This window comes from Lissotriton helveticus, chromosome 4_1, assembly GCF_964261635.1.
Source record: "Lissotriton helveticus chromosome 4_1, aLisHel1.1, whole genome shotgun sequence".
NCBI lineage: Eukaryota > Metazoa > Chordata > Amphibia > Caudata > Salamandridae > Lissotriton > Lissotriton helveticus.
In genome coordinates, this window is record NC_136063.1 from 55,374,926 (window position 1) to 55,519,104 (window position 144,179).

Here is a 144,179-nt window from a genome sequence, read left to right on the forward strand (position 1 = left end):
CAGGCTTGCTTCAACTCTTCTCCAAAGGGGGAGTTCCTCAGACCTTGCTGGTCTGCACCGAAGCCCACATCAACATCCTGCGTGGATTGTGTTTGCCAAGGCTTGTTGGGTCCAATCCGAATACCGACACTGCAGTCAACTAGAACCTTTGAGACAGCTCGAATCCAGCTCCTGTTTGTCGTCGATGCCTCCTGGTCCTTGTGGCTGAAGAGACAAGCTTCACCTTCTCACCTGAAATAACCCGACATTGGCTGGCATCTTCCTATCGCCATCTGCTCACTGGCTAGTGACCCAGACTCTATCTCCTCTGCTTTCAGGTTCTTCACATCTCCGATCCACCCTTGGATCCACCGGACACTTTTCCTCTGGTCACCTGCAGCACTTCTTTGCAGCTCTCCATTGGAATCGACGACGAAACCCAACACCAAAAGGCACCTATGCACCCGGCTTCCCTGGGTGAGGTAATACGAGTACTCCGGTGCTCCCGTGGGTCTTGACTTTCGAAGTGTCCTAGTCTAAAAGGGTTTCATTGTAGTTCACCTAGAAGTACCTTTAGACTGTAACTTTGTAACTTGTTCATTCTCCATAGAAAGTCAATGGTTTAGACACTGCAAGCGTCTCCTGTGGGCCTCCTATATCCTAACCTTTGGTGGTTCTAGGTAGCCCCAGCTATTCCACAGGACCTAGGCCTGCTTTTTAACTTTCACGTGGTTCTTATACCACTATTATAGTATATGGTTTGTGAGGCCCCTGGGGCATAGCGTATACTGTGCAACTTATCGTATGCTAATTAAGTTCCTTGTATTGTACTTTTACCTCTGACCTCATAAAGAGTGCAGAGGGCTTGTGGTTAGAATAAATACATATATATTTGTTATATACCTTTTGTGGAGTGCTTTCATTTGATCATTCAAGTGATTATATTTGTTAAAACTTGCTTAACTCATCTCCAAGTCTTAGCCTGAAGGCTGCTCTCCACATATACAGGATAGCTTTCTATAACGTTGACTTTATAACTCACCATCAATAAGGGTAGTTTGGACAGGTGCAAGGTGCCCACTAGAATAGTTGACATCATATACCAGGTCAACTTCTCATAATACCCCCCCCCCCATTGGCCCTGGGCGATCACTTTGGATAATGATATAGTCAGGTGGAACTAAAATGTCCAGAACCGGAGAGGAGGTATTGTTGAGCCATGTTTTGGTGAGAATCAATAGGTCCAGATCTTGTGCTAGGATGAGTGCAGAAAAGTCACCAGCATGTGACAGGTAGGTCTCACAGTAGTAAAAAAAAATCATTCAGGAGCTGTTCACTACCAGGACATGTTAAACTTAAAAGTGTATGTCCACATTTTTTATTACACAATGCACCCTGCCCTGTAGGCTCTTTCGGAGCTGCTTTACAGGTGAATTACATATATTAAAATAGGGGGTTTAAGGCCTGGCAAGCGAATTTGGAGTTTAAAACTGCACACAGATTGAAAAGGCAGACCTTGCACATGTTTTAAGGGGCTACTTATGTGGGTGGTACAATAAGTGCTGCAGGCCCACTGGTAGTGTTTATTTTACAGGCATATGGTGTACCACTTTACTACAGACTTATAAGGAAATGTGATGTGGCAATTGGATGTAAGCCAATTTTACCATGTTCTAGGAAGTGAGCACAAGCACTTTAGCACTGGTTAGCTAAAAATCATCAAAAATGAATTCAGAAAAAAACAGGAGGGTTCAGAATGGAGTGGGTCAAGTCCTACAGTGCTCACGTGTCGGGTATTCTGATGCTGCCCTCCTAGTATCTAGGTCATCCTGCCACATCCTATTTCTACTAGTTCTCCTGGTCTCCTGGTTTGCCTGTCTACCTTGTTCTTTTGCATCTGACCATAGTCCCCTCTATCATGCTCCTTCTAGGAATGGTCTTTCTGGTCTTCCTCATTACTGTGTCACTGGTCCTTCTAGTTCTGAGGTTTGGTGTTACCATGGTTCATGTATTCCTTCTCACCCTGGTTTACAATCCCTATCAGTCTATCCCTCATAGATGTTCTGATTCTCAATCCATTGGGCCTGCACTTCCTGGTTCCTTCTATCTATCCTATTCATTCTGTTCGAGTGTCTTCTGGTCCTGCTAGCTATGTCCTTTCTGGTTGAGGTCTTAGTATTGTCTGTGCACTCAGAGCCTCCTGGCCCTCCTTGTTTTTATGGTCCAGGCCCTTCTGTTCCTCCTACCCCTCATCCTTCTTTTCTTCAGGTCCTTATCCACAGGGCCCAGATCCCAATGTTCCACATCCTCCTTGCCCTCCTGATCATACTCACCCTGTTTCCGAGCTTGACTACCCAGGCGTCACAGTATGTGGCAGCTAAGAACGAGCACAGGCAAACAATCTTGCTGAATACCTCATCCGGCACTTGATCCACCCTAAACCCAGAGTCAGCAGGGTGTAACTGGTGTCCAATGAACATTCAGTAAGATATGTGGCTGTGAGATGCCAGAGCTTTATGCAGAGTCCCCCCACTGTTTGCTCCACTGCTAGATGCTATTTTTCTGACTCCGATTATAGCCTGGGCTTTGTTAATCAGACCCAAGGTCAGTGCTTTGTGTAAAAGGTACATGGTAATTAGGTATCATTACAATTGCTACTCTCAACCTACCTGTAAGTTCCTAGTATGTGGTAGGGCATGTAGGTTGAGAGGCCCAGTAGATTTAATGCACTTAACTGTGCACTGCTGTGGTGCCTGTTGTCATTTTAAAAGCCAGCCCTGCCTTGCAGGCAGCTTTTAAAATTAAATTATATGCACATTCGATTTGAAATTAAAGGTATTTCTAAACTCTCAAACTAACTAACTTTTACATATGTCACCCCTAAGATATCCACTAGGTGTTCTAGAGGTAGGGTAGCATGTACCTATAAACAGGGACAATATAAAATATGTTTTATATGTCCTGGTAATGGAAACACTGCCAATTTTATTTTCCTCATTGTAGCACACTAGCTCCATAGGCTACGATGGGAATACTTTAATAAAGTATACCTATTGGTAGAAGGGAGCTAAAAAGATGTTCAAAGTATCATAAATGATCATTAGAATAAATCCAACAACCCACCACTGTAGATGTATTATAACTATCATAGACATTAACTTATAGAACTTACTTTTCTGATGAGCCAAAATCCAGCCTTCCAGCAGTCCTTATCTGATTGGCCAGCTCTGCCAGGCTTAGCCAAGCTGCCTTTTTGAGGTGTGAAGTGGCCTAAGCTGAGACAAAGGAAACATCTGGTGGAAGGCAACTGCAGCTGCAGAGCAAAAGGCAGAATGGGGGTGGAGTAGCAACTGGTATTCAGAGTAAGTGGGAATGACAGGCAGGACGCAGGCTCACCCCAGCATTCTACCACCCCAGCCAGACAGGAGTCCCAGTAATTAGATGGGGCTCGGAGGGCAGTGTTTGAGAAACATAGTCACACCAGTGAGATGGCTTAGTAAGATCCTAACCTCCATGAGAGAGCTTCTCCACTTTGGATTTTGAAACAATAGTGCTTTCTGGGTCACGAATATGAAACAGTTTGGAGGAAAAGGACATACCTGAGGGTGCACTCCATTGGGCATGGGTGAATAAATATGGAGAGCTGCCCAGATAATCAGATCCCAACCTGAAACTGCAAGAAAAAGAAGGACTGCCCTACTGGAACCCTGGCTTACACCCCAAAGGATTGAATGACTGCACATTCTGCACATGCTGCACACTTCCAGCAACAGCCCTAAGGACTTAGCCTTGCTTCAAGAAGAGGAAGTTTGGACTCCCTTAAAATCAATAGGTTTCAAGAGCTCCACCTGCACCATCTCCACCAAGAAGAAAAAAGCTGGACAGGGGACTAATAAGGATTTGGGCAGGTGCATTCTAGAGAAAATTGTCTCAACATCCCAAGGACCCTCTCAGACCTTCTAGACCCTTGAATTGGTGGTGTGGACACTTTGGAATCCTAAAACAACCTACTGGAAGAAGATCCAGAAGTTTGGAAAATTATTTGTAAAAAGCTCCATAAGTTGACTGACCCGTTGTTATGAGTCAAGCCACAGATGTCAAGTCGCCGACATCAAACAGCGACCTGCCTGGATTTTAGGTTTTTCCAGATGAAAGGTCTGGATTTCAAGACTTCCAAGATTTTACTGAGGCATCAGGTTGAGCCAAGCCATCAACGAGAAAAAGCTACAAAGAAGTCAGAAGTTAGAAATCTGACCGGGGTCTTCCACTCATTGTATCCAACCCACGCTCCATAACGTTCAGCCTGAAACTTGGACTTTGTCTTGGTCTAGTGTGACCAGATGTGCCAAGTTGGCACCGGAAAGTGTTTAATCTTTAAAAATTCATAACTCTGGTTCACCACATTGCATTTTTGTTGTTTTATTGTCATTTTAATCATTCTATTATTTTCTATTTTTATAAATTGCTGTGGAATTTTTACTGTGTGGTTTCTTATCTAATGCATTGGTGGTTTTAAATGCTTTACACATCTGTCTCCTATGTTAAGCCTGCCTGCTCACAGCCAGCTTCCAAGGGTTGAGCAAGAGATTAATTTATGGTACCTTGACTGTACCTTGTATTGTGATTGTGGCTTTACTACTAGTGGTAGGTCCCTACCTACATGTTTTAATAAACCATCTTCCAACAGTGGGCCACCCACAATACAGCCATTGGTGTCACTCTCTTTCCAATTTATATCATGAGAGAACCTGCAGTTCATGAGCTGGCCATCATCTGTGGCCAGTCTCCATACACCCAGAGTACTAAGGGGCCTGGGGAAGGAATCTTTGATTGGACTAAGTCAGATGTAGAAGCAGAATGCACACAAATATAATGGTCACTCTTGAAAACATCCTAATACATTTTTGTTTGAAATACTTCTAGGTTATGTTTAAAAATAATTAATTGCTGTAGTGTAAATGAACATGTTTATTACCAAAATGAATATAAAGAAAGCATGAAAATGTGTTCAACCTGCCCCAATTATTTTCAGAAGTGGAATGGAGTTAATGTGGACCAGTGCAATCAGGCCTCTGGGTTATGTTTATAGTTGCCTGTATAAAGGTACAGATTCTTGGGGTTTGCAATTAAAATAAAAACACAGAAGACTGGGGTTCTCAAAAAGAAAGTCATGTCCATGTGGTAGGATGAAATTATTGTTTATTGATTGGATTCATGCATCTACTACTCATTAGCTGTTCAAATCACAAATTGTTACTCAACATTGTATGTTCAGCTTAATGGAACAATTTTATATTTTGCCAACATTTCACTATAAATAAAGAGAAAGCACTAGAGACATCGAGTCAAAAAGGGAAAAAAGCATTTGATGCTCGACTGATCTTCAAAGAAGGAATGACAATTAGGACAGACACAGGCTCACCCCTACAAACTGCCAACTCAGCCAGACAGGAGTCCCAGTGATTAGATTACTAACGCTGTGCAAAATTATGGTTTTCTCTTTATCTACTGCCTGTCTTTTTGTTTGCGTGCTTTTATAAAGGCAAAATATTTATAATCTGTTACATCATACAAACTTTCAAATTCCCGACGATAAATGTGATCTTCCTCGATCTCATAACCAGCCCCAGTGACAGCATCCTTCAGAAAATCCGCATCTATGCAGAGAAGAGGGAACTTGAAGTCACCGCACATGTAGAACGTGGTTTCGAGGGCAACAATCATTATTAGATGCCCTCCGGGCTTTAAGAGAGAGGAGACATTTTTGAGAGCGTCGCAGTAGGACTTCTTGTCTGTGACAAGCCCTTCCAAGGCGCACGCCAGGAGCAGACAGTCAGCCCGTGGATGGATGACGGGGGAGAAGGGCTCACAGCTCGACGCATCGTATTTCAGAACTCTTTTGACTTTTATTTTTAATATTTCTTGCTTCTCAATCCATGTCTCACTAAAAGAAAAAGAAAACAGGATTAACATGCTTTTGATGAATGAACGACAGATATTTTGTAATGTGAAGATAATTATCTTCATGGTTCTTATATAAAATTCAATACATGTCTTCAATATGGTCCCCCATGACCTGTTCTGTGCACTTTGTACAACTGTATTCCAGCTGTATTTTCTGCTAAGGTGGAGGAGCATCTCCCCACTTCTCTAAGAGCAGTGCAAAGGAAAAATAAAATGATAATAACAGAAGATTATGGTTAGGGCGGGTCAGAGCTGGGCTCGCATGACGTCAGAGTTAGGAGAAGGGGTTGCTGTAGCATCACTGTGCATAGCGGTTTGGCTGACTGTCTTGGGCCAGCTAAACCGTCATGCGCACTTATGTTCTCCACCGGCTGAAGTGCACAGCCTGGGTGGGGAGAATACATAGCCTCTCACTCCCTGTCTGAATGCCAAGCCATGGCACTCAGACCAATGACGGTGCTGCTGTCATGCTTCTGACAGCAGCGTCGCAATTGGCTAGGGGAGTCTCTGGAGCCTGCGTGCAGCTTGAAGGCAAGAAAATAGCGAGGACGGAGGAGAGGTGGCGGCTGGCAACCAGCGACCAGCAGTAAAGTCTTTTTTACTCTTATTTTTCTACCCCCACTGCTCCCCCTCACCACTGATCCCTACCAGCTTCCATTGCTTTATTCTCTGGCGCAATCTCTGGTCTATGAACTCGTCATATATATGTTCTTGCAATTCTGCCACCCTGCCTTTTCATTAAATATGCAGTTTTGCCTTTTTTGGAGTTAGTTGTTTTCTTGGCATATAGGGGCATTGTGCACATTTAGACGCACTAATTCCTGCAATGTGATCAAGATCCATAGTTTGTGAAATGTGGTCATTACCAGATACATTTGCAGTCAACTCTTCATTTCTCTGCATTAGATGATATTAAATCCATTTTGTGGTTGTGGGCATCTCACTTGCTGGCAGTCAACTCTCCATATAACTTAACATCTCAGTTTCACAAGCTTTGTCTGGTGGCTTAGTGGACTAATGAGCTGACTGTAGGGGCCTGTGTTTGACCTCAAGGTCAAAGTTTCAAATCCGAGTGGGTCCACTCGGCATTTCATCTTTCTGTAGACAACAACATGAGGAGTTGGGTAACCAGAAACATCTGTTATTCAGCACCAAGATACCCTTGGGTGAAAGTGGGCTTTACAAATGCACTTTATGTTATCCATGCACGAAACAGCAAGTGCTACTAACCCAAGAAAACCTCCATCAATTGGAGTGGCACTTTTTCACAGAACAGAAACTCTTGTAAGAGTTTCAGATATAAACAATTTTCAACCTTTCAATGTTTTTCAGCACAAGTGAAGTCTACAAATCTGAGGCATATCAAATTTAAAAGCAGTTGTCACCCGCTTAGTGATAACTATCTCTTTGCAGAACAACAACATTTTTTTTAATTGTTTAGCAGTTAGAGTTAAATATATAGTGTATTCACTGAAAAAAACATAGGTTTTACACACGTTATAGTTAGGAATTAGCATTTAAAAAACCTTGCAAATTCACTGAAAAAACCATAGGTTTCACACAGGTTATAGTCACTGACCATGTCATGAGTGATGTAATATGTGACATCATCAGCAGTGCATTGCAGGCGCGCAAGTTATAGTTAGCTGCACTAACTATAACGGGGGAATTTCAATGGTTTTGTATGAGTGAAATATCCAGCTAACTATAACATGTGTGAAACCTATGGTTTTTTCAGTGAATTTGCAAGGTTTTTTAAATGCTAATTCCTAACTATAACGTGTGTAAAACCTCTGTTTTTTTCAGTGAATTTCAAAGGTTTTGTAAATCATAATATTTAAATGTATTAATTATTATATTTCTTTCTTTTTATACTATTTTCCTACCTTTTTATTATAAATACTTATATTTATTTTATTTTTTAAGTTATATATCATATTCTTAATGTAAAATAATAACAAAACTAAATTCAAAAATATTTTTTTATTAATTACATTTTTTTTTCAACATATTCAAATAAAATTCTATATAATTCCTTTTTCATTGTTTTTTTGGGGGATAATCGTACCTTACGCATACGGTGATTGCACAGTACTTTGTACAGGTAATTGTACTCTGCGCGTACCGGCGCACACGTCACGAATACGCTTTGACGTTACACGTTGCATCAACGCTTCCACGTGACATCATGTACGGCGCCCCGTACGCGTACAGCGCGAAAGTTTCTAATTGTTCAAAAACATATATTTATGTATTTAATGTACAAATTAAGGGAAGACATTATCTGGGATAATCATGAAAATAGTTTTTTAAAATTTTAAATAAGCGTATATTACTTTGAAAAGCAATTACGGAAATCGCGGCCGTATGTCGTCCGTATTCGCAGCGTAAGAGCATCATAAGCGCACTGTAAGCGTACGCAAAGCCATGTGACTTTAAAAGAAGAGATTTGACTAGTTCATAACACTTCCTATTCCAACTGTTGAAAGACCCCTCCCATTTTAATTATTCTACTTTGACTTTCTAAGAAAAAGCATCTCTTCTGTAGATCTCAAGTCATTTGGAAGAACAAATCACCGTGGCTGCACGGGATGATGCTTCTTCAGAATATTCCTCTGAGGAACATTTTGTACCTGCGGAACCTCAGAAGAAGCGCAAGGAAGCAGTTATCTGCACATTTTTTACATTTCCTCAAGGACAAAAAAAGGTCAATGCTCCCAAAGTGACCTGCAAAATTTGTCAGGTTACTCTTTCCAGGGGTGACCCCACCAAAAAGTTCTCTTTCGGCACTGCTAGCATGGTGCGCCATGTCTAGAATCTTCATCCAAACAACTATGCCAGAGTTCAAAATCGAAGGTTGCAGGCGGACCATGGATCTGCTCTTCCCAGTACATCAAGTGCACCACCACCACCACCACAGAGTGGTATGCTTGCAAATATACAACCTGAATTTGCAGACCTGATTGTTCGTTGCAAATTTTGCAGCAAACTACTGTCCTATGGGGAACAATCCATTGAACTCATTCTCCTCAAGAAACGGGACCACCGTTGTTCTCGTCAATAATTTTTTTGTTTAACTGTTTTGTTGATGTTCCACACTTTTTTTGGTTCTAGTTTCATTTTTTTGTTAAAAAAAACTTGTTAAAAAATACAAAGAAAATGGAAAACTAAAAAGACAAAAAAAACGTTCTTCTCAGAACTACCTCCACTGGTCAAAGAAAGAGCTATATTTCTATGATAGTGTGTAAAACTTTGTCTGAATGAATGTGTAGTGCAAATATGAATGAATGAATACGTTACTAGTGTATGGTGAATGTGAAAGTGCAGCACTATAAGGAAGTGCTACAGCATAACTCTATAAGGTGTTTACCTATAGTATACTGTAGGACCTCCGAAGCACTTGAATGTAACATATGCACATAAATTTGTTACAAGGCAGTGCTTCAATTTGCACTGCTGGTGAAACTGCTTGGGTGAATTTGTATGTGTTAGGGGCGGATTTACAACCCCCTTCTGCCTCTTTTACACAGCTGTTGCGTCACTTTTGTGACACAGCGGTGGTGCAAAAGATGTGCCATGGTGTGTGGTATTTACAATGTGACGCATATGGAAGGTGCATCACATTGTAAAGCACTGCACCAGAAGGAGGCTTTCCTGCGCAGTGGGGGAGTGTTCTGATGCAGAAACGCCTCCTAAAAGTGACTGAGTGAAATCTATAAGATTTCATTCAGTCACTTTTGGGCCTATGCTGCGTCAAACCACTGCACCTGCTTGAAACAGGTGTAAGGATTGACACACCATTGTGAGCATAGGGCCCCAAGGGAATTGCTGGAGCTGCGTTGCGCTTGCAACTTACAACACAAATACATCACATATCTGTGCCATATTTGCCCCATAATACACCACATTGTAAATACGGTGATTCCATGGTGGTGATATCACAGTGCAAAATAACTGGCATATCTCTGAGGATGTACCACTTATTGTACATCTGCTGATTAGTGTTTGAATGTAGTGAATGGATTACTACACACTGATCAATGAATCACTACAAAATTATAACAGGAGTGACAGAGTGTTTGGTGGAAGTGTAAGGATAGAGATTGGGGAATTGAACATATAAAAGGCAAATTTGCAGGTGCATAGAACAGTGCATGCATAGTCTATAGGAGTTTGAAGCAGTTCATGCCCTGAGGCCCACTTTGCACCATGAGTACTTGGGTACTGGCTGAATGATTACAATTCTGCAAGGAGAGTGTGTGGCTGAATGTATAGCGGCTTTACTTTTACAACACTGTATAGATAAGCACATACTGCTGTATGGTTCACTACAATACTGAAACAGTAGTGTGAGAGTGTTTGGTGAAAGTGTAACGATACAGACTGGGGAATTGAAGGTATAAAAGGCAAGTTTGACGGTGTATAGAACAGTGAATGCATAGTCTATAGGGATTTGAAGCAGTCCATGCCCTAAGGCCTACTTTGGTGCATGACTACTTGGGAACCAACTGAATGCTTACACTTCTACAAGGAGATTGTCTGGCTGAATATATAGCACCTTCACTTTTAGAACAGTGCATACATAAGAACATACTGATGTATAACTCACTACAATACTAAAATAGCAGTAGCAAAATGTTGGGAGGAAGTGTCAGGATACAGACTGGGCAATTCAAAGTTTAAAAACCAAGTTTGCAGATGTTAGGAATGTGCATTTATTATCTATAGGTGTTTGAAGCAGTCCATGCCCTTAGGCCTACTTTGCTGCATGACTACTTTGGTAGTGGCAGAATGATTACACTTCTCCAAGGAGAGTGTAGAGCTGAATGTATAACTGCTACACTTTTTGTACAGTGTATAGATAAGCATATATTGCTATATGGCTCACTACAATATTGAAACAGTAGTGGCAAAGTGTTTGGAGGGAGTAAAAGGATAGAGACTGGGCAATTAATAGTTTAAAAGACAAGTTTTCAGGTGCATAGAAGAGTACATGCATAGTAAATAGGACTTTGAAGCAGTCCATATACTAAGGCCTACTTTACTACATGTATATTTGGGTACTGACTGGAGCAAGCAGTGTCAAGCTCAATGTGTAACTGCTTCACTTTTAGTACAGCGTATAGATAAGCACATACTGCTGTATGGTTCACTACAATACTGAAACAGTAGTGTGAGAGTGTTTGGTGAAAGTGTAACGATATAGACAGGGAAATTGAAGGTATAAAAGGCAAGTTTGCAGGTACATAGAAGACTACAAGCATAGTCTATAGGGGTTTAAAGAAGTCCATGGCCTAAGGCCCACTTTGCTCCATGAGTACTTGGGTACTGGCTAAATGATTACAATTCTCCAAGAAGAGTGTCTGGCTGAATGTATAGCAGCTTCTCTTTTAGAACAGTGTATAGATAAACACATACTGCTGTATGGCTCACTACAATACTAAAATAGCAGTAGCAGAATGTTTGGAGGAAGTGTAAAGATACAGATTGGGCAATTGAAAGTTTAAAAGTGAAGTTTACAGATGCATAGAAAAGTGAATTTATTATCTATAGGTGTTTGAAGCAGTCCATGCCCTTAGGCATGGACTGCTAGGAAGAGGTGTGGCGCCGCGGCTAGGGCAACTGACTCCGGAATCTGGGGATCACGGTTCGATCCCCGGCACCGGCGGCAGATTAGCCCAGCACCATGTGACTCTGGGCAATAGCTTGTTTAATCTTCCCTACGGCCCCCAGCGCCTAGAGACCCTTATGGGTGATTGTGCGCTTTACAAATGTGGATTATTATTACTTTGCTGCATGACTACTTGGGTAGTGGCTGCATGATTACAGTTGTCCAAGGAGAGTGTGGAGCTGAATGTATAACTGCTTCACTTTTAATTAAAACAGTGTATAGATAAACACATACTGCTTTATGGCTCACTACAATACTAAAATAGCAGTAGTAGAATGTTTGGAGGAAGTGTAAAGATACAGACTGGGCAATTAAAAGTTTAAAAGCCAAGTTTGCAGGTGCATAGAAAAGGGCATTTATTATTTATTACTCTTCCCAACGCCCCAAGCGCCAGCACACCTTTCCGAGGTTAGGTTTATGATTTACAAATACTAGCAATTTTTAAATTAAGAAGCATAATAATAATAAATATTAATCCTTTTTTTTCTTCCAATGATAAAGATATTTTTTTCTGTCTTCTATTTAGATGTTTTAATCATGAAAATGCAAAGAACACAGTTTACCGAGTAACACTTTTTAAACTATTCAACATATGTAGAGAATAATACCTTATATGTGTTATGATCGAAATCGAAACCTTTACAGCTTCACAGTTTGTAACTTTTCCGAACACGTGCAGAAGAAAAACAGTTAAAACGTGAGCACGTGTAAACTGCAAAACGTGCCATCTAAATAGGTAGACCCACAGCTTCCTTCCGTAGACTGCTAAACAACCAATAACTATATAAACCACACCTACTGTGCAATTAGTTTCGTTTTTGCGAGTTATTTCTGAGTCGCCAATCTATGTTGCAGGTTCAGTTTTCTAGCATCGGATTCTCTTTTTGCGTCAACAAATATATTCCGGAGTTGCAAGTTGTTTCAATATGGCATAGGCATAGTCCTTAGTTATAATTTGTGGCTATTTGTGGATATTTAAACATTTATATCTAGAAAAAAACGTTATTGCATGTTTTTCGCTTTTTCTCTGTAACGTCAGAAGCTTGTTTGAAGAAACTGATAGATTATAACTTGCTCTTTTTCTGTCTCCTTTCATCTTATGTATAGTGACTTTTTATACTATAATATTGACACTGTACTTAGCTTGAGAGGTGTTGGTGACCCAACGACGCAAACCCTAAACATTTACAATCAACGTCACCATCTTCCACTTATTATTGTGTTTTCCCCTAGAGATCACATACTGGTAATATGTATATTATAACATTAACAGTCTTGGTGATCTTAGTGGAGTTCAAGATCCATCGTCACAAAGAGTACGGATAAGTAAGCAACGATACCGGCTTGCGGTTTTCATTCTATTTTCCCTTTGTGATCGTGTGCTGTGAAAATATATACATATTATTATTTTCACCGTCATGATCTCAGAGGAGTTTATGACCCGTCACCACGAAGATCAAACTCTTTCACCCCCCGGAGAAAAGAAGTTCAGTAAATAATTACCGCTCGAAAGTATTTCATAATGGATGTTCTGTTAAATACATAACTTTGTTTTCCTTTTCTTTTTACTATAACAATGGTATCAATCATTATATTATAATAGATTGTCCTACTGCTACAGAAGGGGAATGGGAGATTTTTCAGCGCCATCTATAATATAACTTTCAAATATTAAAAAGTACTTGATCAGATATTTTTTTTCAAGAAACATATTTTACGAAACAGCGGAACAAAAAATATAGCTATCATGCATACTTTGTTACTTATTAAATATTTAATAAACCCTACATTTCTGAATGTTATTTTCTAATTTCTATTCTTATTTTTTCGGTTCCTATTCACCTTCTCCCTAAAAAATGTATAGGACCTGTACTTTATATTATAAGAGTACCATCCTACATATTCTTTAGAGAGTATGTGATTTATTAGCGGAACAGTCTGCAACCTCTAAGCACTATGACAGCACGTTCCTGAATTGTACAGAATACAAATTTGGAAAATAATAATGCATGCATTTCTATGTAATATGAAACCATTTGTATTTAACTGTTTTTTACTTGTTCTCTTGATCTGTGATAATGTAGTGTGGGAGTGTTTCTTGTAGCACTTCTATTCTACTTTATCTAAAAGTTACTGATGCCCTCTTACATCATCAAGAATGGGCAACACTTTTACAAACTGTAGCACAAAAAAGAAGTATATAGCCACGCTTAACTGATATTTTATGAAATTCCATTTTTAATTTTCACCCCTTTCATACATACAGCGATAGTTTCTGAAGAAAGTTAATTTGTATTTGCTTAATAAAAACTGTTTCAAACATAGACCGAATTTTTTGCTGTGCAACCACACCTCCCCATCAGGAAAGTAAACACCACATTATAAGTACAGAGTACTCCTAAGAAGTATGTCACCCACAAACTTGATTAAAAAAAACAGCGCAATACGCTGTCATTTTTCCGCCGTGATTTATACACCACACGGAAATTATATAAATGGCCCTTGAAACATATAAAAAAAATGGTTCCCTCATAATCCCTCTCCACCACCTTATGAGCACTGTACAGAGTTAATAGTGTTCCTAACCTGCCCTCTAATACTTTCTTTCCCCATACTCCTTTGGAAAATGCATCACAATATCACTGACAACAGTGAACCATTCCCACCCAATAAGGAGCAGACTTGTGCTCGGAACACTTTAGCCAATAAAATGTCCATGTTGTTCCACAGACGAGCAAGGAATGACTGCCAAACCTTCTACTTTTCATACTTCACAGCCAATGAACATTAAGTATCGTAAAATCCCGCTTGTAGCACGTTACCCTAATACTCCCCGAACAGGAAGGAATCCCTAACAAAACTTTTCCACTGACTTCTTGTACAACTAATGGTTCCTATGAAAAAAATATAAATCTCCAGCACAATAACTATTTCAATTAGCAACATATTGTGGTGAACTTCTAAACTCTGTGCTCATGCAAGTGTTCCATGAACTTTTACTATGGTAGCAGGCAGAAAGATACTGCTGTACAAAAAACTTTATATTTACCCTGGATCCTCTACAAGACAGAAAGGAAAGGAAAGCAAAGTAAAACAAAACCCTGTACCAGATTTACAACCCCCTTGCGCTACTTGCACGACCACGCCCCCCCTAAAAAATTAAAAGTGTGTGCACCTTAAACCCCTGGAATAACCACCTCCCAGAGATTTCGGTACTGTGTGACACGGGCTCGGTGGCCCTCCGCCTGGTGCCCTCAGGAGCCCTGGAGACCGCCACGCCCAGAACCGGTTCCTGCAGTGTCCCGGGGTACCTACCCCTGGGATACTGCTGTTTGCTATGAGAAGGCGGAAGTCTTGCAGCTCCCGCCCTCCCATAGCAAACTTAGTTTGAACTTTGAAAGACACAACAGTGAAATCTATTCTCACTTTCAAAATCCAAACAAGATTGCATTTCCACATACAACTTAGCATCTCCCCATGTATAAAAGCAATGACTTTGTTCTATAGAGGAGTGGACCCCATCGAGCTGTGTACCCCTTTCACACAGCGCATGTGTATTAATGGTGCGCATGCGCACAATACGCCCCAACACACCCACCATCAGTCCGTTTACCCCTAATGTTTCTCATTTCATTTGCGAATGCTCTATTCAAACATGACGGTCACGAGGAGTCGGCAGGACCAAGGGGACATTGTACGCTCTGTCTTTTTTGTAGCAAGGGTCACGTGTGCAGTGATGTATGTACTGGATGGGTATGGTGTGGGTGTATACCAGCCAAGAGGGATTTCTTAGTTCCAGGTCTAGTTGTCAGATCGGCACACACACTCCCTCATGGCTCGTATACACCCACACCACACCCATCCAGCGCATTCGTCACTACACACGTGACCCTATGTATAAAAAAGACGAAAAGCACGTGTTGTACGTCATTTTAGAGTTGTTCCCAAACTACCGAACAAGGGGCCCACTCCTACATGCGTGACCTCTTTGGTCACTGAGTTAGTGGTGCCTGAAGCACTGAGTGGATGAAGAACCAGCGATGATGATGGGAGCACGAGTATGTCGTTAGCCATTAAGATATCAAGACTCGGCACAATATATGAGACTTCTTTGTTGGAGATCGGGACTACATCACGTAGAAGGTGTCTTTTCCACGAAAAGGTGAGCAGTGAGGCTTGACAACGCATCGGAGGGAGTCAGGGTTGTAGCAGACTAGATACAAAAATGCTACTTAGCGTTTTAGACAAACGCACTCCTATATAGTGTATTAATTTACATGTATACATTTTTTTCCCAATAGCAGGAACATTTTTATAATCGCTGAAATGTCCAGAATATTACCAATACACAGTTCGTAGAAATGTGAGAAGGAACGTGTATAAAAACGCGATGTTATCTAACTCCAAATTAATATAGTAACAATTACCAATCATAACATCTTTCTTTCATTATCTTTTAGATGTAGAGGTTCAGGATGGATTATGTCCGGCACGTGATGAAAAACACTGGTGATAAAAAGGTGAGCTGCGAGTATTGTTTTCAATCACTCTCTTATTTCCTCTCTTGTTTCATAAAAAAATTACAGACAATGTTAACTTCCTTTTTATCTTTCAGGTTATGTTTTACAAATTGATGACACCCCCGCAAAAGAAACTTACAAAGCTCTACGTTTGTGTATTATGCATACCCATTGTAACAAGGACTGAGAAGCCTGCTTTGACACGTAGTGCTCCCTGTTTGAATGACGGCAATGGCACAAGGTGAGCAAAGAAGCTTGTTTCCAAAAGAACGACAAGTTATCAGTGAAAGAAGAGAATGTGTACTATGCAGCAGGCAACACCCATTGGGCTAACGGGGCTTCAGCTAGGATGAGTTAACTTCCTGGGCCCACACACAGTCACACCCGAGTACTTCACAGGTCTTTTAAAGACCTTTTGTTTGTTAATGAGGCTTTGATGCCCGCCCCCGCTTATAGACCCTGCAGCTCCACTCTTCTTTTTCCTTGAAGTTAAGCCCCCCCCCGAAAAAAAATTCTAGCCCCTCTGATATTGTTTAATTTGGTTGCGCCTCTAGCTTCAGGCACACCCCCCCCCCGTCGTGTGTGTCTCTCCCACGTTTTAATGTCCCTTTTTCTCTCTTTCTCTTTCTTACTCTCTCACATCGTTTATCTTTTTTTTTAAAGTTCTGGATGCTGCTGTCTCCAGTCTGCTGTATAGAACCTTATCTGAGTTGAAGTGGTGAACTCTCTTGCTTACAGTGAAGGCTGCTTCGACACGTAGAGCACCCTCTTTGAATTACACCAATGGCACTAGGTGAGCAAAAAATGTTGTTTCTAAAACAACAACAAATTATTTGTGGAAGGAGAGAGTGGGTTGTGTGCAGCAGCTAGACTGTGTAGAAATGCATAATTACCTCCGAGCAGTGACAACAGATAGGTTACTACAGTCTGAGAAACAGAACTACGAGCTTATTGCGCCACTTTTGTGTCACTTTTAACATGGGAAAAGTGGCGCAAGGAGCTTGTAAATCTGCGTGACTTTTCAAGAAAAACTCTCAACTGCAGACTTTGCAAGTTAATGGGGAGCAATAGTCCAGGTACGCAATTTTAAGAACTTATATTAAAATATTGTCAGGAGTTTTGCAACTCAGTTTACGGTGATTAATCAAATGTCCTTTTCTTTGCTTCACCAAACATCCTTCAGAACCAATCACGGCATATATACCATTATTAATAATTTATGTAATATTCCATTTAAAAATATTGTTTTGCAGCACTTCATAGAGACAAATGTTCTTAAGTTGATGACTTCTATTTGGTTAATATGTATCGAACATATTTGTTTTCACAATATCTGTACTTTCTGGCTCTTTTTCAGGAAAATATTCAGTTTTTTGTGCAGATTTAAGTACTCGATTTCATGTTGCAGCAAGACCTAGACTCACCCAAATGATTCTTCTAGATTTGGAGTATAGACTTGCAGATGATAAGCGATCCGAGCATTCATACGCTCCAATTTCTCGATGAGATAACCTCTTCAAACTGTTAGTATATAATTTCTTAGTCAGACTCTTCTTGTGGAAATTCTCTTCCCACATTTCTTTCAATTCCGTCTTTTCTGAATTTTTTATGAAGGATGTTACATATCGAGCAAGTTGAGGGTGTACTCTGAATCAGCACATCCGTGGACACACAATGGAGGCAAAAGGTGAGCGATGAGTATTTTCTCCTGTATTAACTGCTACATCTATAACTGTCTCTCACAGTGTTAATGTTGTTTTCTCTCTCTCACTCTCTGTGACATCATTTCTCTTTCTCTTTTAAAGTTATAGACACTGCTGTCTACTTTGACATGTAGAAGCAGAGTTGAATTCAAGTTGTGAATTTTGGTGGCCGCAGTATTTATACAAGGTAAGCACAGCGGCCTAGATATACAATGCCTCCATTGCAATGCATTAGAAATAAATCGGCGTATTTACAATCCCGTTGTGCCACTTTTGTGTCAGTACTGCAGTAGGCACTTCCATATGGACACCACTTGAACGCGGGACTATAACAGAAGCAAAATGTACTAGGCACACTGCACACATAAAATCGTAGTGTTACCTTCACTTGCAATGCTTCACCTTAGTAAGTCACATCTACGTAACTTTAAACTCTAATTTTCTTTTTTGTTTTTCAGATTACCTATCCTACATCTTTTGGCGTCCACATCACAATTTGTTTATAATACTGTTTTATTAAAGTTATTTTTCTAGTTGTTTATTATATCATCTTTAAGTTACGCTTAGAGTTATTGTTGTTTTAATAAAAGTTAATAAAAAAACTATAGACTTGTTTTTTTTGCGGGGGGTGACGGTACACAACAAAAATAATATTTATCATTTGAAGTACTATAGTAAAATGTTTGACAGTATGGTTGAAAGGTACTGGCTGTACAATAAGTTATATTTTCTCTGGATAGACTACAACATAGAAAGGAAAACAAAGTAAAGCAAAACAATGAGTACCACATTTACAAACCTTTTGTGACATTTTCGGGTGCAAACCTACCCCACTACAAAATTAACTGTGTGGGCCTCAATGACGCCCCTCAAACCACAAAAACGACCACCCCCCAGAGATTTCTATATTGTGTGATGGAGGCTGCATGGCCCACTGCCTGATGCCCTGGTTCCTGCAGTATCCTGGGGGAAACAGCCATTACAACGCGGTCATAACCACGCATGACCGTCACCACAAATTCATTAGCACGCATATGGCTTTACAACGCATGCCTTTACCACGCATGCTTTTACAGCTAGTATACATTTACCACACATGACAAAGGCATAAGCATGGTAATTGCTTTGTGGTGACGGTCATGCATTGTAATGGCTGTGCCTTACATGCTGCAAATTAGTTTTTAGGTATGCGTGTGACCAAGTCTGATAAGATCGGGGGCCAAGGACAAACACCGTGGTGTCTGTGGCAGGAAATCTCATGGATCACAGAGAAGATAGGCGAAGGTAAAATGAAAGTAGCAGGTATAATAAAAATAACGGAGGAAAACTACTAAAATAGTGGAGGACGGAGTATGTAATTAATGTTTGGCACCTCGGCAATACGTTTCAAATAAATAAAGATAGAATATGATTATAGTTATATTACAAAAGTATAGCAGTGGATGAGGCACGCGACCCAGCAGAAGAAAGCAGCAAATTTAATACCTGAAATGAGGAGAAGTTTGCTTGCCGAACTTGAAGAAAAACAAAGAAGCATGGGCTTGGAAACGAGGCTGCGCATGCATAGAGAGTACAACTGGTGCACAGAAAAACCCTGAAAGTTTTACATACTATCATAGAAATGTAGCTTTTTTTACCAGTAAAGTTAGTTCTGAAAATAACTGTTTTTATGAGCCCCAAAGCTCCCACGGTCCCAGCCAGCTCCCCGTGTCCTTCGGGAGCCGGCATTGCTCTTCGTCACCCTGGGCACTGCAGAAGGCGGCACTGTAGGCACCCCAGGACACTGCAAAAGCCGGCCCTGAAAGGTGGTGGTCCCCAGGGCCATCAAAGGCTCCAGGAAGGGGGCCGCGTGGCCCCCCTCCAAATGTTCAAAAGCCCGAGGGCTGGTAGTTTCCTTGGAGCTGGGTGGTCCCCCCCCCTATTTTCTATATTATAGCCTTGGGGAGGTGGCGGTCCCCGGGGCGTGTGTGGGGGGCTCGTAACCCCCACACAATTTTTTTAAATAAAAAGAGGTCCCAAGGACTGGCGGTCGCCGGGGCTCCGGGGGGGCCATGAGCCCCCCCCCGCATACATATAGTTTAAACACCAGGGAATGGCAATCCCCGGGCAGAGGGACCCCTCTGGCCCCCCATTATGAAAAGAAATTGCCCCCGATATTTGAACCCCCGGGGATAATTAACAATAAAGCTGTCTTTTTTTTCTCCCCAAAATGCATACCATACGCGTACCACGCAATTTAAAAAAAAAAATTGGGGGGCCTAAGGATCCATGTGGGACCCCCTCAGCAGGCCTAGAGGGTCAGGATGTTTCTACCCAGCCCCCTTTCCTTATTTTTCAACTTTGTTTTACTGTTTTCTTGTGGCTCGGTTCTACCGAGGCACAAGATGGCTCCCAACACTTCCTGGTTTGGAGTGTTGAGAGACAGTTGACATCCAATCAACATGCAGCTCGTGCTCGTAATTGTACGGATTTCCGTACGCGTACAGTACTTCGTCTCTAGATATCACTATGATTTTACTTTTGATTTTCTCAGGAACTACTGAACGGATTTACACCATTTAACAAAAAGCACAATCTGTGAACCGAACTCTACCTCTCTTCCAAATTTGGTATAATTCCGTTCAGCTGTTCGGGCTGTAGCCCTGGCTAAAAGTCCCTATGGAAAATTACATGGGGAAAACATGTTTTGGGACCCCCTTTTTTTCTCGGCCCCCACTTGACGAATCACCCCCAAACTTTCAGGGGGACCTTGAGCGGAGCAGGCCATTTTCTTGGAGAAATTTGTCCACCGGCGCCAAAGTTATTCAGAACATGGTTACAAACTTTACTGGAGCTTAGTTGAAGGAATTACATGAGTACAAAAGCATAGCATAAACATGAGGAAAAAATAGGCAAGGGGAGAATAGAATAGGGGAGAGAGGGAATGAATAGGGGAGGTAGAGGAGAATAATGGGGGAAGAGGAGGGAGAGGGTATAAGAGGCACAATGAGGGGACGAGGAGAAACAGTGTCCGACGTCCACCTGGGTAGGTGATGGCCGAGGTGTGAAACTGAGCCAAACTCCTCTATAGCTCCACCGGTCATCGGCCAAAGGTTGCTCGGACACCGCAGTACATAGAGAAGGGTTATAGTTTCCATATGGGCACGCCGGTCAGGGTGTACGGTGCTGTGCTCTGAGTAGTAATGGGTAAGAACCCTAGCCTCTGCTGTGTGAGACTCCCTTGAAGCTCAGTGTGGTCTCTGAGACTACAGGGCATACATGTAGGATTCCTCCCCAACAAGGGGAGGAGTGCTTTGGAAAGGGGCCCACTCATGGTGGCCATTATAAGAAAATGTGTGTGTCATATGTCCCCAGAGGCGGACATTTTGACCTAATATTGCTTCAATAGACCGTATAAGCTGGTTCGGCCAGGCTGGGTACTTGTATACTTGTATAGGTTTGTATACCCCAGGGCAGCAGAGGATTTCACAAGCCTCCTTGCTTAGAGGTTGCTAGCTGACAGTACCTGCCCCAGATGACAAACATTAAGTCAGGACACCTGCCAGTCAACTGCTCAATGAGGTGCGAGCCGCCATCTTGAGGTCAGGCAGAGTCAGGAGTCCCCTGTGGCCTAGCTACATCACACTCCCTCCAGGCTGGCCAGTTGTTTCATTGCTGCATTGGAAGTCACCACAAGTGTGCCTCACGGAGCAGCTCGTGGTCCCTGCTGCATTCCTGTGAGGCCTAGGGATACCCAGAGAGGCTCACCCCGTCACAGGCATTGGCTCCGAAAGTCGTACAGGGGAGCAGTCGTGCCAGTGGGTCACTTGATCTTCCTGCAGGGGTGAGCCAGAATTCAGCAGTCATTTTAGACTACGGACCTGGCGGCTGCCATCTTGCACAGGATCTAGCACAGTCGAGACCCACAAAGGTTCACATCCGCATATTTTCGGGGCCAGAAGTTCTCTGTGTACTTGCCAGCAGGACCGGCGATGTCCAGGAGTCAATTTTCTCAGCGGAGTCTCGTCCCTCAGCATGATGCCGAATCGGGGCATCGCAACTACCGGGCCTGTGAGCCTCCTCACCGCTGGGGTTACATACAGCCTCCAGTGCGCATCTCCGCCTGCCTCTGTTCTCGATCAGCGGGTGCCTAAACCTGTATTTGCTAATTAATAAATATACTATAGCATCCAAGGGGTCCATTTATTTAGGCTTCATGGACCTATCCACAGCTTTCGATTTAGTAAATAGATCGAAGCTGTGGACGCGTTTATTGGATTTGGGCTTTGACCCCTGCCTGGTCTATTTTCTGGCAGAGCTACACAGGGATCTGCGAGCATCAGTCAGGATGTCTCACGAGGGTTCTTGCACACTGGATGTTCCGCGTATAGGTGGCAGATCCATCCAGGTCCTCCTATACGCAGATGATGCGGTCCTATTAGCCCGCAGCCCGATAGGCCTACAGAGGCTATTGAATGACTTTGGGGAGTTTATGGGCTCTTTGGATTTGGCCGTAAACAGTGCAAAATCCAATACAATGTCCATGGGGTTAAGCAAGAATAAATTAAGGAATTTTTATTGTAAGGGGGCAGAAGTAAAAAGGGTGAAGGTTTTTACCTACCTGGGGGTGCAATTTGATGAGCGATGCTCCTGGGCCCCCCAGTTTGTAGCAAAAAAAGCTGCCCTAGGAAGATCAACACAAGCAGTCCAAAGCTTTGCACAGCGGTTAGGGGGAAGACCCTGTGAAGCTATTCTTGCTATACATAAAGCAAAATGTCTGGCAGGACACAGTGTCGAACGCCGCACTGACGTCCAGCAAGATCAGAACTACTGTCTGCCCTTCATCCGCTTGCTTTCTTAGTGTTTCCGTACCAAGGAGAAGGGCTGTCTCCATAGAATGAGCAGCTCAAAAACCTGATTGTGAGGGGTGCATTATATTATTTCTATCGAAATGATTGGTCAGCTGTATGTTCACAGCTTTGTCTGCTATTTTTGCAAAAACAGGTAGCAGTGAGATAGGGTGCAGGTTCTCTAGTATACAGCTTTTCCTTAACCCCTCCCATGCTAGTGACGGAACCGCTCCAACACCAGCCACGGACGAGCTGTGCTGATGACGGAGCTGTTCCGTCACGACCCGCTCGGCGCGCCTGAACAGCGCGGATTCCGTGCCTGCGCTGGACGTTCTGTTGAGCGGGAGGGGCCGTGACGGAACCGCTCCGTCATCAGCACAGCGCACCCGAGGCGTGTGACGGAGCGGTTCTGTCAAGAGCATGGGAGCGCCGTGTGGCCCCCCCAACTCCCTAGCGCTGCTGCGGGATTGCCGCCGCAGCGAAGGTGTTAAAGGGCGGACCATTGCTTGTTTCCATAATGAACCACATTCCATTAAATAGTTATTCCCGTAAATTGCAGGTATGCATTAACTACAATCTTAACTAAACATAAGCTCCACAATAGTGGTGGAGAGGTTACCTTTGTGTAGAGGCACGTGAAGCATACAAATGTTATTTTATTCCTAGGTTGATTTCTTACAGTAGATGCCAATACACAAATAATTCACTCTTATGATGAAGCTGCAGTTCCACCTGCATATAGACCTGATGAATACTTAGAAATTCCTTTAACATACCAGGAACTTTAGCTTTAGAAGGCTATGCACCTTTTCCGATTCCACATATATGACAGCAGCGTGACACGCTTGCTCTGTTAAACTCTTTAGTTAGACTATATTGATATCTATGGTAGTATGTTCTGCATTCAATAACTACTGCCCCAGCAAGGGCTTCTCAAGTTGTACAGGCACAATTGGCTTTGCCTGCAATAAGGCCTATAACTATTAATGCCATTATGTGTAAAGTCCTAACCAGGCGGAAAGAAAAAACATTTTGGATGGCAAAAAAACAAATTAGCTTGAAGCAGCGTTTCCCGATATGGAACCCCTTGATAAATCCTGAATTTTAACTAAGTGTCTTCCACTTGGTATGGTTCCCCCTCTAGGGGTGGCAACATGTGGGTTATTGTTTTTACATCTATATATACCACCACTCATGCTACTCTATCCATTGTTGTTTCACCTGAAGTCCTTTCAACATTCAGGCTGAACATGGAGGTGACACTGACCTCGATTTGTGGTTGTAACTCATTGGCAACTTTGCCACAGTGACCTTAATTATTTTAGGCAATATTATGTGGGAAGCAGCTGCCTTGATGAAATGCCAATGGCTTGCTACAGTTTCAGTGGCAAACCCGGAACACAAGCTTCCAAAATTATTTCTGAAACCTATACCAGTATAGGGCATGACACTCTGGGAACCAGAGCTAATAAGCCACAAAATACAAAGCAAATTGGATGCCAAAGATACTGAGAATACACCAGAGTCATCTAGTAAATGCTGGGATGAAAATAACGTAAAAACTAAAATAGTGGATCTTCGCAACCCGAGTCTACAGAAACATGTTGTGAGTTACTTAACCGTGATACACTTAAACAATCCAATAGATATCTGTATTCTGATACATGTCCTTCTCATTCAATACAGAACTCTTCAGAAGGACAGTCAGAGAGAGAGCGCCGAGGTGACTGCAGACAGGAGGACTATGTGAAACTGAACATAGACTAATTCCTCTCTTCTTATATCGTTATAAAAAAGGAAAATAAACTTCCACAACAGAAACACAACACAAAGTGGCTTGAATTTCGACTAAATATGCCACAAATACTCAAAAGTCTTCTTTGGAATAAGATGTGGGTGAGAACATGCTCAACAGCACCGCAGGGGTCACCATAGTTCAACAGACTCTTCAAGAGTTTTTTGGTGGCGAGGCCAACTGATGTGATAACTATGTTCAAGTAGAAACTCAAGATCAGAGATTAGTCCTCTTGACATACAATTTGAGGGTGATATACCACGTAATATTAAAGTTATATTTTGAATTTTTTTTTACAATTAACTATGAAATTCTCCTGGCTGAGACAGATTGGCCACATAAGTTTGTTTGTTATAAAAGTCGCAGATGGAGACAATGCAATAATGCCTTCCTTTTCTGTTTTCGTTCCCTAAGATGTTAACAGCATATGCTACAGAATGGGCTCTTGCTCAAGCCCCGCTATAATATCGCAACAAGGCAAGCTGGGATAAGGATTACCCTTATCTTTTTATACCTATATGGTATATCCCTCAAGTAAAAGCACATTACCCTATTAAACATAAGACTAAACACCATGTTAGGGAGATTCTACAACTGTTAAATGACCAAGGTGTGATTGGGCCTTGTGTCTCCCCCATGAATTATCCACTATTTCATGTGCTTTAACCAGATCATTCCTACTGTATAGTCTTAGATTACAAACAATTAAACAGTCACACACACACTCTTGAGGTTCTGTAATTATTGGAATTCGCTGAACATGGCTATAAATTCAATGTTCCCAGGTCTAAACTTGCTTTCCTCAGTTTTCTATTAGTGGGATATGAGTTCTCAAATGAAGACAAAAGCATACCATCACATTTCTATAGGAAATGTGCTCTCTTACAAACACCACATACATTGAAGGAGCTTCCATCTGTTTTGGGCTTTATAAACTTTGAAAGAACATACATATTAAATTATGCACAATGGTTCAATTGTTGTACAATTTAATATGTTGAGATTTTTCTAATAAATATTGGACTACTGAACATACTACTATTCCTAGAAACTTACAGACTGACAGGCTTGAGGCTAAACATTTGCACACTTTTGTTTACAGTAACAACTTGGTAATCTGCAAAATTACGGGTTTCGCTATAAACCCACAAGTATTAATCAATGAAGGTGAAACATTGCTGATTGTTTGTAATTAACATGTATATTCCAGTGTGAAAATGCATTTTCAATTGACAGAATATATTTTGACTGTATTTCAAACAGCTGTACTAAAGGAATATCCATTGGCTCTGGGGAAACAAATAATTGTGACACCTCCAGTTCCAGCTTTAGAGACTGTCACCAAGGCCAATGTTCCTAATGTTAAAGCATAACATCCAAGATGGATCCTGTGGGTCCTTTCCTTGACAGCTGCAGATGTAGATTGTCGTTTAGATTCTATCTTACAAACACAGGAATTCCCCCGGTATGAACAAAAATACTGTGTGTGTAGTTAAATTTTGCCTTTATATGAATATGATTTTATAATCTATACTGTTAGTTCAATCCAGCCCTCGGTTGGTGCTAAGTGCAAATATTCAGCAGCATGCGCTGTGCTGAAGGGTGTCATGAAAGATGGCTTATTTCAGGCACAAAAAAGATATACAGAAACTTTAGGACACTGTACTGCTCAGCTGGCTGAATTGAAGGCTTTGGTTCTAGTACTACAACATACAGGTCCTGAATTCCTCTAACTGATAGTGTTTGATTTCTATTACTGTGTTTATGCCTTTATTGACAATATACTTAACTTCTGCTTGAATGGATTCACAAATTCTAAAGGAAAGGCTATCTAGCATAACGTGCTTTGGGGTAACGTTGCAGCATTAAAGGATGCTTTGCCACAGGCTCATATTATTCATACCTGGAGTCATCAATGTGGTGGTTCACAACATTACAGGGAATTCTTTGGCTGCTGAAGCTGCCAGGGCAGCTGCTCAGACAGTTTTAGTACCTGTGATTACTCATTCATGAACGAGAATTGATGTTGACATCATGGCTGCGATCAGTGCTTCAGCTTGTGGTGAGTCCTTGCCTAAAGGCTATTCAGCAAAACAGTCCTATTTATTTAGTCCTCAAAATATCCCTAGAGCCCACATTTCTGGGGTGGGTTGATCGAGATATACTTAACAGGGACCGCAAGTTAGAGTTAATAATAGCGCATTAATAGTGGCATTAGTGTCTGTCCATGCTGGTGTTGTGGCTATAGTTTCTTTACAACAGAAAAGATACTAGTGGCAGGGTCTTTCCAAACAGAATACAAATGATGTCCATAGTTGTGACACTTGTCAGCAAACTAAAACTTCCACTGATGCTAGCCCACCACAGACACATCTTTTAATTTCCAACATGCCTTACAATGTGTCTAAGTAGATCATTACAGACCACTTCATTTGGATAGTGCATTTAAATCTATTTTATTGGCTGTTGATTCTTGTTCTCACTTTCTATGGGCTTGGCCACAGTAATCAGCTGACGCTCTAACTCTTAATACAGATTTGCGATTCTTTGTAGGTACATATGCAGAAGCAATACTCCATTCAGACCAGGCTCTGACTTTGACCGCTAAGGCTAATGGGGATACTATGGCCTTCCTGTGTATTGTTGTGCATTCATCTGTCCCCTATCATCCTGAGGGAAATTTGATAATGGAGCTGAAGAACCGTGACTTAAAGCACAACTAGAGTATTAAGTTTAGGTCGTAGTTGGATCCATCACCTGTATGGAGTCCAGAGAGAATTAAATTATCTGCCTAGTAGACCTTTGAGTGACCTGATACCCTACAAACTTCTCTTTAGGGTTCAGATGCATTTTCCAGATCTTAATCATAATATTGGCTGGAGATGTGCCCTTTGACATCAATGAACGTTTCACTGTTTTACAAGACTTCAGAGATGAGCACTCCAATTTGAATTCTAAACGTTCTGCCATGGTAGAAGTGAAGGAGCAACCAGAAATTTCTGGCTGGATTCCTAATGTTGGGGATCTAGTTCAGGAGATCATTGCTGATAGAAACGAGTTTGGCCAGTCCTATCATGCACTTGCCTGTCCTTGCAGTTCAAGTTACTCGAACTGTGATTTTGCCACCGCTCGCTGGTTGTAAACACAGACTTGTTTCAATTGATTTGATCAAGCTACACTATATGTCTATTATACGGTTCCCAGTGGAAAAAGTAGTACTGCGTATTAGGATGATAGGACTTCATAATGCATGGACTGAGTACATCTACACTATCAGGGACTGTTCTCTGCTGGGGTGGTGGGTGATTTTGGCAACCTCAAACATGACACTCTGACCCCCAAGGGAATTTTGGGGAAACAAATCTCACCCCTTTTGTTGTTTACTCATCCATGCCTTTGGTAACAAAAGAAAGGTACAAATAACATTTTCAAAAAATGCATTGAAACAATCATAATCTTGTATAGAGTGAATGAACTGTGATTATTAGGCAGGTAAAACAAAGCAATTTAACCAGCATAATGAACATGGTGAAAAGAATGAATAGTCCAATCATGGCATTTGATTCATATATATTCATACCTTGCAATTCCTCTATTCTGAGAGCCTAGTATGTGGAACCTATGCCTGCAGTTTTAAGTTAGCCTGAAACCCCTACCTGGATGAAGTAGTCTTGAGTAGGATTGGCAATCCCCCTCTGCAGGATCAGGATAGCAGATCAGCATTGACAGAATTGCTAGTGGAACACAGCATTAGAACCAGGACCATTGTGTCTGGTGCGCTCCTCGGACTCTTAAAGGGACAGTGCACTGTTTATATAATATATCTACTGTGTGAAAGGTACAGCTCTGATGCAATGATGTGCCTAGATGTTAGAAGCTGTCTCTGAGGGAGCAACGTAATCACTAGGAAATCTTGTACAGTTCTTAGTTTTGAACTAAGCGTACATATGTCACAGGAAAGGCTTTCTAAAAACAAGCAACATGTGTAGCAGCATCTTCTATAAAAAAAAATGTGTAAGTAAAATATGTAAAAACAATCTAGCTAAAACAAAGTCTGCTAAAATGTGTAAAATATCAAATTAAAAAGAAGAACCGAAGTGGGTCCAAGAGGGACTTACTAGACTCTCCCCTTACTTTTACTTCTGTCAGAATCCAGGCTGTGCATTGGGCTGCATAGCTTCTTAATCTCGGAAAACCGCCGCACTGGGTCTCCTCCTGCCGCCGCAGCTCCGTTGAACTCGAGCGCGGCCGCAGTGGGGGGGAGACCTTGCAGAAACCACATTCCCCAGCATTCCGAGCAGCAGGGAAGCCACCCACGCCCTACGACAGCGCCAGGAGGCGCATAAAATCACTGGAGATCCCCGGTGGAGCGGGGGACTTTCTTTTACTTCTGTCAGAATCCAGGCTGTGCATTGAGCTGCATAGCTTCTTAATCTCAGAAAACCGCCGTACTGGGTCTCCTCCTGCCGCCACATCTCCGTTGAACTCGAGCGCGGCCGCAGTGGGGGGGGGGGGACCTTGCAGAAACCACATTCCCCTTTTGATCTTTTTTCCCATTAGCTCCAGCCTGTGGATTGCATATTCGCAAATACTGCTTTTTTAATTAATATACATTCGTTTATTGCACTATCTATAATCTTATATCTTTGATGCAATCATTGTTACATGTATTTTTTAGCGTGATAATATAGTGAATATTGCTCTATGTGCTATTTTCTAAATAAATTTAGATCTATTGCTAAAAGACATGGGGAAAAATACTCCCATTCATTTAAGTGGGAAAACAAAAGCTGTTGCTAATCCCCCCCTACCTACCTTGACAGCTATAGATCGAATGCTGCAGCAGACGATTGGGGTGATCGCCTCTGCTATTGAAAGCACAGAAAGACGTCTTTCTCTGCCACCTGGCTTCCCTCCCCCTTTAGCTAATACAAATATGTCCATGCTATCTAGTAACTCCCAGGACCCCTTACTAGCCCCCTCATTTGTTGCTTTGCCTAGAAGAAATAGTATAACACCAATAAATGAGAGGTCTCTTAGGGATCCCACGGATGTAACTGAATCAATGCCCCTAACTGCAAGGTTATCTGTGACTCCCTCTTTACGTCTCAGCAAACAAGATTAGTGATCCCACTCCTCCAAATCAGGACGCCTCAGGCAAACAGGGACAAGATATTTTAGGAAGCCCAATTCCTATTTTAAATATCAGTGATAGCCCCTGTGTGAGAACTTGAGGGCAGAAGGCTAGATCTAAACAAAAACATATTGCTAGAGAAAGACAATCTAGCAAAACAAATAAAACTAGTTAAAGGAATACCAAATCCAAAGAAAATAAAGTCACGGAAAATCTAAATGGGAGTAGAGGGAGCAGAGGGAGCGAGGAGAATGATCAGTTAGAGACTGGTCCTCTCCCAATTACTAATAGGGACCTAAAAAATGTTTTGTTTTGGGAGAGAATGGAAACTCTTTTAATGACCTTTTTAGAACCTATTACTTTAAAAGTCAAAAACATAGAATTAAGGCTAACTAACATTGAGGGTAAGCTTGACAAGCAGCCGACTTCTAGTGAGGTTAAGTCTTTACCTCACACTAGTGCCACATGTTCTAAAACTGGCTCATTAGCTTCTGCTAAAGTGTCAGTTCCAGCCAAAATGGCAGTTCCTATTAAAACACCAGCTCCAACCAAAGCACCAGCTAAATCCAAACATCTTAATCCAAAGTTTACTGATCGGCCTGATCAAAATGGCTTAAGAGGAGACACTGTAACCCATGATAAGGGGTCCGTTGACCCACTTATGGTAGTCCCGAATGTGTCCTCGTTTATACCATCTGAACAAAACAGAACATCAGAGGATCAATTTGAGGAAGGAGAAACGCCGAACCTTTTTAATTTAAATCTCCCGCCAGAAGCAACACCTTACACTGTGGTTTTGGCAAATGTACCTCCACTTCCCCCTAATACTGTTGAAAATTGGTCAACCCTGAGAAATAAATCTCTCTATTTTCTGTCATCTAGGGTAGGACTTAAAAATCATATTTTCTCAGAGTTTAAAATGGCTAGACGAGCAAGATGGGTAGGCACATCGACTAAAACGTTGAGGGGTGATTGCGTAGTTTTATCATTTCGGTCCCCTCAACTGGTCAATACAGTGTTGGAAAGAGTGGCCATGGGGACTCATGACTCACATTTTATTAACATTCTTCCCCTTGGTTACTTCTACTCCCCTCCTCGACCAATTAGACGCATAGCCCCCGTTCGCTACCCGACCATGAACTCTGAAGAACCATGGGTCAGAAGATATGGAATTCCTACATTTAACTACTATGACACTCTTAGTGGTTTGGAAAATGTCGACTGACTGCGGTCGGCTACTATTAATCCCACTGCACCAGGTTTAGATGAAGTCTCTCATCTTGACTTTTGTATGAGGGAATACGTAGATACATCTGGGGAGAAAATACCATCAGCAGTGCCAACCATGTGTGAGGATGTGGAGCTCGGGGGGTGTTTTTCACCAGAAGATGACACAGGGTGGGGGGCGACCAACTGGCCCCCTCCTCACTAATTAACTCAACCCCGATGTTCCCTGTAGTCTTGCCTAGCCCCCTGAAAAGTCCATCGGTGCTTAAAATGTCATCATGGAACATAGCTGGCATTAGATCCAAAATTGAAAACCCAATTTGGAGGGATTTTATTCAATCCCAAGACTTGCTTTGCTTTGAAGAAACATGGAGCCTTGAACCGGTCCACTTAAATGGCTATAGAACTTTTTGTACTTCAGCTGTAGCCGTTCCTCATGGGAGACCTAAGGGCGGCCTAAGGGCGGCTTGAGTGTCTACTTGTCAAACAAACTAGAGCTTGAGATAATTATTGAACCTGTTAAAGACATTTATTTTCAAATTTTGGTTCTTGGCCTGGCTTGTGACACCCCAATTGCTATTGTCAATATATATAACAATATTCCCTGTGATGATGTTACGAATGTCTTAAGGAAATTGACTAAAGCCTTGTCTGTACAGGAAAAAAAATGTTAAGCATAAATTGATGGTGATCATGTTGGGGGATTTCAATTGTAATTTGTGTGAATTAACCAAGGATAATAGGTGCGGTGTAGCACAGGATGATGGTGAGGGACGTTTCCATTTTAAACATAATTTTCTAGGGGAACAATTTAATATCTTGCTAGCTAATTTCGATCTAGGGTTTGCAAATGAAATGTGTATCTCTGCCCCTACAGTAGCCCCAACATTTAATGGAAGAGGTTGCTCTACAACCATAGACTATATCACTATTTCAAATAACTGTGTGAACAGAATCTATTCTTTTAACGTTCCTGATATAGTATTGAGCGACCACTTCCCGCTCTGCGTGTCTATTCTGTTGCCTACTGTATCAACATTGATCAATGATAAAGAATGTAACAGCTTAGACGCTGACTTAGCAATTGGTAAAATTAATGGATATACATTAAAATGGGCTATGATAAATGAGGCAGAGATAATTAAAACAGTGGTTGAAAAATGTTTTTTAGAAATAATTACGTGTCTAGAGATAGATTCACCACCTGAAATTTGTATTGCATCCTTTTTTGTAATATCGAACGAAATTAAAAACTCCCTCACTAGGAAATTTAAGAACCGGAAGCAGGAGGGAGGCTGGTTTGGTTCCAGATGCACTAGGGCCTATGCGGCCCTAAAAAAGGCATTGAACAATAAACCTAGATCGGCTGAGGAAATTCGCAGTTCTAGGAAAGATTACAAAATGGCAATTAAAGATAGGAAAAATACCCTGAGGTCCGAAGCTTGGGAGGCTCTTCATTCAGCCTCCATAACAAATGATAGTGCGAGCTTCTGGAAAATTGTGAGAACTCCCTTTCTTAGTGAAGAGGTTAGTCCAAAAATAGACATAGCAATATGTGACTCAGACTGGGTCAGACACTTTTCGAGAGTATATGAAGGAGAAGAACACGAAGGTGAAGAACAAGTGGGGTCTTTGATCCCCACTTTTGACCACCCCTCTAGCAGTTACTTGCATTTTACTTTTGAGGAGGTCGAAAAGGCCCTAAGTAGAAGCAAGGGCGCTAAGGCGCCTGGCCCAGACGTAGTCCCCATAGATATATTTAAGAGCATTTCCTCTCTATGGGCACCCTTTCTGGTCCAGGTGCTTAACGCTAGCTGCGTTGCTGAATTCCTGCCCACCTGGGGGGAATCTGTCATCGTTCCAATTTATAAGAAGGGAAATAGACAGGACCCAGCCTGTTACAGGCCTATTTCCCTATTGGATTCCTTCACTAATATAGCGGGCAGAGTTATTCTGGACCGGCTTCTGGAATGGGCCAAGGAAAACTCTGTTCTGTCTGATCTTCAGTACGGCTTTCGTTCCGGTCTGGGGACAGTGGAACAGGGTTTCAATTTGCTAATGCTGGTCGGGAAATATACAAGGGCAAAACAGGGCAACTTGTTTTTGGCCTTTATAGATCTCTCGGCCGCCTTTGATTGTGTGGTACATTCTAAACTGTGGTCTATATTAGAACAACTTGGGGTTGAATCTAACATTATTTATTATCTTAAACGTTTTTATAGCAACGCGTCAGCCGGCGTTCGTTTTGGCCTAAATGGAGAGCGCACAGACAAAATACCAATCAGGAGCGGGGTCAGGCAGGGCTGTATCTTGGCCCCCTTCCTTTTTAACCTGTATATAAATGGGTTGGAAGACGTCTTGTGCAAAGATAGCCTGGACCCCCCATTTGTAGGTGGACGCCCAATACCAGCACTTTTGTACGCTGACGACGCTGTACTTATGTCACGTACTCAAGTGGGCTTACAGCGGGTGGTTGACAGCTTTTCCCGCTTCATGAATGAGTTGGGCCTGAAAGTCAATACATCAAAGACTTTCACTATGTATTGTTGTAGGCAAAATAAATCTAAGAGGCCAATTTTTATAGCGGGACAGAAGCTTGAATTTGCCACGCATTTTTCTTATCTTGGGATACTTTTTGCCCAAAATGAGACATGGACCCAAGCGGTTTCTGTTAAAAAGCTTGAGCTTTTTAGATCGACCGCTGCTCTTAAAATTTTCTCAAGTAAATTAGGGACTAGACCTCCTGCAGAATTGATTCAAATCTATTAAGCTAAATGCGTAGCTGGTGCTAGCTATGGTAGTGGGGTTTGGGGTTTTGTAAACTACGTTCCTATCCAGGTTGCTGAAAATTCCTTTTTAAAATATATTTTGGCATTCCTCAAAAGCTTTTCTAATTTTAATTGTCACTCAGAATTAGACCTTTGCTATATCGCAGACCTGATTAAATTAGAGCCAGTTATGGCACAGACTCTGGACCCAAGAAGCAACACACTTAAACAGAGATGTCCGGACAGACATTTTGAAATTGGAGGTTGCTTCTAAAATACCATGGGTGAAGTATGTTTTTAATTTCTTTAAAGATATTGGGAGAGAAGAAAATTTTCTGAATCCCATGGATATTTCAGAAATCTCACGAAAAGATTTGAAGAAGGAGTGTCTAGCCCTCTTGGATTCACACAGGACTGCTGCGGAGGTCTTAAAACCTTCTGTCCAGCAGCATCAATTGGTTTTAGCAACTTTTAAGATTCAGCCCTACTTAATCCATGTAACTAATAATTAGGAGAGCTTTCTACTTTCACGCTTTAGATTTGATATTTTCCACAGATTAGTCAGTTTTCCTATGATTAATAACTGGACGCACAATCTACCTCTTTGCCCTTGCGATAATAACTCACCCCAGAGTACCATTCATGTATTCCTATTTTGTAAACTGTATGATGAAATGAGGAAAAAAATGTTATTGACATTTTTAAGAGAAATAGGATTTCGTCATTGCCGTGCGGCGATGATTAGTATCCAAGCCCTAGACAATCATGTATCTGTAGCAACAGCAATTTTGTATTTAAAAAATGTGATGATCATTAGGAAACGTATGGTCATATAACTGCACTTTATAATTGTAATTGTTTCTTCCCCCTGTATTTGACTTCTATGAATTTAATGAATTCCTGTATTTTTACATATGTATCTTCTTTTTAACATTGTAATTATGTAATTTTTTATCTGTACTTTTATGATTGCACCTAACAATCGAATAAAGATATTTTGAATTGAATTGACTCTCCCCTTGGCCATGAAAAGACTCTGCTTCTGCATAAACTTGGCCTAAAAATATTAATAAATATTGTTATATTCACAAATCAAGCAAACTAAAACTATTTAAAAATATGTCAATTAAAATGTTTTATAAAAAGAAAATAAATGTAAAAAAAACTATTTATAAAAGAAGGGTTGAATTAAAAAGTATAAGAGGCTCCCAAGAAGCTATCCATGTTTCCATTGCCAAGGAAACAAAGATGGACTCCGCAGACAATATTTTCACAATAGCCTCGTATACCAGTTCCAAAGAACAAACGTGGTCAGCACCCTCAGGCACAGCTGAAGGCACGTTATCAGGCAGGATGCCCGTACATGAAAAGCCAGGACCCAGAAACTCAGGAGCTGAAGTATCCATATGACAGGAGAAGAATGGCTCACGATAGGCATTATGGAGGATTGAAATTCTCATGGGACAACTCTGAAAATTGGTCCTCATTGGACGGATCAGCAGATCTATGTCCATAGATTGTACTAATTGCATTACAAGGCAGAGGTTGATTGCACAGTCAAAAGGGCACCACAGACAGCAAAACACAGGCTGAACGGAGGAAGACCACCCTGGTCTAAAGGACACAAACCAGTCATTGTTCAGTAAATGAAGCAGAGACACTCCAAAAAGCTGTATCAAGCATTCACAACACAGATGGACGTGCAGCAGATCCATCTAGTGATGAGGTTGCCTTGCGTATTGGGGTGTATCTGCTCTAGCAGAGGACCCCTCTGAGGTATCAAGTGCAAAATCTGAATGTGTGGCTATCGTAAAGAATGCTGAACACAAGGAACACAGAAACTCACAGCAAAGAAAAGTCTCTGCTGATTACAGGGATAGGAAGGCTGAGTATGATACAAACAGGCAGACACGCATACCCCACTCAGTGACCCACAAAGAAGATCCCCAAACAGGAGCAAACCAAGAGAGACATTGCTAAATTGTTCCAACACAAATTAAAATAAGACCACCCTTGGGAGGGCCGCGTTGGCCGGGAACATGCAAAGGGCACGGGTCCTAAAGGAGTCTCCACCCCAAATAGCCCAATAGCCCCAGTAGCATCAGAGGCCAAGGAAGATGGCAGCAACCAGACCTTAGGGAATGTCACTATTGCCACTGGATAGGCCACATGGCAGACCAATGCTAGTTAAAAGCATACCATGAACAGAGAATGATGGGCCAGCGCCAGCCACCACCGATCCTAATCTCCAGAATCAAGCTCAGGGAAACCCAAATATACCTGATATTCAGCTGCAGGGAAGCGAGTCCGTTGCCGTACACTCGCAACAGGGATCAGGTAGTTGTACAAATATGTTGAAGCAGCAACTGCAGACAGTAAACTCAGCAAACAGTGACTGGGGTCACAGCCTCAGCAGGGAGGGTTAACTGTCTGGGGAGGTAATGCCTTCACACAAACACAGAGTCCAAATGAACAGTAAGAAAAAACCCCAGAGTAAAATACCACCCATTTGCCCACATTCCAAGAATGAACTGTACCAGTAACCAAAGCCCCAATCTGCTTTTGATCTCCCGGGGGGCTGGGTTATCTGATGAAGGGGTGGGACAGCTCTTAAACTATGTACTTAAAAAACAGGCATCCAGGTACCCCCATCCAAGGTCAAATGGGGTGGGTTCCACTTACTAAGTCAAAAGGTTCCCATTCTCAGGCATTCAGGCCAGTAACCATGTTTCCATCATGATGTGGTTTCAACAGTGCCCCCAAAAAGTAGAAACCTCTGACTAGATGGAGCCCCCATTATATTATAAAACAAAGCTGTCCTCAAGTGGGGGTATCCAGGATTTCCTCATGCCTGGCAAAGGTAAGACCCTACAACCCTCACAGCAGACGTACAAGAGTCAATACGTTGCAAAGCGCCTTGATGGCTTTGGGTCCAATGAGAGATTTGTCAGGTTTATCAGACGTTACCGAGTTCAAGTCAGTCACGGTCTAGTCCTCACCCATAAGCAACATTCAGCAAAATGTCTTAGCCATGGGCCCCCAAGTCTTTGTGATCTTGGTGATGTTTTCAGTTATTTCTTTCATTTTTTTATATCTGAAGTTTGGTAATCATGCCATACCTCTAGCACTCCTGCCAGTTGGAAGTCCTTAGCCACATGCCAGGAACCGCAGATCCAAGCACGACTAAGAAGGCGTGGTCCAAGGGAAAGACAGGTCCTTGGGAGAGGGGAGGCTGCAAAGTCCATCACAGCTCCAGGCAAGAGTAGAACATAGACTGAGTACACCCCATATCAGGCCTAGCAGTTGTCCAAAGCACCAGGCCTCACATACACCATCCAAAGAAAGCAGTAAGCCCCAACCTCGGGCACCACAAAATGGCAATCAGGAGTATATGGGAGCCAGAGAACAACTTGCTGACCCCATGTGCCTCATGATAAGTGAAATAGCAGATCGTGCAAGATCTAGGGACATGCCCAAAACCAACCAAAAATAGCCCAAAGTTAGTCAAAAAAGAGAAGACTCTAGGTAAAGGATGTAACTGAGATATCTGGCACCACAAGGGAGGGGCACGTTGCACACCGCATGCCGAGAGATACGTGATATCGGGACACATTCCTACCACCACACAACACTCAACAACAGGCCCCTTCCTTGTTTAGTTCTGTGCACGAGTAGGTGGAAAACAACCCACACCAATGGTGCCCCAAGGCACACATCAGAGGAGACACGGTCGCAGGAAACGCACATAAAACCTCAGATAAAAACAAATAAATCCATCCCATAATCACAAGAGCACTCCTAAAACCAAATGCAAACATTGAAAGTGCAATGACTCATAAAGTAGATTAAATCAGCCCGATTAACCATAAGCCTTCCGGTGCCTCACTAAAGGAGTGTGTAAATGGGGTGTGGAGAACACACCCATGAGGTAACTACAGAGACCTGAAGAAAAGTATTATTAACCATAACGCACATGCAAAGTTTTTTTTAAAATTAACAAACAAACCTAGATCTTACCCAACAGGTCTGCAATTGAACCACCAAGTGCACCACCTGTCAGCTGTCATGTCATCACCACAATGCAAATTTAAAGAATATGAAATACAACTTACAAAACGGTATGTGATATTTTTGATTGAAAACACCTGATAACCAGAGGACCACAGACATCCCCCATGGATCCATATCTGAGACTTCAATGTTTAATCTCAAGTTATGAATTTTCGCACTTTTATGCATCTTCTGTCTAGTGCTACAGCATCTATTTGTTGCCCCGGATATGCATGGCAAAATGGAGTCTGTCACAGCTCTTGCATATGGATCTCTCTCATGTTGTATAGGATCTGTCTCATGTCACTTATAATTACCTCAACACAAATCCTAGCATTCGACATGCACTACATAGCGCCCTTTTACGCAACACATAGTCTATGCCGGGATCAAGAAGTCTCTGCTCTGTAAGCTCCAGACCGTACAGAATACCGCAGCCAGACTCGTCCTCTGCATCCTTCAACTCAAACACATCACCCAACACCTGGGGGACCTCCACTGGCTCCCCGTTGAGAAGCCAGTTACTTTTAAGATACTCACCCATGCCTCCATATGCCTCCAAAACACTGGACCCCAATATCTAAACATGTGAATCTCCTTCCACGTACCCAATAGATAAACCTCCAATCCGCCGCCCTTGCTCTCGCCGAAACCCAGCGTATCCGCAGAGCCATAACAGGTAGAAGAACCTTCTCCTACATCACGGCCAAGACCTGGAACAAGCTCATAATCTTCATCAGATGCACCACCTCCCTGAACAGCTTGAGGAAGACGCTAAACCTGTATTTTTTTCAGTGAATTTCTAAGGTTTTTTAAATGCGAAATGTGCCGAAAGAGGAAGAAAGGCGCATAAAGAAGCCAGAGAAATGCAGAAAGTGGCAACCGAAGTGCAGAAAGAGGAAGAAAGGTGCAGAAAGAAGCAAGAGATGTGCACAAAGAATCAACAGAGGAGCAGAAAGAGGCCTTGTTGCAAAGTCATCCTGTGCCCCCAACTTTTTGCTGACTTGTACTAGTGGTAACTGACCCTGACTAACCAGGCCTGGAGCCAGTGATATGATGTAAGACACTTAGAATACAGTGAAAACACCAACATACACTAGGGTACACTATGGGTTGCGGTACCCCGGTGATTGGCATGACTACCCCTGTATGGCCCTAGTACATAATAGGGAAGGGGATTAACACTACCTCTAATTAAGAGGTGCAGAAGTAGGTGAGAGAAGTGCCGAAGGAAGCAACAAAGGTGCCGAAACAGACAAGAGAGGTGTAGAAAAAAGCAAGTGAAGTAAAGAAATAAGCAAGAAATAGGCAAGTGAAGTACATAAAGAGACAACAGGGGTGCAGCAAGAAGCAAATCAGGGGCAGAGAGGAGCATGGAAGCAACAGCGGTGCAGAAGAGGCAAGTGAAGTGAATAAAGAAGCAACATAGGTGCATTTAGAGGCAAGAGAACTGCACAAAAAGGCAAGAGAAGTGCAGAACATAGCAACAGAGGTGCCGAAACAGGCAAGAGAAGTGCAGAAAAAAGCAAGTGATGTGCAGAAATAGGCAAAAGAGGTACATAAAGAGACATCAGGGGTGTAGAAAGAAGCAAGACAAGTGCAGAATTATGCTTGCAGGTGCAGAATGAAGCAACAGGGTGCAGAGAGTAGGGTAGAAAGAAGCAAGTGAGGTGCTTAAAGAGCATGCAGAGGTGCAAAAAGAGGCAAGAAAGGTGCAGAAACAGGAAATAGAATTGCACAAAGAGGCAAGGGAATTGCTGCAGAGGTGTACAAAGAAGCAAGAAAAGTGCAGAAAGAGGCAAGTGAGATGTAAACACAGGCAAGAAGGGTACAGAAAGAGGGAAGACGAGTGCAGAAATAGACAGCAGGGGTGCTAAAAGAAGCAAATGAGGAGCAGAAAGAGGCAACAAACGTGCAGAAAGAGGGATGAGAGGAGCAGAAAAAGGTGAGAAAATTGCAGAAAGAGGCAAACGAGATACATAAAGAGACAGCAGGATTGCAGAAAGAAGCAATACAAGTGCTGAAAAAAGCATGGAAAGTGCAGGATGAAGCAACAGGGATGCAGAAAGAGACAAGAGAGTGCCGAAATAGGCAGGAGAGGTGCACAAACAGGCAAGATAATTCCTGAAAGAAGCAACAGGGATGTAGAAAGAAGCAAGAAAAGTGCAGAAAGAGGCAAGCGAGATGCAAAAACAGGCAGGATAACTACAGAAAGAGGGGAGACGTGTAAATAAAGTGACAACAAGGGTGCAGAAAGAAGCAAATGAGGTGCAGAAAGAGGCAACAAACATGCAGAAAGAGGGGAGAGGTGCAGAAAAAGGTATAAAAATACAGAAAGAGGCAAACAAGGTACATAAAGAGACAACAGGGGCGCAGAAAGAAGCAAGACAGGTGAAGAAAGAATCATGGAAAGTGCAGAGTGAAGAAACAGGGGTGCAGAAAGAGGCAAGAGAAGAGAAGAAACATGCAAAAGAAGTGCACAGAGAGGCAAGAAAATTGATGAAAGAAGCAACAGAGGTGTAGAAAGAAGCTAGCACATTGAAGAAAGGGGCAAGTGAGATGCAAAAACAGGCAAGAAAGGTACAGAGGAATGGAAGACGAGTGCAGAAAGAGACAACTGGGGTGCAGAAAAAAGCAAATGAGGTGCAGAAAGAGGCAACAGATATGCAGAAAGAGGGAAGAGAAGTGCAGAAAAAGGCAAGAGAAGTGCAGAAAGAGGAAAAAGAGGTACATAAAGAGACAACAGGGTGCATAAAGAAGCAAGACAGGTGCAGAAAGAAGCATGGAAAGTACAGAATGAAGCAAAAGGGTGCAGAAAGAGGCAAAAGAAGTGCAGAAACAGGCAAGAGAAGTACACAGAGAGGCAAGGAAATTGCTGAAAGAAGCAACAGATGTGTAGAAAGAAGTAACAAAACTGCAGAAAGAAGCATTGGAAATGCAAAAACAGGCAGGAAAGGTATAGGAAGAGGGAAGACAAGTGCAGAAAGAAAGGTGCAGAAAGAAGCAAATGACGTGCAGTAAGAGGCAACAGACGTGCAGGAAGAGGGACGAGAGGTGTAGAAAAAGGCAAGAAAGGGCAGAAAGGGGCAGGAGAGGTGCATAAAGAGACAACAGGGATGCAGAAAGAAGCTGGACAGGTGGTGAAAGAGTCATGGAATGTGCAGAAAGAGGCACAAGAAGTGTATAAAGGAGCAAGTGAGGTGCAGAACGAGCCAATAGAGTTGCAATAAGAGGCGAGAGGGGTGCAGATACAGGCAAGAGAAGTGGACAAAGAGGCAATGAAGCAAGAAAAGTGCAGAAAGAGGCAAGTGAGATGCAATAACAGGCAGGGAAGTTACAGAAAGAGAGAAGACAAGTGCAGAAAGAGACAACAGAGGTGCAGAAAGAAGCAAATGAGGTGCAGAAAGAGGCAACAGACGTGCAGAAAGTATAAAAGATTTGCAGAATGAGGTCAAGAGAAGTGCAGAAAAAGAAAGAAATGTGCAGAAAGAAGCAACAGAAATGCAGAAAGAGGCAAGAGAGGCGCAGAGGAAAGCAAGAGTGCCTTGCACACCATTAATATCAATTTAACAGCCACATTTAGCAATAAGTAACAATTGACCATTCTAGGTTTGCCAAGGGCCTTCCACCATGCTGTAACACTTGTCACTACATGTTTGGTAACGTTTGACCCGTTTCAGCTAGAAACAAGTCTTTTTTTGTTCTAATCTGCAGATTAGGGTGCAGATGATGAATTATGTGGCTAATACAGAAAATGTATAATTGTGCGAAAGTCAGTGCAGCCAAACAGTCCCATAATTCCAGTGGCCCTGCTCATACCTCTGACTAGGTTCACAATTGTTCCTCAGTGATTTAATCGTTTTTGTCTCATTGAGTTCATACTTGAGGTTCTATGGCAACGAGGAAGACTAAACCTGATGTTACCACTCCACAACACAGACTACCATATCACATAATTACTCTCCATAACATATAATCCCACTCTCCATAATTCCTATTCACTAAATACCACATAGTTTCTATCCACATAATTTCACTGCACAACACGTCACATAATTCCACTACACACAACGTACATCCACACCAATCCAAAAAACATTAGTAAAAAACGTTTGCATTTACAAAACCAATAGATCTAATTCTCGCAAATGCGAAACCTATCACATTGCAAATACTTCTTTAACTAATAGTCGTGTTTGCAGAGTGGTGGAGAAAGTTTGCTGGGCCTCTGACCAGCGCTGAGGAATTACGGTGCGTAGGGCTTACAAGAGATACCAGTAGGGCTTCTCGGTCCCCAAAGTCCCTCTGGAGTAAATTGGGCTTCATCCCCCATACCATAGTCTGCCGGGAAGCACGTTTGCAGAATGGTGGAGAAAGAGTCGCATGGCCTCCGAAGACGTCTTAGCAATCCCATCGTGCACGACTTACTGGAGGTAAAAAGAGCGGTAGTTGGCCCCCAACGACATCCTTGGGGGCCAATTACCCCTCCTGTTACCTCCTTTAAGTCCCACACAGCAGAATCACTAAGTTTGAAGAGCATGCTATGCCCCTTTTTCCTACCACTCTACAAACGGGCCCCCGGTGCGTTTTAAGTTGGGGGATTAAGTCCCCTTGAATACTAAGTGTTCCTGGGGGCCAACTAGCCCACCAAGTACCTCCAGTAAGCACCACAGAGCTGTGCTGCAGAGAGATGTAAAAAGGGGCATGGCCTAGGACCACTTCTCTGCACTCCAGCTCTGTGGCACTTACTGGAGGTGCTGGGTGGGCTAGTTGGCCCCCACGGACCCTCAGTTTTCAAGGGGACTTAATCCCTCAACTTAAAACGCACCAGGGGGTGCATATGCAGAGTGGTGCAGAAAGGGGTCAGGGCATTGGGCGAGATGCAGCTCTTCAACAAAAACAATTTTGTTAGAAGGGGGCTATATGGCCCCCCTTCTTTTATTCTATTTTTGGGCCCTGGGGACCCCATCAAACCAGGCCCTGCCACATAACAAAAAAACTAGAAGGGGGCAAGGCCTTTTTTTTTTTTTTTTCGTTACTGTTATATGGAAGGGGGGCCATGTAGCCTCCCTCCCCTTTGCCACTTCTGCCCTGGAGACCCCATCCTCCAGGGCCAGGCCACCCTTTCATTTTTAATTATAGTGGGGGGTTTTGTGGCCCCCTCCTCAGGCCACTATTGGCCCAGGGGACCCCATTACCCGAGGCCAAGGCATTTTATGTTTAATAAAAGGAAGAGGGGCCATGTGGCCCCCCCTCCCGGACCACTTCTGGCCCCGGGTAGTCCATCCCCCAGGGCTGGCCCTTTGTGTTAGGGATGTGGGACTGTTGCAACGAGAGTTAATTTGGATGAAAATTCTGGACTCGTGCCAACCTTTCGGTCTGAATGACCGTACAGAATACAGTTGTTTCCTATAAGTACTGTCTTTTCTAATACTTATCTTGCTCATCTTCATCTAACTATTTTCTTTAACTTTTTACATCCCTTTTCTGAACTCTTCATATCTTTAGTTCCCTCACCCTCGTATATTTCTTGTTCAACATTGTGGTTTCTTACTGTGTGTATATATATCATATATTTTTTCTTCCACAATGTTTAAATTACATCATTCACAGTCATTGAACTATGATTGAATTTTGCTTCATGCTCATTGCCCCGAACGTTCACTTGTAAATTTGCCCGACAGTTTTATTATGTCAAGTCCTTTGTTTGTGTTAGGCGTCCCAGCCTTCTCCAATGGTACGTTTTCTCCAATGGTCCGTTTTCTAGTTACCCACCATCTTGCATGTCACTTTTCCCTCGAGTCCGTTTTTTATGTCACTGCTTATTTCGCTCATCATTTTCCTCGTGAGTCCGTCTTTTACGTTATTACCCGCCCCTGCACACCATCAGTCGCACAGAACGCGGAAACGCTAGATCACTTGCTACACGCCCGACTTTCGGTGAGTTCTACTTGGCATTTCATATCGGACTTTAGGGTCCGTTAGAACCTTTGCACACTAAGAACTTGGGATTATTCATGCCGGTAACTTTGTTTAACTTGTTCTGTGTTGGTTCCTGCACCCCCGAATATTCACGTCAGCTACTTTGCTTTAACATGCACTATCGTTAGGGTATTTTAATAGGCACTTCTGTCAGATTCAATCCGATTTTTGTATCACTCACATTAAGATTTCTTTAGCTCCAGTTGCATGCTAATACTCTCATTTTTACTTATTTTTTACGTTTTTTATCAGCTCTAACTACCCGCATGTTTTCACCACCTTAACTTGGGATGGATTATATAGTGAGTACATGTTTTAGGCCTGTGACGCCACACCTTCGTGTGAAACACTAATTTCTTCTTTTTTTCATATGTGTGTAAGATGAGCCCTGTCCTTATGTCCGCCCTAATACGATGTTTATCTCCTCAATAGATCCCCTGATGAAGGGATGCTATGTCCCGAAATGCATTGGGATTAATTACGGGATTTACCAAGGCTTGAAACTTAAATGTCGACACCAATGACATATCTACGGTTGATTATATGATGTTTAAATATACAACTATGAAGATACAATTGGAATAAAAATACATTCAGCTTTAAACTGAAGTAACGTTTGATACTTTTGAGGCCAAGGCCCATTGGTGCTCCTCAAGATTTAGCGTGGGATTTTCCTACGCCCCCCTCGATATTGTTTCCAAGTTATTCTCTTACCGGCCGGGAGAGATACATTCTTGAGGCGCCCGAAAAAGTCAATAAAAAGCGTATTGCGTTTTACTATTGGATCACATTCTAAACCCTACGGTGTGCCACACCACCACTTCATTTGGGAGCCCCAATGCCCCCATGGTGCCGCCGGCTCCCCGCCTCCTGTGGAGCCGGCATTACCATTGCAAAATCAGGTCAAGAGGAGGGACAGAACACCAAACCATAATTTAGCACTTTCTATTGAGCAGCAGATAGAGAGACATCTGATGTATTCACACACATGCATCACTGATGAAATTTGATTCTCCAGATTGTATTGTTTCTTGGTTTTTTTTGTTGTTGTTGCCTTTTTCTCTTGCCCCTTTTTGGTTTGTACTTCCTCGTCAATGGCCTCTTCCCTTCCAGTGTTGAGGCATAACCATTCTGATCTCTTACATCTCCTAGTAAAAATCCAGCACTTCTCTTGATGTTTTATCAGCAAAAAACCTAGTTCAGAGCTAACATCTGTATCACTCAATGTTCTAGTTTGTAGGCCCATCACAGTCAACTTTTCCTTTGCTCTTAAATGCTCAATTGTTTTCACAAATGTATATATTACTGGTAATCCAGTTTGTCTTGATTGAACTTGTGGGCTTTACTCATCCTTGTTTCATCTTCAAGTTTGATGAAATGTTCCTCCATTTTGCTAAGCAGAAACTTAACGTCCTCTGGATCTTTCACTGCTTCAATTGTTTTCTGTAACAAATCTATTATTGCTGCTGACTCCTCCATGCAACATGTAACATGTGTTATTAATGTTTCCATTAGCCTTAAAGAACACCCTCAGGGTTGGACTGCCACTCAACAAACAAATCTGGATCCATGTCTTCAAACGTGGGCATTACAATAATTCTCAGGCCACTTCGTATTCTCTTGCGCTCAAAATATTTGGAAAGGGATGTGATTTGCCACCACTTCTTGGATTCTGCTGTGTGTGTTTTCTCTAGTTTTCAAAACACTTGCTGCAGTGTTCTCAAGCTTCTCCCACTAATTGTGACCCTCCTTCCATTGAACACATTGTAGGCTGTGTTCTCCAATTGGGTACCACATTGCGCCATGCCAATTGTCACTTATCTTACTTAATGGGCATTCATTTTCGGTGCTAGAGCCTTCTATTGTTGCTAGCACTTGAGCTGGTATGCACATTATATAAGCTGTTCTACCTTTTCAGCTTTACGGACACGATTATTTAATAAGGTGTTGGTATATTTTGATTCAAATACTTGAGCTCTGCTTTGCTAGCTTGTACAGTGCTTGTGCGAGCAATTACTCAGTAGTTGTTTTCAGGATTTGTAGTGCATTCTGTTTCACATAAGCCCCATAATCCACATATCCTGTCCAACGGACCAACAATGCTCTTACTAAGCCCACTAATCACATTGGGGCAGTGTCCCCGCCCAGTGGATCCCCCTCATCACCCAACCAGGTGAATCACTTACCCCCGCTTCATGTGTGGCCCACACATCCATCCATCCGCAATGTATAGGGATTTCACTTACCTTATATATACTTACCTTGCGTTGTAGATCCATGCATGGTAAATGCATATGAATAGTGAAGACTGACTTCTTAAAGGTAATGCATAGTAAAGGCATTGTGTGGTAATGGGTGCATGTTAAAGGAATGAGTTGTTAAGTCATAGAATCGGTCCAAGCGCTAGATATGTAAGCTAGTGATGAAGCATGCCATACTATGTAAGTAAGAGTTCATCAGCCAAAGAGATAACTGTCATGAGATGGAAATCCCATAAAGATTCAGCAACCCAGAGGGGAGTTGTACTTGTATGTTCTCTACAAACTAGTGAGGAAGCCAGTCATCCAAAATATCCTGTCACTTTTCTTCCCACTTGTGTCCAACATCAATCACACAACCTGAGAAGATGAATGCATCAGTACAGATAGAGATGCATTTATGCAGTGGACTAGAACAGCACTTCCAAAAGCAGAACCTCAACTTGAATTGATATGGTATTTAGGCTTTAATATGAGGAAAGTTATGGCAAAGTAGAATCAAATTTTAACTGTGATTGTGAGTAACTTAGTCACTGTATCATTAAAGCCCAATTACAGTCCATTGAATAGTATATCTTCTTTTACACTTTTAGCAGTGGCACTAAAACTTTCATTTTGTTAAACTCTCCCTCTGACTTGTTTACTCCTCCCTATGAGCATGCATGTTCTTAGTTAGAGTTATACAAAGAGAATCTGAACAGGAAAACAAAGTAGGAGAGTTTCAGTACACAGCAGAATCCTTACCCACAGCCCTGAATCTCACAAACCATCCGAACAGCATCACTCCAGTCCATGGCATCAGGTTCATTTGTCAGCCATTTCTGTGTCTCCTGGGTGGATTTGTCATCTGGGCAAGCAAAGGTGATCTCGTTGAAATAGTCACAGAGTGGGAGAGTGAAAAAGAGAAAAGGACCGAAGCAAAGTCCAATCAGGGAGTCTCCTTTAACATCACCTGTTTAGAAAAAGGTTCATACTTGAGTGAAGTGAAAACCTACAACACCTTACATGTGTCTTCTTTATCAGCAAATGAAAACAGACATGTCCAGTATGCCCATCATTATCAACTATATGTTGCATGTTGGGATCTCCGTGTGGCACATCCCCTCTAGGACTCTCCTCTGAACCTCATAACCTCTCCAGATCTGTGTTGGAGTCAATGCTCTACAGCCTCTTATTTGGGGTGCAGTTGCGGTGTCTCAGAAGCTGGAACGGTATCCCTCCCATCTATATGTTTCTTCTTTGTTCTTCAATAGGAAAGGTAGGTTTTTGCTCTTGTAGCATTGGTCCCTACACCTCCCTTGTAGACTATGAGATTTGCTGGAGTATGCTTTTTGTCTTGAATACATTTATATCTAGGGATATGGGTCAGAATTTCTTTCCCAGGATTTGGGACTCGAAAACTTGATGAGTCTTGCATCTGCCCCTCACATTGGTTGCTCCAATGTTAGAGCACATACCCTCTCTTTGTCTATGCCCTCAATCCCCACAACCTCATTTCTCAGTACTGCCACCACAACAGATGGCTGACTGTCTCTCACTTGAGACAATAGGTAGCTCTCTTTGGGCTCTCTGTACTCACCTGCAATTACTTACTGTCTGTGAAGGACTTCTGAGATCTCCTCTAGTCTATATTCCTGCCAGGAGAGTTTTGGGCTGCTCCCCAGGTTAATTCCTACCATTCCCTGCCTGACTCATAGCTTGTATTTCTGATAGACTTGTCTTGATAACCTCTGTTTATGAATTGAAAAGGTGTGATGGTTATCAAATGGTTATTTATCTACTTCACACCAGTACGTTAATCTCCTGTTATCATGTTCTACTTAGAAACACGTGTGTGCCACAAACACCTAAATAGTAGCAGTAATCTATTATTAAGGAAAACATGTTGTGAGAAGGATTTTTAATTCTCTTTAATGATGCATGAGATGCATTGTTCTTAATTGTAGGTGCAGGTGCAATAATGGTCCATATTTGGGGAGCATTTCCGGAGAAAGCTTGCTTTGGGGTTCTGCTTTTTTTCTGCATATATAAGTAGCTAGTTGTAGAGAGTCTGCACATGAGTGTGCAGGCATCTCCTGAAAAGATTAAACTCAGCACCTTTAATTTGGCAGAACTGTTATACACGCCCTTGTCATTTATAAAAGCTAGCTTTCAAATTCTTCTGAGATCCATGGGAAGCCAGTTAACTGTAATCAAAATTAGTGTAATGTCATCACCAAATTTTCTAGCTCTGGGGACTATGCGAGCTGAAGATTTGAGGACTGCTATCAAAGGTGCTAGGTATAGTCTAAGCAGGGACATCTTAAGGATTTTGGGTTTGTGGGACCTTGTTTGGAACATGTTTGAATTTATGATCCAGTCAGTCAAAATATCTTTATTCGATTTAGTTAAAAATCATACAAAGCGATAAAAACATTTCATACAAATAAAAACTATTTACAATATCATACAAATCAGTGCATACAAGAGGCTCATAAAAAGGCAGATTAAGTTCATTTAGTGTTGTACAAAGTTCAAATACAATGATTAAACGCAATTTAGAGGGGCCCATTGTTCTAATGTGTTTTTTTAGTTCTGGCTGCTGCCACCAAGAAATTGGCCATACAGAATGTAATGCGTATGTTGTTCAATGATTGCAGATAAAGCAGGGCTGGTCTCACTTGTGTGAAGCCAGCCTCCTTTAGAACAGGTAACAGATGTCTTTTCCTCGGCTCTAAGAAAAACCCACAAAACATAACAAAGTGCATGGTATCTTGGACAGAAAAGTGATCACAACCACAGGGGGGGGCTAATTCAGGTTTTTCCCACGTTTTAAAATTACCCAAATAAAAATGTAACAAATTAAACCTAAACTTAGTCAGGAGAAACCTATGAATGGGATCGTAACTAAACCAAGGTAAGGTGCTAGTGCAAATGAATTTACAAGCAGATAGTGTCTCCTCACTCGCCGGTTTCACTAGTTCCTTTTCCCCGCGACACGCTCTTGCCCTGCCCATGAATTGCTTCTTGATCAAGTCAATGTCCTGATTCTTGATGTCCCGGGGGGATGTAAAGAGTTCTGGTCGTCCCAGGTCTGAGAACGACTTCATCAAGCAGGCCAGCCATGGCACCCTTTTAAAGTGGTCCAACGACATGACATCAGCCATGATCATATGATTAAGGGGCAGTTCTTCGTTAAGCCAGGTCTTTAGCCAGAAGATCAAGGGTGCCATGTTCAGCCCATCAGTGACGAAATCTAGACCCACCTCCATATGGATGGAAAAAGTCGGCGTGGACTGTGGGACAGACAGGAGGGTCCGTATGAATCTATTTTCCGCCTTCTGAATTGGTTCCAGGTTTACGTAACCCCAAAGAGGTGAACCATATGAGGCCAGAGCAACTGATTTATTTTTATAAATCTTCAAAAGGGCTTCCATCGGCCTAGCGCCCAACCTGCCTGCAAATCCCATTTATGATCCAATTCCAGCTCTTTCATATTTTCTTTGGCATTGGCACCCTTGTCTAATTGTGTTTATAACAAATATTCAGGGATAGTGATGTGTAATTTTCAATATTGTAACACAGGAGCAACTCCAAATAATTACTCCAAATAATCCCTGTGACACCCTCACTTTTCTCATATGTGAGGTCCTGGTTTATTCTAAAAAAACTTTTTTTATGAATGTTGCATGAAACATAAACATAACATTTCTTTCCACACTCTCTAATAGACTTTCACTGATCAGCCAAAATAAATTAAAGGAAAACGATTTTTAAAACAATCCCTTAAAAAATTATTCAAGGTCATCAGGGCAAATTGCTCTGCAGAACAGAGCTGGCTCTATCAAGGGTTCTGAAGGTGTGGGGCCCTGGACCAGAGCCCACATTGCCCATGCCTTAAATCCTCTCTGAACCTGGGAATACCAAGTTGCCACAGTCTCATTTAGAGAGGACAAGAGATTGAACTGGAGCTTTCAATTCATCATCTGAAAATAAAAGCTGGATTGAGTCATGATTCTCCTGAAGAGTCTGATTAAGTATTAGAAACCCTTAGTTACTGTGTTATTGTGGGTGTGTAGATTAAGGTTTTATCAAGCAGTGGATGGTTTGCAGTATGGTATGACAGATCAGAATAATTAGGTTGTATAGCAGTGGTGCAGTGCAGCGAAGAGAGTAACAGAAACTGCTGGCTGTTCAGCTTGAGGTGATGGAAGGATATTCAGGAGTGATGATACATGAGAGGTTTGAACAGATTAACTATATTTTAGGGTAAGGAGGCCATTGAACCAGATATCTTTGGTGTGGTGTTCCCCCAACATTATGCCTTCAACTGGCCTGTTTTTACAGATTTAATGTTTGCTGGTTTTAGGCCTTACTACTGCTAACCAATGCTTAAGTGCTGGTACCACCTCCTTTACACCTAAACAGTGACTTACACAAAATTGGCATATTTAATTCACGTATAAGTCCATAGTAAGTTAACACTCCATGTGCCCAGGGCCTGTAAATGAAATGTTACTGGTGGGCCTGCAAAATTTATTGTTCCTTTAAACATGTCTCAGGCCTGCAAATGCAGCCATTCTATGCTTTTTTAAACTGCTATTTCAAACGTGCAAAATAAACCTTTTACTAAACGTTAATTTTTAATACATATAAGTCACCCCTGGGGTATGCTTATACAGTATGAGTAATCAACAGAGACCACCTGAAAATAAATCAGTAGATATTCCGATGTTGTTGGAATATATTCAGTGTGTTAAAATACCCCTCACACACCAAAAGGGCCCTTGGTGTCATGCTTCATCATCGGGGTCTCCCCGTCCCCGCTGCGGGACGGGGCAGTGCTGCGACAAGCGACTACGCCGGAGCACCTTTTTATTGTGAGTGCTATGTGAGTGAAATTGAGGTGAGTGTCAGTGGGATCAGGAGTGATACGAGTGAGATTAAAAAATACCTGGCCTAGTGTTAGAAAAAACTATTTAATAGGCACTGGCTGGTATCGTTAAAAATGGTGAGGCGGAGGGCAAGAGCGGGTTACTAGTCTTGCTCTCCTGTGTGGGTCAACATGTTTCGGGGCGACATGCCCCTTCGTCAGGACCGGGTATATAGATCCCCCTGTCACTCACTAATGTGCTCCCACAGGTGGAGAGTGTAATGTATTATCAATGTGTATAGATAAACTTTATAGATACACGTGAAAAAGCTAGATCAGAAATACTGATGATATAAGCTTTTGAAATGAGGAGGCAATGCCCCATGAGCCAAGCTGGGCGAAGGGTACAGAGGGTCCAATCAACCCCCACACCTCAGTGCTTCCTCCTTCGTCAGTGGCCTCCGTGGTAATACCACGGAAGCCTTTTTCTATAAAGTTTATCTATACACATTGATAATACATTACACTCTCCACCTGTGGGAGCACATTAGTGAGTGACAGGGGGATCTATATACCCGGTCCTGACGAAGGGGCATGTCGCCCCGAAACATGTTGACCCACACAGGAGAGCAAGACTAGTAACCCGCTCTTGCCCTCCGCCTCACCCTTTTTAACGATACCAGCCAGTGCCTATTAAATAGTTTTTTCTAACACTAGGCCAGGTATTTTTTAATCTCACTCGTATCACTCCTGACCCCACTGACACTCACCTCAATTTCACTCACATAGCACTCACAATAAAAAGGTGCTCCGGCGTAGTCGCTTGTCGCAGCACTGCCCCGTCCCACAGCGGGGACGGGAAGACCCCGATGATGAAGCATGACACCAAGGGCCCTTTTGGTGTGTGAGGGGTATTTTAACACACTGAATATATTCCAACAACATCGGAATATCTACTGATTTATTTTCAGGTGGTCTCTGTTGATTACTCATACTTTCATAAGAGGAGGATTAGCCCACCGCGGTGCCGAGTTGCACCACCTCTTCACTCCCTTTTTTGATATCCCTTAGTATGCTTATACAGCCCAGAGTGCAGGGTGCAATGTATTTAAAAATGTGTACACATACGTTTAAGTTTTACATGTCCTAGTAGTGAAAAATTAAGGTCCGGACTCATCATACGTTCATGCAGTGTAAGGCAGCAAGCCACCTTGCTGCTTGAATGGGAAAGGGCAGGTATGTGTCTCATGTAACTTTATATTGTGCATTCCTCTCCTTTCCTTGTACTGGCACACTTCTGGTTGCCTAGCGCCAACGCAGGCAAACTTACGTCATGGTGCAATGGTGACTGTTTTTGTGTAGGGAGTGACACCGTCCTGCAAAAAAAACAATCCTCAAAGACATTTTAGTCTTTCTAAGTGTTCTGCATAATGCAGGCCAAATAGCCTGTGCTCTGCCTTCACACAAAGGCCTAAATACCCTGTCTTGTAAATACAGCCAGCTTGCAGCCACAGAAGGGAAGTCAGGAAATTCCATGCATCTCAAATAACCTTTCCAGACGTTTCTCCCACCTTCCAGAAGAATTGTCCCAGGGTATAAAAAAATGGGATTTCCAGACCCACTCCTCGGTTTACTACTGGACCATCAGAAGGTCGCTCAGAGGACTGGCTGCTGCTGTGATCTCAGCCACAGGGACATAACAGACTCCCATCACCTTGAACCTGCTTCTGGGCCCAGCCTGGGTGAGTCCTGATCTCCCCAAGAGGTCTTCCATTACTTCTGGGCCTTTGGTGTTGGTGCTAAAGGTACCCAGATGGCCAATTTCCACATTTCAGGCCATACAAAATTTAACCAAAAAAGTGCTCTGAGAACCAGGAGGAGACAGGACCATCCTGCCCGCCTATCCGCCTGAGGTGCATCATGGTCAGATTGACTTTGTGGCTTCTCCTGCTACATTCTTCTCTGCGCCAGCAAATTGGTTTCAGTGGTCCTTCGTCAAAAGGGTGTCTGACCTCATGGAACTGTCTTTTGGTACAGCCCTCTGCTTCATCCAGCTGGAGTTATTTTACTTACATTTTGGCAACTGTTGGAAATGGCCCTTTTTGCAGGGTTATTGCCAAACTTTTTGCTTCCTCCTATTTTTGCTGACTTGTTTTTGTTGGCTATAAGACTCTGGCCACCTTACCACTGCTAATCAGTGCATATGCTCTCGGGGTAAGTTGGTATTATGATTGGTTATCCATGTTTGGCATATTTGAGCATTTGTCCCTAGTAAAGTGCACTAAGACTGCCAGGACCTGTAAATCAAATGTTACTAGTGGGCTTGCAGCACTGGTTGTGCCACCCACATGAGTAACCCTGTAAATGTGTCTCAGACCTACCACTGTAGTGTCTGCACATGCAGTTGTTAACTTCAATATCGCCCTGGCAAGTGCACCCACTTGCCATGGCCTAACCTTCCTTTTTCTTACATGTAAGGCACCACTCAGGTAGGCCCAAGGTACCCTCAATGGCAGGGTTCAGTGTATGTGAAAGGTAGGACATGTAAGGGTGTGTTTTACATGTCCTGATAGTGAAATACTGTCAATTTTGTTTTTCACTATTGAAAGGCTATCTGTCCAATAGGATAACATGGAAGATACTTTGTCATATCTTACAAGTATAGATTCCCATTGGGACAAGATCGAGAGATAGAATTTAGGCTCTCTGAACTCAATAACAGAACTTTTCGTAAAGATGGTTTTTAAATTGTGTCTTTGAAAATGCCACTTTCAGAAAATGGGCATTTTCTTGTTTAACCATTCTGTGTGCCTCTGCCTGTTTGTGTATTGACTGTCTGGTACTGGAGTGACAGGGGCTGGGGAAGTGCATTCACTGTAGACAGCCACTGGGGGCGTTGAGGTGTGCCTTTCCCTTTCTGGATGACTCAGAGCTAAACAGAATATACTGCGGCAGCATTTGGAGTGGTGGGAGGGGTTTTCTTGCATCTGAATAGGGCCTGTCTCCCTTGCACAATGCTGTCTCCATCGCCTTTGGGGATACTGCACCAGTAAGGACAAAACTGGTTTGGACTGGGCTCAGAGACCCTTGCACAAAGAAGAACAAAGTCAAAATGGGGTAAAAGTAGTGGACCTTAAACCCCAGAACTTTAGATCACTTCTAGACTCAAGTGAAATCTTTGCCAAGGAACTGGAGAGTTGTGAGGAGGTGTACTTCCGCTTTGCTGTTTGCTGTGTGGGATTGGCCTGTAGTTAATGCTTCTACCAAGTAAAGAACAAAGACTGTAATTTTGCTAAGAAACCTGCTTGAAGAAGAATCTCCAAGGGTTGGTGTGTGTTGGCCTCCTGTTCTGCAGTCTCAGGGGCACACAGAATTCACCACCAGCTCTCCTGAACTCCACTGCTGGGAGTTCTGACCTGCCAAGAGGTGCCTCTTCCAGTTTTGGGCCTCTGAAGGGTATTCCTGCTGTTGGGACCCGGAAGAAAACTAAGAGAAGCAAGAAAAACAATCTCTGAAAAACGTCAGTGATGCCACCATGACGCCGCAAGCTGCACTGAGGCCAGGTGCACTGCTCGTGAAGTGCACAAGGCACAGCCCAGACTGTACAGCAGCTCCAATGCCCTTCGATGCTTGCCAACACTTGCTGTTATCAGGCTTCCCGACCCCAGCGCTCACACCGACGCCGTCACCGCTAGCGCCTGCATCCTGTTATTTTAATGCCCTTAACTGCTGATGGTGACTCAATAAACTCACAGACTTCATGCTGCCTCACCAGAACCTTTGCCTCACCACCGGCACAACCGACACAACCAACTTCCCCTGACCAGGACTCAGCATGTTGCCTCCTCGCAGACACAATGCATCGCCTCCCCTGTGACAGCCAGAGAGCTGACCTCGGCACTGACCCCTTACCTCCACAATGCCGTGCATCTTCATAGACTTCGTTGTCCAGGGTACTGTTTGTTTGGGGTGTCCGGGTGACTCCATGCCCGACGCCACATTCCTCGTGGTCGGCACCATACTTTGGATTTATTGCTCTCACAACATTGTAATAGCCCCAGGTGTAGATCACTGTTTTCTACAAGCTATATTTTTGCAATAACTGTTCTAAAAGTCATATCCTATTACATGTAGGTATTTATGTTATTTTTCTAAACTGGTGTGGAGTCAGTTTTTGGTGTTTTCACTATGTTACTGTAAGCGTTGGTGCGAATGCTTTACATATTGCCTTTGGGATAAGCCTGTCTGCTTGTGCCAAGCTACGCAGGGGGGTGAGCAGGGGTTATCTAAAGTGTGTACACCCCTTACCCTGAGAGTCCCTAGTTTGCCAATTAGAGACCCTCAGTTCTAACAGCAACTGAATGTAGAAATCTTCACTGCAGTTTCAACCCATGTCTTTCTGACAACAACACTCCCTCCTAGGATACCTCCTATAGCCTTGCCCCACTGAATTATACCTTCTCTGATATTTTTCTTGAGAATTTATTCTAAGACCAAAGGTAGCGGAGCAGGCAGAGCCTCGCTCCATCACGGCCAGCCTTAACTTTTGACATTGACCTGGTATCTCGTGTGAGAAGATGTCCTTGGTTGGAGCTTTGATCTTTTAGCTGCTATGTTGACCCTTAAACGTTAAACATTCATAACTCCGGTTCTAGTTGAAACCACTGATGTGCGAAGCATCCATAAACCACAATCTCACATGGCTAGCCACAACCTCCTTGGAACTGCTGCTGTGCGATGCAACGTCAAAGAAAACGAGACTTTGGTCCAGTCCAGAGTGACCAGATCACCACAGTTGGTCTATTGTGCTTTCATGCGCTATTTTCACTTAAATATTTTACATTTGCATGTCTCTGCTTAAATTGATTGGATTTTTGTTGTTTTGATCTCATATTATTTTTTAAAGTTACCTCTATTTTCTAAATTGATGTGGGATGGTTTCATTTTATGATTGTTTGAAATGCTGCATTAATGCTAGACACATTGCCTCTAAGTTAAACCTAACTGCTTTTGTGCCAATATTCCAGAGGATTAAGCACAGGTTAATGTAGTGTTTGCTTGTGGTTCATCCAGACAAGAGTCGTGGTGGCTGCTTGAGTAGGGTTTCACCCCCTCTGTCAGTAACCCATTTTCCTTCAGCGACTGTCAAGTACAGCTGTGTGTCATCTATCCACAACTGAAGAAAGATTATTTACATGAAGGAGCAAAGGGTTTCCATTTACGTAACGAACAGTGTTTGTGTGGGGGATTGGCGACTTTGCTTTCTCCTTGACGCAGAGTAGAGGGGCTTTAAAGAGGGTTAGGTAATTTTACTCGCTGTGAGAGATTTTTGAAGTTGAACTTAAAATATCCCAGATTTAACTCTTTGATTTTCATCTGATCTTCAGGAGAGATAAGTGATTTTTGGGTCAGTCCTGAGGTAAGGACCAGGAGTATGAGAAGAAAGGATTTTGTATTGCCTATGCTGCATTGACCATCACCCACTATTTGCAGCATCACTGTCTCCCTGCTTCAGACACATCTAAATCCTACCTAGTGATCTTGAAGAACCTTTCTTTTATGTGTTTGCTTAGCTGTCTTTTAGCACAGCTTTCCAGCACTTTTGCTTGAGGGGGGTTGGAAATGTGGCAGACTTTGCCAAGATTGGAGGAATGAGTATGTGTGCTTTAAGAATATTGTTGACTTGGCAAGTTTTGAGACACTCAGAAACTACCTCTAGCCTAAGGTATGAGTTGATTACATAAGATAGATGAAGATATATTGTTCACAATAGTGGCTTGGATGGGGGTCAGCAAAACGGGGGTGGTCTGAAGGTAGAGGGAGTTTTTCCTAAAACATATTCAGTTATAAGTTGAACAGAGGTGCACTCATCTGTAGGTGTAGCTTTCCACATGAAGAATTGATGCCACAATGCGAGAGAGAGCTGAATTTCTATTTTCTATGAAGAAATTGAAGAGTTTGTCACAAACCTCTTTGTTACTGTGGAAAATGATAGAGGGCATTTTTAGAGTTCTTCAAGATGTTAATCAACTTCCTAGATTTAATTTCAGGAATATTGAGTTCTGTCTTAGCTTTGAGAATATGGTAATTGTGTTTGCTGCATTTGATTCAAAGGTTTTCCAGGATTTCCTTAAAGTAAAGTAAGAGCCATTCATTTATAACTTCTTTTTTGACAGAGCTGTAGTTCCCTACTAGTATGATAGTGCCTTTATAATCCTGTGAATTCATTAGCTTTAGGGTAATTTGGGATTGTTGTTCATTGTGAACCCTAGGCTTGCTTTCTTTGTTTGCTTACAGCTGGACGTTCTGCTACCTACCAAGAAGAAAGAAACCAGAAGTTGGTCCGACTAGTCCATCGGGGGTGACTTTCAATAGGGTATTTTTTGCTAATGAGGAGGTCGAGGATAGATTCTTTTCTGATGGGTAGGTTTAGAGTAGAACTGTTTGAGGTTGGTGTTAGTACAAAAGATGGCTAGTTGGGGCATGGCTGAATCAGATTCATCTCCCCAGGTTAAGTTAAAGTCACCCAGAAAGCTGCTATTGAAGCTTTTATTTGATATTTCATTTATTAGATCTTTAAGATGCTCAGTGAAGAGCATATTATTCCCAGGAGTGTAGATGACCTGGCGTCTTTTGGCATGGTTTCCCTTAACTTTTTGCTTTCTTACCTCCTGCTTTGACTGTGTGCTGAACTTCACTTTTTCTGGCTCAAGGACCCTGTGCACTTTTTCACTGCTGACCAGTGCTAAAGTGCATGTGCTCTTTGTCTAAAATACAATGGCTTTTGGTTTCTCCATGATTGACATATTTAATTTACTGATAAATCCCTAGCAGAGTGCACTACATGTGACCAGGGTCTGTAAATTAAATCCTACTAGTGGGCCTGCAGCACTGATTTTGCAACCCACATGAGTAGCCTTTCAAACATGTCTCAGGCCTACCACTGCAGAGCCTGGGTCGCAGTTTTAACTGTCAAGCCGACCTGGCAAGGTCACCTACCTTTACCTTTATTACATATTCTTCATCCTTAAGGTAGACCTTACATAGCCCCTTGGGCAGGGTGCAGCATATTTGAAAGGTAGCGCATGTCTGTTTGAACCTTAAATGTACTGGTAGTAAAAACCTGCTAAAATTGTTTTTCACTACAGCAAGGCCTATCTTTCATATAGGTTAGCATTGGAGCTGCCTTGTAAAACTTTATAAGTGTAACTTCCAATTGGAAAAAGATAGGAGGAATACGTATGGTGTTTATGGATTCACAATCTGAAAACACAACTGTTTGTGAAGTTCTTTTAAAAAAAATTGCAGGCCAGAAAATGCCGCTTTCAGAAAGTTAAGTATAAGGCAACAATATCTCAATCGGATTCAATTGGACAGCAGATATATTTGCATGTGCATTACATTACAAAGGATCTGGAAAAGAAAAAAGAGGCTCACAATTTTTTGGTTTTTGAAAGTGCATATAGCATCATATATTTGAAAGGCAATATTGGCAAAACAATCAAAGAGAGTAAAATAGTCAACAGCACTTATGGCAAGTAATGCGGTGGCAACCCAAGGGGCTTTGTGCACTAGGTGACAAACAGTGATGGCGCGAGTGACATCAGGGTAAAAAAACAGCGATTGGCGCAGACAAAGACATTTTTTTAACACAATATATACAGATTGTGGGTTCCTCCTTTATGAATAAGTAATAGTAGTTAGTTTGAGAACCAAAGTAGGTAATGCGCCATGAGTTGCGCTGCAGTGCGGGTCGTCGGCATTGCGATCCTATTAATTTCGGATCTTCATCAGGACCGGGTTGCCGAATAATGGAAGTGAGGGTGCGTTCTGGTCCAGAAATGGATCCCCGTTGTGGTGGGGACAGAGGCGAGAGGATCCTGTGGTGGGGGGTGATCCAAGGGTGTCAAAGTGTGAAGAACAAGGTGGCCTAATGCGGGAGGAAGAGGAGGTCGCCGGAGTAGTGGTGTAACCTCGAAGTAGACTCGGCAAGTCATGGGAAGGATGGGCGAACGGAGCCCCGTTCAGGCGGGATGGGATTAAAACAGGGCTGGGCGATCCGCTGAATAGTCCCGGTGCAGGCACTGTCGGCGTGTGGAGTGAGCTCCGTCAGAAATCCGGCGGTCAGGGAGCGGTCAAAGGATCTGACTAGTAGATCGGGATCTGCTGCTTGACCGGGTGAACAGGTCCAAGCTTTGGGATATTCTTGGGGTAATGAGACTGCCAGCTCAGTTGACCATTTTTCTTAGAGCTCTACACGCGGATGTAAATGCCTGCTTTAGATTTGGTAGATAGGAGGAGTCAACTAAATCTTTTATTTTCCCATGGGCGGTTGCAGGGATATGTTTTGGCACCGATATTGTTTCTGTTATATATGAATAGCCTTAACAACTACCTGATTGAAAATGGGGTTGATCTGCCCAGGGTAAAGTCTGTCAGCATGCCTACCCTGCTATGCACCATCAACGCCGTAATGGTGGTCTGAACGGCTAATGGGTTAAAACTCCTGGTTGACAAGTTTGTTAAGTTCATGGATGACCTGGACCTAGATACAAACATCTCAAAGACTCATTCTGTGGGAGGAAGAAAAATATAAAAGGGCACAAAGTTACTAGGGTTTCTACCTTTCCCTACTTTGGGGTATCATTTGACTGACAGAATAACTGGGTTTCATGCATTTCCAGTTGCTGCTCCAAGTTCACACAAGCTTGTTGTGCCCTAGTTAGATTTTTACTGTTGGTGGTTCACAAGCCTATCTTGCCCCTGCTGCGAATCTACACAATTAAATGTCTCCTAGTCCTGACATACAGTGCACCCATTTGGGGGTGCCATAGGTGGAGGGCGCTCTAGCTTGAAGAGGACCGATTTTGTAGAAAACTTCTGGGCTGAGGCCAAACAGTTCCTCAATTGCAACCCATGAGGAACTGGCTTTGGACTATATGGAGGATCAGGTTAAACTGGCTCCACTGTTACTTTGGATATCTGTTTGGGTCGACGGGAGACTGTTGTTCAACAGGAGTGTGTTTGAGGACTGCCTGGAATGCACGTATGGCCATAAGATACAGTGGATTAATTATATAAGATCTGTTCCCGTTCCCTAGAACGCATGGATATTTTTAAGCAGCCACACCTCCTTAAAAAGGGCGATTGTGGTCTTTTTAAGTAACAAATTTGTAATATAGGTGATAGGGAAGCATGGGCATTGGAGAAAAAATCCAACAGATCCTATCTACTGCTGAAGTCAGCTGATGGCTTTAAACCATATCTCACAACAGTCAAATATCCCAGGGACAGATCCCTACTTACTAAATTTCGTCTAGGTACTATTCAGACAATTATCTGTTTCCCTCTGGGTCAGTTCGATCCCGATGCACTTTTAACTTGCCCTTGTGATGACAGTTCACCCCAGACCTTGATACACCTGGTTTTATTCTGTAAATACTATGAATTCTTGCACAAAAGTTATTTAATACCACTTTGAAAAGCGAGGGGTTTTACCCAATTCGCCCTGCCTTTTTACATTTACAGTTATTACCTCATCAGGTGGTGATGTTGGAGGTCACTGGTTATTTAAAAGGTGTCTTACACTAGAATAAAATAATGTGGACCTACTAAACAATGACGTTTAGGTTAGGCTGGGCTGTTAAATTTTCAAGGTACTTAAATGCTCACACATTTTTTCACAATAAATTGTACCATGTCATGCTTAAAAAGGCTTTTTAATATTTTAATGTGGCTTTTATGTATATGTTTTGATCTTTTATGATTATGATATATAATTGAATAAAGATTAATAATAATAATATAGATCTAATTCAATTTAATTGTTACTTGGGTGAATGATTAATGCATTTTTTAATTTTTCTACCACCGTCCATAGGCCATTTTTCACTTCTCACGACATAGGCTGATGAATGCAGAGAGAGAAGAGAAGATATTCACTCCTTGAAACCCTTGGCTCATAAGTGACCAGGCCAAAATCCATTCTGTTTCCAGATGTGCTACAAATTGTACTATTGTTTTGATGGGGCAGAATTTACTCTTCCTCTGTGGTGGTTGCAATACCCGTTTCTGAAATAGAGACACTCCTAACAATAATCTAGGGTTATTTCCTGTTATTTCTATCATAATTGATGCATAATAATTAGACTCAGCCTTTTACTTAAAAATGATTTGGAGACATTATTTATGTTCGAGGACATTCAGAGGTTATATGCCGCAAACAAAATGACAGTAAAAGCTATTTTCTGCAGGTGAGCTGGGGCATCAATATTACATACCTGATGACAAGCTTTTGACGTAATAAGAAAATGATCCAGCAAGTACATCCTTAAAAAAGGAGGATGACTGAATAAAATATGCCTCGTTGAACTTCCGTGCATCAGAACACATTTCACGGAACTTCTTCAGGTCCATAGCGGAGTCCATTTCTCAGGGGCAGCCTTCTGCAACCTTCTGCCTGTGCTACGTTAACCCAGACTAAGTAGTCAGAAATCTGTCACTGAAATACTTCCAGTGGGGGCGATCACACGCTAGCATCATGCCCTGGGCAATGTTTGCACAGTTTACTCTATTTTCCTTCAAAAATAAATTTCCCATCGGTTAACTTGACTAAACCTGTTCCCACAGCCAGGTCCTGCTTTGTTTGCTCTACCTTCTGCCTGTGCTCTGCTTATTGTGATGCACATCCAGGATGTTGACTCCTGAGCAGCGTACCCAGGCCAAGACTCCTGAGCAGAGTATACAAGCCAAGCTTCTTGAGCAGTGTGTCCAAGCTAAGACTCCTGAGCAGTTTTCCCAAGCCCAGACTCCTAAGCAGTGTACCAAGCCATGATTCCTGAGCAGTGTGTCCAAGCCAAGACTCCTGAGCAGTGTGTCCAAGCCAAGCATCCTGAGAAGTGTGTCCAAGCTAAGCAGGGACTGGTGCCTTGCCTCTGTGACCTAAGTGTGATCATCTAAAGAGTTGTAATACAAATCAATGACACTTGCCAACACTTGTATTGATGAATGAGAAACAATGGGACTGCCATGCCCATGGTTTGGCAAATCTACTTTGGGTCACACATAGGTCCAGTATGACACAATGTTCTTTAACAGGTTGAGGACGCCTCGTCTAGCGTCGGTTGATGGATTTGTGTGAAACTCAACATATCAAGACTCAGATAAATGTGGTAAGTGCCTGACAAGTTTTCTGGAGCACTGTAAAAATATGCCAGAGTTAGTAGCAAATACATTATTTTTGACTTACGCCATCCATTTACCTTTTCCCTCAGTTGTATGTCTGGAGTTGGGGATCTCAGGCCAGATCCTCAAGAGGGGCTCATCAGTGCTTCCCTCTCTTCCTGGCATGAGGGGGGCTCCTGAGGATAACACTCTGCCCTAGGGTGGGGATCTCCAGGCCCTTTCAGCTTTGGGGATGGGGCCCCTCACACTGCCGCTCCCAGTGTTAAAAATGGAGCATGTTCCTTGTAGTGACCCCCAGACACTGGCTCACCCCGGGGTAATTTTAAAGAAATCAGTACAATGCTTTTTGTTTCTCCAAGGGTCGAATATAACAAACCTTAAAACAGTCATAAATGTGGGCCCCCCCCCTGGGCTAATTTAGACACTTGAAGGCTCATTTTATACTGCTGATGAAAAGCTCCATGTTGGACTTGGCTTTCCCCCCTGAAATTTTTCGCTTTTTGCCCCCCTAATTTGGAATGTCTACCCCATGGGATTAAACCTGTAAAGGCCATGAGTGGTGTGAGACACCTTGTTAAATTGTAATGCTATGTAATGGTGTGAGCACTTGTAAATTCCCCCCATTGTAAAATGCACCTGACTGAAATGTACTGTGTTTAAAATGGATGCCATGGCCATGGGTTTTGCCACTGGACTGCCATAGGTCAGCGGTCTAGATAATATTACCCAGCTACCCCTAGCTTTTGGAGGGAAAGCCTGGCACCCAGGGTGCTCAACCCCTCCCCTTGGACCACTTTAGGCCAGTTTTGACAACATTCTAGAAGGTTCTGGCACTGCCTGGGAGGAGGGTATAAGTAAGGGGGATGTGCCACCAGAGAGTCAGTCAGAGCTGGGACAAGAAAGAGAGGGGACCTGCTGCGAGGTGCTACCGCCACAAGGGCCTGTGAAATGGGCCCTGCACCCCTAGAACCCCCCCCCTCTACTGTCCCCTGGGCCCCTGACAAGGGAGGGCCCCTACCCAGGTCACTGACGCTGTTTGGACCGGGTACCACGCCAGCACTGCGTGAGGAAGCGCCCAGAAGGTGAGGAGTGGGACTGTCTACCCCCTCTTGTGAAGCTGTGGCCCTCTGGGAGCAATGGGCTGTGAGGAGCCTACTGGGAAGTGCTGTAGACTGCTGCCTTACATTGACCGAAATGTTATTTCCTCATGTAATTCACTGCTTATTCCTGCTGGAGGAAGTGTTTTACCCTGGCATAAGTAGTTTTATTCTGGCCTGGTATTTTCAGGTTACCTGTCCAGGTGCGATGCGCTCCTGCGCCCAGTGTTCCTTGTAGGCGGATTATCCTGCTAAGGTGTGTGCCGAATGTTAAATGCATTTAGGCTGTTGTGATATACCCACAGGAATGATGGAGTAGACCGGGTGGTGCCCTTTTATTGCAGGTGTGCCCCGAGGCTGGCCTGACATGCTGTTCCAGGCCCCTAGTCACATCCCCTGTTAAGGAGCAAGCCTTGCTGATTTGTTACAGGTGCTCCTGTCTATTATGTGCTATGATGCCCTGATGTTTTCCCTTACAGGGGTCGTGTTGGAGTTATAATGCAGGTTATGTATGTATGCTAATGTTGGATCTTACAATTTCAGCCTACCACTAAGGATGAGAGCCTGAGTGGGCCCCGCCAAATTTGCCCCAAGTTGAATGTTAATTTAATCATCTTCTTTATTTCAGCCATGGACTTACGGACTCAGCCCTTACTTCCCATGTAAATAATCCCACCTGATACACTTGGCTCTGGTGCCAGTTGGCGCCGTGTTATGATACCACTGTTGATGCATTTTTGCTTTGCAGGTTGGAGATACTAAACTTCTTAATTTTCCAACTCAAACTGGTGTCCTGCCTCTGTTGTGGTGTGCCTGGCGTGCCGTCTGTGGGTACTGCGTGAGTGCTTCACATCTCCTCCGAAGTTTGGCCTGCGCGCTTGGTTACATGCTACCCCCTTGGAGATCTGGTAACCCCATTTCTTACACTCCAGCTACCAGAAGAAGATTCAGCAGGCCTTCTGGCATAGAAAGCAGTGCACTATCTCTGTCAGAGTGAACCACAAAATTCACTAAATGAATCGATACTGAACACTCTGGGAGCTTGACAAAAAAGCAGTCTGGCTTAACTTAGAGGCAATGTGTAAAGTATTTTGCAGCACAAAAGCAGCAATAAAGTGAAAACACAACCCAAGAAAAATCAACACCAATACTCCCTGAACTGGGTACAAGCTGTATCTAACTGGTGGTTCTTATTTGTTAAGCCAAAGATGAGCAATGTAACATCAACATCAGCATTATTACATATAAAAGTACTCCACTGCATAATAAATTGGCGGAAAGGCAGCAGATTACTGCCGTCATTTACAAATGAACGTAGTCATTTGAGAGCAGTTCCCATTTTGGCAATTCTAAAGATTAGTGATAATGTCACCCCACACAATCATAATCCAACAGTTTATAGAGGTCATCCAGAATAGAGAGAACTACCAATTCAGTACTTAACTTGGGTAGGAAGCCAGCCTAGCAGAATCTAAGATATGGCTGTGCTCTGCATACCTGTTTGGTTATTTTCTATTTTTGAATGTGTGTATCAAAGGTTACATTAGGGTGAGAGGAGGTCTGCCACTCTTTCACAAGGATGATGTCATCAGTGATGTCATCAGTGATGTCATTTTAGATGTCATCGGTGATGTCATGAGTGATGTCACTGACCATGTCATGAGTGATGTAATATTTGACGTCATCAGCAGTGCATTGCAGGCGTGCGAGTTATAGTTAGCTGAACTAACTCTAACGGGTGAATTTCAATGGTTTTGTATGAGTGAAATGTCCAGCCAACTATAACATGTGTGAAACCTATGGTTTTTTTCAGTGAATTTCCAAGGTTTTTTAAATGCTAATTCCTAACTATAAGGTGGCTGAAACCTATGTTTTTTTCAGTGAATTTCAAAGGTTTTGTAAATGATAATTTTTAAATGTATTAATTGTTATACTTTTTTATACTAATTTACTACATTGTTTTAAAGCATTTATTTTTAGAGATTTTATTTTTTTAATTACATTACATATTTTTTATATAAATTGAAAAAAACAATTTTTTTTAAATATTAAAAATGTAATATGTTTTTTTTTATTCATATTTTTTAAAATGTATATATATTTTATATAGCAGGTAATAATATCCTATGGAAGAAAATTCAAGTTACTGGTAAGTACGGTTAAAATTACTTTTCAGGATCAGTACTGGGCTGAAAGATGCAGCACTGAGGTCTCTCCTGATAACAGGTGAGTAAATAGGAATTCGTAGTTCGGCAGATTTTAGAGGAATTTTTTAAAGTTCCAAAACTCCACACTTAGAAGAATTTCCAAGTGAAACCAGTCAATATTAGCCTATGGAAGGAAATTCAAGTTACTGTAAGTATGGTTAGAATTACTTTTCAGGATCCGTAGTGGGCTGAAAGATGCAGCACTGAGGTTTCTCCTGATAACAGGTGAGTACATCGGAATTCGGAGTCGGCTGATTTTAGAGGAATTTTTTAAAGTTTCCAAACTCCACACTTAGAGGAATTTCCAAGTGAAACCAGTCAATCTTAGCCTATGGAAGAAATTCAAGTTACCGTAAGTACGGTTACAATTACTTTTCAAGATCAGTAGTAAGCTGAAAGATGCAGCACTGAGGTCTCTCCTGATAACAGGTGAGTAAATCAGAATTTGTAGTTTGTCTGATTTTAGAGGGATATTTTGCTCAATAGTGAAGGAAGGGGGCGGGTCCTGAGGTTACATGTGTGCAGACACGCACCATGGCGCGTTTTATGTTGGGGAATTAATTCCTCTTCAAGCCAGAGGTCCCCTAGGGGCCAACTAGCCCACCAGGTACCTCCAGTATGGACCAGGGAGCTGGGTTGCAGGGGGGTGTTAAGAGGCCATGCCCCTTTTTACAACACTCTACAATGCAGCTCCGTGGTGCTTACTGGAGGTACCTGGTGGGCTAGTTGGCCCCTAGGGGACCTCTGGATTGAAGACACATTACTTAAAGCCCCGCCCCTTCCCTTCACCACTGTGCAAACGCACCCTGTGGTACATTCTAAGTTGGGGGATTAAGTCCCCTTGAATACTGGGGTTCCCTGGGGGCCAACTAGCCCACCAGGAACCTCCAGTATGCCCAGGGGGCTGCATTGCAGAGAGGTGTAAAAAGGGCCATGGCCTCTTTACACGTCTCTGCAACGCAGGCCCCTGGCACATACTGGAGGTTCCTGGTGGGCTACTTGGCCCCCAGGGACCCCCAGTATTCAAGGGGAATAACTTCTCACTCTGCAAATGTGCCAGGGGGCGCATTTGCAGAGTGGTGCAGGGAGGGGGTATGGCCTCCTCCCCGATCCCAGTTTTTTGTATTTTTTTTAAGAAGGGGGGCTGTGTAGCCCCTTTCTTTTTATTTTTATTGGGCCCTGGGGACCCTCTCCGCCAGGGCCTGACCCCCAAATATATATATATATATTTTTTTTTTAACAGGAAGGGGGCCGCGTGGCCCCCCTCCCGTGGCTAATTCCAGTCCCCGGAGACCCCATCCCCTGGGGCATGGCCACATTTTAAAAATATTTTTAAGGAGGGGAGCTGCATAGCCCCCCTCCTCAGGCGACTTTAGGCCCCGGGACCCCATCCCCCGGGGCCGGCCTGCCTCCTTTTTTTTTTCAAATGTTTTAATTATTTGGGGTGGGGGGCCATGTGGTCCCCCTCCAAGGCCACTTCTTGCCCCGGGGACCCCATCCCCCAGGGCCTGACCTTCTCTGTTGGGGACCGTGGGGGGGTCCCCAAGCACCCCACGGTCCCTGTCGGCTCCCCGCCTCCTGCAGGAGCCGGCATTGCTTTTCTACATGGGGAGGAGCTAACATGCTGCTCCCCATGTAGAAAAGCAAACAGCTTTGGTTTTTGGAAGAGAGAGCAGAGAACCAAAGCAGTTTGCTATGGTAGGGTGGGAGCGAGGCTAGCCCACCAGCTAACTTGTGGGCTAGTTGGCCCCCAGGGACCCTCAGGATTGAAGGGGAATTAATTCCCCAACTTAAAATGTGCCACAGGGCGTGTTTGCACACATGTCACTTTGGGCTCAGCCCCCTTCCTTCACCACTGTGCAAACGCGCCAGTGGCACATTTTAAGTTGGGGGATTAAGTCCACTTGAACCTTCAGGGTCCCTGCGGTCCAACTAGCCCACCAGGTACCTCCAGTAAGAACCACAGAGCTGCGTTGCAGAGAGGTGGTCCAAGGCCTTGCCCCTTTTTACACCTGCCTTACCGTTTAAGTAGCGAACGATCTATCAGAGTTCAACTGTGCTACTGTTTAGCATGTTCTGAATAATTTCTACATTTGCACAAACTGCCTGCAGAAATACCCGTGACAAACTTTTGAAAAAGGACAGATACACTTTCATAGGTCTGAATGGAGGGCTCACTTATGTGACATCGCTCTAGTGAAATAGTTTTCCTCAGTCTAGAGGCACAGAAACAAACTATGGTAAAAGCAAAACCGTGAAACTGCAAACAGACATGTTCGTAAAGGAAGATACAAAACGAGGCACTGCATAAATTCCTCATCATGCAGGGGATTGTGCTGGGGTTGTGTTTTAGGGTTTTGGGTAGTGTAGTGGTGTTTGTGGAGAGTAGGGGGTCGTGTTGGTGGTAGTGTTTTTAGGTTTAGGGTAGTTCAGTGGTGTTTGGGTAGTGTAGGGAGCAGTGGTATTGGTAGATTTGTGTAGTGTCGGGGGTCGTGCTGGGGCAGTGTTTTTAGGTTTATGGTAGTTCAGTGGTGTTTGGGTAGTGCAGGGAGTGGTGCTGGGGTAGATATAGGGTTTAGGGTAGTGCAGTGGTGTTTGTGTAGTGTAGAGGGTTGTGCTGGGGGTAGTGTTTTAGGGTTCAGAGTAGTGCAGTGGTGTTTGTCTAGTATAGGGCTAGTGTTTTAGGGTTTAGGGTAGTGCAGTGGTGTTTGGGTAGTCTGGGGGTAATGCTGAGGGTAGATTTAGGGTAGTTTAGGGTAGTGCAGTATTGTTTGGGTAGTGTAGGGGGTCATGCTGGGGTAGTGCTTTAGGGTTTCGGGTAGTGCAGAGGTGTTTGGGTAGGGTAGTGCAGGTGTGTAGTCATTAGGCCCCACAGCATTAGTGGAAGAGCCAGGCCTTCAGACTCTTTCAGAATTGAAGAAGTGAGGATATATTCAAGGAGGTTGTTCCAGATTTTGCGTGCAATGTACGAAAATGAGTGACATCAAATTCTGCTTTTGTGGCTACTGGGAGTGTGTGCAATTGAGAGTGCTGCTGAGCATAGTTTTCTGGTTGGCTGGTGAAAGTGTATGTCTTTGTTTAGGTTATGAATCCAATGTTGTGCAGTGCTTTATATGCACGGATGAACAGCTTGAATTGTCCATATTTGCATATGGGGAACCAGTGTAGCTTTCTGAGGTGTGGCAAGATGTGAGTGGTATGTTTGAGGTTGAATCTTTCTGCAGTGTTCTGGATGGCTTGGATTCTGTGTGAGAGCTGTCTGGAGATCCTGGCGTAGAGAGTGATGAGTGTTTGTGTGATGGTATGTATGGTGTTCTAGGGGCAACCATTTGAAAATCTTGGGTAGCAAACATAGGATATGGACGCAGGAAGAGTTAACAGAATTGACTTGCACTGTCACATTGAGTTTATCTTACTGAAGGATTCCCAGGTTTCTGGCATGATTGGTGGGTTTGGTGTGGGTCCGAGCTCTGTTGGTCACTAAGAAGGGTCGCAGGAAACCTTCCTGCTTCAGAAGACCAATACTTTTGTCTTGTCGGAGTTTCATGCGTTTGGTTTTCATAGATTCTGATAGATTGATCATGGGATTGGTGAAGTTGGTTCTGCTGGTGTTTGTCATTAGGCCTGGGTAAAAAGTTTATTACGCCAGAGTAATCTGAGTGATTACAGTAATAACACATTTGTCATGTGAAATTGTCAAAATTGTGTAATTATGCAGTTGAGTAATTAAGAGTAATTTGGTTAAAAAATCCTACCACAAGAGTAGAGGACAAATGAACTAAGAGAGAGTGAGTAGCTACTGGTTACTGCTTTTTGTGTCCAGCAATCTTTAGTACTATTTTCTTAGCAAATTAAATTGAATTCTAGCACTCATTTTAGATGCAAGTGTGCGTTTTGCACTAAGAAAAGATGAATGCTGGATTATGCTTCTCCCGTAATTACATGTAATTTTTTTGTAATTACAAGTAATTTCACTAGAGATAATTACCCAAGTTATGACCAACCCTGGTCCTGACGCCCTAGGATATGATGGTTATGCCTTGGGATTTGATGATGTTGTCGAACCGAGTTATGTAAATGTTGAAGAGAGATGAGCCCTGCAAGACTCTGCAGACCAGGTTCTTGGATTGAGTTCTATAGGGTGGTAGTCTGACTTTCTGTTTTTTTCTAATGAGAAAAGAGCCTATCCAGTTCTGTGGATACTGTGGAGTCTACTGATAAGTGAATGGTGAGAGGCAGGAGTAGGCTGCAGGAGGTCAAGCTGGATGTGGGCTGGGGTTTCTCTTCATTTCAATATGGTTTGTATGTCATCTGTGGCTGCAATCGGTGTAGTTTCCTTGCTTTGGTTACTTCTGAATTCTAACAGGTGTTGGCCAGAAGGTGGTGTCGTTGGAGGTGAAATGTATGCTATTTTGAGAAAAGTGAAGAAATTAAATATTTGTTATCATTCCTGCTCAGAGACAAGGGCTAAAAGACTTTAATTTCTAGTATCCAAAATGTGTTGTGTCAGATAATAACAAGCACTTCGGGCATCCTGTCTGCTTTTCATGAATTTTATTCTACCCAATATTGGGAGGAGTTTATGTATGTATGCTAATGTTGTATCTTACAATTTCAGCCTACCACTAAGGATGAGAGCCTGAGTGGACCCCGCCAAATTAGACCCTGGTTGAATGTTATTTTAATCATCTTCTTTATTTCAGCCATGGACTTACGGACTCAGCCCTTACTTCCCATGTAAATAATCCCCCCTGATACACTTGGCTCTGGTGCCAGTTGGCGCCGTGTTATGATACCACTGTTGATGCATTTTTGCTTTGCAGGTTGGAGATACTAAACTTCTTAATTTTCCAACTCAAACTGGTGTCCTGCCTCTGTTGTGGTGTGCCTGGTGTGTCGTCTGTGGGTACTGCGTGAGTGCTTCACATCTCCTCCGAAGTTTGGCCTGCGCGCTTGGTTACATGCTACCCCCTTGGAGAACTGGTAACCCCATTTCTTACACTCCAGCTACCAGAAGAAGATTCAGCAGGCCTTCTGGCATAGAAAGCAGTGCACTATCTCTGTCAGGGTGAACCACAAAATTCACTAAATAAATCGATACTGAACACTCTGGGAGCTTGACAAAAAATCAGTCTGGCTTAACTTAGAGGCAATGTGTAAAGTATTTTGCAGCACAAAAGCAGCAATAAAGTGAAAACACAACCCAAGAAAAATCAACACCAATACTCCCTGAACTGGGTACAAGCTGTATCTAACTGGTGGTTCTTATTTGTTAAGCCAAAGATGAGCAATGTAACATCGACATCAGCATTATTACATATAAAGGTACTCCACTGCATAATAAATTGGAGGAAAGGCAGTAGATTACTGCCGTCATTTACAAATGAACTTAGTCATTTGAGAGCAGTTCCCATTTTGGCAAGTCTAAAGATTAGTGATAATGTCACCCCACACAATCATAATCCAACAGTTTATAGAGGTCATCCAGAATAGAGAGAACAACCAATTCAGTACTTAACTTGGGGAGGAAGCCAGCCTAGCAGAATCTAAGATATGGCTGTGCTCTGCATACCTGTTTGGTTATTTTCTATTTTTGAATGTGTGTATCAAAGGTTACATTAGGGTGAGAGGAGGTCTGCCACTCTTTCACAAGGATGATGTCATCAGTGATGTCATCAGTGATGTCATTTTAGATGTTATCGGTGATGTCATGAGTGATGTCACTGACCATGTCATGAGTGATGTAATATTTGACGTCATCAGCAGTGCATTGCAGGCGTGCGAGTTATAGTTAGCTGAACTAACTCTAACGGGGGAATTTCAATGGTTTTGTATGAGTGAAATGTCCAGCCAACTATAACATGTGTGAAACCTATGGTTTTTTTCAGTGAATTTCCAAGGTTTTTTAAATGCTAATTCCTAACTATAACGTGGTAAAACCTATGTTTTTTTCAGTGAATTTCTAAGGTTTTTTTAAATACTAATTCCTAACTATAACGTGGCTGAAACCTATGGTTTTTTAAGTGAATTTCAAAGGTTTTGTAAATGATAATTTTTAAATGTATTAATTGTTATACTTTTTTATACTAATTTACTACATTGTTTTAAAGCATTTATTTTTAGATATTTTATTTTTTTAATTACATTACATATTTTTTATATAAATTGAAAAAAACAATCTTTTTAATATAAAAAATTTAATATTTGTTTTTTTTTTATTCATATTTTTTAAAATGTATATATATTTTATATAGCAGGTAATAATATCCTATGGAAGGAAATTCAAGTTACTGGTAAGTACGGTTAAAATTACTTTTCAGGATCAGTACTGGGCTGAAAGATGCAGCACTGAGGTTTCTCCTGATAACAGGTGAGTACATCGGAATTCGGAATTCGGCTGATTTTAGAGGAATTTTATAAAGTTTCCAAACTCCACACTTAGAAGAATTTCCAAGTGAAACCAGTCAATGTTAGCCTATGGAAGGAAATTCAAGTTACTGTAAGTATGGTTAGAATTACTTTTCAGGATCAGTAGTGGGCTGAAAGATGCAGCACTGAGGTTTCTCCTGATAACAGGTGAGTACATCGGAATTCGGAATTCGGCTGATTTTAGAGGAATTTTTTTAAGTTTCCAAACTCCACACTTAGAAGAATTTCCAAGTGAAACCAGTCAATGTTAGCCTATGGAAGAAATTCAAGTTACTGTAAGTACGGTTACAATTACTTTTCAAGATCAGTAGTGGGCTGAAAGATGCAGCACTGAGGTCTCTCCTGATAACAGGTGAGTAAATCAGAATTTGCAGTTTGTCTGATTTTAGAGGGATATTTTGCTCAATAGTGAAGGAAGGGGGCGGGTCCTGAGGTTACATGTGTGCAAACACGCACCGTGGCACGTTTTATGTTGGGGAATTAATTCCTCTTCAAGCCAGAGGTCCCCTAGGGGCCAACTAGCCCACCAGGTACCTCCAGTATGCACCAGGGAGCTGGGTTGCAGAGGGGTGTTCAGAGGCCATGCCCCTTTTTACAACACTCTACAATGCAGCTCCGTGGTGCTTACTGGAGGTACCTGGTGGGCTAGTTGGCCCCTAGGGGACCTCTGGATTGAAGACAAATTACTTCAAGCCCCGCCCCTTCCCTTCACCACTGTGCAAACGCACCCTGTGGTACATTCTAAGTTGGGGGATTAAGTCCTCTTGAATACTGGGGTTCCCTGGGGGCCAACTAGCCCACCAGGAACCTCCAGGATGCCCAGGGGGCTGCATTGCAGAGAGGTGTAAAAAGGGCCATGGCCTCTTTACACGTCTCTGCAACGCAGGCCCCTGGCACATACTGGAGGTTCCTGGTGGGCTACTTGGCCCCCAGGGACCCCCAGTATTCAAGGGGAATAACTTTTCACTCTGCAAATGTGCCAGGGGGCGCATTTGCAGAGTGGTGCAGGGAGGGGGTATGGCCTCCTCCCCGATCCCAGTTTTTTGTAAATTTTTTTAAGAAGGGGGGCTGTGTAGCCCCCCTTCTTTTTCTTTTTATTGGGCCCTGGGGACCCCCTCCGCCAGGGCCTGACCCCCTCCGCCAGGGCCTGACCCCCAAATATATATATATATATATATATATATATATATATATATATATATATTTTTTAACAGGAAGGGGTCCGCGTGGCCCCCCTCCCGTGGCTAATTCCAGTCCCCGGGGACCCCATCCCCTGGGGCATGGCCACATTTTTTAAATATTTTTAAGGACGGGAGCCCCCCTCCTAAGGCCACTTTAGGCCCCGGGACCCCATCCCCCGGGGCCGGCCTGCCTCCTTTTTTTTTCAAATGTTTTAATTATTTGGGCCTCCAAGGCCACTTCTGGCCCCGGGGACCCCATCTCCCAGGGCCTGGCCCTCTCTGTTGGGGACCGTGGGGGGGGTCCCCAAGCCCCCCACGGTCCCTGTTGGCTCCCCGCCTCCTGCAGGAGCCGGCATTGCTTTTCTACATGGGGAGGAGCTAACATGCTGCTCCCCATGTAGAAAAGCAATCAGCTTTGGTTTTTGGAAGAGAGAGCAGGTTTCCTGCTCTCTCTTCCAAAAACCAAAGAAGTTTGCTATGGTAGGGTGGGAGCGAGGCTAGCCCACCAGCTAACTTGTGGGCTAGTTGGCCCCCAGGGACCCTCAGGATTGAAGGGGAATTAATTCCCCAACTTAAAATGTGCCACAGGGCGTGTTTGCACACATGTCACTTTGGGCCCAGCCCCCTTCCTTCACCACTGTGCAAACGCGCCAGTGGCACATTTTAAGTTGGGGGATTAAGTCCACTTGAACCTTCAGGGTCCCTGCGGTCCAACTAGCCCACCAGGTACCTCCAGTAAGTACCACAGAGCTGCGTTGCAGAGAGGTGGTCCGAGGCCTCGCCCCTTTTTACACCTGCCTTACCGTTTAAGTAGCGAACGATCTATCAGAGTTCAACTGTGCTACTGTTTAGCATGTTCTGAATAATTTCTACATTTGCACAAACTGCCTGCAGAAATACCCGTGACAAACTTTTGAAAAAGGACAGATACACTTTCATAGGTCTGAATGGAGGGCTCACTTATGTGACATCGCTCTAGTGAAATAGTTTTCCTCAGTCTAGAGGCACAGAAACAAACTATGGTAAAAGCAAAACCGTGAAACTGCAAACAGACATGTTTGTACAGGAAGATACGAAACGAGGCACTGCATAAATTCCTCATCATGCAGGGGGTTGTGCTGGGGTTGTGTTTTAGGGTTTTGGGTAGTGTAGTGGTATTTGTGGAGAGTAGGGGGTCGTGTTGGTGGTAGTGTTTTTAGGTCTAGGGTAGTTCAGTGGTGTTTGGGTAGTGTAGGGAGCAGTGGTATTGGTGGATTTGTGTAGTGTCGGGGGTCGTGCTGGGACAGTGTTTTTAGGTTTATGGTAGTTCAGTGGTGTTTGGGTAGTGCAGGGAGTGGTGTTGGGGTAGATATAGGGTTTAGGGTAGTGCAGTGGTGTTTGTGTAGTGTAGAGGGTTGTGCTGGGGGTAGTGTTTTAGGGTTCAGAGTAGTGCAGTGGTGTTTGTCTAGTATAGGGGTAGTGGTTTAGGGTTTAGGGTAGTGCAGTGGTGTTTGGGTAGTCTGGGGGTAATGCTGAGGGTAGATTTAGGGTAGTTTAGGGTAGTGCAGTATTGTTTGGGTAGTGTAGGGGGTCATGCTGGGGTAGTGCTTTAGGGTTTAGGGTAGTGCAGAGGTGTTTGGGTAGGGTAGTGCAGGTGTGTAGTCATTAGGCCCTACAGCATTAGTGGAAGAGCCAGGCCTTCAGACTCTTTCAGAATTGAAGAAGTGAGGATATAATCAAGGAGGTTGTTCCAGATTTTGCGTGCAATGTGCGAAAATGAGTGACATCAAATTCTGCTTTTGTGGCTACTGGGAGTGTGTGCAATTGAGAGTGCTGCTGAGCACAGTTTTCTGGTTGGCTGGTGAAAGTGTATGTCTTTGTTCAGGTTATGAATCCAATGTTGTGCAGTGCTTTATATGCACGGATGAACAGCTTGAATTGTCCATATTTGCATATGGGGAACCAGTGGAGCTTTCTGAGGTGTGGCAAGATGTGAGTGGTATGTTTGAGGTTGAATCTTTCTGCAGTGTTCTGGATGGCTTGGATTCTGTGTGAGAGCTGTCTGGAGATCCTGGCGTAGAGAGTGATGAGTGTTTGTGTGATGGTATGTCTGGTGTTCTAGGGGCAACCATTTGAAAATCTTGGGTAGCAAACATAGGATATGGAAGCAGGAAGAGTTAACAGAATTGACTTGCACTGTCACATTGAGTTTATCTTACTGAAGGATTCCCAGGTTTCTGGCATGATTGGTGGGTTTGGTGTGGGTCCGAGCTCTTTTGGCCACTAAGAAGGGTCGCAGGAAGCCTTCCTGCTTCAGAAGACCAATACTTTTGTCTTGTCGGAATTTCATGCGTTTGGTTTTCATAAATTCTGATAGATTGATCATGGGATTGGTGAAGTTGGTTCTGCTGGTGTTTGTCTTTAGGCCTGGGTAAAAAAGTTTATTACGCCAGAGTAATCTGAGTGATTACAGTAATAACACATTTGTCATGTGAAATTGTCAAAATTGTGTAATTATGCAGTTGAGTAATTAAGAGTAATTTGTTTAAAAAATCCTACCACAAGAGTAGAGGACAAATGAACTAAGAGAGAGTGAGTAGCTACTGGTTACTGCTTTTTGTGTCCAGCAATCGTTAGTACTATTTTCTTAGCAAATACAATTGAATTCTAGCACTCATTTTAGATGCAAGTGTGCGTTTTGCACTAAGAAAAGATGAATGCTGGATTATGCTTCTCCCGTAATTACATGTAATTTTGTTGTAATTACAAGTAATTTCACTAGAGATAATTACCCAAGTTATGACCAACCCTAGTCCTGGCGCCCTAGGATATGATGGTTATGCCTTGGGATTTGATGATGTTATCGAACCGAGTTATATAAATGTTGAAGAGAGATGAGCCCTGCAAGACTCTGCAGACCAGGTTCTTGGATTGAGTTCTATAGGGTGGTAGTTTGACTTTCTGTTTTTTTCTAATGAGAAAAGAGCCTATCCAGTTCTGTGGATACTGTGGAGTCTACTGATAAGTGAATGGTGAGAGGCAGGAGTAGGCTGCAGGAGGTCAAGCTTGATGTGGGCTGGGGTTTCTCTTCACTTCAATATGGTTTGTATGTCATCTGTGGCTGAATCGGTGTAGTTTCCTTGCTTTGGTTACTTCTGAATTCTAACAGGTGTTGTCCAGAAGGTGGTGTAGTTTGAGGTGACATGTATGCTATTTTGAGAAAAGTGAAGAAATTGGATATTTGTTATCATTCCTGCTCAGAGACAAGGGCTAAAAGACTTTAATTTCTAGTATCCAAAATGTGTTGTGTCAGATAATACCAAGCACTTCGGTCATCCTGTCTGCTTTTCATGAATTTTATTCTACCCAATATAGGGAGGAGGTTATGTATGTATGCTAATGTTGGATCTTACAATTTCAGCCTACCACTAAGGATGAGAGCCTGAGTGGGCCCCGCCAAATTGGCCCCTGGTTGAATGTTATTTTAATCATCTTCTTTATTTCAGCCATGGACTTACGGACTCAGCCCTTACTTCCCATGTAAATAATCCCCCCTGATACACTTGGCTCTGGTGCCAGTTGGCGCCGTGTTATGATACCACTGTTGATGCATATTTGCTTTGCAGGTTGGAGATACTAAACTTCTTAATTTTCCAACTCAAACTGGTGTCCTGCCTCTGTTGTGGTGTGCCTGGTGTGTCGTCTGTGGGTACTGCGTGAGTGCTTCACAGGTCCTCCGAAGTTTGGCCTGCTCGCTTGGTTCCATGCTACCCCCTTGGAGATCTGGTAACCCCATTTCTTACACTCCAGCTACCAGAAGAAGATTCAGCAGGCCTTCTGGCATAGAAAGCAGTGCACTATCTCTGTCAGGGTGAACCACAAAATTCACTAAATGAATCGATACTGAACACTCTGGGAGCTTGACAAAAAAGCAGTCTGGCTTACCTTAGAGGCAATGTGTAAAGTATTTTGCAGCACAAAAGCAGCAATAAAGTGAAAACACAACCCAAGAAAAATCAACACCAATACTCCCTGAACTGGGTACAAGCTGTATCTAACTGGTGGTTCTTATTTGTTAAGCCAAAGATGAGCAATGTAACATCAACATCAGCATTATTACATATAAAAGTACTCAACTGCATAATAAATTGAAGGAAAGGCAGCAGATTACTGCCGTCATTTACAAATGAACTTAGTCATTTGAGAGCAGTTCCCATTTTGGCAAGTCTAAAGATTAGTGATAATGTCACCCCACACAATCATAATCCAACAGTTTATAGAGGTCATCCAGAATAGAGAGAACAACCAATTCAGTACTTAACTTGGGGAGGAAGCCAGCCTAGCAGAATCTAAGATATGGCTGTGCTCTGCATACCTGTTTGGTTATTTTCTATTTTTGAATGTGTGTATCAAAGGTTACATTAGGGTGAGAGGAGGTCTGCCACTCTTTCACAAGGATGATGTCATCAGTGATGTCATTTTAGATGTCATCGGTGATGTCATGAGTGATGTCACTGACCATGTCATGAGTGATGTAATATGTGATGTCATCAGCAGTGCATTGCAGGCGTGCGAGTTATAGTTAGCTGAACTAACTCTAACGGGGGAATTTCAATGGTTTTTTTATGAGTGAAATGTCCAGCCAACTATAACATGTGTGAAACCTATGGTTTTTTTCAGTGAATTTCCAAGGTTTTTCAAATGCTAATTCCTAACTATAACGTGGCTAAAACCTATGGTTTTTTCAGTGAATTTCTAAGGTTTTTTTAAATACTAATTCCTAACTATAACGTGGCTGAAACCTATGGTTTTTTCAGTGAATTTCAAAGGTTTTGTAAATGATAATTTTTTAAATGTATTAATTGTTATACTTTTTTATGCTAATTTACTACATTGTTTTAAAGCATTTATTTTTAGATATTTAATTTTTTTAATTACATTACATATTTTTTATATAAATTGAAAAAAACAATTGTTTTTAAATATTAAAAATGTAATATTTTTTTTTGTATTCATATTTTTTAAAATGTATATATATTTTATATAGCAGGTAATATTATCCTATGGAAGGAAATTCAAGTTACTGGTAAGTACGATTAAAATTACTTTTCAGGATCAGTACTGGGCTGAGAGATGCAACACTGAGGTCTCTCCTGATAACAGGTGAGTAAATAGGAATTCATAGTTCGGCAGATTTTAGAGGAATTTTTTAAAGTTCCCAAACTCCACACTTAGAAGAATTTCCAAGTGAAACCAGTCAATGTTAGCCTATGGAAGAAATTCAAGTTACTGTAAGTACGGTTACAATTACTTTTCAAGATCAGTAGTGGGCTGAAAGATGCAGCACTGAGGTCTCTCCTGATAACAGGTGAGTAAATCGGAATTTGTAGTTTGTCTGATTTTAGAGGAATATTTTGCTCAATAGTGAAGGAAGGGTGCGGGGCCTGAGGTTACATGTGTGCAAACACGCCCGTGGCGCAATTTATGTTGGGGAATTAATTCCTCTTCAAGCCAGAGGTCCCCTAGGGGCCAACTAGCCCACCTGGTACCTCCAGTATGCACCAGGGAGCTGCGTTACAGAGGGGTGTTCAGAGGCCATGCCCCTTTTTACAACACTCTACAATGCAGCTCCGTGGTGCTTACTGGAGGTACCTGGTGGGCTAGTTGGCCCCTAGGGGACCTCTGGATTGAAGACACATTACTTAAAGCCCCGCCCCTTCCCTTCACCACTGTGCAAACGCACCCTTTGGTGCATTCTAAGTTGGGGGATTAAGTCCCCTTGAATACTGGGGTTCCCTGGGGGCCAACTAGCCCACCAGGGCCCTCGAGTATGCGCCAGGGGGCTGCATTGCAGAGAGGTGTAAAAAGGGCCATGGCCTCTTTACACGTCTCTGCAACGCAGGCCCCTAGCACATACTGGAGGTTCCTGGTGGGCTACTTGGCCCCTAGGGGCCCCCAGTATTCAAGGGAAATAACTTCTCACTCTGCAAATGTGCCAGGGGGCGCATTTGCAGAGTGGTGCAGGGAGGGGGTATGGCCTCCTCCCCGATCCCAGTTTTTTGTATATTTTTTTTAAGAAGGGGGGCTGTGTAGCCCCCATTCTTTTTCTTTTTATTGGGCCCTGGGGACCCCATCCGCCAGGGCCTGACCCCCAAATATATATATATATATATTTTTTAACAGGAAGGGGTCCGCGTGGCCCCCCTCCTGTGGCTAATTCCAGTCCCCGGGGACCCCATCCCCTGGGGCATGGCCACATTTTAAAAATATTTTTAAGGAGGGGAGCTGCATAGACCCCTCCTCAGGCCACTTTAGGCCCCATGACCCCATCCCTCGGGGCCGGCCTGCCTCCTTTTTTTTTTTAATGTTTTAATTATTTGGGGTGGGGGGCCCCCCTCCAAGGCCACTTCTGGCCCCGGGGACCCCATCTCCCAGGGCCTGGCCCTCTCTGTTGGGGACCGTTGGGGGGTCCCCAAGCCCCCCACGGTCCCTGTTGGCTCCCCGCCTCCTGCAGGAGCCGGCATTGCTTTTCTACATGGGGAGGAGCTAACATGCTGCTCCCCATGTAGAAAAGCAATCAGCTTTGGTTTTTGGAAGAGAGAGCAGGTTTCCTGCTCTCTCTTCCAAAAACCAAAGCAGTTTGCTATGATAGGGTGGGAGCGAGGCTAGACCAGGAGCTAACTTGTGGGCTAGTTGGCCCCCAGGGACCCTCAGGATTGAAGGGGAATTACTTCCCCAACTTAAAATGCGCCACAGGGCTTGTTTGCACACATGTCACTTTGGGCCCAGCCCCCTTCCTTCACCACTGTGCAAACGCGCCAGTGGCACATTTTAAGTTGGGGGATTAAGTCCACTTGAACCTTCAGGGTCCCTGCGGTCCAACTAGCCCACCAGGTACCTCCAGTATGAACCACAGAGCTGTGTTGCAGAGAGGTGGTCTGAGGCCTCGCCCCTTTTTACACCTGCCTTACCGTTTAAGTAGCGAACGATCTATCAGAGTTCAACTGTGCTACTGTTTAGCATGTTCTGAATAATTTCTACATTTGCACAAACTGTCTGCTGAAATATCCGTGACAAACTTTTGAAAAAGGACAGATACACTTTCATATGTCTGAATGGAGGGCTCACTTATGTGACATCGCTCTAGTGAAATAGTTTTCCTCAGTCTAGAGGCACAGAAACAAACTATGGTAAAAGCAAAACCTTGAAACTGCAAACAGACATGTTTGTAAAGGGAAATACGAAACGAGGCACTGCATAAATTCCTCATCATGCAGGGGGTTGTGCTGGAGTAGTGTTTTAGGGTTTTGGGTAGTGTAGTGGTGTTTGTGGAGAGTAGGGGGTCGTGTTGGTGGTAGTGTTTTTAGGTTTAGGGTAGTTCAGTGGTGTTTGGGTAGTGTAGGGAGCGGTGGTATTGGTAGATTTGTGTAGTGTCGGGGGTCGTGCTGGGGTAGTGTTTTTAGGTTTATGGTAGTTCAGTGGTGTTTGGGTAGTGCAGGGAGTGGTGCTGGGGTAGATATAGGGTTTAGGGTAGTGCAGTGGTGTTTGTGTAGTGTAGGGGGTTGTGCTGGGGGTAGTGTTTTAGGGTTCAGAGTAGTGCAGTGGTGTTTGTCTAGTATAGGGGGTAGTGTTTTAGGGTTTAGGGTAGTGCAATGGTGTTTGGGTAGTCTGGGGGTAATGCTGAGGGTAGATTTAGGGTTTAGGGTAGTTTAGGGTAGTGCAGTATTGTTTGGGTAGTGTAGGGGGTCATGCTGGGGTAGTGCTTTAGGGTTTAGGGTAGTGCAGAGGTGTTTGGGTAGGGTAGTGCAGGTGTGTAGTCATTAGGCCCCACAGCATTAGTGGAAGAGCCAGGCCTTCAGACTCTTTCAGAATTGAAGAAGTGAGGTATATTCAAGAAGGCTGTTCCAGATTTTGCGTGCAATGTACGAAAATGAGTCACATCAAATTCTGCTTTTGTGGCTACTGGGAGTGTGTGCAATTGAGAGTGCTGCTGAGCACAGTTTTCTGGTTGGCTAGTGAAAGTGTATGTCTTTGTTCAGGTATACGAATCCAATGTTGTGCAGTGCTTTATATGCACGGATGAACAGCTTGAATTGTCCATATTTGCATATGCGGAACCAGTGTAGCTTTCTGAGGTGTGGCAAGATGTGAGTGGTATGTTTGAGGTTGAATCTTTCTGCAGTGTTCTGGATGGCTTGGATTTTGTGTGAGAGCTGTCTGGAGATCCTGGCGTAGAGAGTGATGAGTGTTTGTGTGATGGTATGTATGGTGTTCTAGGGGCAACCATTTGAAAATCTTTAGTGGTAAACATAGGATATGGAAGCAGGAAGTGTTAACAGAATTGACATGCACTGTCACATTGAGTTTATCTTCCTGAAGGATTCCCAGGTTTCTGGCATGATTGGTGGGTTTGGTGTGGGTCCGAGCTCTGTTGGCCACTAAGAAGGATCGTAGGGAGCCTTCCTGCTTCAGTAGACCAATATTTTTGTCTTGTCGGAGTTGAGTTTCATGCATTTGGTTTTCATAAATTCTGATAGATTGATCATGAGGTTGGTGAAGTTTGTTCTGCTGGTGTTTGTCTTTAGGCCTGGGTAAACAGTTTATTATGCCAGAGTAATCAGAGTGATTACAGTAATAACACATTAGTCATGTGAAATTGTCAAAATTGTGTAATTATGCAGTTGAGTAATTAAGAGTAATTTGGTTCAAAAATCCTACCACAAGAGTAGAGGACAAATGAACTAAGAGAGAGTGAGTAGCTAATGGTTACTGCTTTTTGTGTCCAGCAATATTTAGCACTATTTTCTTAGCAAATAAAATTGAATTCTAGCGCTAATTTTGGATGCAAGTGTGCATTTTGCACTAAGAAAAGATGAATGCTGGATTATGCTTCTCCCGTAATTACATGTAAATTTGTTGTAATTACAAGTAATTTCACTAGAGATAATTACCCAAGTTATCCCCAACCCTAGTCCTGGCGCCGTAGGATATGATGGTTATGCCTTGGGATTTGATGATGTTATCGAACAGAGTTATGTAAATGTTGAAGAGAGATGAGCCCTGCAAGACTCTGCAGACCAGGTTCTTGGATTGAGATCTGTAGGGTGGTAGTCTGACTTTCTGTGTTTTTCTAATGAGAAAGGAGCCTATCCAGTTGTGTGGATACTGTGGAGTCTACTGATAGGTGAATGGTGAGAGGCAGGAGTAGGCTGCAGGAGGTCAAGCTGGATGTGGGCTGGGGTCTCTCTTCACTTCACTATGGTTTGTATGTCATCTGTGGCTGCAATTGGTGCAATTTCCTTGCTTTGGTTACTTCTGAATTCTGACAGGTGTTGTCCAGAAGGTGGTGAAGTTTGAGGTGACATTTATGCTGTTTTGAGAAAAGTTAAGAAATTGGATATTTGTTATCATTCCAGCTCAGAGATAAGGGCTAAAAGTCTTTAATTTCTAGTATCCAAAATGTGTCTTGTCAGATAATAACAAGCATTTCGGGCATCTTGTCTGCTTTTCATGATTTTTATTCTACCCTATTTAGGGAGGAGTGTGCTCCCGCACAAGAGTGGATTGAGGGCTATCTCCATCTCAGCGTGTCTACATCAGTTAAATACTTGACAATGTGCAGTACGAAATGCACAAGTAAGTGTACCTGATTTTAGGAATGCTAAATATCAAGAAAACCCAGGTCTACCAAAGCTCTGGAATCTCGATATGTCTGCTCAGCCATCTATTTGGGGTTTCAGATTGCATCTTGTACTAAGGTTGATATTGGTCTTAACTTTAATACACTATTTAATGGATCGTTTGCATTATTCCAGAAACTAGATAGACTACTGTAGGATCTCACCCTCGTTGCAGGTTCACCCTCAATTCTTTTGCCGTTCTTCCTCTATTTTTGCTGAACTCATTTTTTGACAACTTTGGGACTTTGTGCACTTTACCATTTTTAACCAGTGCTAAAGAGCTTGTGCTCACTCTCCTAAAACATGGTTAAATTGGCTAATACCCAATTGCTATGTATAACATACTTTTAAGTTCCATATAGAGTGTACCACATACCCAGAGCCTGAAAATTAAATTATACTTATTGTGCCACCCACTTAAGTAGCACCTTAAAACATGTCCCAGTGCTGCAAAAAGTAACCCTTTTGCCAGGCCCAAACCTTCCATTTTAATACAGACAAGTCACTCCTAGCGTAGGCTCTGGACAGCACAGAGGGCAGGGTGCAGTGTATTTTAAACGTCGGACATCTATTGCAAGGCCTATATCTCAGCTTTGGATAACATTGGGGATTCCTTCCTACATTTAATAAGCTGTAATTTCCAATTGAGAGCAGGTCGCTATGCCATGTTTGGGGTCTTGGTAATTGTTGTGAAAAACCCTATTTAATGACAAAGTTGGGTTTTAATTGACTTTTTGAAAATGCCACATTTTCCTGCCCTTAGCCTATTTGTTCCTGCAGCCTGTCTTGGGTCACATGACTGGATGTAACTGACAGACTTTGTGAATTCCTCCAAGACACTCAAACAATAGAAATATTAGGTATGCCTGGATGGGCCATCTGCTGTCAGGATGAGGGGGCAGGGCTTAGCACAATCCCTCTTGAAACTGAATAGAGAGTGCTCTGCCCTCTTTCAAGGGATTTTACACCTCCATATTGTCATTGCAGCAAGCATGGAGCCAGGGCAGAGGAGCTAGGGAATGACATGCACTGCAAGGTAACTTCTAGAAATGTCTCTCACCTTCTAAAAGGTGGGTACCTGAGTATAGAAAAGGGACCTCAGACACTCAAACTCTGCAGTTCACTACTTGACCTGAAGAAGGACTCCTAGAAGATTGACTGCTGCTATGACCTGCTGTGAAATCTACCAGACAGCAGCTGTATTTGGAAGGACTGTTTTACTGTCTGGAATCTGCCTTGAACCCTTAGAGGCCAGTCCTGCTGTTGAGTCCTGCATTTTCACCTGCAACCAGGACAACAAGAGTGACTCCAATGGTTAGTTTGCTGGTATTCTATTTAGCACCACACAGAATTAAAAGGATTTTGTCATCTTGAACCTGCAAAAGGACTCAGCCTGAGTGGGTCTTGAAACCACAAGAGGTATCCCAACAGCCCCAGGCCCATGGCTGAGGTTCTAGATTTACCCAGATGGCCTGAGGATTTAAAAAAATATTGGCCAAAAACTGATATGAGAACCAGGAAGCCTGGAGCAACCTGCTTACCTATCTGCCCAAAGTGCATCGTCAGGTTGACTGTGCAGCTTCTCTCATAATGTACTGATCCCCATCAGCAAAAATCCTTTTCAGTGGTCCTTTCCTGACGTGAAGTAGAGATTTACCTTTTTGAATTGGGACCTTAGACTTCAAGTTTCAATTTAGACTTTAGATCTATGTTTATGTTTATGTTTGTGAATTAGACGCTTAGACTTCAGGTTGTTGGTCATCGTGCTGCTCTGCACTGCATGACAGGGATAGGGCAGGAATGCATCACATTTAAACAAATATGGTACATTAATGTAATTTTGCTTGTACTGGCACTATTTTGGCAACCTAGCACCAACTCATGCACCCTTGCACTATTGTACAAGGGGGCCTGTGCTGCATGCAGGATTATTTGTGTGCTGGAAGGGGCATCCTCCTGCATGAAAAACAATCCTGGGAGGCATATTCCACTTTCTATGTGGGCAGCAAAATGCAGCGTACATAGAAAGAGGAACAAACGAGAATAAACAGAGATATTTCTCCTTATTACACCTCCCCTGGGACGGTGTAAGATTTTGGCTTCCCCCAGGTTTACAAGTTCGTGTAAATCTGGTGATGCATCAAAATCCATGGGAGTTGCATGGGGACACCCACGCAAGTCCCATGGAACACATTCCAAAGGCAAGGTAACACAATGCCACAATTTGCACTGTACTGCTTTACTCGAGATTTTTTAACCCAATCAGAGCCACACAAAGGACCTTTGCATGGCTTCAAAAATCTGACTTAGAGATTTGTGTTACACATGTACCACGTTGCGTGGTGCAAACATGACCGAACCCACTCATAAATAAGGCCCTTAAATTCAAGTCAAAATTTTGCTTCCTGAATTGGGCCCTGCGAGTCTCCAGCTTCACTCTTGATTGTTGACGTCAATCTGAAACCATTAGTGAAAAACATCCACACTATTCCCTTTTCCCAACATAAATGTATATGATTCTATATGGTCAATGAGATAACATTGAAATACAATGTTCAATGAAGAGAGCAACCAATTCCAAGATTTGTGAACACACAAAACCCTGCTCAAGCTCTTTAGTTCAATGCAGTGCTTCTAATGATCATACGGTTCACTGATAGAGACTTCTGAAATACTTCTGTTGACGTCAGCACACCAACAAAGTTCGAAAGCAATCTGATACAAACATTATAAATTATTGGATGTGCTTGAACTACTATTAAGGTGCTCATTACGATGTCAGTCGGACAAGTGTCTGTCCAACATCACAATGGGAGTGGAACTGCCTTACTTGTACTCAGCAGTTCCACCCACCGTAATCCATTGTGACCGCCAATACAGCAGTCAGAAATATGCCTTTTCAAATTGCAGTATGTGCAATGGCCCATAAAAGGGCTGCAGCACAAGCTGTATTTGAAAAAAGGCATATTTTGAAACATCTATGTACAGTTTGCCAGGCACCACGTGGTCCTGGCACACTGTGCATGGATGATTGGATGAGCACCATGTGTGTCCGCAGGCCCTTTAGCAGAGGCCCGGGGGGCAGGGGCCCTGCTATGGCCCCCAAAGTCCCTTTCCGTCTACCATTTCATGGCAGCTGAACAGCCATGAAAAGGAAGAGGGAAACGGGCATTGCAATCCCTAAGGGAGGTGCCTGAGCAAGCACCTCCCCTATTGTAGGGATTACAGTCCCACCAGTTCCCCAACGGGCTCCTTGAGCCCATTAGAAAAGCAGCGATTGGCCCCTTCACCCGATGCCTCTGACCACTGGATCTTAATTTGGCAGTCAGACCACTTCAGTTGATGTTGAAGGGCCCTGCAACTATGACCTGTCTGTGGCCAGCCCTTTGACATTGTAATGAGGGCCCAAGTGAGAAGAAATGGCGAATCCAAAAGGATTCATCTACACCGCATGTTTTAAGCAACCACAAAATATTTTAAACAACATGGGGGCTTAGTTGTTTCCCTTTGATAAGCCACTAGGGAGCATATTTACTAAGATCTAGTGCCCTGTTTGCATCACAAAAGTGATGCAAATCAACGCAAAATCTTTTTTTCCAATTTATTTTCCGGTGGAAAACTTGTTTCAAGTAGGTGCTATCATGGAGAACTGCTTTTATTTCTCCTTTCTTTTCTGACTTTACATGTGCGCTACACTGTGCAGTACATATACAAAATGAGAAAATGTTTAATGTCAGTCTAAGTATAGTATGAAGTACTGATAGGGTAGTCTTTAAGCACAAAATCTATGCTGGACTCATGCAGAAACCCTTACACTATAGTGCAAAGGTGTGTGCATCACACATAGAGGAATATGCATCTCAGTGTTGTTTTTGTCTAGAGAAGTGCTCCTTCCTGCACAAAAACAACCCTGCATGCAATCTGACAGTGCCGAAAGGGCTCCAGCAACAGATGAAAGGGCAGAATGCACTATATTCCTACCCTTTCCCTGCCACTCATTGCAGCACAGCACCTCAGCTTGCTGCACCACACCGCATGCCATTTAGTAATAGGCCCCCCAATTCTCAAAGAGGGTCGACTTGAGCCCTTGAACAAACCTGAATAGAGAACTATTGAAGCAAAGCATTTCTAAGGCCTCTTTTCCTTCATTTGACAGAAAGGGCCTTAATCTGATGTCGGTGGTAGGCAATTCGACAGCTCATCAGTGGGGAGCCGCCCTACATCTGCTGCTGCGATCCGACCGCCTTGAAACGATGTGTGTGGCCGGAGGCAGCAGGCAGTGGGACTGTCAAACGCTTTCTGACGTGCTCAAGGAGCCCATTGGACGGACAGTAATCCCAAAAAAAGGGGTAGTGCTTGCTCCGGTACCGCAATAGGGGAATACAATATCCCTTTCCCTCTGCCTGTCTATGGCGGTGTGATCACCATAGAAAAACAGATGGAAAGGGACTTTGGAGACACCTACCAGGGCCCCGGGCCCCAGAGCCTCAGGTATGGGGTCACCTGTGGTGTCCCACTAAGCATCCCCGCAACGTGTGACAGGCACTGCATGGTTCCTGCCACACTTTACAGGGATGTTTAAAAAGTGCAGATTTCCTATTGTGGCTTTTGCTGCAGCCCGCAGCGCAATCCACAATAGGAAAGATGTACTTTCCTACCACCGTGAAGGTGACTGTCGTACATACGTCTGACTGGCATCGTAATAATGCCAAAAGTGTTCAATGAGCTTTACTAGACATAGTTAGCCCTATAGAACAACAAGAGCATGGGACCTTACTTCCAGGTATTTCACGACTTCACTCTATCTATAAAGAAATTAATCATCTGGGTAATTCCATTTGTTTATGACCTAAACCAGTTCCTCTTCATAGAAGCATTTTACAGGGTCAAACAGTTCAAAACTCTATGACATTGGCCCACACAGCAATCAAGACAAGAACAATATTTCTAGAGCTCTGCAGCATATGAGTAGTGAGGTTCTACATATCTTTCATTGGGCACAAATGGGCTCCCAGATCCTTTGGCCCATCTTTATCTTCAATAAGGACACCTTTAAACTTTTTCAAAATACTTGATTTGATGTGCTCACTTTAGTCCCAAACGTGGAGACAATCAGGAGCCGCTGCTGGACCTCCTATCCCCCTCAGGATCAAACCTGTTCAAGGAACAGAAACTCTTTAAACTAAGCGCTGCCCATGTGAGGAAAGTGGGTTGGGATAACATAAGAAAGGAGAGACTTGAGGTAATAGATCTGCTCAGCGACTGTGCAACACTGAGTAACAGAATTTGCCACTCCTGACACCCTGTGTGTCTGTGAGGTAGATATGCACTGGACCAGAGCCTCTGGTTTTGCGATGATACAATACACTGGAAATAACAAGAGGTGGCAGCTACTATCAGTACACTAACAGACCTCTATAAACAAGGACCGTGCATTGATTTCAGTGACATACACTTACTAGTTTCATCAGCAGCACGGCATGAGATCAGAATATCCAAAATCACAGATTGGAGATTGGAACACTCCAAAGAATATACTCGGAGCACAGATTGAAGTTACTGGCACTCACAAGGATTAAACTCAGAACACAGATTGGCTCCGTCACTCCTTTCCAGTAATCAACATCTCACAGACAAATTGGTTTCTATGGGCAAATTCCTGTATGGATTTTGCCTTTCCACTTCTGAAGAGAATAGTTTAATCAAACAGTAGAATTTCTTTTAAGTAGTCCAATACTAAAGTGTGATGGTTTTGGAAGTTGTTTGATCTTATGTTTCCTGCCTTTAAATGATCCTGGTGTTAGTTATGATGCATTCTTTTCAACATTGTTTTATCATCAATCATATTCAGTTTGTCAACATGGAATGCAAGAAGATTTAATTTTCCAACTAAGGTGTTCATTGCGAGCTGCTGTGTTAGTGTGATATGTATCACACCTCTCAGGAAGTGTGTACAGCACATCAACTATTAGGGCTTAAGCCATATTTATTGACTTTAAGTCCTTTCTTCCTGTTCTATGAGGTACACATGTTATCTCTCTCATGTGGAAAAAAGCTGTATTGTTTTACTTAAACGAGGGACAAACTTTTTTTGTAGCCGAACAGGTAGGAACTTTGAATTATGATTAGCCCCCTGAAAAAAATCCATTCTTAAGGACAAACAACCCTGAAATACAAAAACTTTCAAGACCATGATATGCCTGTTTGCACATTCAGATTTTGCTTTGTATTCAGAGTGTTATGAGATGGGCCTTCTGCTGGAAAAACACATTCTGTAGGACAGTGCCAAAAAGGTACCTTTGTCAAGACCCTGTGAGCTCCATATGCTGAGCTGAAAACTTGTCACAAAAAATAGACAAACTGTTGACATTTAGGGACTCAGTTTAACCCATGTAAAATTCTCTTATTACCCAAAATCAATAACTTCATGCTGTACATCCCTTACAGTTCTTGCTAGGTTTAAAACATTTAGGGTGCATTCAGGCAGGGCCCAAGTCAGGTCCTGAGCTTGTATCTGGTCATCAATATCGTACGACTGGTGGAAACATGCAAGGCTTGGCCTTCTGTTATGCACTCACCTGTTCCGAACCGCGGAAACGATACTGGAGCTTATGCTGGACCTCCTATTCAACTCAGGGCCAAGCCCAATCAAGGAGCAAAGACTTCTTAAATCAAGCACTACCCTTGGGGGGAATGGAGGTTTGGATAAAACACGAAAAGAGAGAATTGCGAGAATCTGCTTAGTGGCTGTGCGACACTGTGTAACAGGATTTGTTGCTCTTAAAACCTTCTATGTCTGGACGGTAGATACGCTTTAGATCGGAACCTCTTCTTTTTGCAATGATGCAATACAATGGAAATAGCAAGAGGAGGCATTTACCATCAGTTCACTAACAAGCCTCTATATACAATGACCATGCATTGAATTTAGTGACATACACGTACAGGTTTCATCTTCAGCACGGCAGGAAAGCAGAATAAACAAAATCACAGACTGGAGTGAGGGACACTCTCAAGAATAGACTCTGAACACAGATTTGAGCTACTGACACTGCCAAGAGTTAAAATCGGCACACAGATTGAAGTTACTGACACTCCCAATGATTACATTCGGCACACTGATTAGAGTCACAAACATTTCTAAGGATTAAACCTGGAATGCAGCTTTCGGCACAAGGTTCACACCTATATAAAACTCTCTGAAGGGCTGTCTCTTGGTGTTACTGTTCATCAGGGCAACACATAGCTAAAGTCTTTAGTTGTTACGTAATCCCAGTTCAAGTACCACGGTTGCAAGAAGGGTCTGGAACATGAACACATAAGAAGTGCTGGAGGAAATCACAGAGATGACATGGAGGAAAAGTTTGTAGTCTTTTGAAGATGTTGGACTTCAGTCCTGCTTACTATTATAAGAGGATTAGTGCCCACTAACCTGATATCAAGTACCTAGCCTTGTTCTTCCACTTGTCTGAAATTTGAAGAAGCTCTCAAGGTTTTGACTCAAGGAGTAGCAGGAGAACGGGAGTGTAGCTCTGCAGAAGGAAGAGATGAAGGAGGTATCAAAGGAGCTGGAGCCATGGGAACCACCTGTTTGACCTGGAATTGAAGGAGACTGGAGCACTTCTTGGTTCTGGCTTGATTCTTCGGGTGAGTAGAAAAGGTGAAGCTTGTTCAGCAGGAGCGAGGCTATGCCATGACATGGGCTTTGGTGTGGTTAAAATGCCCTCTTGAAAGCTCAACAGATATTGATGGTTCATATGTAGCATGTGGAGCACATGACAGTCTGGAAGGTTCTCAATGACCCTTGAAGGAAACACGTGTCATTACACTTGCTTTGACATAACAGGAAGAGCAGGTGCAACTTAATTGGAACCAAATAACCAGGAAACAAATGTATTGTTTTTGTTTGAATATGCATGACAGAAAAAACACCAATGCCCAACAAACAGTGGGTGCAAGGTACTTTATTGCTTCACAGGATGCTGGGGGAAGCTTGCAGGGACTCAAGCACAATGGAACCATGGCCTTTGGGGATCATACGTCATGGTATCATAGCGTGCCATTAAATGCCACAATGGTAATACAACATGAGCCCTGTGCGCTAAGGCCACTACACAGAGGGTGCATGAAGGGGTTGTAACAGGCTGGCTTATTGTCATTCTTCCAAAACTTGCCAAGAGAATCTCTGTTTGATCTTCATCACTCCTTTCAAGCAATCAAAATCTAATTTGAGACTCTTCGATCACAGGGGAACATTTCTATATGGGTCTTAGCTTTCCACTTCTGAAGGGAATAATTTTTATCAAACAGAAGAATATTGTTTTAGGCAGTCTTATGCCACAGTGTGGTGGTTTTGTTGTGTGTCGATTTAGATACTGTATATAGGTTTCCGGCTTATGCCCTTATATAGGCACAATTCACATTGCCCTTATTTAGGCATAGAAGTCCAATTCTTATTTAGGCATTATCCATGCTAACCAACTACAGGCATGGCCACCTATATCCGTCTATCCACGTCACAACAAGTTCTTGAAAAACCAAACTCTTAAGCCTTTAGGACTTCCCCTTACTTGGATTATTGGCTTCTCCAACAACTCATTTATTATGCATGATCATCTATTCCATTGGGGTTCATTCATGACATTCCTCTGCCCGATATTTACGTCAATAATGGCATTCCTAAACACCTTCAAGGTATAAATATACCTTCACTTGCCATCACAAGTCATAGCTTACCACGCTCGCTCGCCACGGCAAGTTCAGGAGTAATTTGAGTCCCCACCTGACGCACTGACCAGACGCTGCCATCCTCCTTGCAGATAACCCAGCAACAGTGTTTCTGACTCCCTCTTGCGGGGTGTTAGAGATCGAGACCCGGAAAGAGATTCCAACCTCTCTCATTCTAAGGTATTGAGCAGACTAGAACCTAGAGGGACTTTTGCCAAATCTTGGCAACACCAATCCTAACTATAGCTAAACTATACTATAGAAAAACAGCACCTACTTCTTACCTCATACTACACTTAGGTTAGGTACACTGGGGTAGAACTAACTAGAAGCAGTAGACGAGTATTCACATTTTAGCCTTTGTTATTTATGTATGTATTTTTATAAATATATGTCATAGCTACAAACCATTCTATTGCAGTACTATTTTATCTCACTGCTAACGCTGTACGTATAATACTTCGCATTCTGTCTTACGATTGTAGCAGTTCCTATCTTTTGCACGAGAAATAAGACTGTTCAATAAACCCTTTTTATTGCAACGCTCGAATACCTATTTGAGTGTAAACTCTGTAGAAACGAAGCATGCACAATTGGCTGAGTGAAACTGTTATCTATTGTTTCCACGATTCTGAGACTGTTCCGATTCTAAGAGAAACAAAGTTATAATTTTTATTCAGTTGTCAGAAACTAATCCCTTCTTGTTTATTCGAGAAGTTTCTAGTGACTTCTGAGTTAGCTGGCACACACAAGTAATTAAGTTTAACGTATTTGATAGAGGCATACTGACCACAGTCCTATGCCCTAAATATAGTGTATATGTTTCCAATGTGTAGAGCCTATCAGGGATATAGGAACTACACTACAGTTTTGGAAGCTCTTGCAACAAATGATTCCTGTTTTCAAAAATCTTGGTATAGGTTTGGATGCATTGTTTTCAGCATCATTTTGCCAACAATCAGATTCAGTTTGTCAACATAGATTCCGAAAAGATTTCATTTTCCATCTAAGCCCTTAATTGTGAGCTGCTTAGTCAGGTGTGGTGTTTATCACACCTGATAATTAATATTTCTGGGCCTGATTCATAAAGCGCCAATGCACTCGTGAAGGAGGCTTCAGAGTGATAGCGGGACCTCCGTACTTTAGTTACCCATTGTGGAGGTCTCACCATGAGTGCAGGGCCACCCATAGGAGCGGGTCCCCACCACAAATACGGGGCCTTCGCCTTGAGTAAGGAGGCATTTTGCGAATTGCCACCAATGTGTTGATACATTATTTATTGGGTTCAATATATGGCACCCCTTATGGGGTTTTGTGTTTGAAATGGAACATCACATGCATTTTGTGAGGCTTACTGCATCAAAAATGGCATGTCCTGGTATTTTGCAGGACCTTTCCCCCCCTTTCAAATTCATCACCTTTGATTTGAAAACATTTAGTGGAAGTTGTATATTTTAATTGTACCTAGTATGTATCAAAAGATGCAAATAGGGGGCGTGGCCAAGATGGCGACCGGGATAGACGTTGCCGTGTGAGGCTCCCAACCTAATCCCCCGTGAAAGTAAATTTTGCCATGTTCTGTGTCCCTACGCCTCATCCATCATATGTTATGTGTGCATGACCAATATGCATATGTTATTCCCCATGTCCGATTAATGACGCAATTACAGTTGTGTCCACCTCTGGTATGTCATTTTCCAGTCCTCGTGAATACTACGAATATCAGGCCTATGTAAAGTTATGTTGCCACGTTTCTCAGTATGCACGTTATTCCATTATAAAGTCCCCGTTTCCAGGCCTCAAAAGGGCCCGGACATCAGATTCAGCTCCTGTCTCCTGAAAGCCTCGCTGAGGAGCGATACAGCCCCCACCTGTATCCTCGACCCTTCACTTACTTCCTGCTTCGCAGTGCCCGGTGCAGCTTGGCTCTGCCTCTGAGTCTGCCAAAAGTATGTTATAGTTCCAGTTATCAGTTCAGTCCTCCTTCTCTGCATTCCTAAGCTACTGAACTGCATCAATAGTTTCCGTCATTGTCTAGCCTTCTCGTCTCCATGTTAGAGAAATACTGTATTTAATGGTCATTTAGTATTCTTCATCACGCATTTCATATAGAATAATGTATGGTCCAGACTTAGAGTCAAGTTAGCTTTTCCCCTCATGACTCCTAGTTTATATCAACATGTTCCCTAAACATCAGATACCAGATAGGGTTTAGGTACATGTCGCTCCGACCCTCCAGACTTTAGTCTCTGCTCCTAGCACAGAGTTCGTAGCCCCCAGCTTCTCCTAGTAACACGTCATTGCCAGTTTTCGCGCACCATTAGGTTAGAGGTCCCGGCTCCTTAGGTAGCCCCCTCCTATGTTTCCGCCCATTCATGACATATTCTGTTACGTTTGCATCACATGTCTATGTATACTCCCAGTTACACCTCTTTTTATTGTTATCTCTCGCGACTGCTACGCGTCACGCCTTCTGCTCCACCCACTGTTACGCCTACTGCAATGTAATACTATGTGTTTGCGTTATGTATATAAGTCAATGTATTGTTATTAAAAGTTAGCGCGCTCATCCCAGACCTAGCCCCAGCAGCTGCTGGGCCTCTTTTCCCCTGCTGGGCCCCAGTTGTCCTGCTGGGCCCTGTCACCTCTGTTCCTATGCAGGTTGTCCTGATCCTGTCCTTATGTTGTAATAAACCTGCAAAAGCTCCTACTACCTCGAATCTTGACTCTTATTTTATTGAGCTATCTGTTATTCATTCATTCATTCAAAAATAGATCCGGTATTATTTATTTATATACCACATAATGGCGCCCGAACAGGGACTTGCCCTTTCCCCACGCGTCGGTGAAGCCACGCCGACCCCCTGACCCTCTGCAGTCGTGACGGAACCATACCGTGCACTGGCAGATATTTCTGCTCCAAGTATCCCTCAGGCCCACGGAGGAGACGGAGGAGGCGGTCCAGCATCCGAACGAGACGGTGGAGGAACGCGGCGAGTCCCGACCAGAGCCCAAGCCGAGAGTCCAAGGTCCGAGGTATCCGGAGGCCCACCTGTAACTGAAGTCCGAAGTTCGTCGTCCGTCGTCCAGTCCAGTCCGAGGCCTTCCGTTCCGTGCTGCCCGGTGAGTACCATTGCTGGGGTAGTATCTAGACAGGACCAATCTAAATTGACTCCTGGTCCGTGGGTTGGTGGTGCCCAGACTCACAAACGAAGTGTTCACCTAGGTGGATACGGGTCTTGATGCGTCCCTTTATGGGACCGGTATGTTCCGTACTGTTACAGCAGTGCATCCAGTAACTCTAGTCTGTTCCGTTCTCGAGAAAATCTGTTCTATTTCTGTTCTCAGTATTCCAGGTAATATTCTGTCCGAACTGTTATTTATAATGTTCTGCATGTATTTTACTGTTGTGGTATGAGTGCGACGTGATTTTGTGTTTTCATTGTGTATTGTATTGTGTCCAGATTACAGTTCAGTCATGCCGCTCTTTTCCAAGTTACGTCAGTTAAAAACTAGAAAGGGTTTATTAGAAGAAGCAGTTCCTGTCCCGCCCAGGGACAGTCCAGGTCATTTTATGTATCAGAAACATGGCATAAGCGCCATATTATATCTAGATTTATGGGTAGAGTATACCAAACAGTTAGAAGAAAAGTATAGATGGCCCGTATCGGGTACATGGGATGCCGAATGTATCATGCGAGTAGAAGAAGCATTATGGAAAAAGAAAGCCAGACAGTCACAGAAAGATGCCATCGAGTTATGGCGTAAAGAAGCGCATAGAAGAACGGAAAAGGAAGTCAGAAAGTCAGAGTTAAGTAGAGAATCCCAGGAACGAGCCCAAGAAAGAGAATTAATCGAGATAGGTGAACAAGTCAAAGCCGAACAGTCAGACAGACAGAGGCATGCCCTTATTAAGGGTATGTATCCTCTGCTTGCCGAAGGCTTGCCGAAAGCAACCCCAGAGGCATCCAGTAATTTCCCGCCACCATTAATTCCGACCAAGCTACGTCACAAACAGACCGCAGCTGATATTTTTATTTCGTCCTATCTGGACGACACAGTCCCCGAATATGCAAATCCTGTTCGCGCTCCGCCAGTCCCTGTAAATCAGGTAATTCATGCTCCTCCAGACACCGGGGTGCCCTTAACAGTCCCCCCGGGTCAGTCCGCCATACAAGTCCAGCCCACGTTACAATTACCGACCCTGCCAGGACGAAGAATGTCAGTCGACGATTCTAGTCTAGGGGCCGCAGGAGGAGGTCTTCCTCAAACCCCGCCGCCACACAAGCGTTTAACATTACTCGAATTACATGCTCAAGCGTTACAGCGCACGCCTAAACATCAGTCTGTTACAGAAATCAGGCAAACCCTTAACGAATGTGTCTATGATCCAGTTCCAGGCGAATATAATATGGTTTTATATTCCTTACGTGTAAGGAGAGTGACCGAGTATCTAGTCACCTTGCCGAATATGAAAGAAGATCTAGACAGAATATATCGTTTCATCCGTACAGGGGATGATCCAGAAAGTATTGGCGAGATTATGTCTCAAAGGAAAGCCGAGATTCAGCTCATGATATTAAAGTTCCTGATCAATTGTCTAATAAGAGAACAAGATTACCCGTCTAAAGATCCCGCCGAAATGAGAATCCTGACAAGGTGGAGTGATAATATAGCCGAGGGTAAGCACAAGACCGTCGGTGCCATGGAGAGTATGTACAAGAAAATTCGTAAAGAAATAATAAGGTTACACGACCAGCGTAAAGCAGCACAAGTAAGCGAGAAAGAAAGTATCTCTGATCCTGAAGAGGAAGACGAGAATCCCGTCAGAATAGCGTATGTAGGAAAATCCAGATTTCCAGATCGCCATTTACGCCTAGAACCCAAGTCTATTTTTCATCATCCAGCACCAGAACAAGGTTCTCTAGAACAAGTATTTCAAGCTACCGATCACATTCTGAAATCACGAATCGGTTATAGTGAGTTAAGTACCATGCATGAACAAGAACTAGCCCGATCAGCAGTCCGATGGATTACTGATTCTACCACTTTTCCAGACGAAATAGTGGCACAAATGTTTCTGAAACTGCCCCCAGCCGAGCAGCGACTGGTGGGTATGTATATGACCCAGTACCTCATTACTCTGTATGAGGGTCAACATTCTGATCCAGGTCCGTTGCATGATATCCTGAACGAGTTACTCCAGTATAGATGGAGAGGTCTAGGTACCGATTTAATTAGTGTCATTCTAGAACAGCGTCACAAATACAGAACGTTTCTGAACCCGCATTTTGTTCATGTCTCACCCCCAGAAAGTAAATCATTCTACATAGACAGACAGAATCCGTTACGAGAAGTCCACCCAGTCCAAGGGGCGGGTGGCGTAATGCAACGAGTGTTTGTATACACTCCGATTTCAAAGATGGAACTTCTTGAAATGAAGAAATTAATTCCCTGTCATGACAAAGATCCAGCAGGGTTCCATAGAGAATTAAAAGACATGCTCCGTATGGGAGAATACACTTACCCAGACATCATTAAAATGTTAAAGGTCCTGTTACCCGCAGGGGTGTATGAAAAGCTAAAGGAAAAAGAATGGGAGGTGGGAGAGAAAAAGATCGATTGGGCAGCTCTAGAAGCTGAAGACAAGGCACGAGTACCAGGTACCGGTCTTGGAGATAAATGTAAAGAATTACCAGAATTATTGATTCAAGTTTTACCCAGATTATTGACAACGAGGAAGGAAGACTGGGATGCAATCTCAGCCTGTAAACAGAAACAAGATGAAGATATTAGTGATTTTTATTCTAGATTTGAAAAATGTTTCAGTATTAATAGTGGTCTCAAGACAAGTAGTGAGTCATACCCTCACCTTTTCGTTACCAAATTAGTCGAGAATTCGAGTCCACAAATTAAAAACCGAGTTTTGAAAGTCGAAAGCACCTGGCAAGCAAATACCCCGTCCCAGATGCTCCAGATGCTCCAGTATCACCAGAATAGAATCAGGGAAGAGCAAGAACACGAAAGAAAACGTATGAAAGACACGAAAATGAAAGTGCTAGTTGCACAATCTGTTCCTCAAGACAGTCAGAAGAGGGGTCCGAATCAAGCCAATCATCCTGCAGCTCCCGTTAAAGGGAACTGCAATTATTGTAAACAGCCAGGTCATTTCATAAATGAGTGTGCAGTTCTGAAACACAACATAGCCACTGGTAAGACTAAAGAAAGACCACGTCCGCTTAGACAAGAACAAGTTTCACAGATTCCTCAGCCACAGAATGCACCACAGACAGTTACAGCTCCGCAGCCTATTGCTGCAACACAGCACGTTACATCACAGATGTATCAGTATGCACAGTCCGAGTATCCAGAGTACCAGCCATATTCATGAAACAGCCTAGAGAGGGAGGTAGGCTTGCCTCTCATCGAGATACCTGTAGATCAAGAAGGTCCCTATGTTCACAGTCAAGTATTAGGGAAAGACAGAAAGTTTTTGATCGATACAGGGGCAAGTAGGACCACAATTAGTCACGCCGAAGTTCCAGGGGCTCCGCTCTCAGGCTCAAGAAATGTTTCCCTTGGATTTTCAGGAAAGCCAATAGTTAATGAGATATCAAAGCCAGTCACTCTAGAAGTAGGTCCATTGTCCCGTACTACTGATCTGTTACTTACTAAGTCATGTCCAGAAAATCTGTTAGGCATTAAGACACTGAAAGAATTAGGTGCAGTCATATGCTGTTCCCCAGAGGGAATACGATTGTTCCTACGAGACTTTAAGGGTCACTATGTATTACGAGATTTTGATTCAAGATTGTCTAATGTTCCACAGCATTTATGGGCGCAAGGTCCAACTGATGTAGGTTATATGCAAATCACACCCCATCGTGTGACTCTCAAACCAGGTGTAGTGTTACCCCGAATCAGACAGTACAGATTGCCACCTGAGGCTGTAGCAGCCTTATCCAAAATTATTGACGAGCTCATGGCTCAAGGAGTAGTTGTAGAAACTGACTCCAATGTATGCAATTCTCCGATCATTCCAGTCATGAAACGTACTGATCCGAATGCACCCCCAGTATATCGATTAGTGATTGATTTACGAGAGCTTAATAAATGTATTATTCCTCAGTACCCAGTTGTTCCAGACATCTCTTCCCTGTTAACAGCCATTGATTCCGAAGCCATGTTTTTCACTGTCATTGACCTCAAGAATGCATTTTTTAGTGTTCCAATTCATCCAGATAGCCAGTTTCTTTTCGGATTTTGTTTAAATGGAAGGAGCTATATGTTTACACGCGCTCCTCAAGGTTTCACAGAAAGCCCTAGTATTTACAGTCAAGCACTTAAGAGACAACTAGACAACATTCACATGCCAACTGACACTGCCCTGCTCCAGTATGTCGATGATCTCCTGATCACAGCCCGTTCTGAACGTGACTGCGAACGAGCGTCACTGACAGTTTTGTATTTCCTTGCCGAGATGGGACACAAGGTGTCACCTTCGAAGCTTCAATTCTGTGTCCAGCAAGTGGTATACTTAGGACACTTGCTGTCCAAGAGGGGTAGGCAGTTGACACCAGACCGTATCCAGTTAATAGCGAGTCTTCCCCAGCCCAGAACCCAGAAGGAGGTACGTGCCTTTATCGGCCTTACTTCTTATTGTAGACAATGGATTCCCCAGTATGCATTTCTAGCCAAGCCACTGATACAGTTAACGACACAGGAGGCAGCCGTATCGACTGTCCTCCCATGGACATCTGAACATACACTTAGTTTCAATGAGTTAAAGAAAGCCCTATGTCAAGCTCCAGTTCTAGCTACACCGAACTACAGTAAGCCTTTTACACTTTTCGTTACTGAACGCGAAGGTACAGCATTATCTGTTCTCACACAAGATCAAGCAGGACAATACAAGCCCTGTGCTTATTTTTCGAGCACATTAGATCCAGTCGCCCAGGCGTTGCCTGTGTGCCTCAAGTCAGTTGCAGCCACAGCACTAGCTATCAGACAAAGTGATTCCATAGTTTTAGGGCATTCCCTGACAGTACAAGTTCCACATTCAGTAGAAGTTCTTTTAAACCGAACACAAACTCAGCACTTGACAATTGCACGTTTAACAGGTTATGAATTGACACTGTTCCAGCCACACATAGAAATTAGACGCTGCAACGTCCTGAATCCTGCTACACTGTTACCATCAGTTAATTCAAATCCAGACACACATGACTGTGTGGAAGTAGTTAACATTACGACTAAGCCAAGACAAGATCTGACAGACATTCCGTTATCAGATCCTGACCTGACACTTTATGTGGATGGTTCATGTATGAGAACTAGTACAGGAGAACTAGTCGCAGCATATGCAGTAACTACTGACACCGACGTTATTGAAACACACCGTATTGATACCCTGTCTGCTCAAGCAGCAGAGCTAGTCGCTCTGACACAAGCCTGTATACACGCCAAGAACCTGAAAGTTAATGTTTACACAGATTCACGTTACGCATTCGGAGTTGTACACGACTTCGGAGTGCTCTGGCAGGAGAGAGGTTTCATGACTTCTCATGGAACCAAGATTCAGCATGGTCTCCTTATTCAAGCCCTGTTAGATGCCATACATTTACCGACATCCATTGCTATCATGAAATGCAAAGCACATACGAAAGTTACAGACATTATTTCCCAAGGTAATGATCTAGCAGACCGCACAGCCAAGCTTACAGCACAGACTCCAGACATTCCAGTTAATCAGACACATACTCCAGATCCGATTACATGCATGACAGTTAAGGACCCTACACAAGACGTCATAGATATACAGTTACATGCTACCCCCGATGAAATCAAGAAATGGTCTGAACAAGGAGGGGTCCAGACAGATCAAGGATGGTTAACGAAGGGTAGAGCCACATGGTTTCTCCCCGACTCTATGGTTCAAGTCATTATCAATACCGCACATAGTCCAGCACATTTAGGAGAAAAAGCTATGTTAGACAGTATCCAGAACATTTGGTTCAACAAGCATTTACGAGCTGCAGCCAAGCAGAAAGTCCGCACCTGTATGATATGTTGTCAGTTTAACCCAGGTAAAAGTGTCCCGGTGGAACAAGGTGGTTTCCAGCCCCCTGACCACCCTTTTGAGGTCCTCCAGATGGATTATATTCAAATGGAGCGATGTCGAGGTTTCAAGTATGTCCTTGTAGTAGTATGCGCTTTGTCCAGGTGGACAGAAGCATATCCAGTCCCAGATTACACAGCCGCGACCACTGCCAAGCAGTTGGTTCGTGAATTTTTCCCTAGATATGGACTCCCTAGAGTCGTATATTCTGATAACGGTCAGCCATTCTCATCTGAACTCATGAAGCACGTTTCCCTTTTGTTAGGGTACCAGTGGAAGTTCCATTGTGTACGCCATCCTGAAGCAGCCGGTCTCGTAGAGAGACATAATCAGACTCTGAAAATCCGCATTGCCAAAGTCTGTAAAGAAAAAGGTGTGGACTGGCTAGTAGCTCTGCCAGTCGCTTTGTTTTATATGCGCATGGTCGCACATTCCAGATCAGGTCTGTCCCCGTATGAGGTCGTATTCGGCCGCCCCCCTAACATGTGGGGTACTCCTAGACCCCGAAGTATTACTGATGTTTCATGTAATATGCTGACAGATTACCTAGCTTCCTTGATGTCTGCCCTCAACTCATGTCGTTCACAGGTTGCTGCCGCCTTTCCAGACAATACCGAGGTGGCACCACATGAAATCGTTCCAGGCTCCCTAGTGATGGTCCGGAATTTCGACAGATCAAGTCCGCTGGAACCACGTTGGAAGGAGCCACGTCAGGTCCTCTTGACCACCCGTACTGCCGTCAAGTTGGAAGGCAGAAAAGGATGGATCCACCTGTCTCATGTTAAACTTTTTAAAGGACTGAAATCCGTTTCTAAAAACATTTCCCAGGATTTGAAGGACTGCCAGAATATTGCTCTTAAGGACTGTCCCGCACAAGACATTATTACAACCCCTCCCTTGTTAGAGAAAACTCCGCAACAAGAGTATAAGTTAAAGCTCAGGTCTAGTAAAATAAGTCAGTCAGTTTGATTGTATAAGTCCTCCCCTAGGTGAAACGGTTAGACTGTTTCTGACATGTATAAAATAGACCCCCATAGTGAGAGAGTCAGTAATAACTCAATTCAATGTATCGTTTTTCTGAGTTTCGTATTATTCATCAGCATAATGATTTCCTGCACCAGCTATGCGTTCTATCTGTATTTTCCAGTTCCTCATGTAAATATGTCTGCTAATGCTACAGTAGAGCACACGTTTAGTGATCTGCCTCCTCACGAATATTCATACCGCCTCGCTATGCGCAACAACACATTTATCCGTATGTTACATTATTCACACCAGACCAGCAATGCCACTAATTGTTGGGTGTGTGGTCGACTCCCCCCTTTTCAGACACCGAAGGGAGTTCTGCCACTGTTTCCTTATCCATTCTCACATAATGGTTCGTGTGGAGCATGGTCCACGTTAACGTCATCCTCAACAGATATGTCTTTTCTTAACAGTACATGTTTTCCAGACAAGCAAGGTCTCCCCCACAGAACAGGTTTAGATCTAGAAAATGAAGTTTATAATTTAGGTAATTATTCGTCGAATTTTATGGTCCTGAATGTTCAGTCTGATACTACTCCAGACTTACCTGCTATTTCAGTATTACCTGTCAAAGGCGAATTATGTGTCCGTAGTTATGGTTCCGTACACGTAGGACATAGTGATTGTACTACTGTTATCCAGTATAGTGACAGTGGGAAATCTGTTTTCAAAGCTTCACGTCATTCTTATTTTATTTGTGGTCAAACTGCATATGTCCGTCTGCCCCTCGATTGGGAGGGAACCTGTTACATTGCTTTCCTACTACCACCTGTTTTCCTAGCCCCATCTGATTATCACAGAAACACACATCTAGTACACATTAGACATAGAAGGGAGTCCCCAATTGTCGATTATACTGAAACTACTCTAGAACAGTATACAGATTTCAATAAAGGTTTCTTCTTCTTTGTAGGACCTGTCCAGAATAGTAAACTGATCCGTAGGTTAACAAGAACCCTTGAAGCTGTAGTAAATGAGACTGCCTCTGCTCTAGGTAACCTAACCGAAGAACAATCTGCTATGAGATTTGTCGTTTTGCAAAATCGTCTCGTCCTTGACGTCATACTGGCCGATAGGGGCGGGGCCTGTAGAGTCATCGGATCTAGTTGCTGCATTTTCATTCCAAATAACGCGCCGTCTGTTTATTCAGCTATAACCAGACTCCATAAAATCGCCCATCTGTTACACCAAGACCCAGGCACCTGGACATGGTCCGGTTGGTTCTGGAATATAATTTCCGCATGGGGATGGAAAGTCCTGTCCTTTCTAGGTATTGCAGTAGCGATCATATTTAGCTGCTGCCTCTGTATACAATGTGGCCCTGCGATTTGCGGCACTTGTGCTACCTCTTGTATTCCTAGTCCCAAGCCCCGTTCTAAATCCCGTTCCAAGACAATTCGAGACGAGCAAATGGTACTGTATGAAATGATAGATGGTATCATGAAAATTGATGTTTCCTGATGGAAACGTAGTGACAAGGAGGGAATGTGGAAAAGTAAATTTTGCCATGTTCTGTGTCCCTACGCCTCATCCATCATATGTTATGTGTGCATGACCAATATGCATATGTTATTCCCCATGTCCGATTAATGACGCAATTACAGTTGTGTCCACCTCTGGTATGTCATTTTCCAGTCCTCGTGAATACTACGAATATCAGGCCTATGTAAAGTTATGTTGCCACGTTTCTCAGTATGCACGTTATTCCATTATAAAGTCCCCGTTTCCAGGCCTCAAAAGGGCCCGGACATCAGATTCAGCTCCTGTCTCCTGAAAGCCTCGCTGAGGAGCGATACAGCCCCCACCTGTATCCTCGACCCTTCACTTACTTCCTGCTTCGCAGTGCCCGGTGCAGCTTGGCTCTGCCTCTGAGTCTGCCAAAAGTATGTTATAGTTCCAGTTATCAGTTCAGTCCTCCTTCTCTGCATTCCTAAGCTACTGAACTGCATCAATAGTTTCCGTCATTGTCTAGCCTTCTCGTCTCCATGTTAGAGAAATACTGTATTTAATGGTCATTTAGTATTCTTCATCACGCATTTCATATAGAATAATGTATGGTCCAGACTTAGAGTCAAGTTAGCTTTTCCCCTCATGACTCCTAGTTTATATCAACATGTTCCCTAAACATCAGATACCAGATAGGGTTTAGGTACATGTCGCTCCGACCCTCCAGACTTTAGTCTCTGCTCCTAGCACAGAGTTCGTAGCCCCCAGCTTCTCCTAGTAACACGTCATTGCCAGTTTTCGCGCACCATTAGGTTAGAGGTCCCGGCTCCTTAGGTAGCCCCCTCCTATGTTTCCGCCCATTCATGACATATTCTGTTACGTTTGCATCACATGTCTATGTATACTCCCAGTTACACCTCTTTTTATTGTTATCTCTCGCGACTGCTACGCGTCACGCCTTCTGCTCCACCCACTGTTACGCCTACTGCAATGTAATACTATGTGTTTGCGTTATGTATATAAGTCAATGTATTGTTATTAAAAGTTAGCGCGCTCATCCCAGACCTAGCCCCAGCAGCTGCTGGGCCTCTTTTCCCCTGCTGGGCCCCAGTTGTCCTGCTGGGCCCTGTCACCTCTGTTCCTATGCAGGTTGTCCTGATCCTGTCCTTATGTTGTAATAAACCTGCAAAAGCTCCTACTACCTCGAATCTTGACTCTTATTTTATTGAGCTATCTGTTATTCATTCATTCATTCAAAAATAGATCCGGTATTATTTATTTATATACCACAATTTAGTAGCCCTTACCCCCCCAGAGCAACCCCCAGAACAAGAGCGCTTGACGCCCGGTCGTTCCCCACTTTCTCCTGGGGCCGACGGGGACCCGAAATAGCCAGACAGACTTTCCTCCCCGGCGGAGTCACGACCCCCCATTACCGCTCTAAGTGTACTGGGGATGCTCAGACGTGAGTCCCAGGCACTCCACACCACTGGAATCAAGCTAGCCGGGCTGATGAGAGGTGTTACCTCGAAACCGGGCCGGTCCTCGGATGCTTGTTTCCGTTCTGGGAAGGACATGGCTTTTGTAGTTCGGACTGGACTGTTCCCATGGGGCACAGGGTCAGCGCTGATTTGCATATCGCCATTGTCTAACCCAGGGTGGTGTGGAGTGGAAAAACGATGGATTTGGGCCCGGATCTTTGGACTGGGGTGAATGTGTGACATTGATCCACATTCTGTCCATCATTGTTGTGTTTGCAGGTACCACTCTAAGTGTACTGGGGATGCTCAGACGTGAGTCCCAGGCACTCCACACCACTGGAATCAAGCTAGCCGGGCTGATGAGAGGTGTTACCTCGAAACCGGGCCGGTCCTCGGATGCTTGTTTCCGTTCTGGGAAGGACATGGCTTTTGTAGTTCGGACTGGACTGTTCCCATGGGGCACAGGGTCAGTGCTGATTTGCATATCGCCATTGTCTAACCCAGGGTGGTGTGGAGTGGAAAAACGATGGATTTGGGCCCGGATCTTTGGACTGGGGTGAATGTGTAACATTGATCCACATTCTGTCCATCATTGTTGTGTTTGCAGGTACCGCTCTAAGTGTACTGGGGATGCTCAGACGTGAGTCCCAGGCACTCCACACCACTGGAATCAAGCTAGCCGGGCTGATGAGAGGTGTTACCTCGAAACCGGGCCGGTCCTCGGATGCTTGTTTCCGTTCTGGGAAGGACATGGCTTTTGTAGTTCGGACTGGACTGTTCCCATGGGGCACAGGGTCAGCGCTGATTTGCATATCGCCATTGTCTAACCCAGGGTGGTGTGGAGTGGAAAAACGATGGATTTGGGCCCGGATCTTTGGACTGGGGTGAATGTGTGACATTGATCCACATTCTGTCCATCATTGTTGTGTTTGCAGGTACCGCTCTAAGTGTACTGGGGATGCTCAGACGTGAGTCCCAGGCACTCCACACCACTGGAATCAAGCTAGCCGGGCTGATGAGAGGTGTTACCTCGAAACCGGTCCGGTCCTCGGATGCTTGTTTCCGTTCTGGGAAGGACATGGCTTTTGTAGTTCGGACTGGACTGTTCCCATGGGGCACAGGGTCAGCGCTGATTTGCATATCGCCATTGTCTAACCCAGGGTGGTGTGGAGTGGAAAAACGATGGATTTGGGCCCGGATCTTTGGACTGGGGTGAATGTGTGACATTGATCCACATTCTGTCCATCATTGTTGTGTTTGCAGGTACCGCTCTAAGTGTACTGGGGATGCTCAGACGTGAGTCCCAGGCACTCCACACCACTGGAATCAAGCTAGCCGGGCTGATGAGAGGTGTTACCTCGAAACCGGGCCGGTCCTCGGATGCTTGTTTCCGTTCTGGGAAGGACATGGCTTTTGTAGTTCGGACTGGACTGTTCCCATGGGGCACAGGGTCAGCGCTGATTTGCATATCGCCATTGTCTAACCCAGGGTGGTGTGGAGTGGAAAAACGATGGATTTGGGCCCGGATCTTTGGACTGGGGTGAATGTGTGACATTGATCCACATTCTGTCCATCATTGTTGTGTTTGCTGGTATTTTGCAGGACCTTTCCCCCCCTTTCAAATTCATCACCTTTGATTTGAAAACATTTAGTGGAAGTTGTATATTTTAATTGTACCTAGTATGTATCAAAAGATGCAAATAGGGGGCGTGGCCAAGATGGCGACCGGGATAGACGTTGCCGTGTGAGGCTCCCAACCTAATCCCCCGTCCTGACCATTTAGTAGCCCTTACCCCCCCAGAGCAACCCCCAGAACAAGAGCGCTTGACGCCCGGTCGTTCCCCACTTTCTCCTGGGGCCGACGGGGACCCGAAATAGCCAGACAGACTTTCCTCCCCGGCGGAGTCACGACCCCCCATTATGCCGGACGGAGCGGGCCGCTGCCGCCAGAAATAGCTGTGGTTTCCCGACAGCGAGGGAAGCAGGATCCCGGTGAGTGACTGATTGGGTGACACTGGCAGGCTGCAGCAAGAGGCCCGGCCGCCCGGGGTTCATCCGACACCAGGGTGAGTGACCGCGAGTGGCGGGCATCGCCGCCGGACCAGCACGAAAATCGAGCTCCTGGCTTTGGGGCCTGGTGCCGGAACCTGCTCCCGAACTGTGGCCTCCCCCACAACAACATCACCCTGGTGGCCCGGTACGCGAGGCAGCCAGGGAGGCAGCGCAGAACGTGGCAGCGATTAGTGCCGACAGCCCGGTGAGTGCGGACTGGCCCGGGCTAAGGGTCGCACCTGACCGCCTGCTTTGCGGTACTCGAGCCCCCGGCTTGTGGGCCTGGCGTTGGGGCCCGGGGCCGCGGGGGGTGCGCACCCCTCACTGTGCACCGAAGACAGAGTGCACCCAGATGTGACAACGGCGGTGGGGGCGCTGTGGCCCAGTGCCCCCTTCTGATCGCGGTTGCAGCCAAGGGAGTGCGCCCATGGACAGGCTTGGAGGAGTTGCGCCGAGTCCCGGGATTTGAGGACGCCAGATACCCACAGCGCTGTGGCGGGCACTGGAGCCGGAAACATATGAGGTGCCACCCCAGGGTGCGGGGCGTGCGTTGCCCGGGGCCCTGGGAGAGACCAGCTGAGTGACCCATGGCTGGTGTGTGGGACGCCGCTCGGCGCCATGCTGCGGGCCCAGGCCTGGGGCACCTAAAAAGATGCGCGGGGGGCGGCCTGCATCCACCCTTAAGTCCGGGCCCGGAGGCCGGGACCCAACCACAGCTGCCACTGAGGCACACCGCATAGGCTCTGCTTCCTCTGTAGAGGGGGGCGGCTTGAGGCCCTCCACGGACAGTTTACATGGACATCATGGCGACGGGGCAGCGCAGAGCAGGGTGCACGATACCGGACATGTTATGGAAGAGCGCCCCCAAAGGAGACAAAAGCCCTATATCCTCGGTGACGCCAAAGAACGCCACGGGACCAGATGATGAAGGTGCCCCCATCACTAAATCCTTCCTGGAAACTATTTTTAACACCTTAAGGGAGGACTTCCCAGACACTGAAGCAGGATATGGCCGGGGAGTTCAGGGAGCTACGCAGAGATGTGGACGGCCTGGGGGAACTGGTGGCTGCGGTGTAGGAGGCCGACCAGTCCAGAGGTGAGGAGATAGAGCAATTGCAGCAGGAGGTAGTGCGCCTCAAGGAGCAGCAGGTAGACTTACAAGCTCAAGCGGAAGACCTTGAAAATCGGTCTCGAAGAAATAATATAAGAGTCCGTGGCGTGCCATTCAAAACGGAAGGGACAGATGTCACTCTCTTCTTACAGGGCCTATTTAGGGACGTTCATACGCATTGACAGGGCGCACAGGGTAGGCCTGGTGCGCCGGGCGCCTGCTCCCCCCGGACATTCTGGCGTTCCTTCCAGACTTTCCCTTAAAGGAGCGTATACTGCAAGAGGCCCGTAAGAAGCAACCCCTCCTCTACCAAAGCCACCCGGTAGCACTATTTCAAGATCTTTCGGCCATCACTCTGCAGATAAGAAAGGCTTTTAAACCGGCCATCACCTTCTTGCGGGAAAAAGGCATTCCTTACTCGTGGGGCCATCCCTTTCGGATAATCTTCAAATGGAATGGGGCCCTGCAGCAGCTCCGATCCCTGCAGGATACATGCGCACTCTTGGGAATAACTCTGGACGAGGACTCCGAGAGGGGCAATCCCGTGAGGCGACCTTCGCTCAGGTCTTCACCACGAACCTCTGATGATGGCTGGCAACGAGTAAAGCACCGGAACGGGCCCAAGCGGTCCCTGAAACCGGACCCTCAACTGATGGCGCAGGAGCAGGCAGCAGCCATCCAAGAGGTATCCAGAGACACAGCGACATCGGAGTAATCTCGTGGGTTATGTACAGTGCCCTGGAGCATCAGATCTGGCTGAAACTGTGTACGGGGGTTCATATGCTTCAGGTTCAGCAGGTCAGGGGGGACGCTGGGGCCAACGGGGTCACCGTTGCCACACCCTCCTCCACGTGAAGACTCTGTGGGCCGGAACTGTGTTTGGATAGGCCCAGGACTATGATGAAGTTGGGGTTCCAGTTGGGGTTGGGGTTGGGGGAGGAGGGGGTGTGGAGGGTACTGGGGGGATCACAGTTGGGGCGGGAGGTGGGTCTCCGGGAGGGGGTGGGTGTCAGTTGGGGTGGGGTAGCTCGTGCAGGTTCACGCGGGGGGAGTCTATTTAAGAGACTCTCATCAACAGCTCTGCGCTTCGTCTCGAGTTGCTGTCATGACGAGCACTTCTGTCCACGGAGCCGATTGAGAGGTTTCCGTTATTTGAAGACCCTCGCCCTTCGCTATGAGCGAATCTTGAAAACTCCTTAATCCTTCATCTGAACCCACCTTCATACCTGCCTTGAGTTTCTTGTTGGGTGAAGTTACTTAGAAAGCCGATCGTCAGAAGAGGTCACAAGGTTTTCCCCGAGAAGCTGCGGAATCGAGCGACGACATTTTACCTTCAGCGAGCAGCAGTTTGAATCCCGAGTTCGTCGTGTACAGGAGATTCATTAAAGAAAAAGGACAGTAAGATTTAAGTATTTCTGGAACAGTTAAATAGAGGTTTTTATTGACATTCAAGCTAATAGAATTGTTGAGCTTAAAACAGAAGTTCAAGATTAGAAAGCTCAGAACTGATACAAGCCTTGGCAAAGGCAAACATCCAAAAACTCTTTCAAAAATAATCTAATGTTACTAAGCTATGTAATTTTGACTCGTGTTAAATGAACTGAGTAAATGTATTAGCACTCTAGGGGCTAAGTTAACATTTTAAAAGTTGGTTAAGAAGTAGGAAGTTGCTTGTTTTGTTTCTCTCTTCCTACAGACTTCCTCTAGAAAGAAGGTTAACTGGAGCCCTCAGGTATGAGTTTTGCATGAAAATTCAAACTAAGTTAACCTAACCAAATTAACTAACTAACTCACAAGTTAAGGTTAAAGTATAATTGAATTATTTCATTTGTTTTAAAAGGCGTCAATTAAGTAAGAGACAACGCTTGACTCCGGACCTAGAAAGTGTGAACAAAGGCTGTTAAATAAAGAGGTTAGTTAATCAATTGAGTTGTTAATAATATTCTGGTGATCAAAATGTTTTAGAAGAAGAATAACTTGTGGTTACACTGTGCTACAGGATTGCGTGGGTCCGGAGTTGCGCAAATGAGTTAAGACAATGGCCTGGAACACTTCTTTGAGAGACAACAGCTGGAACCAGTGTTTGTTTTGTTGTTGTTAGTCTCTCTCCACTTCCCCTTTCCCTTAGGGAGTAGTTGACATAGTGAGAGTAACTATCCTGATTATGTTGGTTGATCCTTGAGGGAGTTGGGAGTTTGCGGCTTCAAGAGGAAACGTCAGAAGTGACTCTCGTGACTTATTCAACAGCCAGAGCCCAATTAGCCAGCCTAGATACAGACCGAGCCGAATTCGCCGCTCTGCGCCTCCGTCACTCCTATTACATTGGGGGGAACAAAACGGGCCGCTTACTTGCTAGCGCCCTGAAGGCGAAAACCCAACATTCCAAAATTACCAGCCTCATGGATGACTGGTGAGACCCAGGTCGCGGAAGCATTTAGAACATTCTATGCCACTCTATATATAGCTGACTCTGTATCGTCGGAGGATGTTCATACCTACTTGGAATCGGCAAGGGTCACGGAGCTGTCTCAGGCCAGTGCGGATACCCTAGATGCCCCTATCTGCCTGGATGAAGTGCTTGCTGCTATCTCCCGCCTCCGCCCTCTTAAATCCCCCGGTCCTGACGGCTTTTCAGTCGGGTTTTACAAAACCATCAGCCAGTTTTTGGCTCCTGTGCTCACCCGGCTTTTCAATTCCTATGAGGGCCCGAGCTCCATCCCCCCAGATATGCTTGCAGCCGAGATAGTAGTACTGCCTAAACCGGGTAAGAAACCCACACGCTGTTCTGCATTCTGGCCTATATCCCTACTTAACCTGGACTTGAAACTCTTTACGGGGGTCCTAGCGGCGCGTCTTGGTCCATGTCTGCCCGGGATCTTGGAACCCGACCAATCGGGCTTTGTCCCAAATCGCCAATGTGGCAATAATACTAAACGAATACTTCATTTGATTGATAAGGCTCACTTCCAGAACTCGGATTCTATATTGCTGGCTGTCGACGCGGAGAAAGCGTTCGACCGGGTTGACTGGACCTACCTTCAACAAGTCCTACGGCGCTTTCGGCTAGGAGACCGCTTTCAGGCTTGGATCGCGAGCTGCTACCACCGTCCTCGAGCTCGAGTTCGCATAGGCCGTCTACGCTCAGACCCTTTTGAGATCCAGCGTGGCACGAGGCAGGGGTGCCCCCTCTTGCCCCTCCTGTTTGCCCTGTGCGTAGAGCCCCTTGCGCAAAAGATCCGCAACAACCCTTCCATCCAGGGTATGACCTTTGTCCGGGAACCTCATGTGATCGGCCTTTACGCCGACGATATCATAGCTGTTCTGGATCGTCCGGAACGCTCAGTCCCCGCCTTCCTGGAACAGTTAGAATCCTTTGGAGCTGTCTCCGGCTATACAATCAATAGGGGGAAATCCCTCATATTGCCTTTGGGCAGAAACGCCCAAACACAGGCACCTCTATCTGCTTGTGGGGGAGGATTATTGTCGACCGCCCAACTCCCATACTTAGGAGTCACACTTACCTCATCCACGGAGTCCACGCTGACTCTTAACTATGCGGCCCTCTCCTCCCAAATTCGGTCTGATCTCGCGCGCTGGTCTAAGCAACCCCTCTCCCTGCTAGGACGTGTTGCGGCAGTAAAAATGTCAGCTCTGCCCAAAATTCTGTACATTTTCCAGACCCTTCCGGTGCTCCCCCCTGCTGGCACCATCGCGAACCTACAAGCTGCCTTCCATCATTTTATCTGGGAAGGCAAGCGGGCACGCCTACATAAACGACTAGCATACGGGAATGCAGATGAAGGGGGTCTTGGTATCCCCAACCTTTTACAATACTTCCAAGCAGCACAACTTCGATATCTGGTGGAGTGGTTCAGACCGGAATCCGAGAAATGTTGGTTATTTCAGGACAGAGCGATGGTCCAGACATCCCTCTGGAAAATTCTGTTCCTTCCTCGGCAGCTTCGACCACGCTACCTCCTGCGATCCCCTATTACTCGTACTGTCATGCAAGTCTGGAACGCGATCGTGGTCAAGAAAGGGCTTACTACCTTCCCCTCTCCACTTACCCCTATCTTGGACAACCCGGACTTCCCACCGGGCAATGCATTTCCTCATGCATTTCCGCAATGGCGGGGCGTCAGCTGCCTCTCCGCCGGCCACCTCTTCGACCTGCAGGGCTTACTCACCCTAGTGGACATAATCCAAGGCTATGACGTTGTCTCTCCCCACTTATTTCAGTACTTCCAGCTTAGGCACTGGCTCACACATACAGACATCACCCCCCCTAGTTGGTAGACCCATGACGAGCTTTGAGAAATGGCTGGTGATGAAGGACTAGGACAGACATCTTATCACAGACCTCTACAAAATGCTTACACCCCCCGCGCCCTCGGGCAAGACAGCAGGCCAGAAGCGATGGGAGGCAGAATTGGGGAGGGCCCTGTCACCCAAGGAATGGAGTTCTGTGTATTATAGAGCATCTCACACCACTCGCAAAACACCGCAGGTAGGGAGGTGGCGACGAAGTTGGCCATGTACTGGCATCTCACCCCAGTCCGGCTCAATAAAGGTAACCCAACACGTAGCTCGCTGTGCTGGAGGGGCTGTGGGGAAAGGGGCACCTTGACTCACCTCCTCTGGGAGTGCCGTGAACTTCAGGACTATTGGAAGACGGTCCTAGACGACATTAATTCTACCTTTGATACTGAAATCCCTAGATTCCCAGCTTATACCATTTTAGGCCTACCTAATGCAATCACCTTTCCCCTAAAATCTCCCAGAGGTCGCCAGATGGGGATCGCCATGCAAGCCGCAACGCAAAAGTTCTGTCCCTCTGGGGTTCCAATACCAGGCCCACTCACACGGGATGGCTGCATAAAATATGGTTCAGCTTGGGAATGTAACATATCCATGCCACGCTCACACTCTCCACTGCTGCTTATCGGAAGGTATGGCTCCCGTTGCTTTCCCTCCTGTCCAAAGAATTTAATGAGGTCACGTGCCCCAAGTACCTTCGCTTGCTACGACTAACAGAGACCACACATGACTCCTTGTGATCCTCTGGGTGACTGCAACATCCACTACAGGTATGCAGCTGTGTTTGTTTCGCATGTTTGGCACACTGGGTGGGGTGGGAGTGGGGAGGGGGGACGGGTGATTGGGTGGGAGTTTTGGTTATGATCTTTGTTCTTACAATTTCGCCACCTCACTACATGGGACATTTGCAGCCCAGGCACTATACCTTTGTTATGTCAACTACAACTAACCATCTATTTGCTTGATAGAAACCGTGTACTTATCTGTTTTGATTGCCTTTCATGCCTGATGCATTTCCTTCGTACTGTAGTGCCTATGTTGCTCTTAAAATCAATAAAACAAATTTGAAACAAAAAAAGATGCAAATATCCAAACTTCAAATTGTTATTTATGCTGGAACAGGCCTTACCTCTTATGTCAAAAACGTCTAGGTCACTAATAATGAGACTTAAGTAATATTGGGGCATATGTACAAGTCCCTATCGCCACCACAACGTCACTTTTATCGATGTTGTGGTGGCGATAGGGGTGAACCTTATTTACATGGAAGCGTTTAGCCACTTAAAGTGGCTTAATGCTGCTTTGTACATAGGGCCCCCTTTCACGCAATGGTTAGCATGAAAGGGGCGTGCCGTGGGTGTTGCAGTGGGCGTTCCACCGCAACACCCATTGTTTTTGGTGCTGCCTCCTATGTACAAGGGTAGCGTACATAGGAGGCAGCTCCAAAATTAAGACCAGGAAAACCTTGGTCTTAAGTTGGGGAATGAGGACAAATGCATAATTTCTCCTCTTTTTTGCTTTTTCCATGTGTGCTGCCTTGCGCAGCACACATGGAAAAAGCAAAATGCCATTGATTATTTATGTCCAAGAAAGTGTCCCTTCCTCTACATAAACAATCCTTTAAAAGAAATGCCATTTCGTGACTTTCAGTAGTGCTGCTCGAAGCAGCACACACAACAGTTACAGAATGGCATTTTAGGATTGTTTATGTGCAGGAAGGGACACCTTCCTACACATATACAATCCTCCCCTGCACACAGATGCCCTTGCACTATGGTGCAAGGGTGCCTGCATTCGCACTACATTGCTAAACCTAGCACCATCTTAAGGGGAAATGCAAGACTGACCCACATTCTTGTAAATATGGTGCAGACTTGCGTTTCAGAAGTGGCAGGGAGGGGCGTTAAGGCATTACAGCTAACGCCTCTCTCCACCACTTCCTTGTACATATCCCCCAAAGTTCTTTCATTTGTTCATTTAATGAGGAAATCTTTTAACAGGGACTCTTTCCAAAGTACTGAAACTTTGCTTTACTGTGACCACTGTCTGTGCCTACTGCAGCTGTGGATTCGACTACGTAGTCTATTGGACTCATAGCCTTTGAAGATCATTGAATCGTTGGTCTCCGCAGACCATTAGACCCAGAACCTCTTAGACTATCAAACTCATAGCCCCCTAAAGCCATCAGACACACCTACCTATGGAAACCATTCCATGGCCACTGGAATGTAGAATCTGAGAGCTCAAAGCCTGTGGAAACCATCAGACACACAGCGTTTGGACTCTCAGAGAGACATTCAGCATATCAACCACTTAGGTGGTAAACCATATTTCTTGACCTCAAAGCTTTCATCCAGTTCTCAAGGACAAACATATTACTTCTCTCATGTATGAAATTGATGCATTGTTATACTTAAACAATGAGAGATAAACTCTTTTTTTCAGACAAGCAGGTAAGAACTGTGAATTTTTGCTGAAAAAAATCCATCCTCACAGACAATCAACTAAAAGCTTTTTTCAAAACCATGGCACACATGTTTGCACATTCAGATTTTATTTTGAAAGCTCTGTGATGAGTGTCATGAGATGGCCCTTTAGCTGGAGGAAAACATCAGGTGATAGAAAATAAATTAAAAACACATTCTGTAGCACAGTTCAAAGCAGGAACTTATAGTCAGCGTTTGCGAGCTCCAGGTGCTGATCTTAATACTATTCCCACAAGAATAGAAAAACTGTTGACAATTAGGGCCTCAATCTGACCCTTGTAAAGTCCTTATACTACCCCCAATCACTGCCCCTAGAGAAACTGAAAAACTATTTCAACTCTCTAATAAATGAGACACCTATAAACCCTAAAAAAACATTTAAAATCAAATAGTACCTGCCCTTGAACCCTTCCAAACCACTAATGCTTACCTATGAAATGTAATTGTTTTAAACAATGTATACAGAATTACATGAATATAGCTTTTTTTATTATAATTTTCAATCTATAATTTAATTTAAAAATTGATGACACGTTGATACCTTTAAAATATTCACATATTTATTTTAGGAAATACCTTTTCATTGTTAAACAATATTTATGTTGAATTAAATGCTTTGCATACATTTTAAATATCCTCATATATATACATATACACATATTTAGTGGATTATTCCCATTTTAATTATTAAAAATGTGCTTACACGCACAGTAAATGACAACAATGTAACTCAAGGAAAACTAGTTAGCTCTGCTAAATATAACTAGTGAATTTCCGTGTTTTTTAAGTTAAAAATGTTAATGTTGTCACGGACATATCCACCTAACTATAATATTACTTTAATCTATGTTTTTCAGTGCATTTGTATGTTTTTTTAAAAAGATCTTTTTATCACACCTAACTATAATGTTAATTCAACCTTTATTTTTTTTCAGTGAATTTCTAAGTAACTGACTCTGTCTATGCCCTGGGTTCTGCTAACCAGGCCAAGGTCCAATGCTCTCATTAAAAAGGTATGTGGTAATTAGGTATAACTACAATTGGCACAGACAACTTACCTGTAAGTCCTTAGTATATGGTAGGTCATGTAGGTTGAGAGGTCCAGCAGATTTCATGGAATTAAGTGTGCACTGCTGGGTTGTCTGCTTTCATTTCAAAGTCAGCCCTGCTTTGCAAGCATCTTTTAAACTGTAATTATATGCAAATTTGAAGTTGGATTTAAAAATACTTCCAAAGAATGGTACAAAATTACTTTTACATATGTCCACCTTAATGTCTACCCTAAGTGTCCCCATTGTAGGGTGCCATGCAAAAGTACGCAGGGATATTTTAAACGTTGTTTTATGTGGCCTGGTGAGGGAAAAACTGTCAATTTCATGTTTCCCCATTGTAGCATTTCAGATCCATAGGGTAACATGGGAATACTTTAGTAAAGTGTATCTATTGGCAGGAGTGAGCTAAAATAAAATGTCAAGGACTTAAAAGATTAGTTATGATAAATCCAACAACATGCCACTGTTGAATGTATCATAACTAATACAGACACAAATGTTATAAAACTTTTTTTCTGAGAGCCACCAAAATCCAGCCTTCTAGCAGCCTCTCTTGATTAGCCAGCCTTTCTAGGCTGAGCCAAACTGCTCTGATGAGGTGATACGTGGCCTACAGAGAGACAAAGGTTATCTGGTGGGGGGAGATTTGCAGCTGCAGAGAACAGGCCATGAAGGGGGCTGGGTTAACAAACTGTTTTCCAAAGAGTACAGTACACTAATCCTGCAAGCATGGTGTAACCTGTGTTCCTCTATCCCCCAGCCAGATGGAAGTCCCAGGAATGAAATTTGCATGCGGTCTGTAAGAAGATTGTTAAGGGAAATGAGGCACAAAAGTAGGTAGGCTTAGCCAGGGCTTAACCCCAAGGAGAACATTTCTTGATCTTGAAGTTTAAAAGTATAGGGCTTTATGGGACAAGAATATGCCACACTTTGGAGGAAGCTATCATAATTTTGTGTGGCATCTTGTACCCCATTGGTAAGGGCTGCCCACCCCCTGCCTGTTACCCCACAACACTGGATAAATAATGGAGAGCTGCATAGCACCAAGGGGACTACACTCTGAATGACTGCACCTGCTACACACTATGGAACTACATCCCTAAGGACTCTGCATTGCTTCAAGACGAGAAGGTGAGGACAGCAAGCAACAGGTTGAAGGAGTTCCACCTGCATTATCTCCAGCAAGAAGAAACCAGCTGACTACCTTCAGCTGGACTTTTAACGATTTGGCCAGGTATATTGTGGGAAATGTAGTCCCAACTTCTGAGGAGCAACTCAGAGATTTCACAACCTTGGATTTGTGTTTTGGAGGCATTGAACTCTCAAGACGAACTTAAAGATGAAGTTCCAGACGTTTAGAGCAACTTTTGGGAAAGATTCACAAGGTGACCGACCTAACGTCAAGCGTCAAGCCAACTGTGTTAAACCACGACCCGGCCTGGATTACCTGAATGCAGCACACATCAAAAGAGGAAACAAAGAGGAGCTAATAAAGTTGTTTCTCCTTGTTATGACTCACCTGCGGAGGTGGAGCCTTTTGACGTATTGCCAGGCTTACAGCTTGCTGTAAATCTAGAAATGTGTCAAATGTTATGGGTGTTTCATGGGAATACCAAGTGTAATGCCCATAGCACTCTTCCCCATTGCACTGTGAAGCAATGCAGCAACTTGCTTTGTGATGCCTCACTCCATATCTAAAAGGCTATGAGAGTCACACAGGGTGGCTTTACATGCTTTATATGCCCTAGTATACATGATAGTAGATATGACTTAGCCCTGTCCACAACCGGATCATCACAAAGAGGGACATTCCAGAAGTGCACAGAGATTACAAATGAGCCTCACAGTCTCTGGAGACCATCAGAGCCACAGCCTCTGAAACTATCAAACTCGCAGCCTCCTAAGGCCATCAGACTCACCGGCCTCTGGAGGTCAGTCCAAGCCCTCTAGAATGTGGAATCTGAGACTTCAAAGCCTGTGGAAACCATCAGACCCACAGCCTTTGGAATCTCAGGGAGACTTTCAGTACATCAACCACTTAGGGCTTTAGCAATGCTTCCCCAATGAGTAGCTAGTGAGCTACTGGTAGCTCTCCAGATATCTCGAAGAAGCTCTCCTGTTCGCAACCCAACCTACTAATTAGGAAGATTTGCTTGGTTGAATTAACATGTTTCCTAAAATTGAAAAGCGTGTATTTGAGATGTAAATGTGTGTATTTTAAGAACTCATAAGCTGATATTTGAAGAAACATGAATAGATTTCTAACATATAGTTAATGGTGATATCTTTGTCATAAATCATGAAGTGCTGTTGAGAGTTGTTATTTACATTATTACTTCTGTGCCAGGGGTATTGCTGCTATGGCTGCAATGTATTATCCATGTATAAGTGGCATTCCAAATTGATAAAACCTTCTTCATATTACTGCTGGCAACCCTGCCTGATGTATTGAGGTGATCACTGCTGGCAATTTTGTCTCACTATTAGAAAACCAAACATATTAGTCGCCCTGTATGATTTTCAATTGAACGTAAGTATCTCTTATTAAAGGAAAGGTTGGAGACTACTGGTTTAAGGAATATTTCTTGACCTCAAATCATTTCTTCAGGTTCTCTGTGTCAAACATGTTAACTTTCTCATGTCAAAACTTCCGCATTGTTTTACTTGAACAACAAGGATTGTACTCTTTTTGGAGACAAGCAGGTATATGTGCACCTATTTTTTTAGGGGTGCCTCAGAGGGGCCTTAGACCCCTCTGAGCCTCCCCTCGACTACCCTAGACTTTTCATTACCTAATTTGCAATGACCAATTAAGTAATCACAATTTAGGTAATGCAAAACCATTCTCACCTATGGGCCTTGAGGCCCAAAGGAAATAATGGAGTTGCAATAGCAAATAGGGATTCCCTAATTGCATTTGCAATTTTTAGGGAATCAAAATTAGAGAATCACTATTTGCAGCCTATTTTGATGCATCGCATTTAGCGCTTACCAAAAAGCAATTTCTTAAAATGTGCTATTTTGTAATTGCAAAACAAAATGTTGATGCATATGCCCCTAAGATCCAAAACGCAAGCTGAGGATACAAAACATGACCATTTTCCAGAATGTCTGCGATGATTGGGTATGTCCTAAAATCTCCTCATTCCTTGTGTTTACTCAATTCACAAACATTTACCTCTGTGTACACACATACGCACACACACTGTCACTCTCATCCATACTCTCACACTTTTACTATTTTTTTTACTCCAAATTACTCCCTCTCACTCTTTTACTCACACACACTATCTCACTCACTATCTCACTCCTTCTAGCTTACTATATCACTCACACCTACGCTCACTTTTGCAATCACTGTTTGGCATTAAACTTTCTTTCTTTCTCACTTTCCAACTTTCACCCAGTTTCTATTCTTCCCCTCACTCTAGCTCTGTCTTAATTTGCCACTTTAGATCTCTTACTCGCTTTCTCTCTCTTCTCTGTTCTTTCTTTTCTTCTGTTCTCTTCCTTCCTCTTTTTTCTCTTCTCCTTCTTGCTCTTTCCTTTCTTTTGTTCTTGCTCTTCTTTTCCTTGTGGCTTTTTTTTCCTCATGTTTTCCTGCTGTTTTTCTTCGTTTGCTCTTTCTTTCTCTCTTGCTCCTTTCTTGCCCAAGGCCCATCTTATCCATGCTCATGCACAGCTCTGATTCCTTCCCATTTTTTCTCAATAATTCTCTGGCTTTGCCCCCTTTGACTGTGTGGCAGAATCCAGAACATCACTCGACTCCTCTTGACTCCGGCACCTGTCCTCAGAACTATTGCAGTGCCTTCACGGTGCGGAAAAATTGACGTATCCTGTGTCTGCCGGCATCACAATTGAAGCATCTTGCTGTTTGCGACTAAAAAGGTACTTTGTTCACTGGGGCCCACATGGGACCTGGAGCCAGCCGGTGCTCCATCATGGTTTGCCCGCACTTTGACATTGCCGCTGTCTAGCACAAACCAAAATGCCCAACTTGCTTCTAAGGTCTCTTCTGCATTTATTCCTTTAAAATTCAGTATCTCAACTTCTATACATTGGATGTTTTGGCTTTGTTTGTTTATAATATATAAACATATTTGTATAAACCTATGTGGAGTCTTTTTATGCTGTATTTTTTCTGTGACTGTGTGACAATTCTTTTTTTTTGTAGAGTTTTATATAGCGCGAAATTGACCCAAACCGAATCGGGTATCAGAGCGCTTTACAGTTACGTTACATGAGGACACACATTCATTTATTTATTTAATTATTTTGTTAGGCACGGGGAGATTAAGTGATTTGCCCAGAATTACAGGATGCTTGGCGTCGTTACCGAGGCTTGAACTCAGATCCCTAGGTCTGAGGTCGAGCACCCTAGCGTTAGATCAATTCCTCTCCCCCAAATTCTTTACACATTGCCTCTTAATGTAAGCCTGACTGCTCTGTGCTAATCTACTAAGGGGATGAGCACAGGTTATCTTTAGTGTGTGCTTAGCTTACTCTGACTAGGACTGTGATTCTTGCTTGGGCAGGGTGCGTTCCTCTGCCAACCATGAACCCATTTTATAACAGATGGGACTTTTGTCAAAGGGCTCTATCTGTATGTCCGGTTTGGATATGGTGGAAGATTTGTTTCCTCTGGACATAATTGTATAATCCATTCACATTTATAAAAGGCAGGGGCTTGGATATCCCCAGCTATGGACAGGAGGACAGGAAGTTGCTGGAGAAATACAAGGTTGCATTATAGCAAAGGTAGGGTAAACACATTCCTAAGCATAAAGAGATGCAGGGGCTGTGGGCTCATTTAGTGAGAAAAGGAGTTTATAGTATTCCGGCATTATGAGCAAGGTAGACGACCAGACTCATTCCCACTTCGCCTTTGTGCAGCAGAAAGCATGTGACTCCTGCTACCAACCCATCGTGCCCATCCTGAAGGGTACGATAGAGACTGCAGAGAGCGCTCTAACATCTTGCAAAAGGCGGTAATGGGCAGCCCAATAAATTCTTGCGATCTTGGGTCTGTTTGTGTAGACAGCAAAATTAAACAATGCAAACAAGGGGATCTTTCTAAACAGCAACAAACTTAAGAATGGATAATTTATTAAATTCTTGTTAGACAGAAAAATACAATTAAGTGAATAAAATATATGAGAGGTGTTCATGTGAAATGAGCACGTTTATTCATTACAGTGGCTTTGAACATAAAAAAACACACACCTAAAATTATATAACCTATCTCCTGTTCACTCGATGATGAGGGGATCATGTGTTCTATCTTCTTACAACCTTCAGATGATCTTAAAATTCTTTCTGTAGGAAGTAAATCATCAAAGATCAGGTGCATGCTGATCCACTCCTGCCATACAATATTTCCTTTGCTGGTGAAGATTGGATAAATCCAATTGAAGTTTTTTCCAGTGGTAGATAGCGGAAACACGTCAACATTTTGGTCTGTGAATTAATGAATAAACAAGACCTTTATCAGGACTAAGATAAAATAAGAATCAAACAAGTCTGTGCAGTCTGTGGAATAGAATTGAAAATAATAGATTGATGTATACTCAAATACAACAAATTACACCATCAGTGTGTACAATGTGACCTATGTGCATGACCGTTGACACAAGCGACATGAAGATTTGACATGTTGAAAAGATTTAATGTGGCTAAAATGTACCTTGTGAGTTATTCCACAAACGAGTGCCTGCACAGTAGCTAAAGTAGTTAAAAAGTACATGCACATACCTAAATGTTCATCTAACCACATTGGCAGTGAAATATTAGTTTAAAGAGGAAACAAAGCACTGCTACTTTTCAGAAATTCCCCCATGCCAGACAATATGCCTAACACTGACGCGTGCGTTACGTATAAGAGCCAGTTCAACACATTTCAAAAAATGCTTCACGGAAGCGTTCAGAAAGTATTTCATGTAGGAAAAAAACTTATGTGAACATGCCTAAAGGGACTCTAGACCTCGCTCCATCAGTAAATGTAAAGGATTCTGGAAGAACAAGAAATCCTACTACATAGCTTCCCCCACTTGAAGGAAGACTCCCCGGTGCAGAGCACAACATTGACTATCGAGTCTGAAGTTTTATATGCAGTTCATCCAAAAGTTAAATCCACACGATAGAGAGGTTCCTCAATTTTTTAATGCATACTCATTAGTTTCATGAGTAGTTCATCAATGCATGAAGATGCATAAAGCAAACATAATCCAAACGAGATATCATCCAATCATTAATAATCCCAATGCATTTCGGGCTGATGTCAAGGCCTTCCTCAGGGGACAGCTCTACAAACATAAAGGAAAACATCATAATGTCACTGAAATTGTACATATACCAAATAGTTGTTACACCAATACTACAAACTCAATGTTGTGCATTTAGCATCAAATGGTGTTTAGAGAGACATAATGCTAAAAACGTAACCCAGTGTACAGAAATCAAGAAAGTGATACCCTGTGACGAAGAATATAGGTGAATTAATGGAACAGAAAAGGTTGTGTTAGCAAAACAAACGAAAACGCGCTAAATCAGAAAATGTATGAGACAACGCTCAACTGCACCCAACTGCTCAAAGATTCCAAGAAAGTGCTATAGTTTGCCAAACACACCAGGGACATACCGCTTCCACACTCAATACTCACAGGGATGATTACATCCGTGATACACAGTAGTTACAGGCTGCAAGAGTATAAGATCGCATTAAAAACCACACGTGGTGGATGAGCCTAAGCGTAGCCGCGGTTACAATAGTCCTCAATCGAGGTACTCACAATACATGAAGTCCGTGGACTCCCTCAGTCTGCAACCAGCAGGAAACCTCAAACCATAGAAGTGTCGATGGGGTTAGTAAACGCGAGGTGTATATAATAACCATAGACAAAGGACTAAACGATAATGTGTAAACCGGCGCCATCTTGGAAAGGTGTTGAAAAATGTAAGAGCCACAAAACAAACTAACGAAGGGTGTGATAAAGCTTGGACCTGAAAAAATAACATACTCAACAAAAAAACTAATCCCACACATGAACAACACAGTATAATGAGCAAGTCATCGTGCTTAAAAACAGGTTACTAAGAATATGCACACAATGTAGATGGCACAAGTAAGACAATAATATGACAAAAGATGTGCAGTTCAAAGGTAACACAGAAATTCCATCCTGTCATTCAATCCATGTGGCTGCATCGTCGCCATGAAGCGGATCCAAAAGTTCTCTCTTTTTGACAAAGTGTTTTTATTGTTGTGTTAGGTGTTACTTGCTCCAATATGAGATATTTCAACTGGGCAACAGTATGTTTTTGTTCCGAAAAATGTGCAGCTAGTGTGGATTTAATATTGCAAGTTCTTATGTTGCTTTTGTGTTCCAGTAACCGCGCTCTTATTTTTCTTTCAGTGTGGCCAACATAGCACTTCCCACAGGGACATTTCAACATATAACTCACATTAGCAGAATTGCAGGTGGCGTTGACTCGTAGTCTGATAGGATGACCCTTCATGGGATGGTTGGTAACATTCCCTTGTATGCAGTTGTTACAGTTGCTACAATTGTAGCAGGGTCTGAGTCCCTTGAAGGTTGCAGGTTTATTCTGCTCCCTGGGTTTAGACAAAATCTCTTTTAGGTTGCGTCCCCTGGTATACGCAAACAACGGTGGCTGTGTGAAGGCTCCCTGGAAATCAGGTTCCAAACTCAGTCGAGACCAATGGTTGGAGATGATGTTTCTAAACTGATTGCTCATAACAGTGTACTTGGAAACGACTACCATCCGAGAATTCTCAGTTTTGGGTCGGACTTGTAGGAGATCATCACGGTTCATGTTCCCACATCGGGTAACCGCCTTATCCAGTGTCTGTTGGGGGTAGCCACGTGCTTTAAACCTTTCCACCATGTTGGACATTTCTTGTTGGCACAAGTTGTCAGCTGAAACAATGCGTTTGACACGCATCAGCTGAGAGAGAGGTAAATTTTGTTTCAACCCAGGTCGATGAAAACTCTGGTAATGTAAAATTGAATTACGATCAGTGGGTTTACGAAAAATGGTGGTGGTCACTTTCCCTGCATGTCGTTCTACCTTTACATCCAAGAAGTGAATGCACTCTCTGTTGAAGCTCCACGTGAACTGTACTCGATTGTTAATTTCATTCCAAGATTTCAGGAAATCCATAAGAGCATTTTCTGTTCCTGCCCATAAGATGAAAATGTCATCAATAAATCTCAAATAAAGCATCCCACAATTTTGCCATGCTGGTTGATTCAATATGTGTGATTCTTCAAAGGATTTCATGATTATATTAGCGTACGACAGCGCCGCACAATTTCCCATGGCGGTTCCGCATAACTGATGAAACCATTTGTCAAACACTGTAAAGTAACTGTGGTATAGGGTGTATACCGGTAGTCAGACAAAATATCGAAAACAAAATATCGATATACAATAATATCGATGTTTTAATATCGATGGTATAGTATATCGATGTGCCATAATATCGACAGACAGAATATCGAGATTAAGGGATGTATGTTAGTAATATCGAAATTTTGTTGTTTAGTGTTATGTATTTTATTATGTTGTTTATATGTTTGCTAAATATGTTTAGAAATGTATGTTTGAAAATTAGTAATTATGTTAACATTTTGCGTTTTAGTATTAGAGCGGGTTGTGGGTTTATAGGGGAATAGGGTGGGAAGTAATTTAATAATAATTAAATAATTAATATATATTTTTATATAGTGTTATTGTTAATTAATAATTAATTGGTAATTAATTAATATTAATTAGTTAATTAAATTAATTAGATTTATTGTGCTAAGATATATAATTTATTGTTATTGTTAATTAAAAATTAATTGGTAATTAATTAATGTTAATTAGTTAATTACATTAATTAGATTTATTTTTGGGTAAAGGGGTATTTTTAGGGTTCAGGGTCAGTTTTTAGTTTTTGGGTAAAGGGGTATTTTTAGGGTTCAGGGTAAGCATTGGCGGATCTAGCGGATCTCGCGTACGCGAAATTGCGGATTTACGGATTCGCAATCCGCGAAGATACGCGAACTCTAGCGGATTTGCGGATTTTCCCGTTTTTTGTGTTGGCGCGCGTTCGCGCCGATTTTGGGACAAGTTCGCAATTGCGAACTTACTTTTCGGCTCGCAACTGCCGCGACTATGTTGTTTCTACGTCTGGTTTATCATCACAGGTTCACAGCACCCTCTGTTTCACCACTGCCACCCTCTGGGACACCCATGCCACCCTCTGGTACATCCTCACTGCCACCCATTAGGTTTATTTATCACTGTAGATTATGGTGGTTGAAAAAAGCAAGCACACCTGCCCTTCTTCAACTGCCATCAATTAATTTGTGGGTCATTAATGTGTCAGTAATTTTGAAACTTCCAGTCTGGCTGGCACCTGCTTCCTTCCTTATCTGTAATTTGCTTTTTGTTGCAGTGACATTTTTTTTCACAGGACCTTTATGGTCTACTTGTAGCTATTCTATGAGCCTGCTGTTTGGGTCATAGCAGGGTCATAGAATAGTTGCAAACTCTGGAGGGGCCCCTCAGGAAGCACTACCTTGAATGTTACTAATGTTAAGTTTGAACTTTTGCACCTGCTCATTGCTTTCAGTTTAGCTAAAATCGTTTTTTCTGCAATTTCGCGTGTTTTTTGGGGCGCGAATCCGTGCGAGATCGATTTCGGAAGCCGCGAATGCGTGCGAATACAAAATTGTTTTTTTTGCGACGTGTATGTTCGCGTGATCTTGCGCGTGTTCGCGAGGCGCTTCTAGCTATACGTTTGCCAAGTTACCCTATCGGTCGTACACGGGCGCGGCCATCTTGTTTGCGTGACGTAATTCCGTTTCCGGCCGCTATGTGGAATCTCGCAAAGTGTGCTGCTCGCTAGTACAATTTCGCGCGTGCTCGCGAGGAAAATCTCGCGCGAACTTACCCATGCGGTCGTGAACGGGCGCGGCCATCTTGTTTCTCATTCATTGCTATGGTTCTGGGCATGCTTTCTCTATCCTCTCTCAATCTCTGCCATCCTTTGCTTGTTTGAAGTTTATTTGATCTAATTTTACTTATTATCTATCCCTCTATTTTTCTAGCTCTATATTTTTGTGTTTTCTGCTGCTTTTAGTTACTTTTAAACTACTTTTTTAAACTCTTTTCTTTTCTTCTTCACTATTCTATTTCTTGTTTATCATTTAACTGTATTTCTGCCCAGACCATGGTAAAGGGAGCCGGGATGCACCCTGAGAAGGGGAAGGGTCCCGCACCCCGTGCCCGGCTCCCGTGCGGGCGTTTGAGGGGGGAGCAAGTGGTGCCGCGGGAGATCTTCAGCGCGGAGGAAGTGGCGGCACTCATCTTCCACGTCCAGCGCCGCCTCCCCAAGACGATCCTGGGAGGCGGCAAGATCGCGACTGGCTATGGCATCCGGGAGCGCCGCAAGCGGTGGGAGAAGGTGTGCCGGGCCATGTTTCAGCTCTCTGGGGTCCGGCGCACATATAACCAGGCCACCCACCGCTGGACCGATGTCATGGACCGGGAACGGGACTTGCTGGACGCGCTCGGCGTAGAGGTCCCCGGGCTTGGTGAGTAGTAGTAGCTATTCATTTACTACTCTGTTTTATCTGGCTCTGTTATTTGCAAATCTTTGTTCTTTACCAAGAGCAATAATGCTGCCGATTACATTGAGGTAAATTATATTTCAAAATCTTCTATGCATTTCAGGTGCACTGCTCTCCTTCTCAGTAGCCTTGCTTGCTACTATGCTTCTTTGTTTTGTATGTTGTGTTCAGAAGCATTTCATTGGCCTGAGAAATTATGTATGAGTGTAGTGTAAAGATAAGAACTGCGTAATGCTAGACACTAAGGGTCATATTTTCAATTACCGGCGCATCCCTGCAAAGTAGCAGGGATGCGGCAGTAATTGTGTGCCATGCCACCACCACCCATTGGCCCAAAACGTCACAGAAGCCTTACGCATCTGTGCCGTAAAGGCAGCGCATTGCTGGAGTTGCGTGCCAACGATGGCGCAGCTCCAGCAATGCTCTGGGGTACCCTATCTCCCCAATGCTGCATCAAGCCGTACGTCGGCTTCAAGCGCGCAGGGTTTGAGTCATGCATCATTGTCCTAAAAGTGACTGATTGACATCTTGTAGATTTCCCTCAGCCACTTTTAGGATTCGTTCCTGCGCAGGTACGCCCTCCCTTGCGCCGGAACGCCCCCTGATGGCGCAGGGCTTTACAACGTGATGCATCGCCCATATGCCCATATGTGTTTTTTTTTTATATATACGCCGCACCAACACCATGGCGAGTCTTTTGTTCTGCCGCTGCGTCACAAAAGGCACGCAACAATGGAGGAAAATGAGCCGCAAGGGACTTCTAAATCAGCCCCAACAGACTGAAGTCCAGTCCTTCCTTTAGACACATGGCTATAAGAAGAAATAGTGGCGGTGGTGGGTGGATTGATAGTTTGAGTATTCACTGATCTGCAAGCAGGATGGACTTTGTCTGTCACTTCGCGTGCTGCGGACTGCTGCCTGCAGTGCCAGGCCTAGGCAAACCTCTTTAGTAGTCTGTTTATTGAGTTACATAGGAACTTTCTAAGTCAACGTTCCGCAAATCAGGCAATACGAATAACGTAGTATACCACATGAGATAGATCCCGTGGAATAGTTGTCTATCTATTTGCTATTTCTCCAAAATATTTTGTTATTGTTCTTTTGAAATGTTTGATTTGGTTGAAAAATCTCATCCATGTTTTCTGGTCTTTCTTTCTTTCATGTTGTACATCAGCTCCCCCCAAGGGCAAGAGGACACAGGAGGAGGGTGCTGAGGATGCAGGCCAGGATCGGGCAGGCGAGGGCTCCTTTGCTGGCCCCAGTAAGTTTACATTTTAATAAAGAGTACCTATTTTTTCCTAGCGTTCCTCATTCGATTTTTTCTAAATCGTCTTTGATCTTCTTGTAGACTGGATATAAATTCTTATCCTGCCTCGAATATGACTCCCTGTGGTATTACTAGACTATTCTTATTAGTCTGTCTGTGTAGCTAACTAAGATTGGACATTTGGCAATTCCATTGGACTCCCATTCTATTCAGCAATAGCTCTATGCACTGTCTCCTTACTGACTAGATAGTGTGGCAGAGTCATTCAGCTCCCGAAGTCACCGATTATTGATCCCCAATGATCTCTAGATTATCGTACGCAGGACAAGAGAGTACGGAGTCACAGCACAGTCAAGAAGTGTCAGAGGCACTCATGCTTGCAAAAATTCCAAAACCTTTAGCTCATCCACTCTAGTCTGGAGGAACAAAAACCACAGAGTCTATTTAAGTTTAAAAGCTTTATTAAAAGTAAACACATTTATTAAAATCTACTTTGTCATAAAACTATTTAACTGAAAACGGAAAAGTGTTTAGTGCTGACGATTAATTGGACACATTTCTTGTGGTCGAGCAGAGCTCTCACCTGGTTTGAACTTGATCCTGGTCGTGTTCTTAGGAGTCAAGCTTCTGTCTGTTAGGAGAAAAAGTGGTGCGTGTTAAAAATCAAAAGCAAGCATTCATCAGTTGTGCATAAAAGTGCAGCAAGACAACAGCCTTCCCTGGAAAAAGGGACATTTTTACTTTGGAGTAGACAGTCACAAATTATTACATTGTATTCAGTTTTTTTAACATTTCTCCTAGACCAAATATTATATAGTAGTGAGTGGTGTATTCTAACATTCTTAAATGTAGTTTGTAGGTGTAACATCTGGTGACGGGGCCAGCGCGGAGGTGTCTGTGTTGGGCGAGGACTCGGAGGACTCTGGGGAGGAGGCGGTGCAAGAGCCGGCGGACGGTCCTGTGGGGGTTCAAACGGTGGTGGCGGAAACAGGTAAGCTATATATTCCTTACTTATTGAGATTGAAGACTGCATAGTGTGCTTTCTGCACGGGTGTATTTCAAATCAACCAGGTAGTAGCCTCCTCGAAATGTACTTCGACTTAGCTGTGAAGTTTTTGGTGAGAAGAATCCCAATAAGTTCTTAGACGAACGTGATGGATGGGATGAACGAAAAGCGAAAGAAGGGTGTAAGTAAGTGGGACGCGAACTTGTATGATGGCTGGCAAAGAAGAACGATATGTGTTTGCTTGGCCCCCGAGGTGGCTGGGAAGGAAAGAATATGGTATGGTGCATGGCTGGGTCAATGATGAAGCAAGGATGGGTGGAAGGACAGCAGCCTGGGTGGGTGAAACAGAAACTGTATGTGTACGTATACTTTGACTGAATGGATGCCTGGAGCATGGTATTCTCTGACTCTTAGATAGCACATGTGTATCTAGAGAGAGTAGATGGTCGCCAGATGAACTAAGTGTTACCTTGAAGAGCATGTACCACCGCACCCGCACGTCCGTTCCAGTGCAGGGAAGGCAAGGAAAAGAAATTGTAAATGTGTCCAATACTACCATGAATAGTAGCAGTACTTTGTATTGCGTCTGCAATCACAGCATATATCTGGTTATTACGGTGGACACTCCGTACCTCTCTTAATAACTTTAGTTTACTTTTAGTACGTCATTCATGTGTGGGTGTATCACTGTTCACTCAATATTAAGCAAAGCACCTAAAGTCATCCCATATGTCATCAAATACGTCCCATGTGAAGTGATAGATAATCAAATTAGTTAGCTTCTTCATTTTCCTTTTCTAGTACTCATTTGCACTGTAGGGTGAAAGGTAAATTAATTAAGCAGTAGCCCTTGTAACAGAGTATTCTCAGTGCCACCCGTAATAGAAAAGTAATAGCTTCACCACCTGCATGTACTGGACCGGTACAGTAACGCAAGTCTGTCTCACTCATCATGGTGTGCAACTTTTTTTCTCGGGTGCAAGTTCACTGTGCTGTCCATGTCATTCTGCCGGCTTGCATAAGATAACGTACCAATTTCCCTAAACAAGAGAGAAGAAGAAGAATAAGACTGGTGTACTGTCATAGTCGACTGTAATGTAAGTCCATAGTGGTCGTAGAATTTGTTCATTAAACTACCACTAATGTTAGAGCAAGGATGCAGAAGTGGGAGGTTACATAGATATTGTCCTCAATAGTTATGTACTGTGCTTTCAATTTGCTACTTGTACTGTGACCCAACTTTCGGCTCAATCACTTTGTGTTATTAATGCTAAGGAGCATTGGTTACAGACTATGTCTTTCTTTCTTCATATAGTTGCTCCTTCCAAATCAACAACACGGAGGGAGCAGGCTAGAATGGCCCGGCAACGGAGGCTGGAGGCCACTGTCGCCGAATATCGGCGGCTGGTGGCCCTGGAGGAGGAGGAGGACACGCAGTCGAGCGGGGCAACAACAACATCCTCGACTGGGACCACTGCATCCTCCTCCGTGACTAAGCCAGCGGGACCGAGCCGGGCTAACAAAGACAACCGCCACCGCCAAGCAACAGAAATACCAGCTGCCCCCCACAGGAGCTGCAAGGAACGCCAACGCCGCCTACGAGTCCGAATGTCCAACCTGGAGCAGGAGGTCCTGAAGTATAAGAACTTGGTTAAGGGCCTCCGCTCCGAGCTTGCCACCCTCCGCAAGGAGTATGATGCCCATGCCGCAAAATGCACCAGCACCAGCACCCTCCAGTAGTGGAGTGTCCCTTGCACTTTTTTTATAGACTTTTGGGGGGTGGGATTTGGGAGTTGGGATCGTTTTGGGACGTTTCAAAGACAATCGTTGGGGTTAGGGTGGGTGAGGGAGATTATTTTGTTAGGGCTACATAAATATATTTTTAAACTTTATCTGACCATACCTGTTTCTTACTGCTTTTCAGTCTGGTGGGTGGGGGGCGGGGGTGTAACAGTAACTTTGTTTTCCTGAACAGTCGTAGGACTTTAGTAGTACAACCGTCAATCTCTTGTCTACTCCGAAATAATACTCCATTATACTACCTCCCACCAAACGCTTATCTTACCTGTAATTTGTGTTAGAAATTAGGGCTAGGCCCAGGGCTGGCTCCACGTGAAATGGGGATTAACGTTGTCAATCCTGGGCGGGTGACATTTCCTCATTGCGGTGGTACTAGTGGTGTGACACAGTGGCAGTTGCATGCCTATGGAAAAAAAGAAAACGAAACCTTGTTTGTCCTTACTGTAGCATTACAACGGTTACGGTACGATCGAGAATATAGCAGGTGACAGACAAAACAGTGCCATAATGTAGCCTAACAAATGGTAAAGTATTTGCTTGCAAGTATAACTAGTACTTGCGTTGAATTTATTTGACATTGGCTACTACTACTAGAAGATATAGTACTGAAGCTGAGTAAGTCTAGAAGATATCCTCGTATTCCTTCACCAGCCTGTTGCTATGACCTTATCCTCCCCAGCAAGTGTGTGGAATTATTGATGTCATTTTAGTCAGACATCAAGCAAAACAACACAGCCCGGGGGAAGAGGGTTAGGGTTTGTAAAATGGATGGGAATGGGGGTTTCTTTTTGGGTAGGTTTTGTTGAGAGAAGAAAAAAAAAGCAGAGCATGGACAAACAATAATTGAAGATAAAGACAATCTTTGGTTACAAACTAAAGCTAAGCACATGCAGTCACACTCATAGAATAAAACAATGGATACTGTATCTGTATTGCGTATGTTGTTGGAGTTGTCCTGTTGAATTTGGTAAGTAAGTTGCATGCAGCAAACAATTCCTCTTATTGGCGGCACTCCTCCATTCCAGCTGACGCTTCGTCCATCAATGTTGGTGACCACTGACAGAAGACACCCTGTCCACTGCCTGCCTGGCGGATGTTGACTGAAACCCGGCCTGTAATTATTGAACGGAAAACAGGAAATGCTATTACAATACCACTGATAAATAAATAAAAGGTATGTACGCTGTGTGGTTCAAAAAGTGACACTTTGATTTCCCTAATAGACAGTACAATATTTTTGAAATTGCGTGCTCTGTCTGAGTCACCTTTTTAAGGATAAATAAGTATGGCCAAAATATTATAGCGGATCTTTCCCCTCAAGTCAAGGTAGGTGTACTGTAAACTGTGTTTTAGAACAAAATTTGACCTTCCCAGCAATGCTCCCACCAAGACCCTTACTAAAGCCAGTCGCAAAAATGTAGAAGAACCCCAATCAGATCTCCAAAAACGATGCCTAGCAGAAAAATGGTTACAAAACGTACTTTGAAAGTAACAGTAGGCCCAAATACAGACCGTGGATTGTATTCAAACCACTTGCAAGCAAGCAAAAGTATCAATAGCCAGCATCGCTCCAACAGTGCTCTACAACACCAGAACTGCGTTGTAATCGAACCCCCCGAAACACATGCAATCCTGCTGCTAGGGCTAACCCTAACGAACCCTAACTTACAAAAAGTGCCAAAACTGGTGTTTCCTTCAGGATTTTGTCCAAAACACTTCTATCCGGAATTAGACCTTCCCAGGAATGCCCCAGGCAAGACCCGCCAACCCACCCGGAAAAAACCACCCGACAACACCTCCAAACAGCGAAAAAGCTAAATCTCATACTTACAATATCTCTCGGCCTTCGGTCCAAACGCGGCGCTGTGCAGCTAGGTCATCATCATCAATCATCATAACTCCTGTTTTCCACCACGGATTTCCTGAAAAGCAAATGCAATGAAGATTAGATTGTCGCAGCAGTGCTTCGACAGAGACCCCGGCCGCAACCCACCCACGAACAGCAGGAAGCCCCCCAAAACGCTACATTGAGCAAGATGACAGAAGAAATAGCAAAAAAAAGGCTGTTCCTTAAGGATTTTGTCCAAAACACTTCTATCCGGTATTAGACCTTCCCAGGAATGCCCCAGGCAAGACCCGCCAACCAACCCACCCGGAAAAAAACACCCGACAACACCCCCAAACAGCGAAAAAGCTAAATCTCATACTTACAATATCTCTCGGCCTTCGGTCCAAACGCGGCGCTGTGCAGCTAGGTCATCATCATCAATCATCATAACTCCTGTTTTCCACCACGGATTTCCTGAAAAGCAAATGCAATCAAGATTAGATTGTCGCAGCAGTGCTTCGACAGAGACCCCGGCCGCAACCCACCCACGAACAGCAGGAAGCCCCCCAAAACGCTACATTGAGCAAGATGACAGAAGAAATAGCAAAAAAAAGGCTGTTCCTTAAGGATTTCGTCCAAAACACTTCTATCCGGTATTAGACCTTCCCAGGAATGCCCCAGGCAAGACCCGCCAACCAACCCACCCGGAAAAAACCACCCGACAACACCCCCAAACAGCGAAAAAGCTAAATCTCATACTTACAATATCTCTCGGCCTTCGGTCCAAACGCGGCGCTGTGCAGCTAGGTCATCATCATCAATCATCATAACTCCTGTTTTCCACCACGGATTTCCTGAAAAGCAAATGCAATCAAGATTAGATTGTCGCAGCAGTGCTTCGACAGAGACCCTGGCCGCAACCCACCCACGAACAGCAGGAAGCCCCCCAAAACGCTACATTGAGCAAGATGACAGAAGAAATAGCAAAAAAAAGGCTGTTCCTTAAGGATTTTGTCCAAAACACTTCTATCCGGTATTAGACCTTCCCAGGAATGCCCCAGGCAAGACCCGCCAACCAACCCACCCGGAAAAAAACACCCGACAACACCCCCAAACAGCGAAAAAGCTAAATTTCATACTTACAATATCTCTCGGCCTTCGGTCCAAACGCGGCGCTGTGCAGCTAGGTCATCATCATCAATCATCATAACTCCTGTTTTCCACCACGGATTTCCTGAAAAGCAAATGCAATCAAGATTAGATTGTCGCAGCAGTGCTCCCAGACACCAAAAATCACCCACAAACACCCGGAACCCCGCCAAAGAGCACCCCAAAGGCAAGCAAGTCAGCAAAAACGTCAAGAAATTTCCACCTCATATTTGGTCCAAAACACTTTTGTCCATTATTAGAGCTTCACAGCAATGGGCCCAAGTCCGTCAACTCACCCGCAAAGAAGTACAACACCCCCACAAGTGCTGAGTCTTTCTTCATTGGGCGTAATCCAGCACTCTGCTTTGAGGGAAATCGCAGTCTGGAGGAGGAGGATAGAGGAGCATGTTCTTCAGAACTTGTGAACCTGAGGAATGTAGACTGCGGCACCTTCAAATCAATAAGCAAACAAGTGAAGACAGTTCTGCTGATGGTCTAGTTTTTGGGATTAGGTGATTAAAGTTTGAATTAAATTAACTGTGCAAACCAAAGAAAGAGAGACAAACAGGAATAAAAGTGAATAAGGACGTAAAAGAAAGTTCTTGATTCATTGTCTCATTTTCAGGGCTCGGTGTCAGGGAATAAGAAGAAGATTTCATCATCATACTCTGCGAATTCAGGCTGGATGAGGTCAGTGCCACCGAACAGAGAACAAATCCCCTCATCTACGTTGCCGTCCTCCTCGTCTTCATGCGGCGTGCTTTCTCGTACTTTGTAATCTGGTGGTATGAGGTGCTGATTCATCTTGATCATTGTCAGCCGCTCCACATTTTTGGGCGAGAGGCGGCTCCGTTTGGGAGTTACAATGCCACCAGCAGCACTGAAAACACGTTCAGAAGACACACTTGCGAGTGGGCAAGACAAATAGTTTATAGCCAGGTTGGAGAGCTGTGGCCACAATTGTTTTTTGCCATGCCAATACTGCAATGGCTCATCATTAAGAAAGACCTCTGTTGAGTCATTCATATAGTCCTGCACCATCGGCTCAAGGTCATCAACGGTTCCTCCACTTTGCTTACTTTTTGCTGTGCCTTTGACATTTTTTCGAGAACCATACCCAAGCAAACTTAGCCAATCCTCTACAACAGCCACTGATACTGTTGTGTGTGGTGCAGATGATCCAGTTGCCTTTAACGGCTGAGAGGTCACTTGTGCCCCAGCCACAGGTGCAGAAGTGGATTCTTGTGACTGGGGATGGCCTGCTGATGCTGATGCTGATGTACTGTCTTCTCCTTCAATAACCTGCCGTTCTTTTTCAAACCTCTTGGCTGACAAGGCTAACCAATGTTTGTACTTTTGAACATCTGCATCAGCAAAAGGAAAGAATGCTTCGCCTGCCAGTGCCTTTTTGTAGCGTGGATCCAGAATAGTAGCACATATGTAATGCTGTTCTGACTTGATGTTTTTAAGACGTTCATCACCACGTAGGCGCTCTAATAATTTCTCAGACAAAATAAAATGGTCTTTTTTTTCCATCTTTTTCAAACTCAGAAGACACCGCCATCAGTTGGTGCTCCAGCATGCACAACAATGGGATAGCTTTTCCCAAATTACAGTCCTCCTGGCTGAATGCACGCGTGAAGAACTCAAAAGGACGAAGCATGTCTGTCAGGCTTTTAACTATGTCCCATTGCGCCGCACCCAACCGCATGTCCTCCTTCTGAGATGTACCCTCTGTGAAGAAATAGTGATCGAGTACCGTATACTGCTCATACAGACGCTCAAGCATGTAGAAGGTTGAGTTCCAACGTGTTGCCACCTCCTGGATGAGTGCTTTCACTGGCATTTGACGTTCAAGTAGCAGTCTCCTCAGATGCTTCCGGGCCTTAAAAGAATGGCCGAAATGGTTGCACATTTTGCGGCAGGTGGCCATTACCTCGAACGCTGGACTGTGTTTATCACTCAAGAATTTTTTAACTACCAGGTTGATACAGTGCGCCAAACACGGCACTCTAAAATAGTCACCCTTCCACATGGCCTTAACTACATTGGCGCCATTATCCGTGGAAACATAACCAATCATGCGTTTTTGGGGGGATAGCATTTTCAAGACCTTTTTGTTAAACTCTTCCAAAAGGTTTTCTGCTGTGTGACTTTTCTCCAAGCCAAACATGGCTAGTGTTGCATGTTTCCGAGCAGCTTTAAAAACTTGGTCCGGGTCAACACCTGCGTTTAGCTTTGCTTTAACACCTGAAAAAGAGACCCAGTGTGCAGTGATGCACATGTAATCAGCGCCTGCGCCACTGGTCCACATGTCTGTTGTCAGATGTATTGTGTGAACAGCACTCTTCTGCAAAGCTGCCCCAATCGCCTCCAGCACATCTTCATGTAGTGCTGGAACCGCAACTCTGGCAAAATAGAACCGGCTAGGAACCTTCCATTAAGGGCAGAGCGTTGCCACTAATTCTAGAAAACCTACCGCTTCTACAAAAGAAAAAGGGAGAAGGTCCACAGCTAGCATTTTAGCCAGCTTAGTGTTATACAGACGCGTCAGTGGGTGGTTGCGTTCATATGGCACGTCTGAAGTAAGCATTGTTCTAATGTTGCCCTGGACCAAGCATTTACGGGCTGATAATGACTTCGTTGACCCAATTTTGCTCGCTGGTGAACTTTTGTGCGTTGGTGTCTCAGTCGCTCCAACACTCTTAGTGTGCCTCACATTGGGTGTGCTGCTGACAGGGGTACTGGGTGTAAGGGAAGTGTTTGACACGTCTTCTTCCTCCTCGTCATCATCAGATGAAACATCAACATTTCCTTGAATTCGGCCTTTCTTGATCGCATCTAGGTGCGCAAACCATTTGACAGTGTGCTGTCTCCTAAGATGACCTCTCTGGCCTCTGGTACCATAGTTGGTACCTGGCTTACCACGACTAACTGCTTGCTTACAAATGGTACAAATGGCAAACTTTGGATTTTTTGGACAAACAGTAAAGAAGTCCCAAACTGGGGACTTGAAGTGTCTGTGGGACATGGAGGAGGCGGCGATACTGGTGGTGGTGGTCATGAAGCTAATGCCAGATGAAGTGGAGGATCTGGATTGCCCAACTTTTGTACGTTTTGCACTTTCACCGCCACTAATTAAGGTCGAGGTTGACGGAGGTCTCTTCTTGCCAGAAAGAAATATGGAAGCGGGACGAGTTGGTGTACTACTTAACTCCAATGATTGTGGTGTTTCCACTGCCTCCTCATCGACAACATCATCATCATCATCACGCTCAGCAGCTCTTCGGGCTAGGGTCAAAATGTCTGTTTGCTGCATGCCCGCTGGGGCTGCAGTGACCTTTATGATGACTGGGTCGTCGTTGGCAGAGTCTTCATCAGCAGCAGTATCCGCCACTTCTTGTTGAGCCTCATCACACTCCATAACTCTGAGACTTTGGACGAGCTTCCTTTTACGCTTAACTACCTTTGTCGGATCATGGTGTGCCTCACTCTCAGACGGCTGTGGTGCTGGTTCCCAAGTTTGATCCGTATCATCAGAAGGAGGTGTGCTTGAAGAAGATGTAGACACCACCCTTGATCTCTTCCTTGCTAGGGGTGTGGAAGACAATGAAGGATCATCAGGAGGAGTGGCTTCCTCAAATGATACCTCGCCTTGATTGTCGATTTCCTGATGTGCCCCTACTTCGGGAGGAACAACTATTGTGGCCACTTGTGACCCTCCATGCACCTCTGCTTGCGCATCTCCTTGCGCTGCCTCTCCTTCCACATGTACTTGGGCTTGTACTTGCACATGTGATTGTTGTTGCGGCTGTGGTTGTTCAACACTCGTCAGATGAGCTACAACAACCTGTGTTGATTGAGGGACATTGCTGCTGCTTTCTTGCGATGAGCCAACATCACTGGTCGATGGTGATTGAAGAACTATACTGGCTGCCTCTGCAGCACTCAAGGGCTTGGACTTAAGTTGGAGTGGTGGTGGTGGTGGCACTGAGCCCAATGGAGCGGGGGTGCTGCTGCCAGCTTGGTCCCCAGCAGATCCCGCTGCTGCTGCAGGCATACTTTTTTTTTTACTCCCAAAAAAAGGGGCGGGCGGCACACCAGTGTCCTTGGTAACTTGCTTCTTCTGCTCCTTACTGGCACCTTTCTTGCTAGAGAAGCTACGGGTTACTTTTTTTGGGGCCATCTTCTTCAGAGCAGGTCAGCAGGCAGCAGTTGCACGAGTTGCAGAGGGTTCTGTGTCCAGACGTGACGTCGCGTGACGTTATGCTGCACACACACACCGCTGCAGGACTTCTTCCTGGCACTGGTGGTTCTCTTGAGTCTTCTTGTGCACCTAAAAGCAATGGAAGACAGAGGAACATCAGTTCAGTTATACACCCCAAAAAATGGACAAAACACAGAAAAATGAGCACAATCCCATGCCATCCATGATGTTTACATTGAAGACACCCCACAGAAAGACTAGGGACATGCAAGTATGCAACACTCACTACCCCTGGGCATAATGGATGAAAAGTAGGCAAAATAAGTGCATGCCTCAGACACTGCCTCTCTTCAAAATGGCCCCTTACACCCCAAGCACATGTTGCCTGTACCAGCCAGCACTCAAGATGGCCACCACCACCACCCACATGGCCAGTCCACATCAACAGTACACCCCCAAAAAACAGAAAAACAGCCAGAAATCACCACAATCCAATGCCATCCATGATGTTTACATTAAAGAGAGTGAGACCAGACCACACCACAGGCACACTCAGTCCATGCACCACCACCCCTGGGCAAAAGGCCACACCAGCAGCCCCCCAAAAACGACAAAAAACAATAAAATAAGCACAATCCCAGCCCATCCATGGCCTCAATTATGTTTACATTCAAGAAGACACCCCACAGAAAGACTAGGCCCATGCAACACTCACCACCCCTGGGCAAAGGGCCCCACCAGCAGGCCCAAAAAAACGACAAAAAACAATAAAATCAGCACAATCCCAGCCCATCCATGGCCTCAATGGTGTTTAAATTCAAGAAGACACCCCTCAGAAACACTAGGCCCATGCAACACTCACTACCCCTGGGCATAATGGATGAAAAGTAGGCAAAATAAGTGCAGGCCTCAGACACTGCCTCTCCTCAAAATGGCCCCTTACACCCAAAGCACATGTTGCCTGTACCAGCCAGCACTCAACATGGCCACCACCACCACCCACATGGCCAGTCCACATCAACAGTACACCCCCAACAAACAGAAAAACAGCCAGAAATCACCACAATCCAATGCCATCCATGATGTTTACATTAAAGAGAGTGAGACCACACCACAGGCACACTCAGTCCATGCACCACCACCCCTGGGCAAAAGGCCACACCAGCAGCCCCCCAAAAACGACAAAAAACAATAAAATAAGCACAATCCCAGCCCATCCATGGCCTCAATTATGTTTAAATTCAAGAAGACACCCCACAGAAAGACTAGGCCCATGCAACACTCACCACCCCTGGGCAAAGGGCCACACCAGCAGCCCCAAAAAAACGACAAAAAACAATAAAATCAGCACAATCCCAGCCCATCCATGGCCTCAATGGTGTTTAAATTCAAGAAGACACCCCTCAGAAACACTAGGCCCATGCAACACTCACTACCCCTGGGCATAATGGATGAAAAGTAGGCAAAATAAGTGCAGGCCTCAGACACTGCCTCTCCTCAAAATGGCCCCTTACACCCCAAGCACATGTTGCCTGTACCAGCCAGCACTCAAGATGGCCACCACCACCACCCACATGGCCAGTCCACATCAACAGTACACCCCCAAAAAACAGAAAAACAGCCAGAAATCACCACAATCCAATGCCATCCATGATGTTTACATTAAAGAGAGTGAGACCACACCACAGGCACACTCAGCCCATGCACCACCACCCCTGGGCAAAAGGCCACACCAGCAGCCCCCCAAAAACGACAAAAAACAATAAAATAAGCACAATCCCAGCCCATCCATGGCCTCAATTATGTTTACATTCAAGAAGACACCCCACAGAAAGACTAGGCCCATGCAACACTCACCACCCCTGGGCAAAGGGCCCCACCAGCAGGCCCAAAAAAACGACAAAAAACAATAAAATCAGCACAATCCCAGCCCATCCATGGCCTCAATGGTGTTTAAATTCAAGAAGACACCCCTCAGAAACACTAGGCCCATGCAACACTCACTACCCCTGGGCATAATGGATGAAAAGTAGGCAAAATAAGTGCAGGCCTCAGACACTGCCTCTCCTCAAAATGGCCCCTTACACCCAAAGCACATGTTGCCTGTACCAGCCAGCACTCAAGATGGCCACCACCACCACCCACATGGCCAGTCCACATCAACAGTACACCCCCAAAAAACAGAAAAACAGCCAGAAATCACCACAATCCAATGCCATCCATGATGTTTACATTAAAGAGAGTGAGACCACACCACAGGCACACTCAGTCCATGCACCACCACCCCTGGGCAAAAGGCCACACCAGCAGCCCCCAAAAACGACAAAAAACAATAAAATAAGCACAATCCCAGCCCATCCATGGCCTCAATTATGTTTAAATTCAAGAAGACACCCCACAGAAAGACTAGGCCCATGCAACACTCACCACCCCTGGGCAAAGGGCCACACCAGCAGGCCCAAAAAAAGGACAAAAATCAGCACAATCCCAGCCCATCCATGGCCTCAATGGTGTTTAAATTCAACAAAACAGTTGTATCATGCACCCCTAACCAACCCTGGTCCTACTGGATACTGTGGCTACCCACAATATAATTTATTTAATGTTCTGAAAAAGTTCCAAAATTTTACTTGCAGCAACTGTAATGCCCCAAACAAACTTACTTGTGAAAGTTGATTTCTAATCCAAAAGTGATCCAAAGACAGTCAAAAAGGCCTCAAATCCAAATATCCAGCAGCACCCACAAAAAGTAATCCTTCCAGCTCCAGATCCAAATGAAAGTGACCAGGAGATGGACAAAGCACTGGGAGGAGCCTGCTGGACAGGAACAGGAAGTTGGAGACTGTGGGGCACTTCCTTCCTCCCCCCCCCCAAATGGACTCCTTGCAAAAAAAAAAGGCCATGCAAATGTCAACCTGAGGAGTGATTCTGATAAAAATCATAATTTTCTGAAGGTTTATCCTGTTTGCTGGTGATTTTCTTGTGCGAAATTGCAAAATCTCTATTTCGCAAGTGCGAGATTGTTCCTTTCCGCCGCAACTACGTGTTCGCAATTGCGAACTCTCGCGAGGTGTGCTGTGCAAGGTGGCAAGCCGCGATTACGTATTCGCGGGCGCCAAACTCCCGCGGGAACACGCACAAGATCTAAAATGGCGCGTCACTCGCAAAGAAAAACAACTCGGCAAACGCTAAATGACGGAAAGTGAACGCCGTGCACCACGCCGCGCGCCGCAACCAAGCAAAAAATCCGCCGCGAGCGGATTCACGGATTTTCGACAAATTCGCGAGCGTTCGCGGATTGCGAATTTGCCGAAAATCCGAAAAATCCGCGATCGGAGCGGATTTTACGCCCATGCTTAGTTCAGGGTCAGTTTTTAGTTTTTGGGTAAAGGGGTATTTTTAGGGTTCAGGGTCAGTTTTGGGTTTTTGGGTAAAGGGGTATTTTTAGGGTTCAGGGTCAGTTTTTAGTTTTTGGGTAAAGGGGTATTTTTAGGGTTCAGGGTCAGTTTTTAGTTTTTGGGTAAAGGGGTATTTTTAGGGCACAGGTTCAGTTTTTAGTTTTTGGGTAAAGGGGTATTTTTAGGGTTCAGGGTCAGTTTTTAGTTTTTGGGTAAAGGGGTATTTTTAGGGTTCAGGGTCAGTTTTTAGTTTTTGGGTAAAGGGGTATTTTTAGGGTTCAGGGTCAGTTTTTAGTTTTTGGGTAAAGGGGTATTTTTAGGGCACTGGGTCAGTTTTTTGTTTTTGGGTAAAGGGGTATTTTTAGGGTTCAGGGTCAGTTTTGGGTTTTTGGGTAAAGGGGTATTTTTAGGGTTCAGGGTCAGTTTTTAGTTTTTGGGTGAATGGGTATTTTTAGGGCACAGGGTCAGTTTTTAGTTTTTGGGTAAAGGGGTATTTTTAGGGTTCAGGGTCAGTTTTTAGTTTTTTGGTAAAGGCGTATTTTTAGGGCACAGGGTCAGTTTTTTGTTTTTGGGTAAAGGGGTATTTTTAGGGTTCAGGGTCAGTTTTTAGTTTTTGGGTAAAGGGGTATTTTTAGGGTTCAGGGTCAGTTTTTAGTTTTTGGGTAAAGGGGTATTTTTAGGGCACAGGGTCAGTTTTTAGTTTTTGGGTAAAGGGGTATTTTTAGGGTTCAGGGTCAGTTTTTAGTTTTTTGGTAAAGGCGTATTTTTAGGGCACAGGGTCAGTTTTTTGTTTTTGGGTAAAGGGGTATTTTTAGGGTTCAGGGTCAGTTTTTAGTTTTTGGGTAAAGGGGTATTTTTAGGGTTCAGGGTCAGTTTTGGGTTTTTGGGGTACAGGGGTACAGTGTAAAAATTAAAGTTAAATTAAATTTAAATTAAATTAAATTAAATTATATTATATTTATTTTAATTAATTTACATAAAAAATTATTATATACTTACCAATACTTATGTTGTAATGGTATGCGTTGTAAAAGTATCTGTGTTGTAAAAACATGCGTTAATATTTGTAAAATTATATGTATTTTTAAATTATTTTTACATTATTATTAATACATTTAAAAAAACGATATTTTTTATTTCGATATTTTTGTACAACGATATTATTTTTTCGATATTTTTGTACTTACCATTATGTAGATATAACTTGGATATTTTTGATTTCGATATTTTTGTGTCGATATTTTTGTATCTCGATAATGTGTCTTTCGATAATATGTCAGTGATCCGTGTATACCATCAGTTCCAAGAGTAGTACCTGCATGTCAGCATCCAGATCAGAATTGGATAGTTCATGTTCAACGGCTGTTATTCCAAGGTCATGTGGTATAGAAGTGTACAGTGAACATACGTCGACTGTGCACAATATCAACTCTCGGTCCTCCAGCGGTTCAGAAGCTTGTTTTAATTTAATCAGAAAATCAGTGGTATATCTGACATGTGATCTCGTGTTCAGAACAAAAGGCTGTAAAATATCTATCCAGAAACTTGCCAGTGGTTTCATGAATACTTCCTTTTGTCGAGACGATAGGTCTCAAAGGTGGTCTCGTCGGGTGCTTATGCACTTTCGGCAACATGTATAACACAGGAGGTCTGGGATTGATGGGTGTTAGATAGCGTCTTACTCTGTCATTGATAGTTCCATTGTCAAAGGCCTGACTGATGATTCTAGTTAGGATAGAAGCAAACTCGTTGGTAGGATCCGTAGATAGAGGTGCATAAGTATTAGGGTCCAGTGTGTGAGCCTGAACTTGTTCAGCATAATAAGCGGCATCCATGATCACAAGGGCGCCTCCCTTGTCAGCAGTTTGACACACAATCGATGGATCATTGGCAATTTTTTGCAAGATGTTCTTCTCCTTTTTGGTCAAGTTATCCTGTTTAATCCTGGATTGAAAGGGAAGTCTAGCAATGTCTCTTTTAACTAAGTTTTCGAACATGTCGATGATCTTGTGACTCACATGAGCCATAAAGGTACTCTGGGGACGAAGTCCTCGCAACATATCTTCCTCCTGCATGGGTGCAGTTACTACGTTTTGAAAAACTGCCTTAGACGAATGTTACGAACAAGCTTAAAGGTACTGACCTCTAGTTCCAAGGTGTTGGTTCTGGTGGTATGTACAAAAGACTGACCTTTCTGTAAAATGCGTATCTCTTCGTCATCCAATTGTATGGACGAAATGTTAATCACCAAATTGTCCTGACCAATTATTTCCGACGATTGCTCCTTTTGGCTTTGGACTGCTCTTTTTCTACCTCTGCGGGTTTTTCCCCGCCTGGGTCGGTGGGTTGGTCTTGACCCTGCTCTAAAAAATGAACCGCAGTGTTAGAGGTGCTCGGTTGCTGTTGCTCAGCAGATGGTCTAGTCGATTTCTGTGTCCTGGTGTCACCATCGGACGAGGAAGTTTCATTTTCCGAATAGGGGTTATAAGGGCGATTCGGGCGTCGGCGGGCGTACACTTCTGCCCAAGTGTACTCCTCGCCGAGCTTGTAATCAATGGTGTCCCTTTTGTATTTGCGGAACTTGCGTTCCTGAGTCTCACAGGTATGTTTTTCCAGTTGGGCATTCACATCCTCCAGCATTTTGGCCAGATCTGCAGGATCCATGGCATTGTCCAGCTCAGTGCGTACAGTTTTTATTTCCTGGGCTAAATCTTCAAGGGTTTTAGAAAGTTCCTCCACAATGAGAAGAATCAGGTCCAGCGAGCATTTGTTGAGAATGGCAAACCATCTCTCAACAAACCTCACATTATTCTTCCACAGCAATGGTTTGAGGGGTACCCGTAGGCCCCTCAGGATCCGCTGGGCTTGGTGATACCGCACGAGAGTGCAAGAATGACGTTTTTGGTTGGATTCCTTCTTAAGTAGGTAGAGCAATTGTTTGATGTTACTCTCCACGCTGCGGGTGTTAGCTGTCGCGGCTACTTCCTTCTGGATCATTCCATAGATTTTATCCGCTTCCACCGCCGTAAAGGCAAAAGTGTCGGCCTTGAGTTCAGTCATGTTGGATACCAAATCATAATTCATTATTTGAGCAAAGTAGCGTGCTAAGTCCTAGGGACAGAAAATAGTGGACTAACAAAGAGTTGAGAGAGGACTTGCACAGCTGAGTGAATCGGATTCACTCAGCTGTGCAAGTCCTCTCTCAGCTCTTTGTTAGAACAAGAAAGCCCACAGATGCCATTACTCTCAGTTATATGTGTCTATGAACTTACAAGAGGGTCTAAATGTTGTTACTTGCAAGGCTTACCCAACAAGGAAACTGTTTACCCAAAGTCACCAGTTAAAGCTGCAAAAAAACAGAAAGGAATTGTTTGCTATCTACACAACCAAAAACCTCGCAAACAGATCAGTAAATGATAAAGCAGTCAGAGTTCCAGCCTAACTAACTGGAAAGCGGAGTTCAAACTGATGATGACACTGTCTGTGTGCCACTAGCACAATGGGGCAGTGTGGATGCAACTGTCAGGCACTCACTTACAATCCCACTGCCCTGTGTCTTGATCTCTCCTCTAACTCTCG

General features: G+C 43.8%; 1 protein-coding gene across 1 annotated transcript; it reads right to left on the bottom strand.

The window, feature by feature from the left end:
• Positions 1-5,161: 5,161 nt before the first annotated feature.
• LOC144826940 (indolethylamine N-methyltransferase-like) lies at positions 5,162-61,197 on the bottom strand. The gene is made up of 3 exons (XM_078685401.1): positions 61,013-61,197; positions 46,625-46,832; positions 5,162-5,923 (listed from the first exon to the last, which is right to left on the bottom strand). Exons 1-3 carry the CDS (start codon positions 61,158-61,160, stop codon positions 5,485-5,487), a joined length of 795 nt encoding a protein of 264 aa, XP_078541527.1. The 5' UTR covers positions 61,161-61,197; the 3' UTR covers positions 5,162-5,484.
• Between the last annotated feature and the right edge of the window lie 82,982 nt (positions 61,198-144,179).

Bases quoted from the DNA above. Each gene is read 5' to 3' on its own strand.
- LOC144826940 (XM_078685401.1), bottom strand. From the start codon at position 61,160: ATGGACTCCGCTATGGACCTGAAGAAGTTCCGTGAAATGTGTTCTGAT. The intron at 46,833-61,012 runs GTATGTAATATT...TTTTCTAAACAG, and splicing joins CGTCAAAAGCTTGTCATCAG to GTGATGTTAAAGGAGACTCC. The intron at 5,924-46,624 runs GTAAGGATTCTG...TTTTTCTTTTAG, and splicing joins TGTGAGATTCAGGGCTGTGG to TGAGACATGGATTGAGAAGC.